The 124,812-nt window shown below is 44.7% G+C and overlaps 1 protein-coding gene across 1 annotated transcript; it reads right to left on the minus strand.

The window, feature by feature from the left end:
- Window positions 1–5,425: 5,425 nt before the first annotated feature.
- On the minus strand, window positions 5,426–108,565 carry C8H1orf21 (chromosome 8 C1orf21 homolog). Its single transcript, XM_054638088.2, has 6 exons — window positions 108,403–108,565; window positions 63,900–64,105; window positions 46,419–46,513; window positions 17,154–17,230; window positions 13,433–13,493; window positions 5,426–6,202 (listed from the first exon to the last, which is right to left on the minus strand). Exons 2-6 carry the CDS (start codon window positions 63,991–63,993, stop codon window positions 6,164–6,166), a joined length of 366 nt encoding a protein of 121 aa, XP_054494063.1. The 5' UTR covers window positions 63,994–64,105; window positions 108,403–108,565; the 3' UTR covers window positions 5,426–6,163.
- Window positions 108,566–124,812: the final 16,247 nt, after the last annotated feature.

Genomic DNA, 124,812 nt, shown 5'->3' on the forward strand with positions numbered 1-124,812 from the left:
CATTCAAGAAACAAGGGACACCAAGTCCTCACCCCTCCTATTAAAACTATACTTATTAATTTATGCCAGTGGTTGTATTGAGGTCCTGTAGCTCAGCTGTCACATTTCCATTTTCCCAAAGGTGTGACACCCTTGACCCAAAGCACTTGGGCTGCTCATCCCATCAGTCACACTGGCTCAAAGCTGCTGTGGCAGGAGTTCCATTTTCTCCCCAGGTGCTCCATGACAGGGTAATGTTAATAAATATTTCCAGCTGGAATGGAGCCTATAAAACACTGTTGATCTGCAAAAGTTCACCCAGGCTATTGATGCCCAGCACTGGCAAATTCATCTTTCCTAATGCTTTGGTGGAGAGCACAGAGTGATGGGCTGGGGCCCCTGCAGAGGAATTTTGGCCAGAATTGTGCCAAAAAGCCTGTGTGGTACACCCAGAGGTGTTCTTGGGGAGCAGTGGGGCCACCCCAGAATGTCTTGCATGCCCCCCTGGCTGCCACTCCAGGACAGACCTGATGGCAGCAGTGTAGGGCAGAGAATGAGAAGCAATCCCGAAAACCAGATTGATCCTTAAAAAGCCCAGCCCAAACCTTGCCCCAGCATTTCTCTGCCCTTTGCCTGGGGCTGCCATCAGTCAGGAACACAGGGCTGGGAAGGAGCTGGCAGATTTTGGGCATGGGGGACACTCAGGGGTCCAGGAAGGGACACAGAGCAGCAATGTGGGTGAGAAAAAGGATGAGCTGGTGATGCTGAATTTGATGCATTTCGAGATTTCCCTATGGAGCTCCTGGCAGGCAGGTTGATGGTTTGAGACATGCTTGAGGCTCCCCTCTGCAGCAAAAGCCATTTCCTCATCATCCTCTGGCCCAGTGCTCCTGGTGATTGAAGAAAATGAGCAAAGAAGGCTTAGAGAGGCCTAAAATAGATGAAAAATCTGGGGAAAAGATGCTCAGGTGAGGACAGAAAAGACATCTCCGCCCCGTGCTGGCTCTCCGGCGCTTTTATGTAATGGAGCACGTGGCTCCCCACGTTCCTTGTGGGGCTGGACACGGGTTCTCTGGCTGCCAGGCTGGAGCATCTCCCTCAAATGATGTCAATCTTCACTGCACTGGCATTACAGCATCATAAAAAATTACAGAGCTGCTATTTTGGGTAGCAGCTCTCTCCGAGTCAGTGAATAAATGCAGCTCCATATGACTCACTCTGGGGGATTATTAATAGACACAAAAGCAGAATGCCAAAACCCCAGGAATATGCTCTGTTCCCACATGGAGCTTTCTAGCTTCTTGCAGCAACTGCTCTTGAGAACTTTTTGTCTCAAAATTTAATTCAATATACAGATAGATTAAAAGAATTAAATGTATAAATTTTCCTTCGAGCTCGCACCTCGGAGGCTTTGGCAGGGGCTGTTCTGCAGGGATGAAGGATGGGTGCTCCAGGGTGCCAGGCTCCATCTGGGATGGCAGAGCAGCAGGGTGGAGAAAAGGAGTCATTTCAAGAGGGAAGATTCACAGGCTTCTCCTTTTGCTGCCCTGGGTGTCCATGGGGCTGGCGTTGGAGTTGGCTGCTGTGAAGGAGGTCCCACAGTCCCATATGTATTGATGATGATGATCCTGAGGATGATGATGGTGACTCTCCCATCTTCAAACTCAGAGTGAGCATTTCCCTGGATGCCATGGGTAGATGTGTGCAGCTAAATTGAAAGAAAACTGTATGAATTTTTAAAAAGCAAAGACATGAACATCTTTGAGTTCTATCAACTTTCCCATCTTGAAGTACCCTGAGCTGGTGCTTCTTTCCCTTTGCCACAACAGCACAGTAACAATAATAGGAATTTCACTCAGGTCTTTTCACTCTTTTTGGATGTCTCATCTCCCCAACAACAAAGCAAATAAGGTGCCCTTCCAAATCCATCCCTGCATTTCTTGTCTCCTCTTCCCCAAACTCCTACAGAATTAAACTAAACAGAGGGAGATTTCAGCCTGAAAAAGGAGAGTTGGTCAGCAGTACCAGGACCCAAAAGCATCTTCCATAAAGCCACATTGGCAGAAGTGCCATAAATCTGTAGTTTCTCAGTGAACACCCTAAAAATTGCCTGTACCACACAGTGACCTTGGCTGAGATCAAAGCTTTTGATTTTCCAGAGTGCAAGTGCCATTACTTCTTCCCTGGGCTGGGGCTGCCCCAGACAGGTAAAAGCTTCTTTAACACAGAGGATGTTGCTCAGATTACCCAACAGCTCACAAAGGACTTGAGTCAGGGCACTGGTTCTATAATCATGGAATCCCAGAATGGTTTGGACTGGAAGGGACCTTAAAAATCATCTTGTTTCATGGGCAACCTGGAACAAGGCATGGGCAGGGACACCTTCCACTATCCCAGGTTGCTCCAAGCCCTGTCCAGCCTGGCCTGGGACACTCCCAGGGATCCAGGGGCAGCCACAGCCTCTCTGGGCACCCTGTGCCAGTGTCCCACCACCATGGTGGAACTGGAAACCACCCCTTTTTGTGCCAAGCCCATCTGACATCTGCTCTTTGGCAGACACACACCTCACCCAGCCTCTCCTATCCTGAAGGCCTGGTGTGTCAGCCAGGCTGATCTGGAGTTGAGTCATTGATGACTCCAAATGGAAGTGACAGGAAATTACTGTTTTACAGACCTGGTAAAACCAAAATAGCTGGGAACAGAATATTTCTCTCCAGGCCCATTCTCATGCGATGACAGCAATGTCTTCAGAGTTCAAACACGACTCCCTGGTGCTTCATGGATCCCTGTGCTCCCATCTCATCATCCAGAGTTTAAATCCTGCTGTACTCTGGGGCAGTCACCAGCCTGGGTGTTGTTATACCAAGAAAGAGGCACACTGCAAAAAATTCTGGGATTGTTGAGGCCCTGCTGCTCCTGCTGTTTACAGGGCATGGAGAGGGGCACTGAGCCAGCCTGGAGCTGGTGGCCCATCCGTGGCCACAAAGGGCTTGTGGCAGGGCAGGACACAGAGGTGGCTCTGCTGGATCCTGGCAGGGAGACCTAACTCAAAAGAACCAAACCTCAGACTGAATGCAAGGGAAGAAATTAATGTTAATTGAGGGGTGGAAGGGGCTGGGAGGGGGTGAAATGGAACTGCCAGTAATTAAACAATTAAACAAGAGATACAACAGGGCCCAAGGCTGGGCCTGGGGTGGGCAGCAGCTCCTCAGTTTCCCTCCCAGTGCTTGGGGCAGGCTCCAAGGAGGAAAACCAGCACCATTCAAAGGGCTCTGGACAAAGGAGAACGCACTTCAAGGGAAGAAGGTTGATTGCAAAACCCCTCCACCACCATTCTCTCCAAGATCCCAGAATACAATGTGGAGCTCAGGAAATGCTGCATCAGCTTCCTGAAGAGAAGCTTGGGCCTCAAATCCCTTCCCTGGCATTTTGAGAGGAACCTTGAAATCCCATTTAGAGCCCAGCACAGCATACCAGATAGGAGCAAGTTCTCCTTCTCTTCCCAGCCTCCTCTTCACACTGCTGAATGTATTTGAGCAGAGCAAAGCAATGGGGAGGTAGAGCTCCAAGGAGAGATGCATTTCCAGCCTGAGTAATCTGCTTGTATTATTACAGACCTTCAGCTGCCACATATATTTAGACTTCTAACAAAATCTGCCAGGGTTTTGCAAAGGTGGAAGAATTCCAAGCCTCCTGCCCACCCCAGTGCCTCCCAGCCAGCAGCACCACAGCCTACCCAGGCCTTCCCAAATATTGCCATCTACAGGTCCAGCAGGGAGGATTTGACTCATCCAGAAGTCTAAAGTACCTGCTGCTGGCTGGAATACAAGCACAGGTAAGATGGGAATGGCTTCTCCTCTCTCACAAAACGTCCAGCGACGCGCAGGTCTCCAGTGCCAGCAGCAGCAGCAAGGAAAATGTTAAATAAAAGAATTATTAAAACTAAGAGATGGCTGAAAGAAAGACCAGAACGTGTCTAACACGGTGTTTGTGTGGGGCATTTACAAACAAGATGTTCCAAAACAACAGACCCAACCCCATCACTCCTGCACTACTGTGAAAGCTTTTCCAAAGTGCTTTGCAGAGAAGGGTTTGTGGGACCAAGCCCCAGGACTCTTTATTCATTAAAGTGTTTTAAATAATTGAAATGCACAATCTCTCAGCTCTCCCAAGCGTAGTCACCTGCTCAAGAGCTGGCATAAATTATGGAAAAAAGTCATATCCAGGAAGAGAGACATCAATTCATCCCAAAACACAATGGCCCTCTAGCACTGAGAGATGCCACAGCCCCAGGAACAGCCATGGGATGGGGGGAGGCAGAGAAACTTTGTCTCCAGGGAGGTTAGGATACTGGGAGGGGCTGCCTGGCCAATGCAGCTGCTCAAGGAAGATTTAGGGACATTTGGTGGCTTTTGACCATTAATGGGATACAGCTGAATTCACCATAGAGGACCCTGACACTGAGCTTTTATAGGGGAAGCTGCTGGAGCTCTTGGGTTGTCTGAATCCTGGGACAGCAACCACTGGGCTCAGACTGAGGCAGCCTGGGGAGCCTGCAGGGCTCAGAAAGAGCTTCTACCTTTAGAAACAGCTGATTTGCAGCCTCACAGCTGCTGCTGCTGCTGCTGCTGCTGGATGGGCTCACACCCAGCCCTTAGGAGCAGCTGCCAGGTCTGTCCCCGCTGCTCATCCCCAAAATCCAGAGGTAAATCCAGTGCAGGGATGGCAGCAGAGGGAGCTGGGGGTTTCTGGAGATATTCCAGTCACAGCACAGAACTGGTGGGGAATTAAATAATCTGGACTGTCCAGCCCCACTCAGAGCCCACATTCAGGGAAACCTTTAGTCAGGAAATTCAGCAATAACTTAGAGATCTGCAGAGGTCACAGGTGATCTTTGAGGGACTTAGATCCTTTGGAGGGATCTGATTTCAGAAAGCCTAGTGAAAAATGGCCAATATTTGGGCTGAGTGCCCCACTCCAGTGCCAGCCACACCCTAGGAGATGCTGTTAATGCACCTCACTCTGGTCCACACCCATCCCACAATTGAAATCAACACAGTGACAGCAAACTACACTGACAAAGCTTCTCCATGGCTGCAGTGCAAACCCTGCCCACATATGCCATCAAAGCTGGAAGAAATATCAGCACAGGTAACAATCTTCTTTGAAATAATAAATACAAAAACTGTATTTTTTTCCTTTTTTTTTTTTTTAACTCATGACAGCATTTGTTAAAAATATTACATCTGCTTTTGAGAAGGTAATATCCTCTCCATTTAATATGGAAAAATAAACTCTACAGGACACACAACACATCCCCCCAGTTGGCACAGAGCTGCTTTAAGAGATCAGATCCACGGGACACATCAAGGCAGAGGAGAGGCTTGGTCTTCCTTGTCCCCAGACTCTTAAAACATCGTGTTGTAGGAATGGTAAAAGACAAGAATACATAAAAACAGTAAAATGTTTATTTTCTTAGAAAAAAAGAGATTCAAAATGATTGTGATCACACTCCCATTCGTGCTCAGCAAAGCCAATACTGCAAGCTTAGTCCTTGATTAAGATACCTTTTAAATGAAACTTTTTTTCCTCTTAAAGTACAAGTTCCTGCTCCTGTATCACTTCCAGTATTTCAGTGATAACATGCTTTTAATGGATAACAGTTTCTCAGCTTCTTCTCAGCTGAGAAACAAGGCCTGCCATGGCAAAAACCATCCCATCTCCAAAGCTTGGCATCACCAGCACTAACAAGCACTCTGGCCCCAACACGGACGGACACACAGCTCAGGGGTGTTTCTTAGATGCTTGGATGGTCACTTATGGAAGCTTGGTAATAACACTACCTCATCTGATAGAAAACAGGCCAGAAGCCTCAATAAAATCAACAACGTCTTTTGGATTAACTTTTAAGGATTTGCTGCGTATCTGGACACAGAAAAAAGTGAGAAGTTGCAACAAGTTTTAACTAGCAGCAACAAAAACAGTTCCTTACGAGTTCTTAGCAATATTCCTCATGTGTTCATTAGGAAACACTGTAACTGAATGGAGCATATAATGTGGAAATGGTCTTCTTCTGTTTATGGAGTGCTGTTCACTCGAGCAGACGTTCCAAAGGTTGTATCCAGAAGGCTGGGTTGGATCTATTTACACTGGAGGTGCTCCTGGGGCGAGGGCAGAGCTGGCACTATGTGACATCCTCCTCCTCTGAACAGTAGTCACGACCCTGCAGGGACAAAGGCCAGGCAGTTGGTACTTGGAGAAGCACACAGGAATAAATCCAGGCAACACTTACTGAGAGCAGGTCTCTGAACCTGGGGGGGTTAAATTCAGAGCTGGGCAGAAACCTCAGACACGGGGAATTGGCAGGAAAACCAGGATAGGAGACACTTCCCTTTCTGTCACTATTAATCTCATAAACGTCATCCCCCATATAGTGAATTCCAGGGGGAGGCTCCAACAGACTGATTTACAAACCAGCTTTATGCAAAGATCCACCTTGATGGACACAGCCCCGAGATTTGTTGTGAAAGGATAATCTCCGAGGCAAAAGCAACAAAGCACATAATCCTATGAGCAGCACAAGGCAGCTGCTGTGAACAAGAATCACTCATCTGATAACCCCAGCAGAAGTTTAACCCCAGAGCAAAAGATGCCATTGGTATTGAAATTAAGCTTGTACTACAGGGGATTCAGCCTAAGCTCAACCACACATGGATTTCTTATCAGGCCAGTCATGTAATGCCTCCTATCCCATCCCAAACACAGGTGTGGAGCAGCATCTCTCTGGGTGTTTATTCCCTTTGGGATGGCCTGGAGCAGGTACATCCCATCCCTCCCTACCCAGCTCCTGCACAGCAGCAGGAAAGGACCAGTGGGAGCCCCTGTCCCTGCTGCCCTGCACAAAACCAGCTGGAGCTGAGCTGCTCAGCACAAGCCACCCAGGGCATCTTCCATCAACGTGCTTCGAGTGCAGGACCCAACATCTCCACCTCTGGACTATTTCCCATTGCTCCTGAGTGCATCACCTGAGCACCTGGAGAAGGAGAGCCAGAAAGACACAGGAAAAGGGAGATGTTTGGTAGGAGTGATCAGTTGATTTGGGGCACACAGCTGGGCTGCACAGCTGGAACAAAGGCTCCAAAACGTCCCTGCAGTGCCAGTGCCAATGGTGGGACTGCAGAGCTGGCTTTGCTGGTGCCCACACCCAGGATGTGCAGGGCTCTGACAACTCCCAGTGGCCCAGCACTGAGAGCAGAAGGGTTTTCTAAGTACAGTAAAATAGCCCCCAAGAGACTCATCAGCCCAAATTCCAACTCAGCTATCACTGACCCAGAAAGAAGGGAAAAAAATTACATTTTTTGAACTAAAAGCCGTAACTCAAAAAGAAGGAACACTGAAATTCTTTGCAGTGAAGCTCAAATCTCTCCATTTTCTCCAGGCCAGGGACCACATTTGGACAAATCCAGGAGACTGAGCTGGTGGTGATGAAGGCTTTGTCCAAAATGCTCCAGAGCTGTGAAAGGCAGCAGTGACTGAGGGCTGAGCTCAGAGCATTTCCAGGACATCCCTTTACCTGCTCAAGTGGGAGCCCCATGGCCCAGCACTCCCCCACTGGAGGCCATCACTGCTATTAAAGCCTGGAGCAGACCCAAATCTGACAGAGGAAAAGCCATCCTGCACTTCCCCTCCTACTCCTGCTGCTGTTCTCCTGCTTCTGGGTTTGCTCCCTGGCTGCCAAGTGCATCAATTCTCAAATGAACACCAAGAACTGCTCCAAACCTACGTGCTGAGCCAGTCCTGGCCATGGCACAGACACACCACTTGCATCTGCACTCTGCTGGGCATGGGGACACATCACACACACCTTCTGGTGGCCCGGCCAGCTCAGGTGATGCCCAGACTCCTGTGAGTCCCAGTGGTGCCCAACAGAGCTTTGGTATAAATGTCACTCCCCAAATGCATTTCTGTCAATAACAACAAGGTCAGCATTGCTCAGGAAGATCAGAGAAAGAACAAAGGGCCCTGTTGTCACAGCCCTCCCCACTGCACCAGAAATGCAAGACAAGGGCTGTGCCCTTGGTGCTCCTGGGGAGGGGCTGCCACTCCCTGCTGGCAGAGGAAAGGCAGCCTCAGCCACAATCCAGTGAAGTACTCTATAATGTCCATTTTTGGCCTGTGGGTTGTTTCAGAGGATGTCTGCCAGATGCTGGAGGAGATGATCCCTCCATTAGTGAGAGGCTGCAGTGCTTGAGATGGGCCTGGGAACACCTGATGGGAAATGGTCAGCTCAGAGCTGGCAGAAACCACCCTGCTCCAGTGGAAATGTTCCTGCTCACTGCAGGGGTTGGACCAGGGGGCCTTTAAAGGTCCCTTCCAACCCAAACCACTCTCTGATTCTACAGTTCCATGGCTGGCAGTCAAATTCTGTCTGGGGGAGCAGGCTCCTGCATCCAGAAGGGCCAGAGGCACAGAGCAGGGGGCTACTAACAGGAATGCATGGGCCACCCATGGACTAAGTTGTGGGGTCAATCTGTATGGGCCATTCACTTAAAAGCTGGACTCAATGATTACTGTGGGTCCCTTCCAATTCTGTGATTTCTGAGAAGTTTCAATGATTGAAAGTGTAAATGAACTATGTTGAGGAAGATGAGAACTTTAATATGTGCCTCCAAGTCCAGCTAATCCCCGAGGAATCCCATCTCCCACCTCTGCAGTTTCAAAATACAACTGTCAGCTTCTGTAGAAGTCCACAGAACACCATGAGTGCTTCTAAATGAGAGAGTGAATTTAAGGTAAATTAAAGAGCAGCCTGATGTTCCTTTCCTGCTGCCTGCACCCAAACCAGAAGGGCTCATCCCCCTCTCTCCCCTTGCTGCACCTGCAAAGCAACCCCCTCCTGATGCCCCTCCAGGGAATGCTCATGATATCCTTTTAGGGAATAAAAAAGAGAAGGAAAAAGGCCTTTTCCCCATTGTGTGGGTGACAGGCCAATAAACATCCCTGCTCAATGGCCCCTTGTGCCTGAGGACTGGGCAGGCAGGGGAGGGACAGCAGGACGAGGATGGAGGGGATGCAGGAGAGGGAGAGAAGAAGGGAGGGAGGGAGAGGTGGGAGGGGAGGAAGAGGAGGCAGAGATGGAGAGGGCCAGCATCAGCCCTTTCTCCTGTGGTCTGAAGGTCTGGGGACACAGTGGCCCCTTTGAGGGGCCCGCCCTGGGAACCCTTTTCACCAGGCTGGTTTTGTTTACAGCTCTCAGAAAGGACGGGAAGAAAATGCCGGGAGGCGGCACTAAATCACTGCGTACTGTGCTAATTTCTGTCCCGTTCTCATTTTGTTAGGGAAAAATCAATGGAGTCATTAAGAGCAATCCACTTTGCTAATGAGTTTCAGCCTAATCCCCGTGCCCTGGTGAACGTGGGGCTGGCAGCCCTCTCCCCAGGGCACTCCCTTCCCTCCATCCCATACAGGGAGCTGCTTTGTGCCCCCTCCCTGCTGCCACGGCCAGCATCACTAACAGGGATGCAGGAGCTGCTGCCAGCCATCCTTCCCACGGGATGGGTGCTCTCCCACCAGCTCCAGGTGAGTGGATTGGTGCAGAAATCCCTGCACACCACCCCAACACAGTGCTGGTGCTCAAGACCAAGCTGACCCAGGAGAGAACCCAGGTCATTCATTTACTTGCCTGAATACCAACACAAATGGCCTGATACCAGGACATGTTTCTATCTCCTGAATCATAGCTGATAGTTCAAAAGCAGATTTATCCCACCACAGGAGTGCAGTGATTGTCCCAGTCCCAGCTGCAGCCAGTGGAGCCCATTTCTCCTCTGCTGGGCACAGCAGATCTCAGATTTATCCAGCAGAGTTCCCTTTAGGAGGACTGTTCAGTCACTCTCTGCCTCCTTCTCTGCTCTCCAAAGCCACATTTCTGTGTATTTCTGCCTTCATCTCTCAGGTCAAGCAAATCACTTGTACTCCTGACCCACATCTTTCTCATTTACTCCAGGGAATGCTCTCCTCAAGCTTAATTGCTGCTATTAACTGTTGCTCATCCTCCACTGGAATATATTTCTGTGATTTCAGGCTAATTTTCAATAAATGATGATAATGCTGACAGCAGATGAGCTGCCTCCTTCCCACTGCCTGTCTCTGTTCCATTTCCCCCTGAACTCTGGAACACAGGTGCTTTTTGTCTCCCAAAGCAAAGCCTGTGACTCTACTCCCAATAACCTCAGTGAGTGGGAAGCCCCAGGAGGACTGGCTGCAGCTGCTGCCAGATGTTGGGAACATTTCTGAGCCTGCTCTGCCACCACTCAGGGCCTTGTGCTGCACTCAGCTCCCTGGTGCTCCCCTCTGCTCTCCTCTCCATGCTCTGCCACAGGTCAGAAAGAGTTTGGACAAGGTTTTCAGGCACGTGGTGGGATCCTTGGGCTTGTCCTGTGAGCTGGACTCCGTGCTCCCTGTGGGTGTCTGCCAGCTCAGGATATTCTAACTACACCTACAACAGTAACTACAGCTTCTTGTGCTGTCCACTGCTCAGCCCTCTCCAGCTGCTCCCATCCAACCTCTAACCCTGGCTTCTCATCAGAATTCTGATGAGAATTTGGGAGTATTTTTACCTCAAATTCTCCTGTTTCTGAAAGGACTGGGATGACTCCAGCAGAACCAATATCCAAGCCTACATTGGAGGCTGGCTTCCACATTCTCAGCCAGTCCCACCTCAGCCCTCATCCCAGTATTTCCTCCTTCCAGCAAACCCTTTGAATGGCATTACCACCACCACAGGCAGCTCTGTTGGTGCCAGCTCAGCCCCAGCTCCTGAAGCAGGGACAGACTCACTCAGAGACAGAGCAGATGTCCCCCTCTGAACGACTCACAGTGTTTTGACACTGAATTTTGGTAGACAGCAGCTCCATGCTTCATGACATTCTGTTTTTTACCTTCGGGTGACATTTGCAGGAGGCAGTGGAGCTTTGAGGGGCAGCCAGGAATGCTCTACTGGGGGCAGAAGCTCTCCAGACTGTTTCAATAAGGCTTTTTTTGATCTCCAGGACTCACCAACACTTCCTGTGTGCAGCTGACAGAACACCAGCCCGTGTTCTTTCCATTTCCCACCCTGGCTGCAGGAGTTTTATTCCACAGAGTGGCTGTGCCAGCTCCAAGCCCCCATGCAATCAATGCTCCTGCCCAATGCTCACAGGTCAGAGCTGCTGCTGGGCACTTGGGTTTGGTGACCCTGGGGGATCCCAGTGGAGCTGAGGGTGTTTTGCTCCTGACTGGAGTCTCCATCACACATCCAACAGCCCTGGTAACCACGGGAACACCACAAGGTTTGGGACCTCACCAGGCACAGGCAACACCCCCCACACCTCCACAGACCTTTCCAGCTGCCACTGACACAATCCTGCTCAATGTCTGACTGCTGTCCTTCCTCCATCTCCCTGCAGAAGGGACTGGAAATGCTATTTAAGGATCAGACAAAGCCCCTTATATTTCCCAATCTTTTTTGGCATTTGTGACAACGCCTAGGAAAAAAATGCGTTCTGAGCAAAGATGAATTAAAAACCCCAAAAGTTCTCTAATGAAGATTATTTCCTCAGGCACAGGAGGTCCCCAGGGAACACAAATCCCACATTCAGCTACACATTAACTCCTGCCAATCCCATCAGCTGTCAGCAACTTGGTCTCTTTGACAGATAAACTGTGGATTTCCTCTGAACAGACAATCTCCTGATCCCCAGGATAAATTATCCCCAAGATAAATTAGCCCTGGAGAGCACCTGGGAACAGCTCAAAGAGGATGCAAACAGCTCCAAGCACAGGAGACAGGGTCAGCTGCACCTCAGTGTGGCAGCTGGGGAATGAGGGTGTTACTGCCCTGACCTCAGGAACAAAAATTAACCAAAATTCATAATTAGATACAGCCTGATGGCATTGTCTGGTCTGCAGATAAGATACATCTTTGGAAAATCCATTTCACTGGAGAGTCTGTTCTCAACCTTCTGGCAGGTGATGATGTCCAGGAAAAGCAGTCTGAATATTCATAGGGTGAATGCATTTATTCAAAGGAGATATAGCTGTATTATGGATATGTAGAAATTCTCATTTTAAATGCATTAGGTTACATAAAATCTTACCCCGGTGCAACACTGGGTACAGAAGTATTCTTCTCAGGAATCTATGAACTCCTCACTTTTACTCTTCCCCTTTTATGCCTTTTTTGTTTTTATAATTTTTATTCTTTAAGAGGAAAGTAACAAATGTGTTCCTTGGGACAAATACAAGATGCACCCACTGGAGCACTCTGACTCCTGTGACCAGGAGTGCTGGCAAAAAAGGCACAAGTTGAGAGCCATGCAAGTAAAAATCTCCATTCTACTCTGCAACCCAACATGACAACTTAATAGAACAAACAGAAAAGAGCAGAAGAATAGACTAGACTAGACTAGAAGTATTTCACTTGGAGGGGACCTACAATCATCAACTGCCTGAGCACTTCAGGGCTGACCAGAAATTACAGTGTGTTGTTAAGGGCATTGTCCAAATGTCTCAAACACTGAGAGGCCTGGGGCATCTAGCAGCTCTCTGGGAAGCCTGTCCCAGTGTCTGACTTCCCTTTCCATAAAGGAATCCAGTCTGAAATATCCAGTCTGAAACTGGGAGTACAAACTGGTACTCAGTGTACTGTACTCTGAACAAATTAGTTCCCCAGTGTACTGCTACTGAGGAAGCAAATATTTAATACAAAGTATTTAAACAAGATGCACAGCTCCCAAACAGGCAGTGTGAAGAGTAAATTGGTGTGTGAACATCAGCTCCCCCATCTCCCTCCCTCACACTCCCAGTATGAGCTGTGCTCCAGCTCCTTCACTGCTGTCTCACAAAGAAGCCAAGCGTGCCATTTAAAAGCTTTCTGAAACACACAGCAGCTGCTCTCAGGACAGCTGAGATATGCAAAGAATTATTCATCCTCTTCTTCCAAACACCTCCAGCACCATTATTTCACTGGCACAGCCCTGGGGAACACTCACAGCCACACCATCCCTTGGAGCCAGTGGCTGTTTCGAGGAGGCTCAGCAACAATTCCTGGGCTATCCCAGCTACTACAGCATTAACACTCCAGCTGTCTCCCAGTGAGATCAAAGATCAAATCAGCAACGATGGAAAATCCCACTTTTACCCAGCATGTATGTCCTGAACACCTGAGTTAGCCTGCCATGAATCCCAGACTGGTGACATTCCCCCCAAACAAAGGATTCTCCCCTGCAAACTCTTCACCTTCCTGGTCTTCTTTGCACTTGAGCTATCCAACCGAGGAGCTGGAAGGGAAATCTTGGGCCAGACCCCTCCAAATCATGGAGGACACAGAGAGCTGCAGCAGCAGGGCACTGTCCTCCCCATGCAGCTGTGCCACCCCTGAGGGACACTGGATGCTCACAATACTGTGCCTTACCTTTTCAATTTTTTCATCAAGCATTCTGAAGAATTCTTGTTGGCTTTCAGAGATGTGCATGCTGGAAGGCAAAGGAACAGTATCAATACCAACAGGATTTCCTCCATTATAGAACAGCCCAGGGTTTTTGGGGGGCCCAGCTGTCAGCTTCCACCACTGTCAAAAACAAATCACTTTATGCTTTCATCTACATTGCCAACTTTTAATCTTTTCCCCTCTGTTTTTTGTTTGCCCATGAAAAATTACTGCATTTAGTTCTGTGCACATGTGCAACATTTGGGGTGGTATCTGGGATCCTCATGCACCCAGAGGAGACTGTTCCCTTTTCCAGGCTGACTGCAGGGAGCTGATAACACAGTACCTGTCCCTCTGAGAGGGAGAGTGACCCCTCTCCTTCAGGACAGGAGCTTTTCCAGGACTGCCAGCCTCACCAGCACAGAATGAGACACCCACAACATGTCTGTCCTCTTGTCCTGCCACTTGTAATGGGGGAGAAGGGACTGACAACTGCTACAGCCTCCTGTCAGGAGTTGTGCAGAGCCACAAGGGCCCCCCTGAGCCTCCTTTTCTCCAGGCTGAGCCCCTTTCCCAGCTCCCTCAGACACTCCTGGTGCTCCAGACCCTTCAACTTCAATTCTTCAGCACCAAGAGGCTCAGTGACATGATTGTGCATTAGTAAAACACTCTTTTTTCATGGTCCATAAAATGCTGATGGTCACACAAGACCACAGGTCCTTCCCCATGGGGAACTTGCAAGCTAAAAATCCAGAAAGGATGAGGAGACAAGGGTGAGGATGGATGGCAGGTGTTTATTTATAGAGCAGGTGTTTGTGGTTTTTTGGGGTGTTTATCTATGCCAGGGGATGGTTAGAGCCTCCCTCCTGCAGGAGCAAAACCCCTCCAGGAAGGTGAGGCTGGAGCATCCTCTGGAGCAGCTCTGGGAGGAGCACTGGGCTGCCAGGCAGCTGGGGAAATGTGCCAGGGACTCCATGTGCAGCACAAAAAGATGCAGAAGGGGAGGATGGGGACCGGAGCCAGCGGTGACAATGATGCCAAACGGTCAGAAGGACACACAGCTCTTGGAGCTGCTCCCCAGCACACAGAGCTGGCTTGGCCTGCTGAATTCCCACCCATCCCCTCTTCCTCAGAGTGATCCTTTCAGCTGTAATGAGTTCATGCTCTCCCTAAGTGCCCAACAACGGGCTGCACTTCCCCACAAAGCTCAGCATTGAGCCCTCCCTGCTATGGGCTGAACGTATACAAAGATCTGCTTATGCGGGACATAAATGGAGCTCAGTTCACACCACAGGGCTCAGAAATGGCATTAAAACCTAAAGCTGGTGATTCAGGAGCAGGAACAATTCACCTTTCAGTGGTTGAGGGAGTTCCTGTCCCCAGCTGTCTGCCTGTTCCTCAGGTTCCCACCTCCTCCTCAGATAGGGAAGAGATGCTTTTTTTGGGACAGCTGACCCCATCATCTGCACATTCAGGTGCCTTGCAGAGGGATTTGAGGGCAGTGCAGCCCCTTTTGAGTAGGCAAGTGCTTGAAAAATAGTCTTGCCTTTACAACATCATAAATCCAGTCCCTAATAAAATGAGATAATACTGTAGTGACTCACCCCAGCCATAATTTGTACAAGGCAGGGGAAAAAAAGAGCATTGTGTATGTATTTTCAGTCATATCCCTGAGAATTCCCACAGGATAATCCTACAGATTTGCTCCAGTGGAAGGTGTCCCTGCCCATGGCAGGGAGGCTGATTAGCTGATTTTTCATGTGCCAACCCATTCTGAGAGTTTGTGATTTGGCAGGGTAAAAGTGGTCTGAAATAACCACTTTCCCTTGATGCTTCAGGCTGCTGTCACTCCCTGAGTTATGAACTTGTCCCAGGGTGCTTGGTGGCTGTGTTTGATCATTCAAGGTGTCAGGGGGTGAGTTTGGAAATGAACAGACAGAGCAAATACCTGTGAGGTCAGAGCAGAGGGCAGGGGAAGCCCTGAAGGCGTGGCAGGTACCAGGACTGGGTGTGAAGAGGAAGGACCAACCCTTCTCCCTCTGCCAGAGACCCCCATAAAGCTACTGCTGGCTCCCTACATCCCCTGGTTTTAAAGTCCAGGGCTCTGGATGGAAAAATCCAAATCCTCCTGCAGGGGGAAGAGCCCTCACAATCTTACTCTTCAGCTGACAGCAAAATATTGTAAAAGAATTGTTAATCACCAAATTTATAATTTGGTACTTAGTCCATGTGTTGTTTAGAAGTAACATCCATTGTACCAGAACAGTATTATAAGATGCATCTCATGATCTATCCATTAATCTCTGCTCTTCCAGCTGAGTGGATCTTTCCCACCCAATGCCACCCCACCCTGCAGTCAAAAATGTCATGGCTTTTAGATGATAAACCTTAAAATAGAAATTGTACATTATAACAGCTGTTTGCTGACTTGGCAATTAGCAACTCAAACATGTGGCCACTTTATTACAAAACAGAAATGCTGTGGTAGGTTAGGCAAACAGCAGAGCCTTGGGCAAACACTGGAGGATCTACCCAACAACCTTATGTTACATTCTGCACCTCTCTGGGAGTTTCCTTATTTTTGCAGGTCTGTGACAGAAATATTTATCTCTGTCAATGCAATGTAGAAAACAGGCTTTTTGGTCAGTTCTGATTTCTGCAGGGACTTTTCAAACTAGAGTTTTATGAAGGAATTGAAGCCATGGCCCCATGCAATTCCTCTGCTGTGGCTGTACCAAAAGATGACCCAACAAAAGAACAGCTCTTTTTTATCCCAGAGTAATTAACCTCATGTTAGAGCATCTTAAATACATTTCTGACCCTGAGCCACAATAATGAAGCCCAGCTTTGCTGAAGAGTGCTTCTACCTCCACCTCCCTACCATGAATTTCTTTGCAATTACATCCAAAGCACTTTTGAAAAGAGGCTGAATTACACTGTCAGCTGATTAGGAAATAACTGAAGTTTCCAGACTTGAAATCGTTTTCAAGGCACTTGAGAGGCAGCAAGTTTAGGTTGGTAAGTGCCCTAAGGGCTGGGCACAAGGAACAGCATTTCCACTGGTGTCCAAAACCCAAATCACAAACCTTTATCACTTGTTCTTCACAAACCCAGGATGTGGCTCTGTGTAATCAGTTATTCCTCAGCCAATTAGTGATTAAAATGTAACACTGAGTTAGAAAAGAAATGAGTTATTACTATCAATAACCAGCTCTGCCACAGGAGGCAAATATTTCATGTAACACTGACCCCAGGCAGAGCATGGGCATTGAATTGCCAACCAAGCAGCTACAGAACAAGTTCATTTTAACAACCTGACCATTCCCAGTCCCATCCAGAACAGCTGCTAATCTACACCAGGAGCTAGCAAAAACCTCCCTGGGACTGACTCAGCTGTATTTAGGAACACTAGTGGATGTAGAGAAGTTTGTTCTGTGTAAGTTGTATAGAAAGCTGAGAAACAGCACAGGGTCTTCTCTTGGGCACAATGGGATGCATCTCACCTTTTTTCAAGTCCTACATCTTTGCTGTGCAAAGGAGAGGATGCTTTCCCATCCTTGGGACACAGGTGATCTTACCTCTAGTACTTTGCATGACTTTAGGGCTGCTGGGTCATTTGGTCTTTGCCTAGGCAGTAATTGTGAACCTCACAGACACTGCCTGTGTTTATTTGTATTATGGTTTAAACAACAAAAATTGAACTTACTTTGCTCTGGGTTGATGTACTAATCCTGGGATCTCTTTATTAGATTTAAGTCTTGAATTTGAACTGGCACTTTTTTCCTGAAACACACAAAGAGCACACAACAGCATCAGTATTTATGAAGCACACAAAGGTGACAGGCACTTGTCATCAGGGTGTCACACTCGGCTGGGTTCAGGCCCAGCTGAATGAGAAAAGCTCAGCAAAAATGAAATTAGAGGTAACACAAGAGATGAAATGACCCCAGGTGGGCAATTTTTAAAAGCCCTGGGCTCGGTGGCATGTGGAATTGCCTCTGGGTCACTGGATGAAATCCAGGCATCAAACTCCAGGCTGGCTGGTAACTCTCCAGCGGTCCATGGAGAATGGGGGGTGCTCATATAAATCCATACCAACACCAGGCTCCACCTCCCCCAGAGCAAGGCAGAGCACTGGGAAGGCAGTCCCAGAGTCAGCCAGCACCCCAGGCTGGCTCAGAGCAGAGTGGGGAAACATCAGCATCAGGGAATGTCTGCAGGAGGAAGCACTGTCAGAACTGCTCAGCCGCGAAACTGGGCACAGGGGGCCCAAGGAAGCAAATCACTTCTGAAGATCCCAAAAATAAGGATGTGGGGCTGCTGGAGAGAGTCCAGAGAAGGCCACAGAGATGTGCCAAGGGCTGGAGCCCCTCTGCTCTGGAGCCAGGCTGGGAGAGCTGGGGGAGGTCACCTGGAGAAGGCTCCAGGGAGACATTACAGCCCTTTCCAGTGCCAAAAGGGGCTCCAGGAGAGCTGGAGAGGGACCTGGGACAAGGGGTGGAGGGAAAAGACAAGGGGAAATGGCTTCCCACTGCCAGAGGCAGGGTCAGATGGGATATTGGGAAGGAATTGTTCCCTGTGAGGGTGGGCAGGCCCTGGCACAGGGTGCCCAGAGCAGCTGTGGCTGCCCCTGGATCCCTGGCAGTGCCCAAGGCCAGGCTGGATGGGGCTTGGAGCGTGGCACTGGATGAGCTCTAAGGTTCCTTCCAAGACAAACCAGTCTGTGTTTATAGACAAAAACACAACCCTGTCCTTTGCAGAGGACCAGAACCATTAAACACACTTTTAAAAAGGCCTGGGAGGGGAGAGTTGAGAGGCAGCACTGCTTGGCAAGACCTTCTCATCATGTCATGAGCTTCTGTAACCCAAAACTTAGTGCAAACATCTATCCATTATCTCCAAAATCCTTCAGAGGGATACAGCCCCTTCCAGATCTTCCCAGTGCCATGTGGTAGGGAAAGCTGCTGCTGCAGATGGGAGAGGTCTGAGTCAAATCTTAGAGCTCACCCGCTCCACAAATCCCTCTGTATTCCTTAGGCACGTCACACCCATGGCAATTTAAGAAACATAAACCCAAGAATCAGTGTTTTTGTGGGTAATTTTGGTGGTTTTATTTAGCTTTATTTAGTCTTTGAATGTCTGAATCACACAAGATTTTGGAAAGGGCTACTAAAATCACTGAATTAAAAAAAAAAAAAGGAGGCTGTCTAGCAGTTAATATTTTAATGAATAATTCTACAAGGGCTGTAAACATCAACTGCCTCAGCATATTTAACACTGTTTAATGCATATCTTCTAATCCTCCTAACCAGGGAACAGTGCCTTGCATGAAAATAGCAGTGAGAGAGAAACAAGCCCTTCTTCCAAGCCTTAACAAGGGTGTCAGTGTTTGCTACACCCCACCAGCCACTGCCTGCTCAGGATCCTGTGATATCACGCCAGAGCAGCAGAACAAAAAACAAAATCCCTTTTTTCAAAGCATCTTCCAATCTCAGCAGTGCTAGGAGGGTGTGACATGTACATGTTGTGTGTGATGAACACTGGTGTGTACACAAACACACAACCCATGAGCTCATGTCTGACTCACATGGCTGTCAGAGCAGAACAAAAAGAGGGGCATGGGTCTCATGGAGAAGAGAACACAGCCATAAATCAGCTGAACCCCAGCCTCCTGAGCCTTTATGCTCAGATCTACCCCATGGGACAGGAAGGGGAAGGGAAGACTCTGATCTACAGCTCCTGTGTTGGAAGCTGTGATAAATCAAGGCAGCACAAACTCAGCTTTCCACATCTCTGCTCGTGGTTTGGTGTCAGTGCAGCTCTGTCAGGAGCTGGAGTCAGTCCAAATCCCAGCCTAAAGAAACTTCTGGCACTTAGCAACAAACAGAAAGACACAAGAAAAGTATAGGTTGCCTACTCACTGTGGGTCCCAGAGCAATATTCAGAATATTAACTGACACACTTGGGAAAAGAGAAATAAAATTCCTGTTTAGTTGACTTCAAGAATCCAGAGTTTACTCTTTCCCTCCTATTGTTCCTGTTAATTACCACACCTCAATTATCTATTACAATTCTCCTATTTAAGCAAAGAGTATGTTACCTTCTCCATCTGTTGCTCAGCAGGAACAGACAGAAAAGGAAGAGTTAAGAGAAAAATAAAACCCAAGCAGGTCTCAGATTGGCTCATTGCTTTATTTGTAACTCTTATTTACAGCAGTGATATTTCATAACAGCACTGATCGAAATATTGGCTTGGATAAGAATAGATATTCAAAAATAATTCTTCCAAATGCAAACAAATACAGTATTTTTTGCTCATTGCTCTGAAGACAAACTGACTCATCAGAAATTAATGGCTTGGCTTCTAATAATGAGCTAACAAAAACACCTTGAAATGCTTTAATGAAGTCAGATTGTTCTTCCAGACTGACTTGACTTTGGCTGAAGGGTCACTTCTGGCAGTCCAACCTCATTTTCTCCCTTATTTAACATTAAGTAAGTTACCATTTTCTCCCTTATTTAACATTAAGTAAGTTACCATGCACCAAAAGAACCATGACTGGTTTTTGAGACCTAATCTATTGCAAACTGAAATGAATATGCAGAAGCTTGGTTTTAATCTAGCTCTGCTTATAAGGATTATTTACAATAAATGCAGAAAATGCTGCCTCACACCACAGGCTTGAAAGGAAATCCCCCAGCATGCTGCATTTGTAGAGCAGCAGTAGCAAAAAAGGAGAATAGTGGACATTTTATTCCACATTATTTTGCAATTAATCATTATCAAGGTAGGGCTGTCATCCAATCAAGGTGATTTCATGTGATAGATTTGTTAATTATTGTTAATTCCTCCATAAAGGATGCACCATCTCCAGGATTTCAGGGCACTAACAGATGGCAGTGACTCTGTTGCCAGATGCTATTAACACAGCAACAGCCACTACTGCCATTATAATTAAATATCTGTCAACATTTCCCTTGATGCCTCCCCTCTGATGAGCCCATTTCTAGAGACATGTGAACTTCATTTGAAGTATTTTGCTTTTCTTCATAAGGCTGCCACAGATTGACTCAGGTAAACTGCTAACAGTCCTTGTAAAATAATATTCCTGATTTATATCAAGATGACACTTTCCTTCAAAGGAGCCAACAGCACCTTTAGCTGCTTTCTAGACCTGAGCAAATCATCATTGAAGTCAGTTAGAGGAAAAATGAAGCATTTGCTTTCTTTTTATACCATAAAATACTCTTAACAATAATTGTATTTGAAAAGGAGGAACCAATGCATCAGTTAGAAACGGACTGAATGATGAGATGTAAAATTTCAATATGCCAGCCCAGCACTTTTTAACCTCACTCAGTCATGAGCACCAGGCTCAGGCAGTAATATCTCACATGGGCTGTCTGCATCCATCAGGATGAACAAGGGAGAAGCACTGACCCATGAGATTTACTCAAGTTTCCTTGCTTTATATGTACTTAAGGGCTCATTTTTTGTGCTATCCTTTGCCAGGATGAGAGCCTCTCTTCTCTCCTCTACCTAGCTGGAAGCAAAACCACCTATTTAGGGTAACTTTATAATGAAGGGGCAAATCAAATACGGAAAAATCTCAGATACTAGTGAAAGGAGATTATTCTTGGATGCAATTTCATCAGAGGATTCACATTAGCCCTGCCAGAATGTGTACAGGCATCCAGTCCAGGAGGGTGTCTGACACAGAATGTTTTATTAAATACTCCTGCTGTGTCAGGTCAGGATCTCCTCAGCCCAGCATGAAGGGCTGCCCCACCCCTGTCAGTATGTCCATCCTTGGAGATGTCTAAAAGCTGTCTGGACTGGACCCTGGGCAGGAGGTTCTAGATAGCCCTGCCTGAGTCATGGGGCTGGACCAGATGACATCCAGAGGTCTCTTCCAACCTCATCCAGCCTTTAGTTCTGTGATAAAGTGTAATCAGAGCCTGGGAAAACCCACTTTTGAGTAGGTTTGTTGAGTTTTATCCCCAAGCAGCAGTGGAGGAGAGTGAGGCCATTCAGGAATGCAGCAGCAGACACAGTGCCTGGCATTCATTTTAGGAAAAAATCCTGATTCTGCAAACCCAGCCAGCATCACGCAGTGAGTCTGCACTGACACAGGGAGTGCAACCCAGGCTTGGCAGGGAAAATTCCTGTGCTTTCATCAGGGATCCAAAACGTGTTCCAGAGGGCAGACCTCATCCTGAAACCAGCCACTTAATGGAGCTCCTCCTTCCCAGGGAAAAAACGGCTGGGAAATTCTGCTGTAGGAACTCCAGCTCCTGGAATGCAATATGGAAAAGCAGGGTTCGTAAAGCCCAAAAAAACCCCCAAACCATTACTCAAAATGGGATAAAAACAGGTAAAAAAAAAGAGAAATGTGTAAATCCTGAGCAGCTTCCTGCAGCCCACCAAAAGGCCTCCACTGCTGAGAAGATAGGGAATGATGCTTTCAGTGTTTATTTACCAGTCATGCAGAGGGGCACACACAGTGAGTGGGGCAGTAACACATTGATAATTATTTTTAAATGCTTTTGAGATGTTAAAAACTGTGAAGGGATTATTTTCAGAAGAACATCTAACATGCCCTTTACACTCAACTCGAGCTGCAAGAGCTCAAAAATCAGAAAAATCCAGCCAAAAATATAAAATCAGGGGGAAAAATAAAGAAGAAAACAAAGGAAGATGAAGGAAAAAGCTCCCTCTGGAATGAGTTCCAGGACTTCTCCTCCAGTACCTAAATATAGCTCACCCTCAGCCCAAGTCAGTGGCCTTTGAGCTTTGATGGAGGACATCACTGAAGAGCAGGAGATAAAAAAGGGAGGGCAATTCCCAGCACTGAAGGGTTTTCACAGAGCAGGTATTTATTAAGTCTAATGGCTACAACTTTCTAAGCATCCCATCATCTTTTCTCCCAGGCAATATTAGAAAGTCTGGGCTAATTAGTTACAGTAATTCCAGTTAATTCTGTCGAGCAGCAGCCAAACACCAGGGCTTTGTGTGAAAAGCAGACATGGGAGCAGCAGCTGGCCTGAAGACAGGAAATTAGGGCAGGTAAACAGATGAAATTACAAATAAGGCACATACATGATAAATAAGTCCTACCAATAAATCCTGCAGGGAAACTCTTCCCTGCCATCTTGCCATCCTGCTCCCTTTCAGAGCTCTGAGCTTTTATCAACCCACATGGGTGAATCCTTGGGGTTCTTTATAGCTTGGGACACTAAGGTCCAGAAAAATAAAATCTGGATTTCTATCTCCAAGTTCCATTCTGCACACAGACTGATAGACTTCAAGGTGTCCCTTAGAGAAAACAAGAGGAGTAATCATTGGTGAAATGTCTCTGTTGTGAAATATCAGGATTATGCTGCCCTGACAATCAGGGTTTTCTGATTCCTTCAGCCTCCACAGCACTCCAAAAGGTCAGCCAGGATAAGAAAATGAGCATAGTAGAGATAAATAAAGCCAGAGCACTTGTCTCCAAAGGTGCATGAAGGCTCAGGTCACACAGGAAATTGCCTTGCTCCTGCAAGGAGCCCTGCCCATCCGTGTAATAACCCCAGAGAGCACGGGCAGGAAGCAGAGGAAGGGACATGTCTGCAGGACTGCCAGCAGGAGGGGATTTGCAGAGTGAAGATGGGCAACATTCCCTCTCCTTGGCAGGAGGCTGAAAACTGCCCCTCACAGCTGTATGCCCCAGAAATCCAGCTGGCAAGGTGCCTTGGAGCACAGTGGCATCAGAAGATATCCAAAATACTGCCAACAAAATGCCACGGGCAGGAAGGAGACCTGCTCTCCAGCTCTCATTAGTACACCTGGTCTTCAATAGCTTGGGTACATCAGACTGGTGGAAACTTTTATCTAGCAAATAAAAAACAGATAGAAAAAAGTTTAAAATTCCATTGCTGATGACGTGGAAGACTAGGCTGACTCTTGAGGAAACCTCAGAGAACATTTGGCAACAAAAAGCCCTTGGCAACCTTGCACTTCTGCAGGTATGTTGCTCTTCTGGATTGTAGAGCCACCCTAGATAACAAAACCTGGCTCAAAAATTAATCTACTGCTTAATAATTTTCTGTGCCTATTCTGTCTCTCTCGCTCAACCAGCTTTTACAGAAATACACTTATTTATAGTAAATGTAGATATTACTCATGCTCCCAGTTCCTCATGTGTGTCTCCTGAAGGCCTTTTTCCACCAAGTGCAGTAGCACAGAAAGAGCTGGCAATGAGCATGAAACAACAGGACTGGATAAAGCCTGTGAAACATTTACAGCCAGGGACAAATGGTGTCAGAGGGTGTCAGGGTACTCCTGCTCCATGAAGGCACCTTGCTGGAATGGCAGGAGGGTTATAGCACCACAGTTTTGCAGAACTTTTTACTGGGATCGTTTTGAAGAGTTTTATGGCCTTCAAACCTATATGAGAGAACATAGCTAGAGAAAGGGGTGTGCCCTGGTTAAACAGCTGGGTCTACATTTCAGCAGCTGTAGCAGATTTTTAAGCTGCTTTTCTAGAGCCAAAACTGGCCTTTTTCAGCCTGTTTTTGGAACATGCTCTACTTTACCCTCTGTAAAATCAGTTTCCTGAGAGATGCATTCTCATGCAAACAAAGCCTCCTGTGATCTTCCTGTGCTGTCAAAACCAAACAGGACTGATGCAGATCCACACAGCTCCGTCCTCACTGCCTAAATACAACATTTGGGGTTACATCATAGGATGGGTTCATGGAAATGATGGTGACCACCAAACAGCCACGTTGAGGAGATGGTAAAAATAGCAGTTGGTTCTCCCCACCTGCAAACAACAGCATGGTGATGGTGCTTCCTCTGGAGTTATGGTGGTCACTGCCTTTGATCTGACAACTGCAGGTTTGGGCTGACTATGCTTATTACATTTTACTTATTGCATCCAAGCAGTTCCATGAAGTGCACTGACATCCTCCTAGATGTCAGGATAATGACAGTGTCCCATTAACCAAGTCTTAACAGGGAATTTAGCACGATACACGTGAGATGGAGCAGCTTTGCTATGAGGAAAGGCTGAGAGAATTGGGATTGTTCAGCCTGGAGAAGAGAAGCTCCAGGGTGGCCTAATTGTGGCCTCCAGTGCCTGAAGGAGCCAAAAGGAAACATGGAGAGAGACTGTCTACAAGAAATTGAGTGCCAGGACACAGGGAATGGCTTCCCACTGACAGAGGGCAGGGTCAGATGGGACGTTGGGAAGGAATTGTTCCCTGTGAGGGTGGGCAGGCCCTGGCACAGGGTGCCCAGAGCAGCTGTGGCTGCCCCTGGATCCCTGGCAGTGCCCAAGGCCAGGCTGGATGGGGCTTGGAGCACCTGGGACAGTGGAAGGTGACCCTGCCATGGCAGGGGATGGTATGGGATGAGATAAGCTTAAAGGTTCCTTCAACCCAAACCACTCTATGATCCTATGAAAATATTTTTTCCCCTCTTGTTCTAACCGGGGATTTACAAAGATGGAACAAGGGAAAACAAAGACCAAGTCCTCCTGGGTTTGTTGCTTATGATTAAGAGGAAAACCCGAACTAAAAGATGTGGTGCAAATGAAAAGATACTCTTACAACATAGGTAAGCAGAGTGAAACGGTAGCAAGAAATTATGAATGATGTAACCCTGAGAAGTGAGATAACAGAAAACCAAGAGTGGTGCTACTCAGCAATACACATACATTAACTTCAGGAAGGGTTTGTGTGTTCCAAACCAGCAAGAGTTCCCTACAATAAGCTCTCATTCTCCCAGCACTGTCCAAGGCTCTAATTTTGAGATTTTCAGTAATTGCAATTATGTAAATGCCATTGCTGGAACATATTTTCAATGTCTGTATTTTGCTCTTCTCAACGTCTGTTTTATTTGCATTAATTCTCAAATTTGCACCAGGCGTAAGATTTAAGACCCAAGAGAATGAACAACAGCTCTTGCTACATGGCAAATTCCAGCATGCCTGGGTAAAATGTGCATTTTAAAGGATGTAATAGTTGGAATACTATTAAGTATCACATATGTACTATGACACACATGAGAAACATTAGGACTGCAGGAGAAGCCTTACATCTGATCTGTGTATTTTGTACCACCTTCTCCTTGTTTTAGTCAGCAGTTACTTTTGAACAGAAAGTTCAAAGCAGAAAGAATCATTATTGTTTCACAATAATTGTTTCACATTATTGTTTCACAGAGTACAGTGGCCTGCTCACTTACTGCATTTCCCATCTCAGCTGTATAAGCATGGATTTTGCCTGGATTCTCCCAACACATTTATCTGAGAAGAGAAACCATATACATCAGAATGGAAGGCAATCATAAACGGCTTAAAAATTTCATAAGCCATTTAAATCAGTAATGGAGGCTGGGTTTTAAGTGTTTATCTCCTCTAAGTTTCCTTGAAAGAACAGCAGATAAATAGGTGTAACTCTTAAGTGCTGGCAAAATGAGGCACCAATATATTCCAATGAGGATGTAGAAATATAGCTCTGGTGCTCAGGGTAGTGCAGGCTAGATGATATCCAAACCAATATGGGAGAAGAACTAGCCTAAAATACAACTACAGGCCTGGAAATACTCAAGTCCATCATTTAGGACATTAATGGTTAGCTTCAATGATCTTAGAGGCCTTTTCCAACCTTAGCAATTCTATGATTCTATCAACCTAAGATGGCCAGAGTCCCAAAATGACTGTATGCCTGTTATAGCCTTTAATACCCACTCTGCTTTTCCATCCTCTCATCTTCTGCAACCCCTCTTCCCAAAACCACTCCTCGTAGGTGGGAGAGGACATGGAGGAGACTCAAAATGAGCTCTGCCCTCCTCTTGCAGAAGGCAGCAAATCTTTCCTCCAGGAAAGGCTCAGAATGAGGTGTCAGCTCCCTTGGGAGCGACCAGCCATGGAAAAGGAGACACCATGCTGTGCAAGATCAGGCAAGCAGGGATGGATCCATCCTTCACCCACAGAATTTCAATGTCTCTCTTGATCAGAACATGAAATAGCATAGTGAAACTCTACAAGATCAGTCTCCTCAGATCTTCACCTGGTATCAACCATCACAAAAGTAAGATATTTCCAAATACCACCCAACTGCACCACCTCAGGGCATGGACCCAAACCACTTCAACAGATTTCTGTCTAACCTGTTCTCCAAACTCCCATCCCACAGGTTTTCCCAAGAGGCTGTCTTTCATTTCACCACTTTCCTGAAAGTTCAAATGTTTAACCTACTACCCAGCTTTGGGTAGTAGCTTTTACTACTATCCTTGCCTGGTGCCTTCCTGCCTCTCTCATGGAGAAAATACAATTGTGGTGCCTTTTAAAGCAACCTTTCCTATACTGGATGACTCGTTTCCTTCTGTATTTTTAGGCTAAATAAATCAATTCCTTCCATTACAGCTTATGTTTGCTAAGTGTCCTATTCTTGTCGCTCCCCTCTGGCTCTTCCCCATTTGCCCACATCTTTTCTACTGAGCACATTTCCAATTTCAGCCACATTATTTAAAGCCCCTCTGAAGTCAGGATGGATCACGTGCATTACCATATGTATTTTTTTAATTCCTGTTTTTAATTCATTACCTCAAACAAGCAAGGTTGACCTACAACAGATACAGGGTGCACCTGTAAACTATGCATTCATACTCAAAAAAACCTAAGGTAAAAAGAATGTTGAAGGAGAAATTAGCTCACCTTCTCTAATGGCTACAAAACATTTGTGGTACAGCGCTCAAGATGTCTCTTATGCCAAAAAATTAGTAGGGATGGTCTGTCTTCCTGCCTCAATGCTCAACATATTAAACAAAACAATTTGGTGCTAACAGAAATATCAGGAGGTAAAAAATCCACAAGTTCTATGACTCACAGTCCATCAGGTCTCCTTAAAATTAACCAAAATCACATGCAACATGCAAAACAGGTGTTCTTAAATCGTTTCAACTGTGCTATCTAAGCAAAACTGGCTTCCAGGTCTATAGTTGATTTCCAGCCATTTGCAGACACCAAGTTTTAACACAAGGTCTATTTTCTTTTCAAGTGAGGTGAGTGAAAAGATAAGCACCTTTAAAATTTAACAGGGTTGTCCCATCACAGGAATGTTGAAAAGGGATGGACCAGCATGTCCCAAACAAGAAAGCTCTCTGCCTGAGACAGAAGTGAACTCCAGTGCGTGGTCATAGGCATACTACTTACAATGAGGAGAAAACTAGAGTTTTGGAGTATGGAGATGTGGCCTCATTTTTCACTGCAATGTTGTACTATTAGCATTCAATTACTTCCCTACACTTAATTAACTCCTTGTTGAATCTTAATGTGATAATGAGAACTTTAATTCAAACCATATACCATGTCAATGCTATGATCCTAACAGCAAAAATAGATTTTATTTAAGTCACCCAAGCCCCATAATTCCTCTTCCTTTTTATAACACTGTGATTCATATAAAAGCACAGCAGATGCATCAGGACAAGAATCTTCCCTGATTGCCACTAAAAAGATTAACAAAATCTATTTTGAAATCAAAATCAGTTGGCTGTGATTAATAGTTCTCACTTGTTCATCTATCTGCAAACTGAAAAGCAGCAGAGATGGTGATGGAGGCTCTCTGGAGACCCTGTATGTATGTTCAAGCACCTGGTTAGATCATTCATTCTGACAAAACTTTCACCTTTTGAACAACCCACAGCAGAGACCCCATGATATGAATCCCTCTCTTGGCCCTTCCATGCCTCACACTTCAAAAACACTCAAAATCAGACTAGAGACCTACCAAACCCAGAACATCAAGACCCAGCAAGGAGCTCACCTGACCTTCCAGCAGGCTCTTCAACTCCATAAGAAACACCAACAAAAAACAGATCGTGTAACTTTACAAGGATAACTGGAAACATCATGCTAGGCACTTAGCAGCCAAACCTAACAATCTGACAAATCTCCCCTAAACTTCCCAACCTGAAGGACTGCAAAAGCAGTTTTGAAACAAACAGAGGCACAAAATGAGTGTGAGAATCATGTGTTTTCCCCACTAGTGAAATTCAGAACTGCTCTAATTCCCTGACTGCTCATGGAGAGCAAAGCCTTCCACATCACTGAGGCTTTGGGATGCAGTGGAGTATGTCCTTAACAAAACACGCCTAAACTCACTGCTAACAGTTTTCCTGATGCAAACTTCAACACTTTGCTCCTGGATCTGCAAAGCACCAGAAGGACCAGAGGTCCTTAAATGCACCTAAACACAGAGGTGCCTAAATCCCCTGTAGGTCAATGGTGCACAGGCCCACTCGCTGCTCTCCTGAACCACGGCCTGCACGAGTCCTCCAGCATGTGCTGAAGAGTTATCTTGCAGTTATTAAACATGATGATAAGAGGAATGACTTCATGCTGGAAGGACTCTGTTTAGAACAGCTGGGTAAGGACCGCAGGGAGGGAAAGATGGGTGAACAACCCGCCCCAGGAACAGCATCCTGTGCCATTGGCAAAATTGCTGAAATAACCTTCAGCAGAGAAAGGAAGGGCGAGCAGCAGATGGGAATCACAAGATGAGGGCACATTTTATGATGTTTAAACTTCACTTAAACAACAGTGATCATCTGAGTGTAATGAGCGAAGGAAATTTGTTCCTTTCAGCGAAGGCTCCTGTACTCCTTTTTTCTAAATGAAGAGTCACACATGGCCTAAACTTACAGCTATAAATAAGCAGGTGGTAACACTGCACTGTCCTAATTAAGTTCTAGGGTCATTAAATCCTTTCTGTTACTATGCACAGGGCTTGCTGCTGTGCCTCAGCCATTGCAAGGCCTTGCCATGCGCTGCTCACCCGAGTTCCTGCCTCAAACCTGAGCTCCTGCACCCATGGACTCTCTCCTCCATGGACTTTCCTGCTGCTTGGCAGCACCAAGTGAGCAATCTGTGATCATGCAGCGCCAGACTGGGATGGTTCTCAGCTCTCTTCCCCATCCCCTCACTTCTGAAAGGCCACATCAAGCAGCTCACTCAGCAGCTGGGGTGCAAGGAATGCTCAGGATGTTGTCAAGGCTTATCTGGGAAGACAAGTGCTTAGATGATTAGCAAGTCTGTTCATAATCCTCAAATTCAGAGTTTAGTTTAAGCCCCAAATTCCTGGGGCTTAAAATTGCTTTCAATTAATTTTAATACTAGGCATGTTGGGCCCTACAGCCACCCCCATGGACACTCAGCACATGCTCTCCTGAACTGACCAGAAACTCTGGTCAGCATTAATAACACAATATGTGTTCTGAGAATATTTTTCAATATCTAAAGGTATTTATTTTCCTCTCAGCAGGTCTCTCTTTCATTAAGAGTGCAACATCACAGTCAGTTTGGAATCATGGAGTGGTTTGGGTTGGAAGGGACCTTAAAGCTCATTCTGTTCCACCCCCTGCCATGGGCAGGGACACCTTCCACTATCCCAGGGTGCTCCAAGCCCCATCCAACCTGGCCTTGGGCACTGCCAGGGGTGGAGCAGCCACAATTCATGGTCATTTGACTGAGGTCTGACACTAAACAAAGAAGACTGCAGAGGAGAAGCCACAGATGTATCAGGACTAAGTCCTTCATTCCAAACATTCAATAAGCTGGACTTCCCAAATGAATTCGGAAAGAAAATTTTGCAGCATAATTATCTTGCTGAAAGACAAAAGGATCTCTCAAAGTGTTGTTTAAAATTCTTTAACATCAAAGTATAGCTTTAAACACTGTAGAGTTACTATTTATCACAAAAAGCAGAGAACAGTGAATAATTTCAAGACAAGAAAACTAATAAAATAACTCATAATATGATTTAATTCTACATGCAGTACTCTGCTTCTTGTTATATCTGGTCTCAGCTACCAGCCTAGTGTAAAAGCCAGCCATGAATTCTTCCAGCCCTGCCAGAGCTACAAATACTAGCCAGAAATATTTGTCATATCACAGCTCAGTTTCCAAAAAGTAAGATGCTGGACTTCTACAGCCAGAAAAATACAAGGCGCAAAGGACAATAAAAAATGGACTTACTTAATATTGTTGGAATGCATCAGATCAAACGAATCCAAGTACTCTTAATCCTGTAGGACTGCAGCATGACAAATACACTTCATTTAGATACTCAGCCCCTGTGAGTCAAACCAGTCTGGAAGATTCAGCCTCACAATTGCTGGATGTTACTCAATTAGCGTGAGGCAATGATTTCCAGCCCTCAGCAACCAAGGCAGCCTCCTCCTCTGGAGAGCCAGACAGCTTTACCTTGGATTAAAGTGATCGATTTTTCCACTGTGTGCACAGAACAGCATCGTCAGGCAATTTGAGTTCACTGGCCACGTTATTAATGGACTTTGCTAATTTTTTCAAAGCACTCATAAAATACAAAAAGCATGGTGTCTTGTAACGAGGTGTAATTGCAGCAGCAGCTTCTGCAACACGTGTGTCTCCAAGGAGAATGTGTTGACACAGACATGCCCCTAAGAAGTTTGGGCTTTATATTTCCTTACTGTCAGGTACAATATCTTCAGCCACAGGCAGTCCTACTCATTTCAGCCAGCCCACCTGCTGCAGTAAGCCCTTCTCCCAGGAGAAAGACACCAGCAGGAATAAGTGTCTCCCAAGGAAACCTCTTTGCTGTGCAACTCAGAACCCAGACATTCAGTAACACTAGTCAAGGTAAATCCCATGCCCGGACCTAACAAATTAAGAAAATATTAGGAACCCTATTTCTTCATCTTAGATCAGGAAAAAATTAGGACCAAACCCAAATTCTGCATCTTGGCTCAGTCACAGGTGTGCAGATGCCCAGCCTCCAAGCCAGGAAAGCTGCTCTGAGATCCTGTTTTCACCTACCCTATGGGTAAAAGCATATTGTAAAGCATCAGCAATGCTCAGCTGTCTAACTAGAACATTTACCTATTTAAAGTGAAAAAATGCCCTGAAAACTATCAATGACTGGAAAATTCTTCAGATGAGTTCATGTGTAAATATATTAAAGGTACTGACTCTGGAAGAAATGTAAAGCAGGATATGTGCACTATTTTAGAGAGGATAAGAAAACCCTTCTCCAAGCTCATTTTGACATTATATAAAGATGTCAAAAGTTCACTACTCACACGTCTGTGCTAATTGATCAGAGTGGCCGAATCTAAGCTGTGACTAATACCAAAGTGCAAAGCTGGCTGAGAAGAAGAAGGTACTTTACAATGGCACATTGTTTAAATGGAGGAATACATCAAGGAGGATTTTGCTGGTATCTGTCCTGCAGCTGGATTTTCACTAGGGACTGGAATGATAATGAACTGGAGACTGCAACTGCTTTCCAAGACCCCAGAGAGCACCAAGCCAGGAAAGGTTCTGTTCTGCAGAATTCAAAGTTATCTTGACAACTTGGAGAGATGTCCTGAAGAAGTCAGGAGATCATTCCACAAGGGCCAAGTCCTAGGAGTGCACTGGCAGAAATAACCAACAGGATACAATAACACATTGATATATCAATAATAAAACAGCCAACATGGAAGCACTAGTTTATGCAGTAGCTCTGCTGGACGGGATCTAGAAGCTTGCTGGACACCAGCCCTCAGTATCCTGCTCTTGCAACCAAGCCAGGCCTTGTCCTGATGCATCTAGAAGCTGGGATGGCTGCAGAATGAGTGACTTGGCTACAGGCACCAGGAAGGTGTCAAAGAACGACAATGGCTCCACATGAAGTGGAGAAAACACCCCATGAACCAGAACTCCTCAGCCTCCAAGGTGACAGCAGTGACTCCTGCTATCCATAGCTACCACCACCCCAAGGACCAACAAATGGGTCAGCAACACGGGGATCTGCATGGCAAAGTGTTTAACTAATACTGTGGTGGCAGAGCTCCAGCCCTTGCACTGTATTCTTCACAATCCCAACATGCCATCCCTCCTCTATCAATCCTATTCCTAGCTATCAATCCCATTTCATGCATTCTCGATCCTTTTCTAGTCCACTCCCACAATTTTGTTCCTGACAACTTCTTTATTCATGTAAGGCAATGAGCTTGAAGCAAGAGCAGAATAATTATTTGGTATCTCCCACCCCAGAGTTAAGTTCCTCTAAACTCAATTAATCACGAAGAACTGCTGGCAGCTCCCTATTTGCCAGCAAGATACACCAAAGTAATAAGTGATTTCACATTCTGCTTTTGAAGGCAAGCTATTAAATTCACATACTGTATTACTTTAATCAAGAATAGTTAATTAAGCTGCTCCCCTGATATGAATTTTTATCATTCTGCACCAGCCATACATTACATTTTTATGACTCAGGCTGGGCCCATGATGCATGTTTGCAATCTGTCTTTCCAAATTAATCTGTCACCACTTGTAAACTCAAAGTGGATCCAATACATTTGGTCTCAAAGGTAACTGGGCCGAGTTTGGGGACACTGGGGACTGGAGGGTGAGTGATGCTGAAGCACCACTTCACAAAAGGGTTTCAATGAATTACAAGCCACCCACCACGACACAAAACACACTGTTAATATTTTAGTCTGTTTGCCTTGTTTTATTTCCTTAAGTGAACTCGGCTTCATGCTCTATGCTACCATTCATAAAATCAATTCAATAACTTATATGCTCATAGTAATCATCAGCATCCATAATGCAGGAGTCATAAGTGCAGGCCATAAAGCAAGGGAGATCTGGAGTGGCAGGTTATTAAAAACATTAACATACGATATGAATCTAAGTCTAAATTTATTACAAGCAAAAACGCCTCAACAACTTTCTGTTCCCGGAGCTTAAGGACAGGCTAATAACACAATGTTTTTCTAAAAAACAGACTTCAAACACAGCAGCCAAGGAGCCAGATATGGATCTCTTATCTTTTAAAAGTACTCACAGAAGTAGAATAGCAAAAAGAAAAAAAAAATGACATCACTATTTGGCTATGTGACTTAATCATAAGAAAATAGGTTTATGAAGTAAAAAAGTGAACAAAATGAAAACTCGGACAAGTTTTTCAAATATTAACTGGGAATACTCTTTTATTATGCTGTGAGAATCGGCTGGAATTTACCCCCAGGAAAATAAGGAACATAGAGAAGATGTGTCATACCATCTAGCCTTTTGTGAATCTATGCCATCAAGTCAAGCCAAGCCTTCCATAATCCCATCCAACCACTTTTATTTAGGTTTTCTAAAAGGCAGACTGACAAGGTTGATGTGAACTGGCTCTTTTCACATCTGACAATTTTACATATTTTTTTAAGGCAATACAACCAAAGGAGGCAGTTTAACATGGGACTACTGGATCCCCAGCTCCATCAAGAACCCACTGAGCTGGCCTTGGCAAAGCCCCTGTCTATAGAGACAAAAGAAGAAGCACATCAGGGTACTTAGGTCACTTATCTTTTAATGAAGATAGAAAAAACTACTGTATTTTGTTTATTTTATTGAGAAATCAAGCACAGCCAGAAAAACAAAACCCAAGCAGGCCCACAAGGAATATGCAAGTCTACTCCATGAGCCTTTGAATTGGCTCTTGGCCCTTCCCTGTATTTTTCCAATTTAAGAGATTTGTTTAGATAAACTCACAAATATGGGTATTTACATAGCATGACAGAATGGTGTATTTAGACATTTTAAGTAGAGGAACATTCTTTCAGGCCCATCATAAAACGAAAGCATGCCAAACTTTAACTAAAGAAACATGTTCTAACACCGAGAAACTTTTATAATTAATCCTCGCCTTAAATCATCTCAGAGAGAGTTATGAGTGTAATTACCGTCAGTTGAGACACTGCTCATGTTACTGAAATGGCTGAAAGCAGACCCTGGCTAACAGACAATCTGAATCCCTCCCATCCCATGACCAATTTACAGCTAAGCCCTGACTCACTGCATTAAGTCCGAAAATATTTCTCGGCATTAGCGACAGCTCATTGCGGGAGGAACAACGGACACGGGCATGGGGGGGAAAAATCCCCTCCAAACTCCACTGCTTCACTGAAGGGATGAAGATAATACATCATTAAAATAGCCCTCTTTTTTGATATTGTGATTTTATTTTTTTTTTAAGATCAGCAGGGCTATTCTTAGAGGAGTTACATGGTGTGCAGGTTGCAGCGAGCGAAGGCTTGGCCGGTGGCCAGCCCTGGCTGGGTTTGCTGCGAGGCTGAGCGATGCCTTAGCTCTGGAAGAGATTTCTGCTTGCTGTTCTAATGAAGAAAAGGAAAAGAGGATGCAGAGAACTCCATACACAAGCAGCTGAGAACGAGCTGTACTCTGGAAAGATGTGCCACTGTCTCCTTGCTGTCACCCAAGGCCTGCTTCGGGGCTGAATGTTTTCCCTAGGAAGGAAATGAGTGTAAACACTTCAGAGGCAGCGTTCCCATACGGATGTTATTCTTTGGAAAAGCTGGGCAGGATGCAGTGACTTAGAGAGCCAGGAGATCTCCAGCAGCAACAAATCCCACAAATATACAAGCTGCTAAACTTGTGAATGCAGCCAAGCCCGTATGAAAAAAAGTAAGGCACGTTTTGACCTTGACTCACTCTTAGACACTGTGAAGCAACTTGAAGCTGGTTATTTCAGAGCCCCACCAGTCAGCTGAGATGGCTGAGATTTCCTGTGCCTAGCTCAGGTGACTGCTTGTCTAAGGAAACGAGCTCTCCAACTCTACAAAGAAGTTGCTGATGCCAGAGAAGTTGCTGACACCCCTGGATCCCTGGAAGTGCCCAAGGCCAGGTTGGACAGGGCTTGGAGCAAACTGGGATAGCAGGAGGTGTCCCTGCCCATGGCAGGGGGTGGGACTATACAATCTTTAAGGTCCCTTCCCACCCAAACCAGTCTGTGATTCCATGATTCCATGAAAAGGAAAGGGTAATGTGGCAAACCCACAGCATTTCAGCAGAAGCGCCACACTACCAGCATTGCTGCAACCAAAACACCCTCTGTGTTCCACCACACCTGAAAGCCAAATCTGCCCCTCCTCTCTCCCACAGCACCTTTGTTTCTTTGAAAGGCTAAAGGAGAGGAGAAAACAAAGGGAAAAGGGCAGCCTGATGGCACTCCCTCTCAAACTGACCCTCCACACCATGGAGCCCAACATCCAAATATCCACAAAATCACAAAGTTTACGTTGGAAGGCACCCTAAAATCCATCTCATTCCACCCCCCTCCACGGGCAGGGACACCTTCCACTATCCCAGGTTGCTCCAATTCCCATCCAGCCTGGCCTTGGACGCTTCCAGGGATCCAGGGGCAGCCAAAGCTTTTCTGGGCAACCTGTGCCAGGAAGAATTTCTTCCAAATATCCAATCCAACTCTGCCCTCTGGCAGTTTAAGGCTATTCCCCCTCAGCTGTGTCACTCCAGACCCCAGTGCCAGGTCCCTCTCTCTTGTAGGCCCACACTGGGGGAAGAGGACAGCACAACACCCCTGCAGCACAGAACTTTCCCCTCACCAGGCTGTGCCTTTGATTTTAACGTCCTGGGCCCTGGAAACTCCCCCCAGCTCACTGTCCTGGAAGTACAAGGGTTTTGGAATAAAAGTACTCGTTTGGATGAAATTCTGGGGAAGAACTGGTAATATGCAGGCCCATTCTTGCTGTGTTTGCAGGCACAGCAGCTGCTTCTGGTTCCCAACACTTGCCTTCAGGTGCTGCTGCAATACAAACTACATTTAAATACATACACACACACAATTATAATATGATTACCTTATTAAGAAGCACTGGCTTTGTGTTCCCATGCAGAGATTATCTGTTGGCTTAATTTTTTATTTTTTTTTAAAGCTGCCTGTCTTTGATGGTATCCCATGGAAAGATTACATATTGGATAGAGCAGCACATGGTCCACACAGACCAAATGTGGGAAATGAAAGCAGAGCATCTAGAGCTCTGTTTGAGCTCCAACACTGCTTCTTCCAGGAGCAAGGAACAAACAATTTAAGCAAAAAAAAAAAAAAAAAAAAAAAAAAAAGGATTTTCTTCTCAGTGAGAAAAAATATGAAGCTGCATATTAACTTAGGTCAGTATTACTTTGATATCTGTATAAACCACTGCTTTCAATCAGAAATTATTCATGAATTATTCAGGAGATTTTTTAACATACCTGCGTGTAATTCAAAACTCTGTATGCACAAGAGTCTGAATTATCTGCTCAGCTTTTTCAGAATATTGAAGTACTTGCCTTTACTGGCATCAACTTATTTCCATAGAGATTTTCTTTCCATCCCTGACTTTTTCTTACTTAAAAAAATCCTGAACTCTTGAATGTTATATTCTTACATTGTTTCCCCTCCTCCCAGTCCAATTGCTTACTCTTCTTTCCACCAGCTGAAATGCAGAAATCCCTTCCAACACACATTTGAGTCTCCCAGCTGCCTGCAGAGCAGCTGGTCTTGGCTATCCACAAAATCAAAGGGAAACAACCAAAGTCCAAAAGCTCAATTACAGTGAAAAACAAACCAGGCTGAACTCCTTCCAGCCCTGCTGCAGGAATACACAGTGCAGAAGGATGGACACTCTCACTGTTTTATTCCTGGAGGTGGCTGAAGCACTTCTAGTTCAGCTAGAGGCAGCCCACTCCTTTTTCCTGGGGGAGCTGCACACCCATCCTGCTTTAACCCATCACCAGGGATGAATCCCCCTCCTGGGTGACCCACCAGGGATGAATCCCCCTCCTGGGTCACCCACCAGGGATAAATCCCCCTCCTGGGTGACCCACCAGGGATAAATCCCCCTCCTGGGTCACCCACCAGGGATGAATCCCCCTCCTGGGTCACCCACCAAGGATAAATGCCCCTCCTGGGTCACCCACCAGCTCCCTGAGGGTCATGCCATGGCTGCAGCCCTGGGCAGGCTGTGGTGAGGCTGCTGTGCCCTTCTGGGATGCTCCCAGAACACATCCCAGGTTCACAGCAGCTTCTGGGGAAACCTGGATCTGCCAACCCTGTCACCCTGAGCACCCAGCAATTAAGGCTAAAGAGCTAAAGGACCTGTTAATGCAGCTAATGAGCTTCCCCAGCAGCTCTCTTTTCCTTTCTCTAGAGAAGACACCATGAAATCAAGATCTTTCCTGCTGATGTGTGCCCTCACATCTCAAAAAGCCTCAGCCTGGGTAGCCCAGCCCCTGCATTTCCCTGGAAGAGTTAAGAAGAAAAGAAGTCCACTCAAAAATGTTCACCACAGTTTCAAGTAATTTTGAGCAAAACACCATTTTCTCCACTACAAATGTGAAACGTTTCCCACCTTTGCTCACATCTAGTGGTGAAGCACAACCAAAACATGGAACACGCAAACACAAAACTCCAGCTTGCAGTGGTGGGAATGTTCCTGCTCGAGGATGATGTGAGCATAAAATTGCCTAATAGATGGAAAGTTAACCAAAGCAGTGACTACTGAAACTGAGAGATCACAAAGGCTGGAGGGGTAAACACCTAATGAAGCACTTAGGGATGAATTTGTTGTTATCTCCATGCTCTACAACAGTCTGAAATTAGCAGCTCACCAGATATGAAAATCCCAGACCCTACATTTCCACCACAACCACTTTGACTCTAGGAGTCTCTTAAAAGAAAGTGTGAGCAGACCACATTATATCTGTAATTAAATGTGAACAGATGAAAGGCTGAGTTACTTTGCCACAATCACAAGGAGGTCAGGAGATCACAGCTCACCACTGGTCAGGAGTGCTCCAAACTCAGACTCCCAGGCCACAGCAGCTACCTGCATTTACAGCTTTAGTCTCTATCAGTGACTGATGATTTCAGGTATTTCTGCACGATCCATTCTGCCTGTATCTTGCCTCATCCTCTGTTCCAAACAGCAGAGTTAATAATTAACACCTACTAGGCAATTGCTACTAGGCAATTGCTGAATAGCAAGTACCAAAACAGAGGATACAGAGAGCTTCTGTCTCCTCTTCTCTTGCTGACAGCTTGCAAAATCCTACAGCTCATCTTTCTTAAAGCTTCAGTTCTGCAAGTGTGGAGATGCTCATGTTCTTTAAAAAAAATAAGAAGAATAAAAAAGAATCTGAAGGTTCATGGTCCTCAGAATCATGGAAGAAACTCTTAAATCAAGAACTTGACACCTTGCCATGACTGCTGACTCCTCTGTTTCACCAACAGGCCTGTGTCCATCCTCCTCAACAACATCAGCTTTCCCAGAGAGGGAGGGAAAAATCCCAGGCAGAAATTCACCTGTTAAAATAACACAGGCAAGGAAAGAACAGAAGCTGTATGGAAAATGACCTGCTTCCACAAGTGACAGTGGGAATGTCTCTGCAGGTTTTGCAAGAATCCTTTCCACCAGCAATGTGGGCTGCTCCTGAACTGTGTTCCTGAGAGCTGCCCATCACTGATACATTTTCTCCATCATCAAGCCCACAATTACATGTTGCTCCTGGACACTGTTATTTTAACACACTTTGAAAGAAATAGAATTACATATTTTTAAGCTTTCTACTTTAAAATTATCAAGAACTTGAGAAATGGTATCATCCTACCTCTCCACAGGGCACTGTGCAGATTTATTCAACAAAGGGGGAAGAAGGAAACAAGGTCTGGTCTGAAGCAATGCACCTGGAGCTCAACAACTTTTGTATGATTTTCTGACTTGCTAAAAATATTTATTAATGATGTTCATTTATCTTCGAAATTTTCAAAATTAAATACTGGAGGAAAAAATGAATACTTCCTCACCAGAACCATTTTAATGGAATCCAGAAGAAGAATATTAATACCCAGTGCAATCCTTTACTTTGATGTCTATATAATATGTAGTGACCCGTAAGTGGAATGAGCTAAAACTGTCATAAATTCATTATGAGAAACCATTCTTTGAAGAATATCAATGCAAATTTGAAATGAAATGAGCAATATGGAAATGAGCTAATTGCACAGCGTTTAAAATAACTGGCTCCAGTAGCAATGTCCTTTCTGTGCACTTCTATTTCAGCTGCAAAAAACACTGGAGAGGCTGGGTTATGAAAATTGAAATGCTGTAATTACTCAGCACTGATAGTGATAGGGCAGCATTCATTTAGGATCTCAGGCTCTGGGGGGAAAAAAGAAATCCAGAAGATGATTCTATAATTCTCATTTCTCTGAGAAAGGGAACCTCAGATGGCATGCAGCGCAAAATGTGCCAACCCAGGCCCTGTCAACAAAGACTGGAAAAAATACCGTGTATTTCCAGGGAGTTTTCTAGGTATCAGCTTATAAAAGTAGAATGCCAAATTTCTCTTCATATCCTACAAAGGTTTGGCTTGGAAGGGACCTTAAAGCTCATCCCAGTCCCACCCTCTGCCATGGGCAGGGACACCTCCCACTATCACCAACTGCCCCAAGCCCTGTCCAGCCTGGCCTTGGACACTTTCAGGGATGGGGTACGAGGCATCCAGAACTACAGAGGTATTTTCCTCCCTGGGTCTGGAATGCACCTTCCCCCAGTGGGGCCCAGCCCTGCTTTGCCCCCTCTGTCCCAGCACTGCTCAGAATGGCTCTGTCTGGAGCAATCCCCACTCTGCCCTCGCAGGTGCCCAGGGCAGGAGTGCCCACCCACCCACCTCTATCCCAGGGTGAACCCTGCCACCTCGGGCAGAAGGAACTTGGTGTTACAGCCCTCCCTCCTGCACCTCCTTACTTTTGAATTTTAATCCCTGGCTTCCCTTTGCTCGCTGCTTTTGGAGCTGCGCTTTTGTAGCGGCGGCTTTTGTTTTGTGGTTTGTTTCTTTGGGTGGAGGGAGGAGAGTCCAGATGTGGAGCAGCTCCATGCTGGGCTGTGAGGAACCTGTGGGACCTGTTCCCACAGAGCTGCCCCGGGCCCTGGGCTTTGGCTGACACAGCACCTGGGCAAAGTGGATGCCTGTCCCTGTGGGAAAACGTGCTGGGGAGCAGGCTGGCTTTGGAGCCCCCCATTCCTGCTCTCTCCTCACTCTCAGCAGCACAGGAGTGCATGGATGAACACCACAGGAACCTCTGCACATTATCCCACCTCCAGGCACATCTGCTGATGCTCACTTTGTCCTTTTATCCTTTTAGCACTCCCAGGACCCAGGACCCAAAGAAAAAGAGTTTTTCATTAAGAAGATGAACCTATATGTATATATATATATACACACACACACACACACTCTTAATGCCACATCTCTACATCTCTATGTACTGGCACTCCATACCTAAAGAGGCTCCAAGAGAGATGGAGAGGGAATTTGGACAAAGGTGTGGAGTGACAGGACATGGGGAAGTGTCTTCAAGCTCACAGAGGGCAGGGTTGGGTGAGTTACTGAGCAGACACTCCTCTCTGTGAGGGTGAGGAGGCCCTGGCACAGTTGCCCCATCCCAGGAAGTGCCCAAGGCCAGCTTGGATGGAGCCTGGAACCAGGAACAGTGGAAGGGGTCCCTGCCCATGGCAGGGGGTGGCACTGGATGAGCTTTAAGCTCCTTCCAACCTAAACCAACCTGGGATTCTGTGATCTGAAAGCGCACAGGGAAATAAGGGGGGCAAGGTGCAGAGAAATTAAGAACCTCTCTTTTATATATAGAAAATATATTTCCAGATATCCATCCTTTAGAGTGGATAATGAACCAACAGGATGAAGTTTTCCCAACACTTGAACTGGAGCTGACCCTGTGCTGGTGGAACAGGGCTCCTGGAGAATGTCACAAGCAGCAAGGAAAGCAAACAAGGGGCCAGCACAGGATTTAACACACCCCAACTCTTCAGAATGGACAAAACCCAGGAAAACCTCTTCTTTCTAAGGGCTTGAAGGCTCTCGGGCATTTTTGGTTTCTTTCCCCTTATAAGCAGAGCATGAGCAGGTTCTATCCTGAAATGGTGTGTTCTGAAACACTGCCACGGCACAGTGGTTTGAAATAAATAATTAGGACATTAGGGAGAGAAATCCTCACACTGGAATATGCATTAATATGTCCTAACTTCAGTTTTTAAAAAGCTCTTCACCAATGTACTGCACCAGTGCTGAAATAAAAATGCAGTTATTCATTTAAAACACTGCAATTCAAAGCTTACCTAGCAATAATAAGCAGCACTGGGTTTAAGTATTTTAAAGTACCAAATTAATTCTATTTCCATGCTTAAATTTGCCCTTGTGGTATTTTACACCTGTAGAATGGAAAACACCACAATTACCCCCAATAAACTCAGTGGTGGCTACTCTATTTCTTTTAGCTGGCTTATTTCTTTTTTATTTAGTTTTTTTAGCACCTAGATTAGGCAGGTTGGTAATAGAATTAAAATGTATTTTCCTAAATTGATGTGGAATTCAACATATACCAATCTTGGCACTGCACATCAAAAATATTTATGATTGATGTATCTATAACATGCATTTTACATCTTGTGTGTAATATATATATATATTTAAATAGGGGTCTTCCCTTTCACATATTACATTTTATATGGTTATTAAGGTGTTTCATTCTGCATTTTCTGCCAGGCTTTTAATTTCACACACTTCATCTATCAGATATTACTGCCTACTTTTACAAATCACTACAGAAAATGATAACTGGTGTTGAATACAGAGTCAGGGAGGCAGGGGGTTTGCAATTCCAAGTAATGTGGAGCTGGGTGATAAATGGAGAACAGCAGCTGGGCTAAGAAGCTCAAGAGAGACAAAAATCACATTTGCAGGTAAGTGGAGTGGAAATTTGTGGAAATTGGGTAAAACAAAAAGCAAAACATTGTTATTAAAGGTGGAGTGAGAGGTAGCAAGAGCAACAGAGAGGCAATTTTCTCCCAGCTCCAGCAGGAATTCATCTCAAGCTCTAACATGCAATTTCACCACGGAACTCCAGGATGAAACACAGGATTATATCTAATTGTTTTAGGGGTTTGGATAACAAAGCATAAAAATCCCAGTAACTGGCCTTTTGTGCCAGTACAGCCCAGAAAATGACGAATAAAACTTATAAAAACATCCAAAACCTGAACTGCCATAAATATCAAGATAACTACCCAACAGAAAAGAAATTCAGCTTTGGGGATTTGATATTTTCAGGGATATCTGTACTATGACAGCCCAGTTCACAGGAAAATTGATCCAGCTCCTGAAGTTTGCCAAAGCAATGCTAAGCTGCAGAAATACCACACACCTTCTCATTTTACCTCTTCTGGCAGAAATATTTTACAATGGAAAGCCAGGAGTGCTGTGAGAGTATGGAAATGAGGACAATTAAATCTGCCCTATTATGAGTATTAAAAAGGCTGTTATGTAATTGTACTCTGTATATTTGACATGATGGTGTAAGAGCTAAACAGTCCCTTCCAAACAAAAAGTTAATAGGTCTTTATTAATATGTTATTTATTTTGGTCATACCTGCTTGTAAAATATTAATACTGCCTGAGTTTGGCATTTTAGCTTTCACAGTGACAAATCCACCCTTAGCTTTGGCTAATCCTTAGGGCCAAAAAAACCCCACCCAGATCTGCTGAGTGGTAAAACTCCCATTGTTTTGGAGAAGGCTTAGCATAAAACTTTCCCCCACAAAGATGGGGAAATGCAGGAGAGGTTTTGTGGAGCTCCTGTGGAGTCCTGGGGAGCTGAAGTTTAGTTTTAACACAAGCTGGAGTTCAGCACCACATGTGGCACATTGGCACCAAGCTGGGCATGGAGACAAAGCCCAGCATCCCAGCAAACCATCCCAGCCAGGCCTTCTGCTTCTGAACTCATAAATAACCATCCTAGCTGCTCATTTACCTCCAGGAATAATAGCACACACATTACCTTCCATGCATCATCTCACATGAAAATTAGCACAGCTCCCATGTTATATATATATATATATATACACAAAGCAACACTTGTTATTTAAAAATACATATAATATGTAGTACAAATTACTTCTGTCTTTCACCTATCTGCTAGTTCTTCACTGTTCTGCCTCCAAACAGCCCTGGTTTAGCTGAGCAGCCACCAAAGCACGTGGCACAGTGACAGCACCAGTGCAGCCCCAGCTCTGCAGTGCCTGGTCCTGCTACATCCCATTCCCACCCTGCAGGCTGGGATGTGGATGGGAAGTGGGACTGCCAGCTCAAGTGCCATGACTCTGGCTTTGTTTTGAAGGTGGAGATGCTCTGGAAGGTGTCAGAGGTACCTAGAATGAAACCAGGAGCAGAGAGATCCCAGTGGCAGGTGGAGAACTGGAGAAACCTGACTAAAGAAGTGAATCAGGCCTATGGATACAAAGGAAGGAAAACAAACCTAGTTTATATTTTCTTATTTTTTCCCCTTCGTCAAAAGCCTACATTTTAATCCAAAGGGGCCTTTGATTCCAGCAGAAAATGTCTTCCCATGGAGCATCTTGTGTTTCCCCTGGCAGCCAGCCCCAGCACAGCCATTCCTGCTGGCACTGTGTCTTTGGAGCATTTCTGCTCCACTGTGCCAGAGCTGCCCAAGTGTGGAGCTCTGCTTAAGCCTCAGGTTGAAGCTGAGAAGGTGGTGATTCACTGACAGAGCCTCATCTCTCCCACAGATACCCACATTGTACCAGCCCTTCTCTGGCCCTTCCTCAAGCAGAATCAAAGCCTGGGAGTCTGGCCTCAGCACCCAGTGTGAAATGACAGCATCCCTGATGACTGCCATGCCCTCCCATTCTCTTCATCTACTCATGTCACCTTCTTTCCCCCTGACTCAGAAATACTGCAGCACCAAAGGCAGAGATGGCAGCACATCAAAGAGCCTAAGATACAAGGGAAGCAGGTTTATTTTCACTTGAGCTATTTTTTTTTTAAGCAAGACTTCAAAATACCTTAAAAAAGTAACAGAGATGATAATGGGATTGAAAAATTCAATGGCATCTGAATAACACAATTCAAGCACCAGTATCAGGGGATAAGATAACCCACCCAGACACTGAGGTTACACCTCTCATCTGAGCTGTGTTTCTAAAGGGAATGTGAATTTACAGCCCCATGACATTAAAGAAATGTGGGGTTAAGAAACAAGAGAGGAGGAAAAAGGGCCAGTCGATTCTCCCACCGCCTTTTCTTGTTCCTAAAATTTCAGTTGCCTGGAAATGGCTGATGATAAGATGGGATTATGTAAGTGCTTGCCAACTTCTCACACACTAAGGAAATTAAAGCCTCAGTGATGGGTAGCTTAACCCATCCTCTAAGCAGTGAGCTAAAACGTGTTTACTAAGGAGAAAACTCCAATAGTGAAACCCCTTTAAAAAAACCAGAAGTGATGAGGACTTGACAATTCCCAGGATTAAAAAGATGCATATATTACAGACAAGGTAATCTCCTTACAGAAAGATGAGGAAAAGGAAAATAAAGCCTTTTTGGTGGGCAGGACAGTTTTTGTTTTAAGGCATATCCATCCTGTCTGGCTGAAGACTTTCTTGTGTTATTGCCTTTTTTTTTTTTCTCCTGATAAACACGACAGAAGACCTACACTACCCTTCCAAATCCTTACTGTGCCATTTTCCAACAAACTCACTGCTCCCATCAAACATGACTCACCAATAATAAAATAAGCAGCACTGTGCTCTTCCTACATTTAATCAGGAGAACACTTGGGTGCTACAAGACACCTAGCACCAACCAAAGTGCAAAACAGCTTGATCTTGTTTTGAACAGACCTTCAGCAAGTGTGTCACCCCAGCAGACCTGAGCTTTCCTGAGCTCTTCCCTGCTCTGACATGGGACCTTCTGCAAATATTCTCATTTAACTACAGCTGAAGGCCAGTGGAAAATCTAACACAGAATCACAGTATATCCAGGGCTAGAAGGGACTCACAGGGACCACTGACTCCAACTCCCAGCCCTGCACAGGACTCCCCAGCAATCTGTTAAAAACCTCTAAATCCTGCTCCAAGCTCAAGTTGCACCATCCATTGGAGCACCAGCTATTGCACCAAAATTGCAGGTAGCAAATGGCTGATCTGGAGGCTGAGGAAGAAATCATATTGCCTGCTGCTCAGCCACAGGATAGGGCAGCAAAATAAACTCCATTTACTACAGAAATGCACTTGTAGTTGTGTAATGTATGTGTGTCTAGGAGAGGAAATATAAAGTAGCCAAGTTGCTGGAGCTCACATCTCCATCAAAAGTCAAAAATCCCAAACAGTGGATTTTTTCTACAGCTGCCCAATCATGGCAAAAGGCAAATCCTCATCTGGTGATAATGGTTATGGTTCCACTGGAATCTGCTGCTGCAGTTTCCCCTCTGGACCTACAGATGGAGGGGAGAAAACCCAACCATTCTGTGTGAAGAAAAGCTGCACTGAATGAGTGGAACCAGATGTGAAAACTTGCACCCAGCTACAAGAGCTGTGGGATGTCTTTGAAAACTTCGACTGGTCAAAGCCCCAGCCAGCCAATAACAAAACCTACAGTCCTTCAGCTTTGGAAGAGAAGAAACAACTTCTCAGAAATGCCAGAAGTGACTCAACTGTGATTTTTAAGCTGCTTCAACAGCATCTAAGTTATTTCAAGTAGTTCTAAGAGTTTGCCTGTGATTGCCTTCCCTTAATGGAACTACAAGCTGGCAAAGTGCTCGAATCGGGGCAAAAGAAACACACACGATTTTTGTGACTGCTGTGTTATGAATACATTGTTTCTTTCTGCTCCAAATTGCCTTCCTTGGGAATTTTAAAATACAGAAAACCAGTAAGTATCTACATAAGTAGGTCATTTTCTTAATGGCAGAGAAGTGCTGTTTTACTCCAGCTCGTTTGTAACACAGACACACATATTTCCAAATAAAGGGTATTTTCGGATCTGCAAGGAAAGAGAGTGACTTAAAATCATGAAGGCACTCACTCCAAGATCAGGTAAAGCCTAATTCAGAAAGACAAGCAGGAAAAAGTTGCATTTTGCACCTTCCATGAGAGCTTTGCAGGGAGCTGTGACATTTTGGAGAAAATCCTCTTGCTGTTGCACAAGCCGGAGCTGGAGGGTGCTGCATATTCCATTACAAAAGCAGAGCCACGTTAGTTCATTAGAGAAGTGATAAGTTCAATCCTTACCAAGTTTTCTTGGTTCCTGGCTGCTATTTTCTGATCATCTTCTCCCCCATTTTTCATGTATTTGACCTCTTCCACTGGTTTGATCCTATACTCATCTGAGCACCAAGAAAAAAAAAAAGAAAAAAAAAAATTGAACCAGTGTAGTTCAGCAGCTGGTATAAAAACCAAACTAAAACCAAAACAGCTGACTAGAATAGACCCTAGTTAAGCAAAGCAACTAAAAATTACATGTATATCTTTTCAAAGGCTTACATGTGACTAATACAAAGGAAGTTTCTCCTGCCTAAAGCTTCAATAGGAATTTCAGTAGCTCTCTGGTCTAGTATAGCCAAGGCACCAAGAAACAGGGATGTTTGGTGTGCAGTCTCTCCCAAATCCCTAGTTTTCTGTTGAATATGTTCAACACAAACAAGTTCTTTGCTCCTGCACCCTCCCTGGATATTCATTCTCAGTGGACCAACAAGCCATGGACAGTGGCTACTCAAGACAAGGCTGCTCATGGGTGTTCCCTGCACAGCAAAGCTGATGGAGAATACTGAAAATGTAGGTTAAAAGCTGGAAAAAAAGCCAACCCACACCATAATCACTTTGTCCTTTTTTAAATTTTGTTTTTCCTACTGACACGATGCACAGTCATAGAATGATTTCTGGAGAAAAGGCCCCATGCTGACCATCTTCCTTTTCCCATTTCCCCCACCAACCACCATTTTTCCTGCACACAAATGTCACCCAGACAGAAATTCAGCCTGAAAATAAATAAGAAAAGTAAGATTCTTGGTTCATCCTTAATATTTATCAGCTCTTGAAATACTAGAATTCCCAGCTCTAGTGCCACTATGGAAATGTTACCTAACGTAGAGGTGCTATACCAGAGTAAACCCAAAGCTCCAACAAGGGGTTTTTTCCCTTGGCAGGACAAGATGGGATTTCAGGGAGAACCATTCTTCCCTGCAGCCTGTGAATCCAGTTCTTGCAGGACCAACACTGCCCTTGCTCAGCCACTTTTTGCTCTGCTGATCTTTGCAGCATGTGAGTCTATTGGAAAAAACACCCAGAGTTGTGCATCCACCCTCCTCCACCCAGGAAAAACAATGCAGAAGAGAAACTCCATCCCACAAAGGTGGAAAATATTAATACAATGTGAAATGAGACAAAGTTCACTTGGAATAAAGGGCAAAACCATGGCAAATCAGAAGGCACTGCACAAACTTCCCTCTTTTCCTTTGGTTTTTCAAGCAATTTCTCTCACTTATACTAAGGGAAAAACAAAGCACAAATAGATTTTTCTGGGTTACTGTGTTGTTAAAAAAAGAATCAATATTATTTGGACAAAACTGTTTTCAAGAAACTGTTAACCACAGAGTCTAGAAGTTAAATAAGCCTTGCTTTGAAAAGTAAGGCTTATTTTAAAAATAAATTGCTTCAAAAACAATCTTATTTTTTAAAATACATCATGGTTTTGCATTTGGACGAATCCACATCTATACATTCTCTTTATTATAGAGTTCAAACAAACTGAACTATTCTATCAAATAGAAGCATCTGAGACACAGAACCAGATGGAAGAATTTAAGACAATATTATCAGATTGGTAAATGTGAACAACTCTGAGGTTTTGGGTTTTTTTTCTTTTTTCCCAGTGTAATTCAGCTAGTCTGGAGATGACAATTCATAAGCCCAAAAGGGCTGAACACAATAAAGCCTGAGAATTAGAAATAGTTGATTGACTGCAATTATCTAACTTACATTTTCCTCCCTGCCTCAGTGCTCTGTGTTGTGATTAGCAATAAAACCCACACTCAGAAAAAGCATCAAACTCCCACAGAGGCACGCAGGGATCTGAATGGGGAAACAGATGAGCAAGAGAAAGCAGCACAAAGGACATTTCCCAACCCACAACCAGTCCAGGGGCACTGGAGGAGAGAGGAAGTTCAGCCCAGCCTTGTGGAAAACGAGGAAGGTATGGAGGGGCTGATGTTCCATGACAAAAATAACCCTGAAATGTGTCTGCTGCTTATTCCAAGAGATTAAAGTGATTAAACACCACATCCAGGCAGCAGCTGATCCTGTGGGGATGGTGCTTCCTTGCACACATCGTCCCTTGGAGCAAGTCAAGCAGGGCACCAAGGAGTCCCTGACTGATAGCCAGGATAATCAGACTGATATGTGAAATTCTGATACACCTGGACAGGACAGAGTCTCCCTCGAGATCAAAAATTTTAAATTCACAATGCACATGGGCACAGATCCTTCAAATGCTGCATCATTTGCCAGATGCATCAAGTAGCTCTGAACTGGTGGCAGAAAACCTTGCACAGATTTCTTATGGTATTTCCAGAGCTATTTCCAACAGTGTTAGTAAACATCAATACTTTCCTGATGATACAATAAGTATTAAATTATCTCTGGCACAGCTGGCGTTACTCTCCCCTCCATCCTACCAACCGCAGAAGTGCAGACAACTGAATAATTTACACCCAAGATATGCAGCAGCAAGAAGGTTTTGAAAAATAAACCGGTAATTTTTCGTAACATATTCTGGACAAGTGGAATCCACCACAGCAAACAGCAAGTCTTACTCTGGAGAAATCCAACTTCTCTTTAGGAGAATGGCTTCCCACTGCCAGAGGGCAGGGTTAGATGGGACATTGGGAAGGAATTGTTCCCTGTGAGGGTGGGCAGGCCCTGGCACAGGGTGCCCAGAGAAGCTGTGGCTGCCCCTGGATCCCTGGAAGTGTCCAAGGCCAGGCTGGATGGGGCTTGGAGCAAGCTGGGGCACTAGAAAATGTCCCTGCCCATGGCAGGGGGTGGCACTGGATGGGCCCCAAGATCCCTTCCAATCCAAACCATTCTGTGATTCTGTGGATAAAGATAAAAACAAAAATCAAGAAGCCCCTGCAGATGTTGGCAGAATCAGCCTAGTAATACAAAGTGTCTTAGAAAATTAATATAAATGTCCTGGCTCTAATAGATGGCCTGTGTTTGAGCAGAAGAAATCTCTGCTTGTATCTCAAAAAGCAATAAAGCCTTGACACAATCTAAAGCTGAGGATCTGCTTTAAAGGCCAAGAGATTATCTCCTGTTATGAGAGCCACTGGGGAAGGGGTTGAGGGGCCAGCACTCAGCCCCCAGTGGCTCAGGGAGTGATGAACAGCCCAGAACTCCAGGGACCTCCAGCCATCCAGGGGCTCTCTGCACACACCATGGTGAAACCAAAAGGCAAATGCAGCACTGGCCAGTGGAAAGGCAGGGATCAACTTCATTTTGGGTAATAACTGAGCCATAACAACTGTTTTATCAGCTACACACAGAAATGAAGGGAGCGGACCAGAGACTGGTTACATTTGAAGCAACATCATTACTCATAAACTCTCCTAGTTCCCTATCACAGGCAAAATCCCTTCCTTAAAACAAGGAGCACTGGTATTATACATTGGAAATATTTGTTAGCATTGAGTAGTCTCTTGCTGGAGGGAGGTATGAATAGATATGGTTCCACTTTGCAAGGGAAAAGAACAGCTAAGTAATTATACAGAATTATACAGAATTATACAGCTAGGGAGGACACTGCTTGCTGGTGTAACAGAGAGCCTTATTCACAAGTAAGACAACATACTTTAATTCAAATATATTAAATATAGGAATTAAAATAAAATAATTATTTTCAGAAGACGGGTCTTTCACTGCATTATGTTATTTTTGGGAGGACACAATGATATATAGACTTCTTTTGACTAGGTGAAGACAAAATTTGTCTTCTATAGATACTTTACACATAAGGCAAGGTGTTCAGAAACTACAGATTCTGAGCTATTTATGAGCTTGTTCTTGTTCTAAACCTACTGTCAGGATGAAAGCTCTGCAAGTGCAAAAGGGATGTTTCCACAACACACAGACCTGGAAGCAGATCCTGAGGTGTATGGTCATTAATAGTTTGAGGTGAATATGAAAATTGGATTAAAGACAGGTTGGATGAAGGGGCCCTGAATGCCTTTCCTGTAGGTATGTGCAAAAAACTGCTAACCTGGTTTTGCTCACTAAGTTAAGTGTAGCCTGGAGTTGAAGAAGTAAAGGATGATAAAAATCATCTTTTAAGTTTTGCCTTCTAATTTCTACTGAAGCAAACACAGCATTTTCAGGTCTTTTGATGTGAGTGATTAGAAACAAATCCAGAGAAATCCTGAAATGTTGACTGAGATCCAGTAGGACCTCATTAAGTCTGCCAGCTAACAAGACCTTTAAAACTGTAAGAAGTTCAGGATAAAGGAAATTTGTACTCTATGTACATTTACCTTGGTCTTTTCCCTAAATACAGTTTTATATCGAAAAGAAAAGTGAAACATGTTCATGCTTCTTTATTGTATAGAACTAAAAATCAAGTAGTGAATATGATAAAAAAATAAGGACACTATCACTCAGAATGTGATATATCATGCATCCTTATGCTCCTTTTCAGGAGTAAAAACAAAATCAAGTCCTCTCTCACAGTGTGTGGTGTATTACATAAAATGAGAAAATTTCCAATAACTCATATGGGGGAGGAATGGCTTCACAGGACTGTCACAGCAAATCCTGAGTTGAAGAGAAGTAACTCAATTAAATCAAAAGAAAAACAACATAAATGAACCACAAAAGACAGAAATATTGCAAGCATAACACCCACCACAAAATCACAGGATATAAACCAGAGAGCAGAAATGCTTCTAGCTCCAAACTGTGGAAAGGCACAGGGAGGAAGAATTTTGAAGTTGAATATGCTGCAAAAATTCTCAGCAGGCAAATCTTATGAATGAAGATCTCCATCTGGAAACAGATAATTCCACTCAAACATGTCACCCAGTTGCCATGGCAATGTGACAAAGAAAAACAGCACTCATTAATAACAATTTCAGTGATAAATGAGCATATCAACTTAGAATATTGAAACAATTACTGGGTGGGGGACACAAAACTGTGGTGCTTCCCATGAGAAAAATGTCTTCAGCACTTCCAGACACGGCTGTAAGTGCCTTTACCATGGGAATATGGGCAATGACATCAATTCCAGCTCAGTTTAAAGGAAAGAGCAACACCAGAAAAAAGCATAACTTTGTCAAATATATCTAGAGTCACTGTGACTTTCAGAGAAATACTTGGTTAAACAGCAAGCCTTTAAAAAAGTAAATGAATAGAATGCTGATTTACACTGATTCCCATTTCAGACATCTAAGGACAAACAGTTTTGGTTCCACTGTCATCAAGAGGGACGATGGGTGAGCCTCTTCTCTATTTTTAGCACAATATCAAGTATCAGGCAGGAGGTGAGCGGTACTTCAGTGATATCACCAAGAGGGAAGTTTCTAAACACACCTTCATCTACCTCCCTGCACCACATATTTTTCTGCAGTTTCTCTTGCCTTTCTATCACACGACATGCCAGGATTTATCCTCCATCCCTGCTAAACCACAGGTCTGTTCTGTAAAATAGGAGCTTTCTGTCTAACAAATTCCTCTGCACTGCACTTGGTTCTGCCAGGTGCAGAAAGTGCTCCTGCTGCTGTGAATGCCACAGATCAAAGCTCCACGTGCTCCCCTCTCCCAAAGGCTTCCAAGCTCAAAGCTATATTTAGATAAAGGACTGAATCGCTTCTTCTAAAAATATTTGTTAAGAACCGTAAGAGATTTTGATGCAATTTAACTGAAACACAGAGCAGCAGGTGAGCCACTTAGATGCTGAGCACAGAACATGCCAAACATCCCAGAATGGTTTGGGTGGGAAGGGACCTTAAAAGTTCATCCAGTCCCACCCCCTGCCATGGGTAGGGGCACCTTCCACTGTCCCAGGTTGCTCCAAGCCCCATCCAACCTGGCCTTGGGCACTGCCAGGGATCCAGGGGCAGCCACAGCTGCTCTGGGCACCCTGTGCCAGGGCCTGCCCACCCTCACAGGGAACAATTCCTTCCCAAAATCCCATCTAACCCTGCCCTCTGGCAGTGGGAAGCCATTCCCTGTGTCCTGTCACTCCACCCTTTGTAAACAGTCACTCCATCTTTTTTGTCATCTCCCTACAGGCACTGGAAGGCCACTGGAAGGCCTGAAGCTTCTCTTCTCCAGGCTGAACAATCCAACTCTCCCAGCCCTCCCTCACAGCAAAGCTGCTCCATCCCTCTGATCATTTTGATGGCCTCCTCTGGACTGGCTCCAACAGCTCCCTGTCCTGCCTGTGCTGGGATGCTGGAGCTGGATGAGCTCTCCTGGAGCCCATCCCAGTGCCACTGGGAAGGAGGAACACTCCAAGATCCACAGCTGCACGGGGAGGACACGAGCAGTGGTGGGCCCAGCTCTGGAGGGAGCCAGGCTACACATCAGGGAGAAAAACAAAACCACAGAGCACCAGGAGAGTCAAGGAGCAGAATTAGATTGCCTGGGTGGCTGCAGCTTCCAGCACCTGAGTCATCAGCCTTGAGTGCCACAGGCTCATGTGCATCTGGTCTGGAGGACTGGAAGGGTGAGATGAGCTTACTCAGGTTATTCCAACCCTGTTATCTATGTGGTTATCAACTGCCTGGATATCAGAGAAGTTACGCCAAAATCCCCAAAAAAGTCAACAGTCAGAGAAAGTCGTTGCAAAAATCTTGCAAATTAATATTTCTTGAACTAAATATTAAGGAATGGAAGATATCTAAGTTATCCTCTTAGTCCAGCTTCAAGCACTCGCAGGAAGCAGCAGCTCTATGGTTCATTTGAGTCTAAAGGGTTAAAGCATTTGCTCAGCTGTGGGGGTGGGTTTCTGATCCACTTGGATGTGGGCTGGGAGTGAAATTTCACTGGAGATCAACCAGTATTGGGTGAGCAGCCTGTTGTTTTCCTTGTTACCAGCCCTCAAAGCTATCAATTCACAGGCAACTCCTGATCCAAGTGATCATGGTTATACTAACATGAAGAGAATAATAAAAGTAGCTTAGGAAATAAGCCAACCCATTTTTGTCAAAGGATTATCTGAAAATGCTCATTCAGATTTCCCAAATTAATTTACCTTACCTTAATCCAATCTAAAAATACAGCCAGTGCTGGGAGTCGAGGCAGTGGACACCACCAGATACTAAACAGAGAACAGGTGCACGAGCAACACACCAATTCTGCCAACAAAATCTAAATCCTCTGACAGAACAGCTCTTTAAAAACCAACACACCACACAGACTGCAGCACATCTGCAAAGACCACCCTAAAACACTTTTCCTTCTTCCTACACAACTCTGACATGTACCCAAGGAACGCCAACAACTGCTTCTGCGCAAGGCAGATGTGACCACTAGGGCTGGATTTTTGGAGGAAAAAAAGGGATTGAGACACTCAGTGAAACAAAAGCCAGTCCCTAAATGGAGGATTCCTGCAGAACTGGAAGGGCATTCAGTGAGACAGGGGTAGCTCTTTCCTAAGCTATCCAGCAGCCCTATGGCATATCCAGTGCTTCATGAAACATTAACTCCCTTAGGGTGATACCTACATGAAGAAATTTAGCAACTTCCCTTCTACTTTACCAAACCTCCCTCTACAGACCCAAGTCATGACATCTTTCAGCAGCAATCCCTAAGGCCAACAGGTCTGACAGAACACAGCTCCATTAACTGTCCTGGACACGATTTTGATCTTTGCTGCTGGAGAAGCACAACCCCTCATGTTTCTGTATCAGCCCCCAACCCCTCCCCAGTGCTGTCAGCAGTTTCCAGAGCTGCTCACAGCTCTCCACCCCTTGGTAGCTCTGTCCTCTCCCAGCCTGATGTCTGCCTGTGGCAGAAGGTGCTGTCCCAACCCCTGCACTGCTGCTCCCCAGGTGTCTCAGTTCATCTATCTGGCATTTCCTGATTCCCCCCAGTTTAAAGATGGCAGCTGATGATGAAGCCATAATTTAGCTGCCTTGTTTAAATCCATAGGTTTAATTCTCAAATTTGGCATGTGGCTCACAGAAACAAACCACTGTACATCAGCTGTCACAGCAGGAGATGTGCAGCCAAATCAAGGAGGGGGTTGGTTACTTGCTTCCCACCTTCACTTGCTTCCTTCTTAGCTCCCTCTACTTGTTTTTTCTTCTTGGTTCCTTCCACTACTTGGTTTCTTCTTAGTCAAAAAGTCCCCAAGGCTACTCTACATTTTGAGCTGCCATCTAGTGCAAGCCCTGTGAAACCTGGTGGTGTACATACAATTTTCCATCACATTATTACTTAAAGATTGTTTTAACTAACCTCACACCAGGGGCACAGGCCCACTGCTCTGTATCTGCCAGGTCTACCTTAGCTGTAGGTAGGTCAGAGGAACCACAGCCACAGAGGCCATTTCATTATCTCAGGGAAGATTTGAAAATACAACCTCAACTTCCCCAAATCCAGTTAATACTAAACACACAATCTCTGCCTTGCTCCCACTGTCTTTGTGTTCAGGATCTGAGGAAACACCATATGTGAGATGGTATGGAAAAAACCTGCCATGTGATCATATAATTAAAGACTTTTGTGCACTCCTCTGTAATTACAAAGCCAAAGAAGAGTGCTGGTAGTGTGCACTCACAACTCTCTTTCAGCTACCCAGATTTCTGCTTGCTGAAACTATATAATTCATATATACATATATATATGTGTGTATATATAAAAAAATATATATACACATACAGACACTTTTTTTTTACCTTTTGTTTTCATTTAATTAACACATAGCTTTGAGGCAGACACCAGGTTTTTTAAAGGAAACCATTTCTCAGGTAGAGAAGATTACAGCCACAGTGCTTGGCAGGAAGGATACCCAGTAAATGCAATTACCTAACCTACTAAAAAGATGAAATTGAGAAATGAAAGCAGGAGAGGGAACAAGCAGCAGAGAGATTAATTAAAGGAACGGACAGGAGGAAAACAAGGGGTCTGTGCCTTGAAAATATGACTGTTCATATGAAGTCCCCAGGTGGGTGTCTGGATCCAGGCTGCCTTGAACACAGCACAGCATGGCCAGCTTGGAAAGGCTCCTTCAACTCCATTTCACTGCTCTGGTTTGAAATTCTCCCTCAGTAAGTTTAAAAAAACCACCAAGCACAAAGCACTTAATTCTTTTCAGGTTTTTCAATGTCATTAATGAAACTCCCAGTCTCCGCTGACCCTCTCTTCACCCCCATCAGTCTATGTACTCCACTGAACATTCCTCACTTTGGCACAGAACCTGTCAGGGACTATCCAGTTCCAGGAAAAACACCTAACTGAGCATTTCTGTGAGCATCCCTCGTGCAGCACTGCAGGCTGTGCCTTTTACAGCCCCTCTAAGCTATCCACCCACCCAAAACCACTCCTGAACAGAGCTGCCCCAAGCATTCCCTGGAAAATAAGTCATTACCACTCCACACCCTTGAAATTACACATCTCCTATTATTGCAAACCCAGGATGAGGTGCCTTCAGTTTCCTTGTCAATAAAAAAGCCAATTCCTCTTTCCTTAACAAGCAATGCCATTCTCAATCAGTCAGCTATTAAATGAGATTGTTGCCCCGCAACGTATGGCTTGAAATGGATTTTCATACCCTTCCTGGGATAGTAACTTTTTTCTATTAATATTGGGCAATCAAATTTTCCATGCTCATGGGCCTCAAAGAGTGTTTGTAAATCAGCAGCTATTTCATTTTTATTAATTCCAATATGGAAGGGACTGAATAAATACCCTGAACCAGCAACATCTCCTCACTGTCAGTATTTCTTTAAATCAAGAGGGGAGATCTAATGAAAACTTGATTTACAAAATACAGCACACATTTCCAGATGCAAAAGATACTGAAGTTAATTACATTATTTTACTTACAGACCATCTAGCAGCTCCAAAAGTAACCTATTGGAAAGATTAATATTTTACTCTGGTTACAGATTTTCCATGCCTTCTTCCCTTCCCTTTGGGCAACGCTTTTTAAAAGAAAGCAAAATACTGATGTCTGAAAGAAAAGAGTTTAGTAATAGCTAAAAAAAAAGCCAATCCCACCCTGTGCATCCCTGGGAGCGTTGTCCAAACACTCCTGGAGCTCTGGCAGCCTTGGGGGCTGTGACCACTTGACAACAAAATACAGGGGAGGGGATAACATGCATGCAAATGTAACAACTACAACCATTACACAATTCAGGAGACTTCAGTGGAAAAAAACAACCCACTACACCCCCTTTTTTCCCTCTGAATAGCTCGAGATCATTCATGGAGCCATAACTCCTGGAACAAAGGTGACTGCATGCTCCTTCCCAGCACCACGGAACACAAAGTGCTCCGCACCCGAGCTGCCTGAACAGCCCCTGCAGTGCTCCTGTGGCAAGAGCAGAAAGGAAAAACAGAATTTAAAAGCACCCTAACCCTGATCCTTTCTGCCAGAGCCCCCACTCACACAGGTGAGAAGAAAAAGTGCATGGCAGGGCATAATGACACTCCTCAGCAGAAGCCAGGCTTTGTTTTTCACAAGCACATGAGGCAGAAGTCTTAATATTTTCCATTTTGCTCCCATTTTTCTCTGGTGCTAGCTCAAGGCAGAGCACTGTCAGTCTTGGGCCTCTGACCAAGGAGAACATGAGACCACTTGGTTGTAATATTTATTTAAAATAACCATGATGGCACAGTGGTTTTGAGAATTACCTACTGGAAAAATGCCTTCTATGTTCACTTCCTCTATCCTATAAAGGCACCTCTGGCTGTGTATGCCAAAGATACACAAATACTTATTGGTTAGGTACCTTTTCTTTGTATTTAACAGCTATTTCTACCAGTAGATATTTCCTACTATAAAATTACAGCCTTAAAAATTTCAGTTTTGTATTGCTGAAATGAATACACACCCATGCAGCAACACAAACTTTACCTGGGGAATTGGGAATTATTCCCCAGAGTGAGTCTTTTCCAGCCAAATTCCAGGCTTTGGTTTTTTAGTTCTCCAAATCTGTGGCCCAGTAAGAAAACACTTGGAAAATGGCTAAAGGAACACTGCAGTCACTGAAAGTAAATGGCATTTTTACCAGGATTTTTCCTTGTTTGCATGTCCAGGTAGTCAATGAATGCCAGAGATCATCTTGAAAAGATTAAGTGAAAAACGAAGTGTGTCTGTACCATAAAATAAACGGATTTCCTTTAGCACCAAGGCTGCCAGAAAACACATCCTGGCTCCTTCCTAGCCAGCCCTAAAGGCGGATCCATGGCCCTATTTATAGCCCACTAATGCAATTGTGAAATGCACACCCCTTGCACTCCATTTCTGTGGGCTGGGACTGCACTCTCCATGGGGCTAAGCAGCTTGGAGGAAAGGTCACTCTGCCTAGAATGACACCATGTTCTCTCTGCCCACCCTCCAGGACTGCAGAGACTCAGGGTCCCTCAGAGCCCTCTGGGTGCTCTGATGCTGATGGAGAGCTTGCAAAAGGGGAAAGCTCACATGAAAATAAGCAGCAAGGAAGTGATGACCTGCCTTGTTGGAATTCAGGACATCCCTCTGGCTGTCCAGGGTGGCCAGGACCCCTGCCAGAGGGCTCAGAGACCCTGGCACAGAGCCCAAAACACCTGTGGGTTTGATTATGACCCATGGAGCAAATTACCAACCTTATATGAAGATCTGCAAGCCACGACAGTTTAAGTAGAATGATAGTGAATTTATCATGGGGTGAAAAATAGATTTTTGGGGTTTTTAGAATGGGGGTTCAGGAGGCAAGATGGAGGCAACTGGGCGTGTCCATCCTTTCTCCTTCTTCTTCTTGGCCTCCATCTTCTGCTGTGATGTTGGCACTTTTAGATTGGTTTAGAGTAGAAGCTCACTGTCTAACATAGGTGATGGGTATTGGGAAGTAAATATTGTACACATAGTTTTTTGTATAAAAAGATAACACTGCCTGGGGGCAGGCAGAGTGCCTGGACTGTCTTGCTGAGCCAACCTCAGCTGGACAGAGAAACAATTTTACAGATAAGGAACAATAAACGACCTTGAGACTGAGAAATTAAGAGCTCTGACTCCTCCTGTGAGTGCTGGGCTGGGAAAAGAGACTTTCTAACCTATCTCAGGGTCACTGTGGCCAGCTAGAGATCCTGAGACTGCCTGAGATTAATTTCTGCTCCCAAAACAGGGATATCAACTGTTTGTCCACCTTGGCTCACCTTCTGTCTCTGTGCTGTAAATCCCCACTGGAAGTGGCGAGTCCAACTGTGTGTGCATCGTTCCAAACCCAGCACTGCAAAGATCTGGGTAAAAACAGCTCCCTTCCACTGAGGAGAATGACTGTGCAGAACAATTCCCTCATCTAACACCATGACAAGGGGCTGTAAAAACAGTCCAAGAAGATTAACCACCAGAAGAAGGTCACTATAGAGTGTGAGGGCTGTCTAACTAACTTATGGATACCTGTTCTAAGTCCAGCTCTCTTTCAGGTAGGAAAACCTCAGCAGCCTTTCCATGGCAAAGATCTTCTATCCATTCAGGAAAGACATCTCCTTCTGGGTCTTTCTAATTATTTTTTTTCAAATAGACACCGAGAAATATCATCAAACACTGTTGCTTTACTGCCTGGACCATTTACAGCTAAGTAATTTTCCAGCACTCAGGTATATAAAAAGCTACCATCACTTCTGAACTGGTTTTCTTCTCTGCTGATTAGTGAAAATAGACACTGAAAACCAATCTTGCCAAAAGAGGCAAGGTACCTTCTTGTGAGCCCATGGGAGCCTTTCCACAGACCTGGATGTCACCCCAAAGGAACACCAGATCAGTGTTTCTCCACTTCCAAAGGGGAAAAAAATGGGGAAAAGAGTAGGAGAAGGGAGAGCTATTTCAACCACCATCATTACATACAGACACAATTAAGGGACAGCTGCTGTCAGTCCTGAGTGCACTAAGAGGCCACAACCAGCCCCTTGAGAGCCCACCTGCATCTCCTGCCCATGGATCCAGAACTCTGTTTCTGCTGAGATCTGGGCCTCCAGTCCCTGCCAGAGCAGGTCTGCCTGCCTCTGGTCCCATCTCCTGGAGGGACCTCAGCCCCACATTGTAGCTATCTTCTCTCCCTGTCTCCAGCCTCATCTCCTGGTGCTCCTCACTGCATTCCCTGGATCTGGTTCATTGCCATGCCTGGGACTGCTCTTTTTGTAATCTTTATATATCTATATTTCTGTGCTGGAGAGGCAGGAAGAGCTTATTTTGTCACCACTCAGAGCCAACCCATAGTCCAGAGCAGCCTCTTCCCTCTTCTGCAAAAGCAGCACCTTTCCCAAGAGCTATAAAGATGAGCCACTTCTGCACATAAAATGTGAAAATAGTTTTAATTCATGTGGAAAACACTTTTTTTGCACATATTGATCCTAAAAACATAACTAGACAAAACCTGAGGGTGCGGTTTGGTTTTGTTTTGATTTTCTTTAAACTCTGTTGCTTCCTCATGGTAATAAAATAGTAAATTATTGACTTACCAAGGGTGTTCTCAGAGTTACACAAATACATCATAAATACATCATAAACCTAGATAACACATGCAATTTTGTTACATTTCCCACATGAATATAACCAGGGTGGGTAGGGTTTGATTCTATTCCTTTCTCTCACTTCCTGAAGCACTTGTTTAGAACTGCCCCCTGTTTACTTAGATAAGAAGCAGGCTATCAACAAATTGCTAAACAAGGCAAGGAAAGAGAATCACAGAACCACAGAATGGTTTGGGTTGGAAGGGACCTTAAAGATTATCCTACACCTGCCATGGGCACAGACACCTTCCACCAGCCCAGCTTGCTCCAAGCCCCACCCAGCCTGCCCTTGTGCATTAATCAATTTTTCAATCTCATTACAATACTTTACTGCTGAAGATTTCCTTTCCTAGCCCTCTCAGCTGTTCTGAGATAAACTGCTTTATAAACTATTGTGCTTTGGGTTCAGCTTTATTTAGACAGGTTTAGCAACTGGAGCTGCTCTTAATAACAGAAATCCCACCATGATATTCCCATTTTGTCAGGAAATTCTGACCTGACATGTTAACTCCTCTTTTTGCAAAGCACCCAGGAGCTCCATGGAAACATCTGGATTAAGCCTCTCAGACTAATGAACACATTCTAGAATTTTTTTTTCCCAAATCATATTACCACTTATTTTCTTACAGAAAGAATTACTTCAATAACCTCCTCCTCAACGGAACATCCCATAATTTTTTTATAAAGGCACAAATAAAATTAATCTACAGGAGATGTTATATTATTAAAACATATGCTGAAATCAACAATGCTCAAGGCTCTATCATGGCATTTTGTTCTTCATTGGTATTTACATATTATAGTTCTTATGTATTGCCCTGGAAATCAGCTTTGAAGTGGAATGATGAATAAATGAAGATTTATTATTACTATCCTTATTAGAGGGATTTTAAAGTCATTAGAGACCAACAGACATAATAATCATATTATATTCAATCTTCTCTAGAACATCTCCTTTGATAGGCCTGCTAACTCAATTATTTAAATATATATTACAGGAAAATGCAGCATGACTTCTTCAGCTTGGGACAGGTGGAGATTTTTATGTTTTGGTTTCATTTACCGGGATTTGTCCTTACAGAATTCATGGGTTTCATGATGGGTTTCTTGGTTTTGAACACCAGGATTTCAAATTCACAGTAAGCACCTAGCTCTATATGTCTGCTCAGCTAAAATAAAAGGTTAAAAGCTAGGGAAGAAATAGGGTACTGGAGATCAATCTTAACCTGCAGTGACTTTTAAAAGTTAAAAAAAAAGAAATCTCTCAGAAGCCATGATCTCCCAATAGTCAATAGACTTGACTGCAACCAATCCCACCATGAAAGAAGAGGAAGATCCAGGGGTTCTGAGGAAGAGCCAAAGCAGAACTGCACCACTCTGAGAAGCTCAGAAAATTCTCTCTGGATTCAATGTCAGTCAAGTAAAAACTACTCATTGGGAAAAAAAAAGTCCAAACACTGCTTAAGTGCAAAGTAGAATCCTTACTATTGACTCCTTCTGCCTGCAGCCTGTCTGGGGCAGGTGCTGGAGGAAGGGAGGTGAGCTGCTCCCAGCGGGGTGCAGTCACACAGTGAGGGGCAATTTCCTGTCAGCCACATCCCTCAGACCCCACTGCCTGCCCAGGGAAGGCAGCACCAGCACTCTGCTCTTTTCCTTTAATCATCCTCTCACTGCTGTACAACTCCCTCAGGACTTCCTCCCCTAGTGAAACATCTGAGGCAATGTGGGCACCACAGCCATGAGGCTCATCCCTGCTGCTTCTGCACAGGCACCTGATGTCACCTTGGTCCCCAGCTGCCAACACTGCCTGTGCTCCCTCCCTGTCCATGCACAGCATGGCTCATGCTCACTGATATTCTCAGGGTGTTACTGACACATCAGCCACCTTCCAACCCCTCCTGACTTCTGCTTCCTGTTACTTTGCAGCCTCCTCCCCAAGAACTAACCTCTAATTCCCTCTGCATCACCTCCTGGCTCCTCATTTCCCTACCACTCACCTGGGTTTAGCTCTGCCTACTCCTACTGCAGGGGATTTTCAATCCCCACAGGCAGCACAGATACTCTGCTCATGGCCACTGGCTGGGTGAGACACTTCTGCCCCTTCCCAGAAATAAGAAAGGAAGCATCAGGGTACTCCTGGCACAGAGTGCCCAGAGAAGCTGTGGCTGCCCCTGGCAGTGTCCAAGGCCAGGTTGGATGGGGTTTAGAGCACCCTGGGACAGTGGAAGGTGTCCCTGCCCATGGCAGGGGTGGCACTGGGTGATCTGTTAAACTCCAGCTCAACCTCCTCCTGCACCCAGCTCCTGACCTAGAAGCTGCCTTTCAACAGCAAGGGGAAAATGTGACTTCTGTGGTTACCATTCAATGAGTTAAGTCAGACTCCACCTCTGCTAAGAAGGAATCAGTCATGGACTCAGGTCTTTAGGAATGACAAATCCCACACCTAAAGCATGGGCCAGGAAATGGTTAAGAGCAGGTAGTACTCCTGACAGTAAAATACAGAACGATTTACAGCCCTCAAATGGATCCCAGAATACCTAAATGATACTGCTGACACCAGTCCAGCTCTATAAATGGGAGCTTTTTAAAATCCCTTCAATCTCCTTGATCCTCTGACTCCAGAAGCTACTTTAAGTTTCCTGTGTTGAAGTTATGATCTTTGGCCCACAGCATGTGGTTAAACCACCACCAAAAAAAAAAAAAAGACTGAGACTCACATTTTGCCAAAAATTGCTCCCTCACTAAGTATAAGCTAAAATCTAAACTCAAATTCCTCTGAGCAACTGACAGAATTTTCTGTTTATGACAGCACTTAAAGCCTATTTTAAACAAAAGCAATGTACTGAGCTGACAATTCCAAACCCAGCATCTCCCAGGGATGAGAAAGAGGACTGAACAGTCCTGAAGTTTGTGCAACAACTGCTTTCACTGCTTTCTCCTCAGGTAACACCGCTGGGAATTCTTACTCTGGGAGACCAAGCTAGTCCTCAGAAAGGCTGGAAAAAACACCAGGGAGATTTGGTGTACTCATTACCAAGGCACTCGTTTTAAGAATAACAGTACCAAGGCAGCTTATTCACAGCTGAACTAACTTTCAGGCAGGTATCCAGGCAAATCTAGAAACTTCATTTCCCAACAGTCTTTCAGATAATTCCTGACATTTGAAAATCTGTATTTAAAGATTTACATCTTTATCTAAGAAAAACTTTGTGTATACTGACAGAACCTGGGGCAAAAAAACCCCAAAAACATGAAGCTGACTATGATTTTATCTCCTATGACTTTCCCTCTCCTGATGCACAGACCTGGATCACAGACCAGCCTTCACAGTGAACCAGATGTTTTCCTCCCACATTCCCAGCACCACTAAATCCCTCAGTTTCTAGTTCCACTGTACCTTCAAACCCTGTTTGCTACAGGACTTTAGAACTAATGTTTTATTGCTTTACAGAAGTGAGGAATTACTCTTCCTACCAATTTTATTTTTAGGAAATGAGTCAACTATGTTGCTACCCAATGGCATATAAATGTGTAACAGAAACATATATAAATACATATATAAATATATATATATAAATATACATGTATAAATATATATAAAAATACATATATAAAGTGCATATAAATAGATAAAAATATACTTATATAAATAGATATATAAATACATATATAAATATATATAAATATATATAAATATACTTATATAAATACATACATAAATACATGAGGGGGTCATGCAATTTGTTGTCTTTGAGCTATTCCAGGACTCATGGAGGTAAAGACCGTGTAGTACCGCACATCACTTAAAATGTTATTTTTTCACTAAGGATTTCACCTGTTTCAAGTGTCATGGTACCCTCCCCTGGATGGGCCAACTGCTCTGCCATTGTGCTATATTTTAACAGATATTTTGCTTTTGTTTGGTGAAAGTTAAGACTCCCTTGTACACCTTCCAGCACACTCATGGTGCTGGGACAAAGCCTACCCCACGACACTCACCCCCAAACACATCTCCGTTCTGGTAGTTCTTGCCCTTCTGAGTTTCCTCTTCGTTTTGAACAGTGGACACATGCTTGGCGGAGGCACAGCCCATAGCTTCATTCAGACAGCTCCAGCTGCACCGAACCACAGATCATCTCTAGCGACGCCCGCTCATCCTGGCCGGAGGAATCCGCCTCCCCGCTCGGCTCCCGCGCGCCTTCCACCTAAACACGGCCAGAGAGAGAGGAAAACATTCACACAGGGCACCCTCCACACGGTGAGCTCCGAGGAGATAAAACGTGGAGTTTGTGAGGAGGAGCACAAGGGCACAGCCTCCACGGCCTGAGGCTGCTAAAACCATATTCCATAACAGCTGGTCATGATAAAGGTGCCTCCAGCCTGCCCTGGGACAGAGCAGTTGAACTCAAAGGCTCCTCCAGCCTGATTCTTTAATCCATGGCTTGAAGAAAGCAACATGCAGATCTGTTTCCCACCCAGCCAGCTATTCTCACAGAACGCAGAGCGTTTTGGGAGAGGAGATAAGAAACCATCAATATCTGCTCCTCCTGCTCCTTTTACCACTCTACCCATTGAGCCAGATTTCTTAAAAGCATTTTACTGATTAAGAGCTGCTAATTGCAAGTGTTGGGACAAAATAACCCCTCTAAATCAATTAAAGATCTTGTGTTCCCAGATGTGAAAGGCGATAGTCAGCTGTATTATCTTTTCTCTACGTGTTCATTATTCTACTCAATCCGTGAAACCTCCATCGCTCAAAAAGACAAGAAACCCCATTTTAAGATGGAATAACACTCCCTGAACAGTCCAGATGTCACATAAAACAAAAGGGAAAAGAAAAATCAAATCCAGAACTGTAATATTTCAGGTTAAAAAGAAATTCAAATTAATGAACTGTTTATTGCTAAATGGTTCTGCACTGAAACAAAAGCTACCTCAAAGTTTGGTGAGGTGACCTGGTTTGCCTTTCCACCAGCCAAACTTTTCAGAAGAAAGAAAAGCAAGAAACTCTCCCTTTTGCCAAGTTTTTAGCTCAGCTATAGCATAAGATCATACACACCATTTCTTAATTCATTACTTCTGAGCATGTACTTTACAAGGCTGTGGCTCATTTTGCTCCACGCTGACCTAAAGATCACGTGTAACATCAGACTCGTACTCTTACCTAGGGAGAGCTGGAGCAAGGTGATCTTTAAGGTCCCTTCTAACCCAAAGCATTCTATGACACAGCAGCATCCATTCCAGCAGAAATGGATAATCCCAAGGGAAATGGTGACTTTCCTCTCCCTGAGCACTCAGCACTGGGCAGCTCAGTGACACACCAGCACATGGTCTAGGAGGGTTCTGCTCCTGCCTCTGCGGGGATTTTCCTGCCCATCCCCAAAGCCACAGACATGAGGATGTGGCAGCCAGGCTCAGAGTGATTCCATTCAGCAAACCATGGCTTTCAGCAAGCAAGGGGAAGAACTCTGGATGCAGAACCACCTCTAACTCCTACTCACAGCAGCTTCCCCCTTCTCTGCACAGAGCAGTGCTTCTCCTCCACTTGGTGAAGGCATTCCAGAACACACAATGTGTATCTGCTAACCTCTGCTCCCAGCAGCCAGCCCTCCCCAGTTTTATTTCAGTACATCCCCCTACATGCTGTGTTCCTTTTTTCCTTCTCTTACACAGGCACACCTGAGCCTGAATTCCTCATTGCCCCATCCTTCTCTTCCCCCTTGGACAAAGCTAATTACTCACCCCAAAACACAGGATTTTATAGGATCACAGAAAAGCTTGGCTTGGGAGGGACTCTAAGCTCATCTCATTGAACCTCTGCCATGGGCAGGGACACCATCCTCTAGCCCAGGCTGCTCTAAGCCCCATCCAGCCTGGCCTTGGACACTTGCAGGGAACCAGGGGCAGCCAATGTTTTGGGCAACTAACACCAGGCATTGTTGCTGTTAGTAGAAGGGAGTGAGCATACCCCTCTGCAGCTATTTAAAAACCCTATATGGTTACACAACTTGCCCCCATCCCAGAAAACCTAGATTTTACAGGGAAAGTCACTATAAAGCCAGGGAAGTTCCTCTGGTTTTGCAGTTCAGGGAGGGTCACAGCTGACAGTTCATCCTCTCCTGTGTCCAAGTGGCAGCCTGCAGTAAGGTCTTCATCTCCCTGCTGGGGGAAAACAGGGATCCAAAGGGATTTAAAGCATCAGCCAGGCTGTGCTTGGAGATTGGTAAACACACAGGGTGTGGGAGATGGAGGAGAAACAGCAAACTGGGAGAGGGAACTGCTAGTACCTGGACTGGAAATTAAATGGGGACTTATCTTCCCAGAGGACATAAACTGGGTTAAAGACAAGAGCTTTTAATGGACCAGCTGGAACAAATGAAGGGGTAAATATGACCAACTGAGTCTGGCTGTCTGACTGACCAACTGACCTCTGGTTTACAATACAACCAGTAGTATTATTATTCCAGGGAAAAGGGTGTGGCCAACTATAGGAAAAGGAGCAAGGGAAGGCTTGATGTAACCCTGGAAAGGATGTGGAGGTGAGACCTGGGTAGGAGGCTGTTGTGGGGCAATCACTGCCCACCACAGCTCAGCCTCTGAGCAGCAGAACTGCAGGCACAGAAGTACCTGTTGAATGAATTATGCTCCTGCCATATTCAATTATTTTGCCTGTTTCCTTTTCTGCCTCTCAGCAGGGACCATTTACAAAAGGGAAAACAGCTGCTTAGTAATAAAACCCAAATGTATTTCACAAAGGAGCAGTGGGTTAGGTTTAGGAAGGAGATTTTTTATGAAGCTTTATACAGCCAGCATGCAGCACAACAAATTGCAAAATACTTAATTATTGATTAGTGCCCAGGATGGTGATGGTCCCAGGACCACTGAGCTGCATGAACAATCAGGAGCAAGGGGATACAGAACAGGAATGCAGAAGGATAAAGCTCTTTGGGGAAGAAAGGGAAAAATATCCACTGTCAAATCTCTCCTGCAGCATTTTGGTAGCACACATCAACCTCTAAAAATATGGTCACGTTTGAAGGCACACTGTGATTAAAGGAAACAGATGGGTTACAAGAACTGGAAGTTTCACCTTTTACATTAAAGAACAGCAATCACAGCAGCACCTGAAAAAGACATACAATTAATAGTTGGGTTATGGAGGCAAACTTCTCCTGGTGCCAATAAACTGGGCTGAGAAAGCCACTGGAAAATCATCTCCAAGGTGAGTCTAACACACACTTCCAGGCATGTTCCTTGGGCTGCTGTTAACATAGTGCTGTGAGACACAGGTAACTAAACACAACCCAGGGATACTAAAGGATTTAATACCAAGAACAGAGTGGGAGGAAAGCAGCATTAATTTCACAGGGGATGAAATCCATGGTACAGGGCAGCACAATGCTCCCCAGCCTTGGGAAACCTCCCCTCCCTGAGGAGCAGAGCCCTCAGGAATGAGGTCTGGGAATCACTCAGAAGAGAGGTGCTGGTCCTCACTCAGTGGGATGCCTGGCAAAGCTTTGGGGATGTGAAACACAGCACTTCACAGGGCACCAGAACAACACATCCGCTCCTCCTCCTCCTCCTCCCCCACTTCTGCACAAATGTAATCTTCCCTTTTGTGTTCCAGAGCATTTTGGGGGCACACAGATTTTCAGAAGCCAAAAATAAAAAGAAGAAGAAAACCTCAAACCATTTGCAGTTCATGTTCACCACCCACCATCACTAATTATCAAGATTTGAGAGGCAATTTGCAGGCTCCAATCTGCAAAACGCTGGTGAGAAAAATCTCTCAGGCAGATCAAAAGTGTCTACACCACCCCCAAATGAAATGCAGCAGGTTGAGGATTAACATCTTACACGTGGGTCAGAAGAAGACTAGAGGCACTCTCAGATGCTTGCTTTGTACCCCAGGTTTCTTCTGAGCTAAAAATGGGGGAGCTCAACTCTTGGAATAGAGAATACCTTTGGAAACCTTCAGCAATTCCTTTTTTCTTTCTTCTGAGCAATGTCTATGATGTGTTTTTTCTTTGACCAACTCTTTCAACACTTCATTAATCCACTCATTACGCCCTCACCTCTTATTTCTGATGGTCAAAGGCTGCATCCTTGACAAAACACATTTTGCTTCCACAAACACTTCGTACAAATGGAGGACTTCCAGTGTTTTACAACAAATGCATGTTAATTCTTCTATTACAACAGGTGTATTTGTTTTCATCTTTATTGCATTGAGATAACTGATCTTGCATCATCTTCAGGTTGCAGACACATCCCCAAGTTTCTTTCTGTGCTGACTACACAGGAAATTAGGTTAAAATTTCACAGTGCTCAAGAGATCAAAGCAACAAGTGTCATGCAACCATGAAAAACCCCCAAGCTACAAAAGCCACCCTTGGCTTTTCCTATGAAACAACCTGTTCCAGGCAGAACTTGAGGATTTAACTTACTGCTACTAATTACATTTATTTCCTATAAGAAATAGGCCTGTTTGATTTCCATTTCTTTTTTTTTTCCCAAGAAGAAGAAAGCAGAAATGAATTCTGAATTTGTCCTACACAAGGGGTGCTGGTAGTTAGCACCTGGGACTTCTCCACTGCAACATCTCTTTCTCAGCTACCTTCCACCACAAAAGATGGCTTTTTGGGTTTTATTCAACAGCCAAAAGGCATTTTTGGAGAAAGATATCACTTTTGCCTTTGAAGTGCACCAATGGCCTAAGGAAGGAAGGAAAAAAATATTAAAAAAAAATTCATATAAGGTCTCTCTCTCTCCTTCTTCAAATTATTCAAATTGGCATGAATAGTGCAGTTATATTGAAAATTAACCCACTGACTTGCTAAATAAGCAGGGCTAAATGAACAGCAGAATGAGTAGTGCAAACACTCTGGAGCAACATCTTCCAGTGGCACGAGGGGGAAAAGAAAAGTCAAAGTGAGTGGTGACTTCTGTTCCTTGGGAGCCATGGGCAGAACGTGCTGCCCTCACCCATTGGTACAAACAGCCAGGACATGAAGCATTTTCTGCCCTTCTATGAAACATCTGCCCCTGTGATGCTCAAGCCCTGTGTTTATTGCAATTTCAGCAAAATTTGCTGATCTTATTTTCTTTTGCTTGAAATCAGGATTTCTGCTGATCCAGTACATGGGGTTTTGATATATTAATGCAACAAGTGATTTCCAAATAGAAAAGCTCCCAACAGCATCATGATACTTCCTGGGAGCATCTTCTCCTTGCTCAGATTCTTAAGGAGAAATACCACCAGTAAATCCATGGAAAAAGATTTCAAACATCACAGAGTAAAATACAAATATGGAAGGGAAAGGATTTGCATTGCAATCATCCTCTTCATTCACACAGCGTGGAGTTAAAGTAAAATCAGTGTGAAAAGTCCAGCAGCACATGAGAGTCAGTCATACCACTTACCATTTTTCCTAAGAAAATTAATTGCATTTCATTCTGAATGTCTTTTACCCTCAAATACTTTAGGAGTAGTGATACAAAGATTACCACCACCATTACAGAATGCAGTTCTAATATTTAATAACTTTCCCCCCTCTGTGAGAATTAAGAGACAAAATTTTGAAGTTAGATGAGATTTAACTGGCTGGCAAGACTGTAGAATATTTGTTTTAGCTTGCACACAGAGATGGCCTGTTTCAGGTGAGAACCCAAACTTTTCAAACATATTTCATTGGCACAACCTCTTCCAAACCAGTAGCAGTTCCAGAGCTTGCCTTTAACACAGAAGCAGGTACTACTCAGCCAAAGATTCAGGACATTTATCCTCAATATTCTCAGAAAAAACCAAGATTTTTTCATAAAAAAATAAGATTACATGACAATATGCAGAACACACCTAAATATTTCCTGCTTCTACAGCAGAGATTGCTGTGGTTGTTAGAAGGACATGACAGAGAGGTGTCCACAGAACCATGGAATGGTTTGGGTGGGCAGGGACTTTAAAGCCCATACCATCCTACCCGTGCCATGGGCAGGGACACCTTCCACTATCCCAGGTGGCTCCCAGCCCCATCCAACCTGGCCTTGGGCACTGCCAGGGATCCAGGGGCAGCCACAGCTTCTCTGGGCACCCTGTGCCAGGGCCTGCCCACCCTCACAGGAACAATTCCTTCCCAATATCCCATCTAACCCTCACTAAAAAAGACTGCAGTCAACACCAGATAACTAAAAACCCAGCAGCAACCACCCTGAGGGATCTGATTAAAAGCAACAAGACCTTTCCACTGACTTTGGGTGGCTCGAGGTCACTTCCTGAACCTCCAGTGTCATGAAACAAAGATTGTTTTGTGATTCATTTCCAAAGGGATTTTGAAAATGCAGTGCTGGTGGTGGCACCTTGGGCTGATGTGATGTGACACACTAGGCAGGACTACAGAAAAGCCAGGTTCCATTTTCAGGACGTGACTTTCTTGTGTATCTAAGAATAATCTCCAGCATTTACCGTAATGGGAAGGTAGCTCAAGCACCTCTAAAGTATAAAAAAAGCAAGCAATAAGCTCTCCCATTTAATTTTATTTCTGTCTTCATGGTTTAAGAGGTTTAAGATGCTTTACTGAGCAGGACACAGTGAAAGGCCCTGAGGTACAGGAACAGAGATTTATACAATATTTAATACGCTCCAAACACAGGTCTGAGCAACATCTCCCTCTTGAAGCCTCACTCCCCTTGCTGTGCCTTAACAAAATAATTTAAAGATGCAACCATTACATCTAGGCAGTCACCACCATCATGTCAAACCACACTAAAATAATTGATGTAGAAGCTGCAGCCACTTCATCAACAAGACCCTGCTGCTTTGGAGGAAAACCTTGAGGGGTAATTACCACACTGAAAAAACAGCCTTGCTCTCCTGAATTCCTCTCATCTTCCCACCAGGGCTGAGGGATCAATCTCCAAATGTCAACACTGACTCTGGCCTGGAGCTGAGCTCTTCTAAGGACTGCCCCTCTCCCACAAAAAGCAGTGGTTTAACAAGTGTGTCCTAAAAATGTGAAGCACATACTTCTTTATTTCAACAGGAAAAGCATCAAGGACCTAATACCACCCACTAGTGTGGTAGCAGAGACCTGGAATTTTAAGACTTGAATGTCTGATTTTCATTTCTTGTTCTTTCACACTTTGAATTGTTCCCAAACTACTTCTTAATCTTTCCTGTGTGCCACCATGAAGGTAGAAATAACCACTCTGAGATGAGTCCTAATGCAAATATCTGTAATTGCACATTTGCAGGGTCTCACCTCCCTTTAGACCCACTGATTTATCATAACAGCTCTACAATAAAAAGCCCCACAGTCAGCTGACTGGTTACCCCCTAGAAAATTCTTTAAAATATCCACAAATGTGATGACAGACCCTGGCATCTCCAGCTCCATCAATGAATGATGAATTCATACACAGCAGCAAGTCACCTCTCTGCCCAAAACTCCAGCACAGAATTTCCCCACCTCACAAAACTGCTTTGACTCTGCCTTGAATATACACTCTCCAGTTATGCTGTGAGCCTCCACATGGAGATCTTCCCTTGCATGCTGGTAAGTTTGGCCAAACAACACATCTGGGCCAAACTGCTGCCCACAGAGGAAGAGGAAAGCAGCTGCAGCTGGAGAGGGGTGGCTGGATGTCCCTGGATGTGTCTGCACCCACACAGAGCCCACAACCCACCCCCAGCTCACTTCCAAGGCATTTTTCATCCCAAGAGCTACAGCAGGAGCTACTTTATGTGCCACTGAGGATAAACATAACACAGAACAACTGAAGGGGCTGAGATGCTGGGGACCTGCTGCTAATGTGTCAGCAAGGAAACATTTGCCATATGCACGTCTGCTGCTGCTGCTGTGCAATTAGGGGAGGGAGCAGCTTCAAGGGGCCTCCTCTTCTGGCAGATGAGCTAGAGAAATAAGAAATCTTTCTTCACTAACCTGATAACACTTAAATGACAGAATAAGTGCAGAGATGCTGCTCAAAACCACAGGAGGTGACTCATCCAGGCTGCTGAGGAGCAATCCCAGCACAGGCACCCATTCCATGCACGTCTGCCTCCTCCATGGCTCAACCAGCAGCTGCAATCTTGCTAAAAATCAGCAGGTAAAATTCAGGATAAGAGCTAACAGAGCAGCTCACTTCACTTCTTAGCTCTTCTGAACAACTGCATAGTATTTCTCCTGGTTTTTTTGAGGTTTTTTTATGATTTCCTAGCTGCAGTCCCATGGAAATGGCACAAGCAGGAATGAAAAGGATGCACACTGCAATCTGCATTCCCAAAATGACACTACTGACTGCTCCCTCCTGCTTTGCAGGATAACTCCTCAGCATCAAGGAGGAGAACACAGGATTTTTGGTGCTGAAGGCCACAGTACCTGAATGTTTGTGCTGGTATGGTTTGATCCATGAGCCCTGTGCTATTTTATCTCATACCCTATCCCACAGGTTATCCCTGAGAATCCCCAGCTGGGAGGGGAGCTGAGAAAGCTGCTGTGAAAGCAGCAGAGCTTCAGAAACCTCCAGCCCAAAACAGGGAGATGAAAAAACACAGGTGAGAGAGGAACCAGGTTCTGCTCCTGTAAAACCTGTTTTGATCCACTCTCTACTTTCATCCCACCCCTCCATGCAGTACCAAGCACAGGAGCTTCTGGACATCCCTCATGGAGGAAAAACATTTCCTTCAACACAGATTTAGGAGTTTACTCCAGTCTCAGCTTTGGGTAATGGTTTTCTCTTTTTAAATTTTTTTTTAAATTTATTTATTAAAAAAAAAGTCTTAGAACATCATCAGTTACTGCTCCATGGTGAGATGCTGAATATGGATACATCCATAACCAAGCCTAGATGTTCACAAAATAACATCTAAACCATGTTTCAGCCTATGACATAAATAAATGAGCAGCAGACTAGCCAAAACCAATTGCAGTATTTTCAGTTCATGTTAACACAGTTATAACTCAAACACAACCAGGCAGGGCAGAACTGGATCAGTGGCACAGGAGCAGGGAGGGCTGCAGATCTCTCCTCCCACTTGTGACAAGGAGCAGCCAAGAGAGCAACAGCCCTCACAAGGATTTAAAACACAGAAACCAGTTTATGTCTTTTTTTAACTACCTACATCTTATCCAGCTGGTAGCATCCTGTTTCTGTATTTTAGCTTAATGTTACATTTCCCAAAAGTGATAGTTTTCTGTGTATAGGGAGCTGGGCCCTCTTCTGCATTTCATAACACCTGCATAATGCCCTTCAGCTCTGAGACAGAGTTTAAGCACCTGTTTGAACCCAAAAACCACCATTTAAAACCAACTGTGTATAAAGCACAACTTTCTGTTTGATGGTGTAAACTTTTCCTGGATACCACTTGAATTTATTGAAATCAAATACCACGCAGAATAGTAATGATGAAGCAACTTTTGGTACATAAAGTGGTTTAAGAACCACCCTGAGATCACCCGTGAGTCCCAGCTCAGCAAAACCCATGCAGCAAAGGGACACAGCATCCTTTTGGAAAGGTCTGTTAGATATTGGTCAGATATTGAGTTAGATATTAGTTAGATTCAGCCCCAATGCATGCAAACACCATGCCAGGGCTTCCTGCATGCACAGCATGGATGCAGGGACTGTAGAAGGCATTAAATAATGTAAGTCATCCTTGCAAAGTCTGTGTGTGCCTTCACATCTGTGCAGGAACAGTGAAGAGTATAAACTTATCTGTGCTGTTCACCACCAGAAACTGAAACTGGAGCTGACCTGGCAACCAGGAACCACCCAAAACGATTTTGGGTCCTGCTTCCAACTCCCTTTAGGCAGCACACAAAGTGTAACCCATTGAGGAAGGAGCAGGGGGTCCCATGTCAGTCCAGCTGTGGGACTGGGAAACTTCTGGATGCAGGGGGATGAAGTGCTGGCTGGTGTCCTGCAGTTGTCAAAGGTCTATCCCTGAGCAGGGGCAGGCTGCAGGAAACAATCCTGAAAGCACAGGACAAATGGAGCCTTCTCCCACGCCCCCTGACAGCCACACTGTGGCCAGACCACAGTGGCATTTTCCTGCCAAATCAACACATGAATAGAAGGGGGGGAAGAGCCCAGCTGGAAAGAGCCTCAGAGCAGTCAAAGCAAGGAGAAAACCCATAAAGAGCAGGGAAAAAATACAAATTCTGCTCAGCTGTAAGAGCGGAGAAAAAATGTATTATAAATAATTGAAAAGGCTTCCAAAGACTATTGAATACAATCAGTAGGAATTGAAATGTAATAGGATTTTTTTTTCAAGAACTGTAGTGTCAGAACAATACAAATGGCTACAGGATCATAATTCATGTGGAAAACCCAGGTCAAAATAGGCCAGAGCAGGCATCCAAACACGCTAAAGCTCTGCAGATGCTCATGCAGTTTTCTCATGAAGAGAAAACTGATGGGGATAAGAGTCAATGCAACTCTGCTCAATTTGTGACAGTGGGACAAAATTATACAAGGCCCCTGAAGAAATCAGAAATGTGGATTGCAAAAGACTGAGAACTTTGAAAAGCAAGGAAAATGTGAGTGCACAGTCTGTTTGGCTTGAGGGGCACTGAGCAGGGACAGGCTCTGAGAGTGTAAATACATCCCCCAGGCTGGCACCCTCACTCACGCCTGAGAGCAGAGGACAACATCCACGGGCCAGTGAAAATTTCACCCACCATACTGTTTTCATCATCTTGAGGACAACACTGTCTCAAAAGTATTTCCCAAATGCTTCCACTGTACTCCAAGTAGATCTCCTTATTCATGGGGATCAGCTGAGCTTGGGGATCAACTCAGCTCCTCTAGGAGTTGAGTCCTTCTCCTGCCCACAAGGATTCTCCTTACAATTACTTTATTTTTCAAATGTTCAAGTATTGTTCCTTTTCCAATTCAATTAGTCATTCTATAGTGTCAGTTATTACATAATGTCACTGGGTAAGAGGCCAAAGAACATGTACCTCTGTGAACTACCCACACAGCCATAAAGAATTCACCTTCAACAGCCTTCAAACCTTATGTACTTTGGCCTGCTGATAATTTGGGCAGAAAACCATCATATTTCAAAGGTGCTTATACTCAAGTGTCCAAGGCCAGGCTGGATGGGGTTCTGAGTAACCTGGTCTAGTGGAAGGTGTCCCTGCCCATGGCAGGGCATGGAATGAGATGAGCTTTAAAGGTCCTTTCCAATACAAACTGTTCTGGGATTTTGTGATTCAGCAGCACAGCATCAGCTCAGTATTTTTGAAAGCCTCTCAAAAAGGTTGTCAAGGTTTTATAATCTTCCCCAGGGACTTGCCTCTCAAGTTTTTTTTAACCCTGTCACATTTATTAATTTGGGAAGTGATGCAGTGTTGCTAAAATTCCATTTATATTTTGTTCATTGTTTTGTTGTTATTTCCCTCCCTATCTCCAGCAAGGACTAACTGCAGTAACCTGAGGTCTCCAAGTCCAGCTCTGCAGGTCCAGCAGGACCATTCCACTGTCCAGGGTCTGTGATTCCCCACGACAGAGACACTTGGACACAGCTGCATCCCCTGTTAAAAGGCAGCCAACCCACCCAGCAGCTGGAAACTGTGGAGCTCAAAGGCCCCTTCACTCCCACATTTTGCCTTCTGCACATCAAAATAGCAGCTGCTTTCCTGAGAGTCAATTCTGCAATCCCTTTATGGGCTTTCTCTCCCTCTTGTAGGGTCAAGTGTGAGGAGGATTCCTTTTTAAAATTAGAAAAAGAGATAAGTTTATGAAGGCTGAATCAGGCTGGCTCTCTTAGATACATTTTTATTATGTTAGGAAAGCAATACTGAGACTAAATCCAAAAAACATTGAATTGGATATTAAAAATGAGAAGGAGGGTGGAAAAAAGGAAAATGGGAGAGCCAACAGTGCAATGTGCAAGGTCCTGCAGACTGAGCACCTCCCTCCCAAACCCATGCTGGGATGGTCATGGCTGTGCAAGGAGCCCATAGCTGGAAGCTGATTCAATGTTATTTGCAAGAAAAACCATTTAACTGAGTCCAGTTCCCTGGAACAGCCTTTAACTCAAAACAACACAACTGTAAATGCTGGTGTCATTTATAGCACCTGTAAATCATCCACTGCCAGACAACTGATAAACCCAGGCTCAGGAAAATCAGCATCCAGAGCAATATGCACCAAAACACCATAAATCCTTCTCACTATTACTGTATTTTTCCATCCCCATGTCATAAGCAAATTCTGTGCAACTGAATTATAATACTGTAGCTGAGCACTTCCCAATGATATTTTAAACAGACTATTTAAAGGTGCCTTTATCCCACTGCAAAACACATCCTCAAGACAGCAACAGCAGAGAAGCATCCACCCCAGAAATAATAACTGGATTCTTCTCTCCTGACTTTGTTTCTCTTCAGTTGCATGTTTTATAATTAAAAATCACATGACAGAGAGCCACTATTTTCTCATCTCCAGTGAATCATTTAATACATATGTCAGTGCTCATAAAAAACCCTTACTGCATCCAGGTGAAGCTGACATCCTCAAAACTCCAAAGGCTAAATCCAGAATGTCATTGTGAGAGCTTGAAGCTAAAAAACCAGCAAGGACAGAAACACTGTGTCTGGTTCATCAAGAACAACCAGTTTCTGCTCGAGGCCAGGCTGGATAGGGCTTGGAGCAACTTGGGCTAGTAAAACATGTCCCTCCCATGGCAGTGGGTACAATGAGATGGGATCCCTCCCAACCCAAACTATTCTAGGACTCTATGAACAGGTTTTAAAAGACTTTGAAATAAAAACTAAAAATTGTATGTTTTCCTCTTTTTTTTTTTCTTACTTCCCCATCACTGAAAGAGAAAAAAAGTCTAAGTGCTCAGGTTTACAAAAAATGCTGTTTAAAACCAAAAATAAAAAAAACCTCAGGACATTTTGCCCAGAAATCATTTCTCTTTGCTTTCTGATAGGCAGCTTTCTGTAATTCACCACCCCCTCATCTCCCTACTTACTCCTGAGCTCTCCCTATTTATGACAGCACCATCACCACCCCTGGAAGGGCTTTTTCAACACAGCCAGACCCAGGGCTTGGCTGGAACCTGCCACAGGAGCTCACAAGGAATCCTAGCAGCAAGAGAAGCAGTTCTGATAAGGAATTAGGTGCAATCAGCTTTGTGTTGCACCAGTATCATCCTGCCCCCTCAGAGTGGGATGATGGGAAGTGACTGCTTACTGAGATGGAAGAGACCCTCTAAAGTCCACCAAAACACCAGGGAAGGAGAGAAATGCCATGGGAAGAAGGGAAGAAGTTGCTTAGCAACTCTCTTATTCTGACAGCCAGTTGGATGAATAAAGTGGAAAAGATAAAGGAATTAAACATAGAAACTTTGTTTCCTCCAAGGTCCTCAGCTGACCTGAGTCACATTACTCAGATGGTTTTTGATGGGCTAAATCAGCCTGGGCCAGTTGTGGATGCAGGGCAAAAATAACAAGAATCAGCAGCTACCCAGTGAAGAAATAAAGCAGCAGAAGTCTTGATCAGCATCAGGATCTACACAAAGCAGCCACTTGGATTTCCATACCCAAATGCCAACAACTTCCTCCCAAGCAGCCCAAAAAGTGAGTTTCTGAGCAAGCACCAGAGATCAAACTTTAAATACAGCCAAGATGCCAAATCAGGATGGGGCATTTGCCACCCAGCACCAACTGGAATGGAGGCTGTAACCCCAACAGCTCAGTTAATCCTCTCTTTTTAGGCCATAAAAAGATCATGTAGAGGCCTCTAAATTCCAAGAACAAATGATAATTTAAGTTAAAATGTGGCAGGAGGAACGATGTGGGTGCTCACAGATCCCAGGGCTCAAAGCTGGGCTTTCCAGCAGCTTCAGCCTGGGCAACACACAGATCCCCCAGCTGAGATCCAACAGAACAGAACTTGATGCAAATGAGTGTTTCTGTAGCTACAGTGGTTTAAAAAGAAAAATAAAAGTATTGATTTTTGCTATTATTTGACACAGAAGATCAATCTGCATGTGACTAGTGCATTTCAGTCTATAACGTAACTGATAAAAGTGTAATGGAACATTAATCTTAATTTAGGGTTGTTTAAGTGCTTTATTGGGGGGGGAGGAGGGAAGGATCTGATTTTATATAAGCCAAAGTACAGCCTCAGAGAGGGACATAAACAGATTTTTTATCAGTGTATTAAAACCAAGACAGGTATTTCAGAGCACAGCAGACTTATTCATTAGGAGAGGAGTAGGTAATCCAATTATACATGATAAAATCCCAAACTTTTGTATTTTCACCATGGCACTTAGCTTCCCTTCCTGGTTTTAGAGTGAAAAGCCAGCCCAGGCTGGCAATTTCCCCCTGAGCCCCCAGGACTTCTTTCTCTCCCTGCAAGCTGCCACACACCCTCACAGAATACCAATGACATGGGATGGGACAACTGGGAACCAACCAGGGGCTCCAGAACAGGCAGCACAGTGCAGCAGTAAAATCCATTTATTTTAACAAACCAAACTAAAGACATGAGGTAAATACACTGCCCTGGTCCCTTCTCACCCACTGCACAAGGAGTTGTTAATGGGTGCATTAAAGCAGAGCTCGAGGTGCTTGGTGTGCCCCTGACACTTCCCTGCTTGATTGGCTGATATAAAGCCATAAATGACTGATTTTACTCACAATTTACCTGGGAAAATATTCCATTTCCCATCCAAGCCAGCTAGAGTGGGAAACACTCTGGAAAGATCTTGAAAATTATAGATTGATCAGCCTTACAAGTTGTTTGAAATCAGAATTAATTAATGATAGTGTTTGAAAGCAACTAGAGGAAGATATTAAACGAAGAAATTTTAAGCTTCAGTCAGAGAAGTCAGTGTGCCTGGTTTTTTGAAATAAAGAAAATGTCATGTTACTTGAACATTCAAAAGCCAGGGACAGTGACTTGAAGGAGCTTTACTGGAGACATCTGGGAAGTGGCTTGGAAGGAACCCCAGAATGTTACCTGGCCTGCCAGAGGGAAAAGAAGAGGGAAATCCTCACAAGAGCAAGTTCACCCTCAAGAGGCTTCACTGAATGTCAGTGTAAGTGAGGAACTTCTCTGGGAACACTCCAGAGCCAGAGCCTGGGACTGGTGAGTGGCCCTATGACCTCCCTAGTCCTCATTAATCCCACTCCAATCAACTTTAGTGACAAAAAACCACCCCAAAACCCCAGAGCAGCATTCATCCTTGAATACAGATATGGGCTAAAACACATTTCCTGCCAGGAGTGGCCAAGGAAAAGCTGAATATCATGGGTGGTGCTAAACGGCAAATTCATCCAGACCAGAGAAAATGGCAAAATTCCAAGGGGCCAGAGAACAGCCAGACAAATAAGCTGCTTGAACTTGAAATAAACTTATCTTGACAAGCACAAGGTAACACAGATTAGAAGGAATAATGTACAACTGTGATGAGAGTGTTACTGTAGACAACTAATAACAATGTTTCATTGGGATTCAGAAAACACTGTGAAAAACTGAGAAAAAACAACATAGAGCTAGATCAGCACTGTGGTATTTTGTTTTTTGCCTTCATTTCATTATTTACCACAGGATATTCTGAATATTGAGTTAAAATACTTTTTAAAAACTACAGCAAAACATGTGTACTGATTTGTATAACAAGATGAGCTGTAACAGACACTCACATTTTATTTTGGTGATCAGGATTACACCTCACAATCATCCCTACACAGACTTTGTTTATGCACATCAACAGTCAACTGGTCTCACCAGCAGAAGGCTTCACCCTGATAGACTGTAATTCAGTAGATCTCTCACAAATTCTAAAAAGCCCTCTTGAAGGCACAGCACCATTTCACAGCAAGTTCTAGTCAGGAAAACACTCTGGAGAGGTGTCATGATGTGGCATCAGAACACACCAGGCAGTTCCTGCAGATTATGCCTGTCTCCAACAATCTCTGCTGAAAGCCCCATGAGCCCCTCACTGCTGGGACACCATCAGCAGACCCATGAGCTGCAGCTCCTCTTCCTCATTTCCACCAGCCAGGGGATGTTGTTTACCCAGATTAAATTTTCATGCTCAGCATGAGAGACTCCGCATGCAGCCCCCAATGCCTTCCCTAAGAGGAGGCATTTGTATTCCAGAGCAGCTTCACAGGCAGCTCATGCTCCCAGACAGCTCCTTGCCAACAGCCCTTCATTGAGTCTTCAGCTCAACCCTGAGCATCCCATTCCATCAGCTGCCCTGTCAATGGATGTTTTCCCTCCCTGTAAAGAAGCACAGTATTTTGTACGAGGAGGCTCAGTCAAAATAGCAGAGAAGGAGAGCTGAAAAACAATCCTGGCTGGCACATTTCCTCCCACTTCCCCAGACTGAGGGCAATGCACTCTTCCCACTTGGATCATTTCCTGTTGGTCCCACACACCGAGTCCGTACATTTTCACTCGTCTCACACTAAGAGTTACTTGAATTTCCTTTTTTCAAGGAGTATTTTTGTCACAGTGCAGCTGGGGCTGCCATAATATATTTTGGACTGCTTTTTTACCTCTGGAGTAAAACCCTACATGAGTTGGTTTTTTTTTTTCCCCCTCTCCTTAGACATTTTATGAAACTTCATTAGATGTTTCAAACAAATTACTGCTGGGAAGTAAAAAGGGAAAAGCCCAGCCACCTTCAGCTCCTCTAGATACCCTCTTGGTTCAGAGAGCAAACTTTGTATCTTCCAACTCCCCAAGGTAAATGAGGCAAATCTAGGACAAGTCATGAATGAGCAAGTGAGCACAAGCTGAGGGTACCTCTGAATATGTGTTCCTGTTCTCCCCTACACCTTCCCCTCTGGCATGAAAATGTCACAAAGGTCTATCTGCCCATACAGATACATATAAAAATATGTGTACACACATACATACATATATAAATATATGTGTGTATATCCTATAAAAGCAAACAAAGCATCTAGAAGGCACCAGTACACACATCTTTGCATTTCAAAACCAGGATTCCTAAAAATGCCAGTCCTTACCTCCTCCTCCCCCCATGGTGCCAGGCTCTCTCAGCTCAAACAGATTTAAGAGCACTTTGTGCCAGTGCTTCTGCCAACTGGTTTCCAGGACAGAAAACATCTCTCATCCTCTTAAACACCAATACTGCTTTCCAGAGGGGCTGCAAGGCAAGCTTTAAACGACCTTCCGGCTAATTATCCCAACACTGGGTTTTAAAACATTTTCCAAAACCATTGCAAATACTTCCCCTGATTATAAAAGCTGCATTTATTTACTGCCTTTAACCTAAACCTCAAGTGGTGTTGATTAATATTAATCCAGATGAGATCTCCCCCTCTAAATAACAACACTGTATGGAACTTCTGAATTAAAAGCAGTGTATTCTGTGACTGTGCAGCTCTCCTCCAAGAAGCTGGGAAGAACTGCCTGCAGGAGAGGAAGGATGGGGTGGGGAGGAAGGGCCCATAACCCCTGTGACACGTGCATGTCAAGCTCCCCAAGCCAAGGCACTCCCAACAACTCCAGATGAATTTCCAGTAATCCTGGAAGCCTTCATTCCTGACAGAAACAGCCCCAGCCTCCAGATTTATGTAATTTCTCCTCAATGCCAAGCAACAGCCAGCAGCCTCTGCTGAGCTGTGCTCTGATGGCTCAGGTTAAGAATAAGCCATGAAATCACAGCACAATTCCAGATGCCAAGCAAAGAAATGGCTCTGCTCTCCATGGCTTCCCAAACAGGAGATGACAAATTTAAAGGATTGTTCAGACTTTCAGTGCCTGGCTGAGCAGCAGATTCACAGGACAAAGCAAAGTGTCTTGCAACAGAGCAAACATCTTTGGTTGCAACAAATAATAATAGTAGTAATACAGGTTTTAATTAAAACACAGCTCTCCACGAGTATCAGTTTGGTATCAGCTGCTATGAAAGTACATCACTTGGAAATTATTTTGTTCAGGGTGGGCTTGGGGCTTTTCACTAAAAACAATGCAGTTGTTATGCACTGACAATATTCTTATGCAAAACAAAGCTTTTCATGCTGTACACTACTAAAAACTTGAAAGGAGACAAGGACAAAGTATAAATGTTGACAAATCTACAATAAAGAACAGTGTCAGAAACCTTCAGATACTAATAATATCCTTTCTTAATTGTAGGCTTCTATTGTTAGAGCTTCACACTATGGTGATGGGAAACAACACACATGAAAAATAAAATAAATTTTTTAAATTACTCATGCCATTCATAAACATGATCTATCCTACCCCCTGCAGAAGACAAACCAAGAAACAGACAATTCTATCAAAATAGCAGGAGAATGGTACAACTTTAAATCATACAAAAGGTACTAAAAGTCTCCTGCTTGTTTGTTTTTACCCCTGCTTTGAATTTTACTCTCATCTGCTGAGCAGAAACTTGTTTTCTTGCTTTAGATAACAAAAGCACACTTGGGAGTTTGATAGGATGCTGTCACATGACCTCTCTCTACACCCAGAAACATTCATATCTGAGTGCACATATTTTACAACCTTGAATTCCTTTGCTTTAGCTCCAGCCAAAAACAGCCTCCCAAAAAATGATGAAATATTCACCAAGGGCCTCCTCGATTGGTACCTGCAGCTGCTCAGGCTGTAAGGCCCTGCTAGAGGTGAATTATTCACAAAATTGGGTTTGAACAACCAGAGCTGCCAAAGGAACTTGTCTCATTTCACCAGGTACAGCACCAGTGAGTGTCTGACCAAGGATGCTCAGCTGGGGTGAGCAGTAAAGATGAAGAATGACTGTACCACTGAGTGAGACCAAATTAAAACTCCTGGGTAGCCAAACCTACCTGGCTTGTCCCTCACAGTCACCCCAGGAGGAAGGAGTCAGCCTGGCATCACAGCCCTGCCACAGCTGACCACATCCAACTGCTCCTGAAGCTATTGAAGGACTCAGGACAACACCACACGATGGTTTTGATAATCCTTTGAGACAGTTCCCATTCTTCATTTGAGCATTTCTTTAGCCTGATACCATTTCATAATTAAGGTTTAAATTTATAACATTCTGGCCTGATAGAAGCCACAGTTCACCCAGACAGCTGAACCCTGGCTCCACTCAACAGGATTCCTGCATTGCTCAGGACTGTCACCAGAGGTGCTACAAGCACATTACAGCATTTATACTGTAAATACTAATTTTAGACTGTAAATGGATGACACAAATCAGTTCTTCTTTTACATAGAGATGTTGCTGCCCTCAGAACATCTATCTCCTTCTAAATATCACTAATATCTCTTATTACGTCACCTTGGACCTTTCTTCTTGCACCTGAAAATCCCCTTCTGGTGTCTCTGCAGCCTTTCCTCATCATCAGCCTGTTCTAGAAACATCCTCACAGGTGAGACCAACCACACCTACCCAAACATGAGTTATCATGTTATTATTATGTTATTATTGCATGGGCAAGAGAATCATTCCACCAGGACTTCAACATTCCCCATGTATTTGTCTGATATTACCCAAAAAGACTGCAAGTGTTTCACCCAAGGTGAAGAAGAACTTTGTCTTTCTCAGAGAGCCTGTGACATGAGGCTGGTGTGGCAATGTCACCTGAATGTGTCTGATTGTCCCTGACCCCATCAACAGCTGCATCATAAATCCCTGGCTTTAACAAAGCACAGGTGGAACATTCAAACCCATCTGGAGCTGCTCTTCCAAGCACTGGAGGAGGACTTGAAGCAATATTGATCCTACCTGACTCATCTCCCTGGAAAACACAGCTCCCCTGGGCATCTCTAACAGGCCAAAAAATTGCCATGCAAAAGCAGAAACCTCCACTAATCCCTGGGATCAAAGAGAAGCTTAAAGCTGCAGGGATTTGGCTATCCTTGGAATGGTGTTCTTACAGAACTGTCTAAGTTATGTTAGACACTTTCACTTATGGCTTTTTTTAATGGCATTTGGAAAAACAGTACCTGAGGTTTATCCTTCAAAATGGAGATATGCTGCATTTGAAGTCTGAGGGCTTTATACAAATCATATAATTAGTACTTGGACAAAAAGATCAAGAAAAATGTGTTGCTTTTTTTCACTGTTAAAGTGCAGGTATAATTTTTAAGAAAAAGCTGGCTGTCTGCCAAGAAAAAAAGCTTGCAGCAGAAATTTTTCAGGGGAAAAGCATCATGTTCTATTCAGTTTGCAAAATCCTGAGTATTCCTGAAGGCAAGCAAAGAGTTGAGGAGCATTAAAGGTTTTAATGCTATTGCAATGCAAATACTAAACCCTTACAAAAAGAAATTTTAGCAGACTCACTAAAATGCATCTTACTGCATCTTAAAAAAATTATACTTGCCAGGCATCATGATAGCTTCATGAATAATCTCTCATACACTAAAAGGTATGAGATTATGTAGTCAACAATTGCCAGGAGTGCAGTGACCTAAAGGGTGATCACTGCTGACACATAAGGGGCACAACCTCTTAATGGAATAAAAAAGCACTTTTACAGGAAATAACAATGATTTCAGAGCTGTTATTCTGCAAACATTACTAACCTGCCCTATATACAGATAAAAGTGTACATGAGGCACACAAGCACTTTTCAGCACATTATCCACTTCTTAAAATAATTTGTATTTCAGGAGAAAAGCCAAAACAAAACCAACTCTCCCCTCATTTACCAAACAGCCTTAACTTCAACTGCAGAGCCAGAGGTGTTCAAATTGTAAAAAGCATGCATTTAACAGCTAGACAGACTAGATAACAAAAGCTCTGTACAGGTAATAATAACTGAAATAGCAAGTTTAACATCTCAGATTTCTGGAGCCACCTTCAAATCTGGGGTAGGAGCTGGAAGAATTTGGATTCCAGGCACAAGCCAGAGGTGCCCACTGCCAGCAGGAACAAAATTTGGGGAACAAAGCACGGGGGCAAAATGCTAAGAACTTTCTAACGTGCTTTAAAAAAAGAAAAAAACATTTTGGTGTTAATTCCTGTATCCCAAATGCTCAGAGAAGCAAAAGCAAGAAAAGAAAAAGTTCAATGGAAAAGGTGCTCCCAGGGGCCTAAAGGGGCTACAGGGGAGCTGGAGAGGGGCTTTGGGCCTGAACCAAGGATTACATTTGTTTTCTGCCTCATCCAAAACTTCACTGTGACAGCAAATCCATATCCCAAAAATTCAAATACTCACCCTGTTCAACATCCCCTCTCAACACGACATCCCACAGGGCTTCCCTTCTGATGCAAGTGGTTTAGTACTTACAGGCCAACCAACACGCTCACTGAAATGGCATTCCCTCAGGAAAACATTCAAATGAGCTCCTCTATTAAATTACAAAATACATCAGCCTACAGTTGTTTAACATGCACTTGAGTTTCTCTTACAACAGGGCATCCTTCAGTGCATGAGCAGGAGCATGTTCCTCTACTATTCAATTATCTTCTTGCTGAAGAAACATCAGACCTCTGAAATGAAGGTTAACCATTTTTACCATGCAAACACCATGCATGAGGATATTTAGGACACCACTCATATCACTAATGACAATATTGCATTTATATATGTAGTCTACCTGCATGAAATTCAATGAAAACAATTGGCTGCAGGCTGCAAAAACAGGTTTAAAAATGGATACCATTATCATTCAGCAACATTAAAATCCAAGGGAGGAGAAAACCCCACCAGTCTCAACTCTGTGGTCTGCCTTTTATGAACTTAAAAATCTACAGAAGGATTTTACTGCAGAGTATTCCTGCTGATAAATAACAATAACAATCCAGAATCCTGATGATTTGAATTAGAAGAAGGTTTCTGCATCCTCAGCAGGAATTTTTCTCTAGAAACACAAGGCGGCTTTGACCAAGACCTTTTCCACAACTGTGAAGATGCCTTCCCTGCAGAGAGCTGGGGAAATATCTTGTTGGATCCCTTACCAACTCCTCACTCCATTTTATTTTTTTTTTAAACAAATGAGTTCAGTTCCATGAGCTGTGACTCCAGGTGAAGATGCAGAGATGCAGGTCACAATGACACATTTATCACTCTGCACTTGGAATCTCAATTCCAGACTGGGAACATGGATTCATGCTCCAAGCATCCTGACCCTGGTAAAAACAGGAATAATTACCACAAACCACCTGTACTGCACAGCTGGAACCAGGACCCTCAAAGGCACCAAAGACCAGGAAAACTGCACCAGGGCTGGGACAGAGCAAGGCAGGACAGACCAGGGAAAACATCTAGCAACAGAGAAATCTGCTCTACCATGGATCAGGAAGAAAAAGGTCATGTAACGTTCACAGAGCACAGTGTGAACATAGTCGGGGGAAAAAATTGTGTTGTTTCCAATCAATTGAAAAGAAGTCAATAAAGGAAATTATCACTGCTTCGGTAGGATTCCAGCCCCCAAAAAGCCAATGAAATCTTCCCCTTCCATGTGCATGTGTTTTCTTTATACATAAAGGAAGGAAGACAATTCCATTAAATGAGGAAATGAACTGATTTAGTTCTCAGTATCAGGCTTTGTTTTCAGCCACTCACAAAAACCAAATTCTTGTACGTTGTACAACAGGAATGCACCGGCAATCTGGCAATAAGGGATTTCACTCCAATCCTACAGCCAAGAAGCTCTGCCAGGCAGGTCAGTGAGACCTGAAATGGGAGGAGCTCTTTGCCAAGGCTCTCTGCAGATGTGCAGGACAAGATGCTCTGTCCTGCAGCACCAGGAGGACCAACACTCCCACAGTTATTCACAAGGAACTCTGCTGTGCACTTCTTCTGCCCTTTAATGCTCTCAAGGCTGCATCCACACACCTCAGCAGAAACAGGAGCCCCAGTGTTCCCTCAATTCTTGTACTTGAAAGAACGGTTTCAGATGACAGCAGAAGAGAAGAGACTGATAATGGGAAGCAAAAATTTGGTGGGGAGTAATTCAAATGTGAAACTGTTAATTAAATATGCAAAATTCTTGCAGAAGCAGCAAGGGATAGGAAAAAAAACCAAGAAAACAAAACCAAATGCTGCATCTACTGTAAACAAGTGTGAACACAGAGAATAAATATATCTACCTTCCAAACTGGGATTTGACTTTCTAATCTCCTGTCTACAAATTTCAGATTTGCTTCTTTTTTAAACACATGTTCTGTGAAGGATGTCACTGCAAGATTAAGACAAGAAGTAAATATTCTACAAGCATGTAGAAAAGAAACAGGAGAAACTGTTTGTTGTTCAAGATTTCTTGAATTCCTCAGAACACAGCAAACAGCTTCTGCTCCTGTTTAACAGAAAGGGTTTACCACCATGTAAGTAAAGAGTGTCCCTTGTTACCAAACAGGCAGCAGGGAGCTGTGACAAGCTCAGAACAATTCTAGGCACAATTCACAGGGCTGCAGATAAGAAAGGAGGAGTTGAACAATTTAAAGCAGTTTGTGGAGGAGAGGAAAGAGAGCTGCATGCAATTTCATTATTACTTCAACTTCTGTGGTATGTGGGAGCAGCATGAGAAAAATCCCTCTGTGCTGGACACTGTAAAATGGAGCAAGAGCAGACTCCCCCAGAAAGCCTGTGATTAAAGCATAAAACAGAAGATAAACAAACACTAACACAAGGTCACATAGAAGACAATTTGCAAGTCCTACTCCAATTAATTTTACTTCTAGGTACACAAAAAACTCAAACTGGGTTTAATAATAAACACTATAACTACTATCATCCAGCCTCTATATAATGCTGCTCATTCCAGCCACCAGGCCAAGTTTTCAGAATATGGTGAGTACCACACAGAAGATGGAGGGTGCCACAATTCCCATCTTACATAGCTGCAAAGAGACACCTAAACATAATTGCAGTGGGTTCCAGATTAAAATAGACCAGTCCTGTGAACACAATGAATCACCCTCAGCTTAGAAGATGGAGTCCTGGCTGAGGCTGGGAGAGAGTTAACTTCTCCCTAGCAGCTGGTACAGGGCTGAGGTTTGGATTCAGCCTCAGAACAATGTTGATGCTTCAGTTGGTGCTGAGCAGAGCCTACCCCAAGCCAAGGACTCTGCAGTGTCCCAGCTGTGGCAGTGAGGAGCTGCAGCAGGAGCTGGGATGGAGCATGGCCAGGAGAGCTGATCCCCCTGGGCAGGGGATATCCCACAGCAGGGGATGCCATGCCCAGGGTGGGCACTGGGCACTGGCCAGGAGGGGCTGAGGGCTGCTGAGGGACGGGCTGGGCATCACTGGGTGGGGGTGAGGGATCACTCACTGCACTGGGATCACTCATCTGTCTGCACTGTACTCCCTACTGCAATGGTCTCCCTTCTCATTATAATAACAACAATAATAATACTAATAATATCATTATTGCTTAATTCAAGTATTAAACCATTCTTATCTCAACCCACAGGTTTTACCTTTTTCTGATTCTTCTCCCATTCTCCCAGCATCTATTAAACCAGGCCAGATGCTTTCCAGAAGCAGATCCAGCCAGCTGAGGTCTCTGCAGCCAGCCTGTGGCATCAGGTAAAACATTCCATGCTCATAGACTGAACCAAAGCTCAGGACACTGCTGGGCTCCTGATAGGAACAGTTTTATAGGAAAGCCTTTTGGGGGGAGTTTTATGGGGAAAAGGGAGATGAAGATAGATCAGAATGAATCTCATATACACAAACTGACAAGGACAGACACGCAGTGATTGATGCTGTACATAACAAACACAGCTGGGAAGAGTCTAGACAAGCTTTCTGTGTGTAAATATCAAATTATATGAAACATGCTGGAGGGACTTGTAGCAACCTCTAATTTTAAAGTTCTACCTGAAATTTAAAAGAAAGGCAGCAATACCCTCCCTGACTCCTTGCCTAAGCAGATTCTGCTGATTTGCTTAACCAGACAAATCACATAAACCATGTGGTTTATAAACACCTTTAAGAGTTTATTCTCAATGAGTAAATTGAGAAAACCTATGGGTCTGGGTTTTTTCCCTGAAGAAAAAGTAGGTGAGAGAGGAAAATCCCCTTTCCCTTAATCCTTCTTCATTTTCATAGTGAGCTACAAAACTGTATTGTGCCCAGCACTGTCACTGTCCTGCCCAAGGCTCACAGGATGGACTCTATTTTCCCTTTGAGAACAACATGAAAATAGTTTCCCACTGCTTTTTTCCCAAACACTTTGCCTAAATTATTAAAAGGCAATGGTAACTGCTCCTGCCACAAACCTTGTGCTCTGTAAACACTTCCCACAAAGCACATCTGAACCACCAATCCTTTACCACCTCTCCAATTTCAGAAATGCATCAGTCCTGCAATTAAAGCTCCTCACATGCTTCTGTGATGGGCAGCAAAACCAAAAGTCAGTGGTACACAACATAACCTGCTAAGTAAAGTTAAATGAAAGATTTGGGGGGTCTGAAAAGGGGGTTTGATCTTTCACTCAATAAATAAACAAATAAATAAGTGACCCAAAAGATGAATGCAGCTCACTCTGAACACAGGGAAGAGAACTCCAGGGGAATGACCAGGATTGTATCAAAAAGCCTCAAGTTCTAAAAGCAACAGATGCTTCCTCTCAAATCCTTCCTTTTGGGACCAAAGACAAATCCCTGGGTTTCTGCTGGATGCAAAGCCACCAGCTGTAACTCACCTGTCTCACACCAGCTACACATCAGTGCCTGCACATCTGGGAATCTCTACCATGGAGCATCACATAATGTGGAAGAAACTGGATTCTCCCCACACAGCTCATTCTTTATGTTGATTCCCTCTGAAAATTCACTTTTTTTCTCTCTTCTCTTTACTTTTTGTCCTTCTTAAAAGAAAAGCTGGACAAGGAAGGTTTTAGCAGACCTATCTCAAAATGCTGAAATTGCTTCAAAGGTTCCCTGATGGAAAAATACCAGCACAATAGTGAGTTTTTAACAGAAAACCTGATTCCCATGAGAAAAGCTAGTATTTTCAGCAATTTAATACTTCCCATCTCCTTATCAGAATAGTACTGATTTTCTTTTCAACCAAAGCACTTCAAACATACACATACTTCAATCACAGCAAGCTTGAGGGCTCAAAGTTACACATGTGCCAAGACGGTCTGGTGAAAGACAACCAAAACCACCAGCCAAGACTTTTGGTCCAGTAGTGAAGTGCCCAGCTTGCCACAAGTACTTCCATGGCCCATGCAGCATTTTGTGTTTATTAACAGCAAGTTCACTTATCTTAAATATGCCTGACATCACCATTGCTCCACATCAGATGCCATTCTCCAGCTCTGTCTCCTCCTCTCCTCCAGGCTTCCAGTAAAATTAGACCTTGCATTAAACTTCCAGTAAAATAATTACAGTTGGCAGGTATTTTTCAACACTGATTTGGAAGCCAAGAAACCAAAGCAAAACAAAACAACACCAAGTCAAGCATTACTCAACTTCCCTCAGAAATAGCTTTTTCTGTAGATCAAATACTGTCACTGGCAGATGGTTTTGCTCTCCACTATTTCATGTGCTCTATGAACTTCACAAAAGCACTGGCTGTATACCTTACAAAATTTCCCAATGATAAAAAAGGGGAAAATGTCTCAAGGCCTTCAAAACAACAACAAAAAAATGATGACAGAGAGAAAACGTCCTCCCCAAATGCAGTGGACATTTTTATTGTGGAGAAAACAATGAAAAGAAAAAGGAAAGCAAGAAGGAGCTAGAATCCTTCACAAGATTTCTAAGTAACATGCATCACCACCATCACTTTCTTCTGCATGCAGATGATATGCTAACAAGCCCTTTAGATAATTTAGTCCATATATATGCTGTGTAGGTGTTTGCTAAAACACTAATGCCAGCATCCAGTCACTACAACAGGTTTGCTTTCTACTTTATTGCATTAAAAATTGTTAGAAGAAGTCACAGAAAAATGTGACAAGAAAGAAAACTCCATTTTCAGAAGTATTTTAAGTCAGTTCACCTCCATTTATTTTTCACCAGTAGAAATGCTGTGGTTAGAGCTGTTTCCTCCTGGCACTGCTAACTCAGCATTCCCTTGATTCCCACACTTTATCATTCCCCTTTCCTGTTTTTGTACTTACTGCTGCCTTTTGAGGACGCTGAGCAGGGGCAGGATGAAAAATCAAGAGGAGAGCCCTCAGCTTTCTGAACAGCAACCTCAGGAAGCAAAGCATTTAACAAACACACTGGAATGCTGATCTTTAATTTTCAGGTCATTTAGCTAAAAACATGATGTACAGAAAGGAAAAAGCGATGTTCTAACAATCCTTGAGGTTTCAAAAACAGCAATTCTGTCCATTCACAGAATCACACCTAGCACCTTCTCCTCTGTCTATACTTACCACTTCTGTCTCATTCCACACTCTTAAGAAAATTCAGGATGTTTAACAAAAAGTGAACCAGGTTTGACTGCAAACATCTTTTGCCAGGATAACTCTCAAAACTGCCTAAGGGCTTGAGACACTCAGATGCTTTAACTAATAATTGAACAGGACACTGCATTTTGTATAGCTCTGAGATGGCTGTGAGACTTTTGTCAGTGGTTTTTTTCCCCCCCACATATACACAGCAAAAAGGATGGATCATTCTGGAGATGAGTCACTACTGAAACAACAGAATAAACTCCTGTGAAATGCTGTGGGGTTTCTGCTTAACATTCTCTAGCTGCTTTCTGGGATAATTTGGCAAGGTTTTGGCAAATGCTCCTCCCACAGAAATCAAGCAGCGATTTTGTCAGTGAAATTAATCTAGAAGTGCTTAATATTAATTTCAGTCTCTGCTTACCTTCTCCTCCCGCTCCAAGTTTGCTTCCTCCCAAAGCTGACAAAGGAGAATGGAAAGCCACCAGGAGCAGGGTGACTGCTGACACCAAACCCACAGCCAGGACAGATTTCCACACCTCCAGACAAAGCTTCAGCACATTTGCTATTGCCTGAATATGTACAATGCTACAACGTGGTTTAGACTGGCTTCCACTTGTAACAAGTTCAGCAGGAACATCTTTTGGCTAAAGCCAATTAACACATGGAAAATGGCGGGGGAGTGAAAGGCAGGGGTAAGTGAGGCTTTGGTGCCAAGCAGTCAGCAGAAAACTCGACCTAAACCCAGAGCTTCCTGCTGCCATGGTCTGTCTGCACAATATCCACCCTCCCAAAATCCTGACAGACCTGTACATTCTCCTTGGGCACAGGCACCACACTAATTACTGCCACCCAATCCAATCTGCACACAGATCACTAATTAACTCAGAACACGCAGAAGGTACCCAATCCAGAATCACAGATAATGCCCCTGTCTGTCACCAACGCTAATCTCAGGGTCATCAGGGGACACTGGGTGCTTACCTGGACAGCTGTCCTATGCTGCAATCTGCCCCATTGTCTCTGCATGTCTCCTGCTACTTATTTATCCCTATTACCTTGTTATTTATCCCTATTACTTTCTTATTTATCCCTATTACCCTCTGGCTCTGCACAGCTCCCTCACAGGTCGGGCTCTGATCCCAGGGAACAGAGATGAGACAAGAGGGAATGGCCTCAAGCTGTGCCAGGGAAGGCTTAGATTGGGAATACTGGATTGAATATCAGGGAAAATTTCTTCATTCAAAGGGCATCAGGCCCTGGACAGGCTGCCCAGGGCAGGGGTGGAGTCACCATCCCTGGGGGCATTCACAGGACATGTAGATGTGGCCCTTGGGGACATGGGTTAGTGCTGGGGAACAGCAGGACTCGATCTTAGAGATCTTTTTAAACTTTAATGACTCCAAAACTATACTTAAAAGCTACAATATAGATTATTATTATCAATGTTATGAATATACCTTCAGTTAGGGACAGTTGCACCTTTTATTAGAGTTGGTCTGGAGGAACAGGTGCATTCCTACCATCCCTGCTCCCACATCTGCACAGAGGCACTTCAGGAGACTGGACATGGCAAACCCTTTGTTCCCAGGGTCACTGCCCAAGCACTTCAGTCATTTTATACTGGAATCTGATGGAGAATAGAATAAACTGCTTGTTTACCATACAAGTTATAGTAGGACTAAAAACATTCTGATTGGCTGTGCATAGTTGTGTAGACAGAAAACGTGAGGAAAAATGCAATCTTAAAAGAAGTGACCAACTCTGAAAGTAAATAAATTTTTCTACTGGCTTCAAAGAGGCTAAATTAAGGGAGTTTCACCAAAACAAATCATTAAGTCTATAAATATGAAAGTGAGTTTTGTCACTACCAAACAGTCGTATACCACAGACACTGAGTAACAGCACACAAGGAACAAGTGCACTCACAGTGTGCTCAAAAATCACCACTTGGATTGGACTGTCAGTCCCTTAACAGATGATAATCCATCATTCCTCAGAGACTGCAGGAATACCAGCACTTCCTTCAGCAGTCATGGGAGAGGAAGATGAGAAAACAATGTAAAACAAATTAAAGACAGGCAAACACCCCCCCCCCCAACCCAACAGAACAGCTGCTCCTTTTCATCAATGGGGAATGCACTTTACACCTTCATTCCCCTGTGCTGAGCAGAGCTGGTTGGCATTTTGACACCATTTCACGACAGGAAAGCAAAGGGCAAGTAGCACAGCAGAAGCAAAAGAAAGTTCCACCTTTCCATCCCTCTGCTCTTAGGAACAGGCCTTTTTCATTTTCAAATTTGATGGCAAACTTTCATTATATTCCTTTGCTTTCTCAAACTGTTGTTATCCCAAAAACAGCTGGGGATGTAGAGAAAGAAAGAAAGAAGCAACTCCTTCTTTAGGAAGCCTTCAGTGGAATCCCCCAATCCCCCCAGCCTTCCTACACAGACCCCACAAGCTCATCCAAGACTTTAAAGGTGAGTTGACAATGCATTTATTCCCAACAACTACATCCAGTCTGTGAAGTCCATTTCATCCTGCACCCAAGGGAAACCAAAAGCAGATACATGGGAAATGGGGTGTGGAATACAAAAACCATCAGGTAGTAATACTCCCTCCTACCCCAACTCAAGTACAGGGGAAACTCTTCTCTCCTCAAAGAGTAACTAAAATTGTAGGAAGTGCAAAGCAGCAAGTCAACACGGACTGACCATCACATCTGTTGGGCTCTCCTGTCCATTTCCTGGTTCCTTCCCTCTTCCCCACCTTGGGAGCTTTGGAAACCAAACTCCTTGCTGAAAGGAATGACTGCACTTCCCAGAACAACGCCTGATCTCATCTGGGGTTTCCTTGCACCAACATAACACAACTGGTAAGGTCATGACGGGAAATTTAAGAGGAGGAAATGGGAAATGGTGCCAGTGCTGGAGAGAGGAAACTCCAGAAGAACAGCTTTTTGACTTGGGAGAAAAATTAACCAAGGAATTTCTTAAGAGCTGTTTAGAAACACCTTAAAGTTTTAAACCAATAAAGAAGACCCCCATGGAACAACTTTACGTTGCCTAAGACTTTGCAGATAGCACACACACATGAGGTTCCCTGCCCAAAACCAGCACTGGAGCTCTTTGCCCTGGACACGAGGCCCTGCTGCACCTCCCTTACCTCTGTGCCCTCCCTCCCTTACCTCTGCTGACAAGCCAGCTCTTGTTCCTTGGTGTCCTGCCAGGACCTCTCCTGTCAAACATCCTGTGTGCCAGCACAAGTGGCAACATGAAACTGCACGAGAATTGGTGCTGCTCTAGCTTTTGCAGGTCACTGCAACACCACACAGCACGGGTGGGGACATAAAACAGAAATACCAACGAGCCCCCATCTACAGAGCAGGGCCTTTAACCAGGCAAAGCTACTGGAATCACAAATTTCTGTATTCCCACAGCCAGCTAGTGCCCCCTCTTTCCCAACAGTGTGCCCACAATAAGACTGATTTTTTCCATCAACCCCATCCCAAATTTAACAAGTGAAGGCTCATCCATTAAATTTCACCCATACCCTCATTTCTCCCCAAAAAGCACACACTCAATTAGCTACAGTTAAGGTACCAGAGTAAAATGGATTTTAATCAAATGCAGTTTCTTTTTCTTCTTGTTGCTGTTGCTTTGCCTTTTACTTACTTATCTACTTGTCTGTCTTGCAATCAAATCCCAGAATACAAAGCAGCACCACTGAGAATCAGGGAACTAACACAAGTGGTGATTATTTTGCTGTAACACCAGTTATCTAAGTGGTTTGTGGTAGAAAGAGAGAAGGTTTAGGGAACAAACAAGGGGTGCAGCCAGAGATCAAAAGAAATACAGCTCCTAAGTGGAATATTAACATTTCCCTATGGAAGAGATGACAGGAAGATCAGTAAAGCACATTAAGCAGAATCACTGCAGTTCACAACTGGAATATTTACAAGTTTTTTCGCTGATCTTCAGTATTTCAGAATAGAAGAAAAACCCTGACTGAATCTTTCCTCTTCTGCCTTGCCCATACCTAGCAGTGCTGTTCAGCATGATTTCAGTGACAAATTTTCTGTCTGGATCCAGCTCAAATCCATATCACCCATTAGAGGAGAAGGGTGCACAATGAAGAACAGCAACACAAAGCCATGGCAGCCTACAGAAATCAGCTCTGGCCCTGAGCATTCACTCAGAAAGCTTTTATTCATAGCACACACCATATGAAGGATGGGAGAAAGAAGCATTTGATCATTTCTGCCCCTGACCACACACCTTGAGACAGCAATGCCAAGCACACGTGTGCCCTTCCACAATGTCCTTTCCAACACCAAGTGCCTCCTTCTTTGCTAGGCTGTGCCTCAGTTTCTCCTGCTCACGTTTCCAGCCTCATGCCATCAGCTGTTTAGCTCTTCACATTCCCTCTCAGCACTCCACCTTGCCACCTCCTTGTTCATTACATTTATGAACATTATACTCCCACTCTCCATGTCATTTTTCTGGTTACTGACACCAACTCTGGATGGTGACAACCCAAACACAACATGCCCAGGCTCTGCCTTAACCCTAAAATGAAGAGTCAGCCAAAATGAAATACTCAAGGCCAGGCTGGATGAGGCAACCTGGTCTAGCAGAAGGTGTCCCAGCCATTCCAGGGGCTGGATACAATCTTCAAGATGCCTTCCAACCCAGGCCATGCTATGAACATCTGTGAAATCTCCTTTGCTGGGTATCATGGTGGCCCAACCATTACCCTGAACTTCTTCCTAGAAATTGATTTTTAATGCATCCTAAGCCCAAGGTACCTAAAGACCCCAGTCTGTATGAGGTAGGTAGAGACTGCAGAAGGGTGGTGGGAGCTGAAGTTGGGGGACAACCAAACACCAGATGTGCAGGGGAGCCATACACCTTCTAAAAAGGGCAACCAGAAAGACATGTGCTAAACCTCATCTATACAAATTTTCCTATTTGTAAACAAATTACCATAGCCACAATCTATGACTGTACTTCTGTCTTCCAGGACCAATGAGTCAGAATTGCTGTTTACAGTTATTAGCAATGCAACCCTGCAGCCCATCAGCACTGCCTTCGCCCTGCGGAGGCAGGTGAAGCTTCAGAAAACATCAGGAAATAGGGATGCACACCCCAGCCCCAGGACTGCACTCTGAGCATTAGTACTTGTCATACACAGCAAGGGGAAATACTCTCTGTCGTAATTCTGACCTTAAAAATAGTATTTGACACGCAAATCTACTATGAGAACAGAATTAAGATACTGAGGTTGAAGTTGATCAAAGGATTTTGAAAAATAATTCAGATTTCACTCTGGATCAAAAAAAAACCAAACAAAAATGCTTCAAAAGCAAGAAAAAGAGCCAGTTTTTATTTTTGTGATAGCAAAGCACAGAACAAGCTCAGAGCCTTACCACAAAGACACTGTTGTGGCTGCAGAGAGCCTGGCTGGGCAACTCCCACCACAGCAGCTCCACAGCCCCCTGGGAAAATGAGCTGTGGTCTCCCCACTCCCATCCCAGGGAACCTTTCCTATCCCATCCTATTCCAGTAATATCTGGAAGCACATATATGTTCTCCTCCTTATCACAGGCTTTGAAGCTGTTTTACCAGTGCATCCTTGTTCTCTTTTCCCCCCACTATTCCCTAAAACAAAGCAGCAAACAGGTGAGAAAGCAGGGGAACTGCCAAAGACAGATGCACACAGCACTCCTACATTTCCAGGTAATCGTAAACAACTGAAGGTCTAAAGCACTGCCCCTGAGCCCACTGTAATTTCCATCAGTTTTAAACTTAGTCCTAGAGCTCCTTGAGTCCTTCAACCTACTCAGCCTGGTGGCTAATGGCCAGGTAGGGATGAGGAACAGGAGACTGGAGACAGCTTCCAACCCCTATCACCAACAGGCATACTCTACCTTAAGGGCCAAAGTCATTGCCATATTCTGCTTTCCATCACTCCTTTGCCATTTAAATCAAGGCCCAAAACCAGTCCTGCAGTCTGATGATACAGAAAGGCCCCTGCACTCCTCCAGTGCTGGGGCTCTTCTCCCTCAACATTGGTCAGCATTCCCACAGTCAGCACCACAGCTCAGTCTGCACTTGGAAAAAACCTTATGGATATGGATGCTAGCTCACAGTTTGGTTTCACTGGCACTGAAGCAGCAGGCTGAAGCTCACATGCTACTTTCATTTTGACACCGAGTCACACTTAGTATTTCGAAAGCAATAAAACCATTTCAACACAAAAATTCAGGCATGTTCATGACATGTCAGGGGAGATGGTAGCAGGTAAGGAATGGAAAATTATAGATGAGGAAAAGAAGAATGGGAAATTGAACACTTAAGAAAGCAGAGAGGTTACCAATTAAAATAATCCATCAGAAAACCAGACAGCACCATTCACCAGGTAGCAACCATGAAACAAATCCAGAGCTGCCTCCACTCTTACTTGCAGTTTTATTCCTGAGGATATTCAGTCACAACCAAGATCAAAAGCAGAGCTGACCCCACACACTAGCAAAGCTCACAGATTTTGCAGGATTATTTCCTTATCCTTATGGCATGGCTAATTCACCTGGGATCTTCCCTCCCACCTCTGCCTCTGCCCAGGATTGCATCAAAACTTGTCTCCTGCTTGGCCAGAGACACCTCAAGAAGCAGCTGATGCTGATTGTGGCAAACAACAGCCTGTTTGTGCCTTTCAAAGCACAGGATGATGCAAAAACGCCCCAGAAAAGAGTTGTTTCTTCTGCATTTGGCTTAGGGCATAAAACATACAGGAACACAACAATTATCCTGGTTATTTACACTCCACTAAAGAGATAAGGGCTGTGACGACAAGAGCAAGCAAGTGGGTTCTTCATGTGCTTTCCCAGGATAGCAGCAGCTCTTGGGAGAGCAGGGTGGAAGAGAAGAGAGGAGGCATTGCCATCAGTCTCCATCACAGCCAGATCATTCCTGTATCTGAAATGAAGTGGTTTATTTCAAAGTCAGGTCTTTAGACTGGTGGGGGTTTGCACCTTGGGCTTTCTTTTGGAGGGCATGTAGGAGGGAAAAGGCAGCAGTAAAACAACTACTTGGCTTACTCATCACAACAGGAGCAAAGAAATCTATCCTCATGCACTGGAGGCATTGTAAACCCCAGAAAAACAGGAGCACCTTCAACATGATACACCTAACCTAATGACCATCTTCAGTGAACTCCCCCTTGTTTTGTGTAGCCTCCCTAGCCCTGTGCTGCTGCCCAACCTGTTCTGCCTACAAAGGAAAATCTGGGCAGGGCCTGGAAGGGTTTGGACCAATTTTTCCCCAAGCAGCAACATCGCTATGTGCTGATTCTGCCACATTTGCTGTTGCTTCAACCTCAGCACCTTCAGAAGCCCAAAGCCCCCAGGCTTTGCCCAGCCAATCTTCCCTGACTGGGCAGGAACACCATCCCAATCCCACATCTGCACCAGGACAGGAGTAAGGGCCTGGCTGGCCCTGACAGACACCGGCCAGGAAGGGCGATGGCTCCATCCCCACCCTGGCAACTGCTGGATGAAAGGAGCCAGGAGGGAGCCACATTTGCTGCTGCTTCAACCTCAGCACCTGCAGAAGCCCAAAGCCCTGAGGCTTTGCCCAGCCAGTCTTCCCTGACTGGGCTGGAACACCATCTTAATACCGCATTTGCACCAGGACAGGAGTCAGGGCCTAGCTGGCCCTGACGGACACCGGCCAGGAAGGGCGATGGCCCCGTCCCCACCCTGGCAGCTGCTGGATGAAAGGAGCCAGGAGGGAGCCACATTTGCTGCTGCTTCAACCTCAGCACCTGCAGAAGCCCAAAGCCCTGAGGCTTTGCCCAGCCAGTCTTCCCTGACTGGGCTGGAACACCATCCCAATCCCGCATTTGCACCACGACAGGAGTCAGGGCCTAGCTGGCCCTGACGGACACCGGCCAGGAAGGGCAATGGCCCTGTCCCCAGCCCAGCAGCTGCTGGATGGGAAGGAGCCGTGAAGGAGCCACATTTGCTACTGCTTCAACCTCAGCACCTTCAGAAGCCCAAGGCCCGGAGGCTCTGCCCAGCCAATCTTCCCTGACCCACGGCAGAAACGCCATCCCGCATTTGCAGGAGGACGGGAGTCAGAGCCTGCTTGGCCCTGACGGACATGGGGCAGGAAGGGCAATGGCCTTGTCCCCAGCCCAGCATCTGCTGGGTGGGAAGGAGCCACATTTGCTATTGCTTCAATCTCAGCACCTTCAGAAACCCAAGGCCATGAGCTTTGCCCAGCCAGTCTTCCCTGACTGGGCAGGAACACCATCCCAATCCCACGTCTGCACCAGGACAGGAGTCGGCCTGGCCGGCCCTGACGGACACGGGGCAGGAAGGGCGATGGCCCCGTCCCCACCCGGCAGCTGCTGGGTGGAAGAAGCCGGGGCACAGCCCTAACTCCCAGCTAAGTTGGGTGGCTGAATCAGCGCGGGTGGACAGCGATTTACTGCTGACACAGAGCTGCAATAAATCACCACCTTTCTGGAGCAAGCAGGAAGTTGCAGGGGTGACTTAGTCATCCTCCATCCTGACGCCATTCCAGGAGCAGAGCCACATACGTCCCCCGGCTTTGGGCTGTGCCCGTGGCCCAAAAATAACTTTTAAGCCAAATCCTGCAGTCATCATTCAAAGCTGAAACCCTTTTATTTACACTCAGCAAGAACTCATGTATGTTTTTGACGATGCTGAGAGTAACCAGTGCTTAAATTATTTGCTTAGCAAAGGAGTCTATTTAACTACAAGTTACACCAAGTATGCAATGTTTTCTGACCCACATAGAAGCTAATAATTTGCATTTTATGGAACCACTTTGCATAGGCAACCCATCTTAATGGCCACAGCTTACTGTACAAGAATTAATAATTGAAAAGCAACTCGTCAGCAATGTTATTTGTGTTACAGGTACCTCACAAACCTCATTACACTGTAGCATTAAATTTCCAATGACCTTCTGGAAAGCTGCTCACTCTGAGAGTCTTTTTTTTAAGGCACGATCTCTCAGAATGCCAAGCAATTGCAGAGAAAGTATGTGACAGCTACCCAGAGTCTGTGGGAAAGGCCAGGCAAAACACCCTGTCAGAAATGTATCAGCCTGATCCCCCCTTTGGCTGAAGAAGTGACTTTGACTTCATGAATCCCCCCTCTCTCCAGCCAGTCACTTGACCACGCTTCTCTCACAAATTTCTGCCTTAATGCCAGATTAATCCTACTTCATCCAGTCGCCAGACTTCTAAGAAGCTCCAGCCCTTTTTCTCTCAAATCATTGGCTTTCAAACTATTTCTGTTGCAGCACCCAAGCATTTGCTGTGGATGAAAGAAGGCTCAAAGACTAGCACAGAAGTGTAAAGGCAAACAAAAATTACATGGCAAAGCCTAGGATTTTCATAGTCTTAGGGAAATTAGGTCCTCTGAATCCCACGGCAACTCTGAGAAGAGTCGAGTGCATAATTTTCCATTATGCTTGTAAAAAATCCCCAAATAAATGTACAACTAAATGCAGCTTCACGAGGCTGAGCGTTTCTTATTCTCTTAAACATTACTGAGCCTGAGGTCTCTTATTCCATGTTTTAATGTCTGATTTTTCAGAAAACAGCTCAGAATGGTAGTTCCAGGAAAACCCAGCTCAGAGCCCTGTTGTTGGGGAAGAGCAGCAGAGCAGCCCCACATTTGGAGCTGCCTGTCCCGCTGACAGAGGCTCTCTGTGCTGGCAGCACAGTCACTCCTTGCTGTGACGTCTTTGCTCGGGGCTGTGCCCCTACGCAATCTGCTCCAGAACACGCTCACTGACTCCTGCCATCCCCAAAGCTCCTCTGGCATGTTTCTGTAAGATTTGGGGCAGCCAGGGGCTGATTTAGCTCTGTGTGAATGCCTGCCCGTGTAATTTGCGCAGCTCTCCCAAACAAAACATTTTCACTGCCATAGCAAAGGCAAACTTGCCCAAATCCAATTTGTTTGGTACTTAATTAGCATCTCTGCTGCAATGCTGGAGACAAAAGAAGGAAGCACTCCCCTCTTCCCATGAGGACTTTCTAATCTCAAAGATACACCTTATCCAACATGACCAAAGCAGAAAGAATACGGCTCCCTCTTACTATTAAACAGAGATCATCTCAGGAGCTTGTTCATCACGAGGTTTTGATTTTAATTTCAGCAACCCTGGCTGATAGACTCCCACACCTGAAAACTAGGGAGTAATTTAAAAACATAAATCATAAGAAAAAACAATTATATCCATTAGAGCTTCGAGTGGTAAAAAGAATAGAGATGGAATTAGAAAACCCTGGCTGGCTTTCCCTTCACCCACTAATCAAACAATTCCCTGAAGTACTCGCAGGAGTTTCTCCTCTCCACATTTCTGCGGCAGACGAAGGGGAGAGCCAGATCTGCTCCCCTGGATTCAGTCTGGCTTATTCAGCAGCTTCAGCTCCGCTATTTCAGATTCCTGCAAAAAATAAAGGCTCAGAAGGGAAAGCTGAGCCCCTGGGCATCCACCAGACCACAGCTACTGCACGCACATAGGCTGCACTGGGAGGAGAGGAGCAGCAGCCTGTCCCTCAGCATCACATGGCTGGCCATGCTCAGCAGCTCAGACCACAACCTGAAACAGCCCAGCTCAGAGAACGCCCTGGAGCTGGGCACAGGCACCACTAACAAAAGAGCAGCTCCTGCACACTGTCAGTGCATTTGCTACAGTCAGCCTGGCAGTGCATTTACTGCACGTCAGCCTCTCCGTCCATCTACTGCACACCAGCCATGCTCCCTTCAAGGTGCAGCTGGGGTGAGCAGGCCTGTAGATGAAATGAAGCAGCAGGATCCCAAGTGGATATTGCCAGAGCAGAGAAACATCTTAGTCATGCCTCAAAGTTGAAGCAGAATGGGCTTACAGCCCATTGCCAGCCCTTAGAAAGACAGCATTTGTTTTGGTTTACCAGCCGATTCTTCCCTCAGACTGTTTTCCACTGGAGAAGTGCAAATGTCTGCTCCTCAGAGCTTTACTGAATAGCAATTTAAAAGGAATTCTTCAAACACAGACGTGAACTTCAACAAGCCTGCTTCCCCAGGAGCAGCACACCGACATCATGAACATGCACAGGGCATGGAAAGCGCTGCTGCCACTGTAAGAAAGGGAATACAAGCAACATGTTCCTTCCTCTGTGTCCTCCTGCAAAAACAACCTCCCTGCCCAATATCCAAAACCACACAGGCTCCACAAATCTAATTAGCCACGACTCCAAAACGCAGAGCTCTGTCTGTCTAAATGCATAAACATTAAAGTTGTTCTGCTTTTATTAATAAAAACTTGGGACAGGATGAGATAAAAATCCTAAGGAGGAAAGTCTAAGAGGTAAGTACCTCCCCCTCCTCAAGTAAAGAGCTGTCTTTGTGTGAATCAACTGGGCAACCTAGATAAACTTTTCCTTGTTTATTATAAAAGCACAAGTTCACCAAAGTCCTTTTATGTCCTGATGTATGAAATTATTCCAGCTACATATAATTTCACAGAGCCAAAGGGCTGAGGCTATGGTATTTATAGATACATTCAGGGCTAGAATTTTGGTTAGCAGCAACATTTTTATGGCCTCAACACCTAACATACTTTTGGGAAAATGCCCACCTGTATATATAGATCCTGGGAAATTTTCCCTATTAAATACATATTTCAAGTGAACTTGCTCTTTATCTTTTTCCAAACTTGACAGATAAAGCCCGTGCTTTTCTCTTAGAGATACAGAGACAGAAGGAAAAGAAACTGAGGCTATTTTCATAGCAAGAGGAAGGCCTCTAAAGCCATCCTGATGCTTTCAGACATGTTCACTGCTTTGATTTTTTCTTTTTTCTCCAAAACGGGGCCTCAAATTTCCTAAGCACATGCCACACATTAAGACATGAATCTCTGTAAAGAACTCAAAACACCAAGAGACAGACAGGGTTCCACAAAAAAGAAAAGAGGAAGAATCGTTTTTTCTCATTCAGGTAACACATTAGGAGCTCACAATGGTTTAAAAACCTGTTTCTCCAAACTTCTAACTCAGAGCTCTGCCTGAAGTCTGCTCAGGACTGGATCAATACTGCAGTTAAATCACTTTGCACTGGCATCTCTTCTCTCCAGAATTGCCTTCCTTTGAAGCAAGCAACAGCAGACATGTAGGCAAGGGATGCTGTTGGATTAACACTGCTCCAGAGATCTTATCCATATCCATATACTGTTGTTGTGTATAGCATCATTATGTAAGCCTCTCTATTTTTAAAACAAAACATTTGTCTGGTCAGTCTCTACTATTATCCCACCCATAAACCATCAGGCTGAAATTCCACCCACTTTAATCATAAGTTTACAGGCTTAAGGGTAGAAAAGTAGTAGAAATGACAAGATCAAGAATTTCTATTTGCATTAGAAACATGAAAATTCTACCCTTTTTTATCAACAGGATTTCAGAAGCCACCACAATAAGGGCACTGCCCAAGCTTCCCAGGGAATGGGCACGGCCCCAAGGCTGCCAGAGCTCCAGGAGTGTTTGGACAATGTTCCCAGGGATCCAGGGTGGGACTGGAGGGTATCTGTGCAGGGATAGGGTTGGACTCCATGCTCCTGATGGGTCCCTTTCAGCTCAGGATACTCTTTGATTGTATGATTCTGAATAAATTACCAACCTTTGAAGAGCTTATTTTAATAAACCAAACACAACTTTACCACCAATATCCAGAATCTGTGACCCAGAGGGCTCCTGTAACCCAGACAGACTCCTGAACCACCAGCACAAAAATAAATACTGTAGGTCAATTCACAGCCAAAGGATCCTGCTTCCCGGCCACACAAAGAAAAATTGGAATTTAAACCACAACTTTGTTACCACCCATCTATTCTTGAAATGGTAGAGGATGGTGTGGTGGAAGCCAACCTATAGAACAGTTCAGAGACTGAGTTACTGCTTTTTCTGCATCATGCAGCACTTACTGGAATCTGTATTACTTCAAGCTCTTTAATACAACTTTTAAATTCTGTTCTCTGCATTCTTACGCATGCCCTAAAATGTTGCACCAGATCCCTTACCAAGATTTACTATGGTAAATCTTCCAACAATGTTGCAGAAATTGCTCCTTGGCTTGCAGCAACTCTTTTGTCATCTGAGGATTTCTGAGTCGGGACTCACCCCAATCTATGTCAAGGATGCACAGCTGCAGAAATCACTTCTTGTATTTGAACATTTTTTTGCATGCTGTCACCTAAATATGACAGCCATAATGGTACCTATGCATGAAATGTGACTGCAAACAGGGCTGGGATTATACCTCACTGCAAATATAAAGCAGTTATCTTCATTTACCTTCTAAGATCACTTACATCCCCCCACATAGAGTTAATTTCTGTGTGAAAATCTAAAAAGAAATATATTCTTCTAGAATTTAGATCAAACTGTAAAATGAAAATAAAAAATCCTTTTCAGACTGGACCAGAAGTTCACCAGCAGAGGAGGCTGCGAACACTAATGCCATGAAGTTTTTCAAAACTAATTAGGACATTTTTTTAGAGAAGACAATCCATCAGCAGCTATTAAACACAGTTTAATTCCTCCCTGGAGCTGCCAGCCCAAAGGTTTCCTAGGGTGGTGACTGCTACAAGGGTTTAGCAGGAGGAGAACTTCACTGTTCCAGTTTTTCTATGTACCTGGGAGTGGTCCCATCAGAAGAGCTACCAAGCCAGACAGACCTCTAGTCTGACAGAGAGTAACTGCTCTTACTTCATTCACAAGATTGAAGATGACAAGAGAGCAACCTGTTAATAAATCAGAGCTGAAGTAAACTTGTACCAGTCAAAGAAATAGCCTTAACATGACTGACTGCATATCACATTCCACACTGCCTCCTCTGAACATCCTACAACACAGCCTTAATACCATTACCTATTCCCTGAAGTACCTCTTTAGATTCAGTGTACCCAAAATGTGCCTGGGTACATTTATCACAATGTTATACAGCACACAGAGTAGCCAGCAGCACAGTGACAGACATTCACAAGTGCCTGTGAAATCCCTTTGCAATTACATACCTGGTTATATAGAATTAAACACAGGCAGCAAGGAAATAAATAACAACAACAACAACAATAATAAACTCTTTTCAGAGTATTTCTGGGCACGTATTCAAAACGCAGCCCTGTTCCATCCCCTGCTAGAGGATGGAAAAGCAGCATCCTCGAGGGTCCCTTACCTTTCCCTGAATGAGAGGAAGATGGGAAGGCTCAGGCTCCACACCAACACAAAGGCCTCTGCAAAACTGACTGCAGGAGTTGCTTACTCCTCCTTTACCCCAAACATTTGATGCCATCACACCCTGTATTTTCAGAACATGTTGCCCACTTGCTTGCTTCAAAGGAAGGTAATACTGGAGTGAAGAGATGCCAGTGCTGAGGGATTTAACTGGAGTATTGATCCAGTCCTGAGCAGACTTTAGAGAGGGCTCTGGGTTAGAAGCTGCCCTCCTGGAGCAGCAGAGCCCAGGCGAGCCCACCGCAGTGCAGCTGCAGACGGGGGTCCCAGCACACACCTACAGAGAGGTCCATGCTGACCAACACCTCCCTCTCCTCCCCACGTTCCAGGTATTTCCCCCACATCCCAGCCTGCCCCTTCCCCTCTCAGCTCCTGTCACCTCCAGCACGGTGGCAATGCCTGCATGTCATTGCCTGCTCGCTGAGCAGATTCAGGGAGACAAGCCCTGAGAACCTCTCCTGCAGCAATGCCACCGCCACAACAGCGAAAGGAACAGCCAACTAATAATGGACCAGTTGAGGGGCTGCCAGCTTCAGCAAACACGGCTGGAATTGTATCTTTTGTTTAGTTCAGGAAGCTTCCAGTTGAGCATCGGTCATCTTGCTTGACCCAAGCCCTGGACTGCAGTAGCCCAGAGACTGCACAGCACCCCAGGCACCAGCAGCTGTGCACAAAGACTTTCCACGAGGCCTTGGTTTGTCAACTAAATGAAGCCAAAAGTAAGTTTGCCCATGCGTGCCCAGCACCTAAGGCGCTGCAGAAGCTCCTGGAGCACTGACAATCGATAGTAAGTACATCATAATCCCAAAGAGATTGCTGAAAATTTGTTTAGTACATTACTGTGTCCACTCATTGTGTTTCCACCCAGTATTTGCAACACGCCAAGTGCAGCAGATCTGCCCGATGTAAACAGCTGCCCTAATCCACGCTGTTCTATAGATCGTGTTTACCCAAGGCTGAATGATCATTTCAACCTTTGTTAATCTGATTGCATAACAAACCACAGCAGCCTGAAATAACCAAGCTGCTCTCTCCAGCACACATTAGTTGAAATCACTCATTTCAGCACCCCGCTTCTTCTAAAACACAGAACAGACCAGATCGTGGAGAAAGAAGAAAACAAACCAAGCACCTGGCCACTGCTTTCACAGCCAACCACCAGACACGTGGCAGCACGCAGATGCTACAGGGCACATTCACACCTGGAGCAGGCTGGGAGCACAAGGCAAAGCAAAATGTTCCCAAGCCCTGAGCTCCACTGCGCAACTGAAGCACATTCTGCTGGAGCTCACTCACAGCTCGGCGCAGGCTCGCGAGCAAACCATACAGCGTGGATTTCCAAAACGTGAAATTGCACGTATATAAACAAAGGCTGTAATTTACACGGCAGATCCTATGAAAGCTTATCTAGCACATGACATCACACCCATAAATTACAACTTAAAGCACCTGTGCCAAACTGCTCCCACCCCAAAATGAACGTGATTAATATCATCTGCTCATCCATGCCCATGCCTCTTGGGAATAAACACACATGTCTCCCAAGACAGAGTAGTATTTAAAGATTCTTCAGACAATGAGAAGATTTATAATTATTATTGCATTGCATCATCACAAAGCCTTAAACAAATCAAGCTGCCTCATCATATGACACCTAAGATAATACAAGGTTAAACAGCATCAAGCAGTATCGGTTAACTTCACTTGTACAGAAGGGCAAATACCCCCACAGCCCCTGGGCACAGGAATCTTCAGCCTCACAGCTATTATTAAACAGCAAGTTAGACAAGTAAAATCAAAACACACGGATTTCTTTGAACAGGCCCAGAATCAGAATCTTTCCATTGAAACCCAACCAACCAGGGTGTAGGGAAAGTGAAGGGCAGGCGAATGGGGAACTGAATAAGGCAAGGGATGTGTTTCAGCATCTCTCAGCTTTAGTTCACTGGTCCATGATCAGCTTGGGAGAAATCATGAGGCGGTATCAGGAGCTAACATTACACTGCCTTGATTGATCACAGCCAGCTCTCCACAGCACACAACAGAATTCTTCCTCTGGACCGATGATAGCCAAGGAGGTTTCCTTATGGCACAACTGGCAGACAAGACAGGCATCAGCGGATTCTCTAACCAAAACACGCCTGAATACCTTCGTAAGGCAAAACCAGCCAAGTATCTCCGCTCCAGGCATAAATATCTGCTCCTCCGAGTCCGCAGCTACCCACAAATAATTGCCAATTATCGCCGTGCCCCCACGCTCCGCCCGCGCCGGGGCACTGCCCCCGCAGCAGGCCCTGCGCCGGGAGCGGAGCGGCTCCGCCGGCTCTGTCCGCGCCAGCTGGGTCTGTGCCGTCTCCATCACGCTCTGCCCGCACCGAATCCCCATTTCTGCGCGTTATTACCAATCTGACATCACCCCAGAGCAAGCACAGTCTGACATCTACAGTTAACTCGGCGATGGTGTAAGTGCCGCCCGGCGCACGGTGCGCTCGGTGTTGCAATACTCTGCTGCCGAGCATCGAAAAAGAACGTAAATAGACACAGATATCGACACACAGCTATACGTACAAACCCGCCGGAGAGCGGCTCGCAGGGCTCGCTCCCGCCCCGGCCGTGGAGCCGAGCCCCCCGGTGGTGATGGCCCCGGCCCGGCAGCGCAGGGGGGGCTCCGAGCCGCCCACCCGCAGCCATTTCCCCGCCGCGGCCGCGGGTCCGGCGCTCCCGGCGAGCCCGCTCCGCACAAAGCCCGCCGGGCCATGAATAAAACATCGCCCGGAGGCGGCGGCCAGGGGGGTCGGGATACGAGAAATAAGGGAATGGAAAGGGGAGCGGAGGATTGGGGGGCTCCACCCGGCCCCTGACCCGCGCTGCCCCGGTCCCGGGCGCTCACCTCGGCAGCCGCGCTCGGAGCGGCTCCCCCGGGCCGGAGCGGGCGGCGGGCGGCTGCGGCTCCCGGGCGGTGTGCGGCGGCGGCGGGGAGCGGAGCCGAGCCGAGCCGAGCCGAGCGGCCTCTCGGGGAGCGGGCGGGGCGGAGCGGGCGGGGCGGGGCGGAGCGGGGCCGTCACCGCGGGGAGGAGCCGCCCGCCGGGTCCCCGCCGGCTGCGGAGTACCGGGAGTGCTCATCCCGCACACGGACCCCGGGGTACCGGCACCGCTGATCCCGCACACAGATCCCGGGGTACCGGCACCGCTCATCCCGCACTCGAACCCCGGGGTACCGGGAGTGCTCATCCTGCACACGGACCCCGGGGTACCGGCACCGCTGATCCCGCACACAGATCCCGGGGTACCGGCACCGCTGATCCCGCACACAGATCCCGGGGTACCGGCACCGCTCATCCCGCAGCGGATCCGCGGTGTCGCAGGGCAGGGGCTCTGAGCGGGGAGGAAGCAGGCGCCCGGTGAGGGTCACGATGCACAAATACAGAATCATGGAATTGGTGGAGTAGGAGGGACCTCTGGAGATGATGCAGTCCAACCCCTGACCAAGGTGGGTCACCCGGAGCAGGTGACAGAGGTGGATTTGGGATATTTCAGAGTTGGAGGCTCCACACCTTCCCTGGGCAGCTGTTCCAGGGTTCTGCCACCCTCCATGGAAAGAAGTTCATCCCCATGGAAGTGGAGGGTCAGCTCCTATCTCTGCTCTCTGTGCCCAGGGACAGGACCCAGTGAACCACTGGAGCTGTGCCAGGGAGGTTTAGGTTGGATCTCAGGGAAAGGCTCTTCCCCAGAGGGTGCTGGCACTGCCCAGGCTCCCCAGGGAATGGGCACGGCCCCAAGGCTGCCAGAGCCCCAGGAGTGTTTGGACAACACTCCCAGGGATGCACAGGGTGGGATTGTTGGGTGCCTGGGCAGGGTCAGGGGCTGGACTGGATGACCATGTGGGTCCCCTCCAACTCTGGATATTCCATGGTTCCATGTTGTTAAATTTCCTGTGTTTTAGTTTTTGTCCATTGTTCCTCATCCTGTCACTGAGCACCACCGAAAAGAGTCTGGCACCATCCTCTTGACAGCTGCCTCTGGGATATTTATGTGGCTCTCAAACACAGCCCCCTGTGCCTTTGGTGTCCATGCCCCACTCAGCAGGGGGACACCAGAGTGCTTCTCTTCCTTAGCATGGAAGCTGTTTTCCCAGGAATGCAATGCCTATCAGCTCTATGGCACCATGCACCCAAACTTTCACTGGAAACCTGTGCTTTTCTGTACGCAGAGGCAGAGTTTTTCATGAAAACAACTGAAAAACTGGAGATGGAGGTGAGGCCTGTTTGAAGATTGGGTTATAAAAGCTGTCTCAGACTGTTCCTGCCAGGAAGTGCTACCATGTGAACTAGAAAGATTCCAGCAAGCCTACATCCCTTTCATCACTTACAGTTTTAGTATCATCCAATAAACCAGGCAGATAAGTTTTCATCTAAGGACATTTTTTCCTTCACCATGATGAAAATGCTGAAATAAATAACAGTTTGTTTGCCAAATCCTTGGCAAGATCCCATTTGAAGTAATTTCTACCTTCAACTTTCTAGCAATTAATTATTTTTCGCTGCACTGGAAATCACTACCAGAAAGGTGCACATAAACAACATCAAGACATTCCAGAAGAGGGAATATTTTCAACTCTAGGTTGATAACTGTGAAGTTTGGCCAACTTTGTTTTTCTGCAGAGAGCCTGATACTGTTTCCAAAGAAACATGGTGCTTTTACAGTGAAACATATATGATTGCCATCCCTCTATAAACTCTGCTTCCAATAAAAATGCCCATAAAAGAACAGCAGGAAGCAAACATATTTTGTTTAGCTTCCACAAACAAACTTCCCTGATGTTTTCCTGATGATGTGTGCAGCTAGTTAACATTCATAATAATTATTTACATCAAAATCCATTTCTTTATGCACAAATTTTTTGATGGAGTCTATGTCTGCCACTCTCGTGTAGTCAACAATATGTTTAAAAGCAGAAAATAGTTATTTCCCTGATTTCTGGTGTTTGTTTTACTCATTTCTGAGATGAGACAGTGCATACTGGAGAGCTATTTTTAGAAGCTGAAAAATGATAAACAGTGTAAACAATTTCTGATATCTAGGACAATTTTGGTACTAAGAGTACCATCAGCTGGGCCTTGTGCTCTGCCCCTGCCTAGTGATGCTCAAACCAGGTATTAGTTTATTAACTCACAAATAAATGACTGGTTTAATATCAAAACCAAGTGCTGAGGTTTGTTCCTGCAAGAGGAGGACAAATTTCATCCTCACTTTTTTGTACATGGGAACAGAAATTGGCTTTCCTTCTTGAGTTCTCTTGCTGCTGTAGGAATGAATTGACTTGGATCTGGGAGAGCCATGGACTAAAAGTAGCCAGAGACAAATATTTGCAAAGATGAAATTATCATTATTTTTATAATAATAAGCCCCTCAAAACTCTTGGAAAGATGAAAGATGAGAATATATTTGAGTATGGAAAGTCAATAACTTGTACCTGGTTGTCTTCTTTTGAAAGCAGCTCTACCTCTGTGCCAAAAGAAAGGAACAAGCTTCTTAAGATAGCAGGTAAAACAGTGGTGTAGAAGCACCAATTTGGCCTATTTATGAGGGGAATTTAGATTTGGCTTTCATCACAGTACTGCAGTGCAATCAGTGTGTGCATGCCTTGCATGTTGTCTCAGTTATATCAATACAGCAATGCTAATGAGACTCTGTCTGTCTTCCCCTAAAAATGGGAATGCAGTTCATTGTTTATGCCAAAAGTATATATATTATACCTGTGCCCTACTTGTTATGGGTGAAAAATAGACCATTTCTTGGATCAGGTAGCTGCTATCAGCACAACTGTCTATGTTTCAAGCTGAAAACTGTTTCAAATGCCTAAGTTACCCTGGTTTATTTTCTGAAAGGCACTGATGATTTCCTGATACTTCAGTGAAGCTCTCCACTTCAGAAATGGGAGAAATGAGAGCAGTCATGGCTCACCTTATAGAAGAATAAGTGAAATTGCTGCACATTTTTCCAATTAACAGGAGTTCAGAAGAAAAACTAAAGCGCTGCACGAGCTGCTGTCAGAAACAGTTTAAGGATTTTTATTAATTGTTATCACCTCGACCCTGGCTATAGTAAACCTCACAATGACAAATTCTTTTTCCCTTCAGGTGCTGTAGTCCCAAAACATTGAACTATTTCCTAACTGTGTTTATATTCAAGGATTTTTGTAACCATAATCCCCAGGGTTGGAAAGTATGGTCACTGCCAGGGTGATGTGGCTATTCCTCCATCCCCCAGGACTGCTGGAGAAGCCAAGTCAGGTTCACATGGACCACACTGTCCATTGTTGCTGCTGGAGAAAGAATAAAGGGCACAGAAAGGCATGAGTCCTGCAGATGCAGCTTCCTCCCATGGATTTTGCATGTTCTATAAAATTTGAAGATGTCAGGTACCAAAATTTTTTATAGGATGCCAAAGTTGTTGAGGTGAGTTTGATGCTGCAAACCAACAAGCTGCACTTTGAGCTGTTCTGCTGCTTGACAAGTGACACAGGAACAGACTTGTGAACTTTCCAGCTCCTTTTTAATGGTGTATTAACATCAAAGACTAGCTTTACATGTTTAAAAGACTACAAATTAGCAGACATTTGTTTTGCACAGTCTGGCCCTGCTTGTTGCATTCACTGTCATTATTAAAATGGAAATGGATGTTAATCTACAATACAGAAAAACGTGGACTGCAAATTCTGGGCATATAAGAGAATGCATTTTAACCAATAAGTAATTATCTCTGAATAAATAATGCCCTTGGAAGTAGAAACTGCTCTCATTCACCTCGCCCAGCACTACACCTGTTCAGAGGGCAAAAAGGAGAATGAAATATTTTAAAAGAGTCAAAGATTATTCTGCGTCACTTAACGCTGCATAATCCTCCAGAGTTTTCTGTTTTACAACTTCATCATCACAGAGCAGGGCCTACATCAAAACCCCAGGACAGAAAGCAAGCTCAGCTGTAGGGGAAACCTACAGATACACCTGGGAATTTTCAGGCAATCTTTACTGATCCCAGTTCTATGTGCAGTGCTTGTTTATTTACTCTGCAGATTCAATTATTCTGTTTATACCTGAGCTTCCAATTAGGAAAGATAAGACAAAATAGGTAGATAAACCCTCCAATAAACCACCCACATTTTGGAAGCTGTATAAACAAGAAGAAAAGGTCTGTGGCAGAGCATCCAATCCTGAGGTCCTAATTCCAGATTAACAGTTTAGCAAAGCTGTCTGGTAATTTCAGGCAAGGGCTGAGAGAGGAAAGACTAAGCAGGAACTTCAATTGCCAACTGTTCAACATTTGGATGCAGCACAGATACTGCCAAAGTCATACACTGGGGTTTTAGCCTGAAGAGCGCTTTGTGCTGGGGCTGCAATCAAAGGCCATGTGCCAGTGCTAGAATAAGATAAATCAGTGAAGATCAGAAAATCACAGAATCATGCAGTATCCTGAGTTGGGAGGGGCCCACAAGGATCACCAAATCCAGCTCCCAAGATCGACTTTTATTTGTGTGCCTGAAGGTCCAGTTCACCAGAACCCCTCCCCCTTTTATTGTGGCACTTCTCTAAACAGACAATACATGGTCTGAAAACCCAGGGAAGGAGTGGCAGGTGAGCATTGGCTGCTGTGGTCCTGTTCAGGTCACCAGCAGAAGGTCCCTCTGCCTTTCAAGGTGCAGAATTGGATGCAAAGCACAGGCTGAGTTCTGCTCCTTACTGAGTTAGCACCAAAAAAGCCAAGAACATTTTCTTCTAGGCTGCACATTTGTTTCTCAGTCCCAGTTAGGCTTGCATGACTTTCTCTTTAAGCCTCTTATGCTTTAACACAGCTCATTCTGACTCTAAATTATACAGAGAACACTTGTGTGAGCTGTTCTACCTCCTCCTGTGGAGAGGTGCACATCTCCTTTTGGGAGGGACACTGCTCACTGGTGATTTCTCCTCTGGCACAGCTGTTTGCAAAGCACAGAACCACTCCCACTCCTCACCTCCCTCAGGAATGTACACAGCTTTAAGTTAAAGCCTAGTTTTAAGTTAGAATTTTAAGTGACAAAAAGAAAACCTATAACAATAACAGCAGTTCACTTGTTGTGATCTCAACTGTGTCTCCTACATTAGGAGATAAACACTGTTAAATTTTATGTAAATCAGTCTTTCAGGGGCCCATAAAAACACTGCTTGCAAGAACATAAAGCAAAAACAGGTGACTATAAGAGTAATGAAGAATTTGGGGATTTTTAAAATGTATTTTATGCACAAAAAACACCCAAACAAACAAAAAACCAACAAACAACATTCTAAGTTCATGACTAGTTGAAGGATGGCTTTGAGCAGTAGAACTGACATGGGTGAAGTCATCATTTGTGCTCTACCCAGGGCATTTATCAGCATCACAGCCAGGGACTGTGTGCCACGTGCAAACTTAAACCTGTACACAGCTTTTATCAGATCAAGTCTCAGGTCTCAACATCTCAGGCTGGCAAACAGGGATTCAATAAGTAGCCTAGAGCCCAGAGTGGGCTGAGAAGAAAAGCTACAAGCCATGGCTGAGTCCATGTTCTAACTGCTGGCACAACTTCCCCCTTCTCATGCACAGGAAGTGGGCATTAAAAAGAAATATATAATTGGGTTTTCCTGCATCCCTTTCCATACCAGAAAGGAGAACACACTTACTTGAGAGTACTGGTGTCTGTATGGAATTGGAGGTCTATTTCCTTGTGCACCAATGTGTGTTATTCCCTTTTAATTTCCAAGCTGAGGAAATAAAGAAAAAATATTCTTGTCATTATGCTGCTATTATGGCAGAGAATTTAATTGCATTCAAATCAAGGCAAAGTTATGATTCCCTTAGAAACTGTAACTTGGTCCAAAACACTGAGTTCTTCTGGAGCAATTGTTGCTGCACACCTTTAGAGAAAACATTAAGCTGACAGGAAGTGTGTGTTATGGTTCATAAGGGAACTATTACATGGAATTCCCCAACTTATAAGGATATGTGATTAATCATAAATGCACTTTCATCATAGCTTTTACATACAGGTGATGGTACAGAGCTGTGGGTTAGGAGTTGCCTGCCTTCTCCTGACATCTCAGAGTGAGATACCAGTGCTGCAGCAACTCCTCCATGGATCCCTTTAGAGTCACTGAAGGGAAACAAGGACCTCCAAAGGCTGGTTGGTGTTGAGATGAAGTGAATGACCTTCCAGAGCCTTGTGTTTTGCTGGGATAACTGGCACAAGCTCAGGCACCTCTGTCCTGATGTCTAAGCAATGTAAGGTGAGTCCACCCTTGAGCAATTTGATGGTGTTTAGGAAGACAATAATTTCCTCATCATTTTTGGGAGCTTCCTCTGAAAAAACATATCAAAAATCTTGCCTTTCTTTCTCCCTCCCCTACATTTTTAGTGTCTATCTATCCTTCTTCCTCCTTGTCATTTTCAGCTTGCAGATCTATGAAAATGCTCCCACTTCAGCAGTACCTACTGAAAAAAGGGTTTTCAATTCATTATCAAAACAAATTCCCTTGCTCCCTAGGCTGCTCAAAAGGTTCTGTCTGTGAGGAAGAAGGAAAAAGTTAGTAGAGAAGGATGTTCCTTACAAAAAGGCAGGGATGGTATTGCCAGCAGGTTTGTCTTAATCATCTCTGTAGGTTAGACACAGAGAGGGGAACTGGGATGGCAATAGAAGACATTAAAAGGCAAATCTTCCACAAAGTCATAATAGAAACTCAAGGTGATTTAAAGTTGCAAATCACTTAGGAGTTCATTCCAGGTAAGTTTAGTTGGTTTGGGGACAAGTCAGAATAAGCGTTTAAATTAAAATATGTTCATTTATGACACATTGTTTGGGTGTTATTTATGCATGTTTAAGCAGAATGAAAAAATGTGTTTTCCATTATAATGTCTGGACAATGGAGGCCATTATGGACCTAGAAATTCAGATTCAATGTCCAGTTCAAAGATTTATACATCCCAGTGAGAGGTTGCAGAGAGGCTGTTTGGTTAAAAATGATATGAAAACATTCTGGCCACTCTCAAACCAGTGAAAGGCAGTAGCAATATGCAGTTCTGTGTTATTTGTTATCACAAAATTCAGCTGTATTTCTTTCTTTGAAGTCCAAAGACCTCTGTGAAGTGGGGTCTTCTCACCAGCTTCTTCTCTTGCTGAACAATAAGGAGAGCTGAGGGGAAAGCCAGGACAGGTTCACAGGATGATGTGGAGAAGGCTGAACATCTTGCCCAGCCCTCCCTGAGTCTGCTTTGGTACAACCTTTCTCTGAAGAACTGCACAGAAAATCTATTGCTGTTCCTTATCCCTGTGCAGGGTCCCAAATGGATTGAGTAGGATGCCAGTCTCCTGTCACCCCCTTCAGAAAACACCTCTGCAAGGAGAGATGCAAGTCTGCCTGTGGGTCAAATGGTGCTTTTCATGGCAAAAAGACAATGGATACCCAGAAGAATGTCAGTCACCAGTGACCATGGGGACTAGAAGGGAATCTGACCTTAGGAATAAAAGAGAGAGACATTTCCTCCACAGTCTGAGCCTGTGACCGTCCATGTTAATTGCAGTTTTACAAAACCAGCTGAAGGTCACTAACAGCTTCCCTAAATTGCTGAGCCACAGCAGAGGCAGGAGTTGGGTACATGACTGTGTATTAACACCCACCCAGGTGATCCAGCTAAATATAGAGATAATGCAGCCTTTTCTGGCTGGGGGTAAGAGATGAAAGTCTTACTGACAGTGCTACAGGAGAAGAAAGGAAAGCTGCAACCCTTCTGCATCAGCTCCAAGAGCATCTGCAGTCTGCTGCTCCTGGGATGGGGTGCTTCAGGCTCCAAAAATTATGGAGGCATCTCCCCTAAGGTTACTCTTGCCCTGGGAGTCTGAAGGAACCGTAAGCCAAACTAAATATTAACCTGCCTCCAAGGACTGTGGCAGTGTCATATTTTATGGGTATGCTACATCTGAGACCATGCAAACATCTGTTACTGGTTTGTTGTTTGTTTTGAGTGCTCTCTGTGTGTGTGTGTGTGTGTGTGTGTGTGCTTTTCAGAGAGGGAAAGAACTGCCAATCTCTGGAGCTTGCTGTGACTCAGAGGCCCAGGTGCCATGCTAAAGAAAAGTGGGACCGAACCATATTAACAGAAAACACTTTAAAGATCCTTAAACAAGCCTCTGCTAATGCTCAGAGGTGGACCGCTTCTGGCTTCTAAAAACCCCTGATTTTCATCATCTGTGCAATGGTAAAGGGAGATTTCCCACCTTTGCACAACTATGGTAAGGGAATGCAAAGTGTTGTTTCCTCCCTCGGTGGCCTTGGGACTGTCCTGACCTCTGTGACCTGCTGTTGGCATTGCAAAGGTGTGGGGCAAACCTGAACCTACAGCTCATGCTATTTGTGACTTGTGCCCTCAACCAAAAAGGGGAAGGCAGTTCTCAGTACCCAGAATCTGTCCAGCAAAGCCTTTCACAAATGGAAGAACACTGTCCCATCAGCTTTGTTGGAAACCTTTCTCACAGTTCCTTGTGCATCTCCTTTCCCAGATATGTCTGAATGGTGTGCAAAGCCTGATTGAATCTGAAGTGTAAAGACCAGCTGAAAACACGGGGTCTAAGGGCATATGAGACCAGTGGCCGTGGCATTTGGTGTCATAGCAGGTGTCAGTCTGCCCTCAAACATCTTCCTCAGGCTGGCCTACTCCATGTCAGGCTTTGAAGTGTCTGGATGAGCAGGACCTCACATTTCATTAGTTCACTTAATGTGCAGAAGGTGGAGGAAGAAGCCTTACCTATTTTACTCTTTTAGCAAATGCCCACGCTTATGACTAGTGGTGGTGGAGCAGTTAAATGAAGGAAAAACCAGAGTAACTAAGAGATTGAGCACATCCCAGTTATCAAAAAGCAGAGGATGATTGTCTTTCTGTTTTTTGTTTCAAATCAAGCTCCTAAATGTCCTAAAACAAATCCCAGTATCTGGAGAATGAGACTACTCAATCCATGTCAGCAACCACCTGTGCTCCTGCACTTCCTTTTGGAAAATAACTGCCCCCATGAATCTTATTCCATTTAACTGGATTAAGTGTTACCTATATTTTGTGAAATGTGACCAGAGAGGAGCCTGCATACCATGCATAATCTCATTATGTGTTTGTGTGTACAACCAAAGAAGCACTGGAGGAGGTTCAGCCTTTCCCAGCTCCGTGGTGTTGGACAGGGAGGAAATCAGCCAGTAACTTCTGAGACTGCATGGAAATACACCAAAGGTTGTGTTTCTATGGTCCAAAATAGCATTAGGTCTCCTCTGAGTGTGAGTAACCATTTCCAAAATAAAAGGAGCCTGTTCTTCCCTTGGCGTGGTGGGGGCCAGCACTGATGTCCCACCTGGGCACATATGGGGTTTTTTGTGGGGACACAGTGTCACTTTGGCCACTCAATTTCCATTGAAACAGCAATAAACTCTTCTTGTTTCCCTACCCCAATGGTGCAAAGCTGTATTTGGCTGTATTTGAAGAGGACTTTAAGGATACAATCCCAAGCATTATGATTTGTTTCAACATGCAGGTCCTGCTTGTAAAGTGCTGTGTAAAACCCAGCACTGCTCTCAGCCAAAAGGGTATGAGGAACAATGCAAATGATTGAGAAATGTGAGTACTGCAGAGCCCATAAAACACAGCAGATATAAATAAAGTCAGCAAAAGAAAGTCTGCATCCTACAAAGTTGCATTGCAAAAGACTCTCGTAACAATGCTTGCAGAATATAATTTGTATTGTAGGACAAGCCCCTAGTATCCTCTCTGGCAAAAAAAATCATATGTAAATCACAAGAATCTTTTCCAAGATGCTCTAAAAATACAGAAATCTTGCAGGCAAGGAGATGAGTTGGAGACCAGTACACAATTTGCCCTGCAGCAGGCCAGGGAAGTCAATCTGCTGCTGAAAGAGAAATGATTTTCCTAGGTTTATAGACTGTAAATATTTTATTTACTCTCCAAAGAAGGAGTCCAAAGAATGTATACAAAGGGTGTGCAGGGCTGTGTTTTCTTTGGTTTGGTGTGGCTGTGAAAACAAATTGAAGCATTACTGGAAACCAAGGGAGTTCAGGTGTCCTTTGGTCCCACTCTCCACAGGGAGATCCCTCAGGCACATCCATCCTGCAGTGTCCTCACACACCTCTGACTGCAGGAGGAGTTGTTCAGGCCTTACTCTGAGCTGAGAAAATACAGATGAAACATGAATACAGAGCAATCTGGAATAATTTCCAATGCACAAGCTTGTGTCCAGTATAATCTGAGTGCTCTTTCTGCTTTTAGCTTTCTTCCAGCTGGGTCTAAGTGAGCTGTGAGAGAGCACAGCCTCTCCATTGCTCTGTACCCTCCAGGCTGTGCCTAAGGGTAACGAGCAGGGGTTGGTGTGTGCATTCTCCAAGTCTCATTAGAGGTAGCACTAATATTTACCTGTTTGCATTTCAAATGAGAGGGAGTCTATTTAACATCATCAGCAATTTGGTCAATATTGACAGGTGGGGAGCTGGATGATGTTTTCATTAACTTCAGTGCTCTACAGCTCTGTGGATTTCCCCAGGAGATTGTTTTCTGTCACCAGGGTGTGACCAAGGCTGTGGAGGAAGGGCACTTACAGGGCTGTCTACTAAAATCTCAGATCGTTTCCTGAATGATGCTCAAAGGCTCTCCAAGCTTTATTCTCCATCACTGTTGCTTCTGTCCCAGAAACCAGATGTCTGTGCTCGGTCCATTAAGCTTCTTCTCTTCCTCCTCCTTCTCTGTGGGCTCAGGTTGAGCCCCACAAATCCTCAGCTGCACATGGAGAGCTCCATTTTTGTCCTTTTCCTGCCACACCGCCCCTGTCTGTGGTACAGCTGATACTTGTCCTTCAGCATCTGTGTTATAATAATATAGTTGTGACTGTAATTCTCCATTCCTAGGGTGTGGTTAGCTGGGAAGAGGAATACAGTGGATTTCTTTATTCATGGGTACCCTTGTGAAAGCACATTAAAGATGACGCTGATTACGCTGCAGTTTTCAGGGTCAGTCATCACAACACTCTGTAGACAGAAGTGGATTTGTTCTCAGAATTGGTCCAAGGAAGGAAAGTGTCCTGATTCCCATGCTAGAGATGGAAAAGCTAAGGCAGAAAAGCAAGATGACTTGCTCAAGGAGTTGTCTGTGGAGGAAGAGTGGGAGTGGAAATCCCATCTGCCAAAGAAGGGATTAATCCAGACTACAGGAAACGTGGGAGATGACTCAGCTGCAGATGATAGGAAGGTTGAAATGCAAGTGAAAGCTGGGCTGAAATCTGGATCAATGTGAGAGAGAGGAACTGCGTTTTTGAAATGATGCAGAAGAAAGCCCTGGTAGATGTGCAGCTGAAAGGGAAACCAGTGCCTGGGCTGGGCCTGGGTTTATCAGTCAGAAAACAGAGACTGTGAACTGCAAGGTCATCTCCACTTGGCTGGAGCCCTGCTGGGCAGCAGGCTAGGAGCAGAGCTGCCTGCACACAGAGAGGCTGAATTCCAGCCTCTGAGCAAAACACCCTCCCTGGATCAATAGTTCTGTTCACAGCAGAGGTTGCTAGACAGGGTCACAAGAAAGAACTTGTTCTTCTACTACTGAAAATTCTCCATTTCTAGCCAGTAACCATTGCCAGTTTCTGTCTGCTGTATGTTACTGGGCTTAAGTTCATGTTTAATATTTTCTATCTTTAAAAGTCATGGCAAAATACTCCTCTAAACATTTTTATCATTCAGGTTTTTTTGCATAGTGGCAGAGATTTAGGTGAAATCTAAAATTACAGACACAAATTACTCATATGAAGTTCAGAAAGTTAATCTACACTGGAAGAAGTCTATCAATCATCTATGGTAGTTTTTCACTTTTCAAATATTTCCCAGGCAAACAAATCCCAGGAAGATTATTTCAACTCTCAACTCCAATCTTTGTATTCAACCACCAACACACACTTTGACCTCTGCATCATCTGATGCTCCAACTCAGTTCTTTGATAATTCACAGAATTCACAGAATGACTGGGTTGGAAGAGACCTTAAAGATCATCGAGTCCAACCCATGCCCCAACACCTCAACTAAACCCTGGCACCCAGTGCCACATCCAGGCTTTTTTAAACACATCCAGGGATGGTGACTCCACCACCTCCCCAGGCAGCCATTGCAGAACTTTATCACCCTTTCTGTGAAAAACTTCTTCCTAATATCCAACCTATATTTCCCTTGGCACAGCTTGTGACTGTGTCCTCTGGTTCTGTAATCCACACTAATGTCATGAAAGACATCATAGTGAACAACATAGTAAAAAAACTAGTGAAAAACCCAACGTAGTGAAAAAACTTTATTCCTAAAATAAAGAAAAACCATGTCTTGGGCACAGGATGAAAATTTCCTGTCAGCAATGACTTAGTTCAGCAACTGTTATCTCCCTGGCTTCAGGATTTCACAGTGCTCTTAATGAAGAAATATTGCACGGTGTGAATAAAATTCCAGGCTTGGATCACCCAGCACTGGAAAAACTTAGCTGTGCCTTCCTTCCAGCTGCTGGCAGAGCAGACACCTTGGTGCAGAGCAGTGCCCAGAGGAGCAGGGACTCCACAGGAATGAGCAGAGCCCAGTGAGATGTGAGCAGGCGCGTTCTCCCTGAGGACAGCTCTGACAGCTCCTGTCCCCACGTGGGCTACAGGCTGGGAGCAGAGATGCTTTCACAGCAGCTCTTCTGAGCTGCAGAGAGCAGAACACGAGGCAAATGTAAATCCTCAGGACAGGGCACCTCATGCAGCTGAGTCTGGAGAGCAGCTCTGGCTCATTTTCAGGGAAGGCTGGTGGGTTGGCTCGAGCAGTTGCCTTGGCAGCCTTGCAGTGGATGAACTCTTGGTTGTGCCCGTGGTGTGAGGTGGCTGCCTGTGTTTCTGCAGCTCCTGTTTGTGCACACCTTGGGGCTGCAATGTGCTGCTGCTTCTTGATCTTCAGCTGAAAGGGAAAACAAGGAAGTCTTGCCTCCCGTGGCCCCAGGATGCTGCATCTCCTCTGAGCCAGATCAGAAGTGTCCTGAGCTCTCCCCCTTATTGTCCACTGGCATCTCTTGTGACCACTGCCCAAGGATTAAAATGTGCTGTCTAAGGAAACCCAGTATTCCTGCTTCATGTGAAGCAACTCCCTTCCTGGGATCCACATCTTCCTGACAGAGGCATTTGCTGATTTCATTAGCAGAAATAACCCTTCCCTTCTGATAGCTGGCTTTAATTTACCTCATCCTTGCCACAAAATTTCCTCTGGACGCCAGTGAGGGGTGAAAGAAACTTCTAGAAATAAAGATCCAGTAAAATAGAAATAAAATATACCTCTAAAGGGTGTAGTATTTTAGAAGAAAGGCATCCTTCAAAGCAGTCCAGTGGGTAGTGAACATGATGCCTTGGAAGCTGGCAAGCACCCAAAACCAGCTTCAGTGTTTAGATAACTGAACATCCTTCTTTGGAACCCAACTGTGGGAGAAACTGATGCAAAGATAAAAATTTCATTTGCAAAGAAGAGAAGAACTGGCAGAGACATACACATATTGAGACCTGAAGACAGAATTTCTTCATAAAATTACACATTGAGCTGGTTTTATTGCTGCAGCATTGGAAATTTGAATGATGTTGTAAATGCCCTGGTGTCTTTGCAGTCCCTCACTGGGCAGGCACTGCCCAGGCCCCCCAGGGAATGGGCACAGCCCCAAGGCAAAGTCACATAGATAGAGAACCAGGGAAGTGATCAGATTTTATGATCAGCCCTGAAAAAAGGCATGGAATAATAAAACAACTGTGGAAAGAGAAGGAACAGTTTGCTACACTGGGCATAAGCAGAACCTTGTACCATGGAGGCAGGATGTTCATCTTTGGTCTGGTTTGTGTGTATTTTATTGTTCCATTTCCAAACTTCCTATCTGATAGCATGGGAAGAAATATGTATTCTAGGCAGATACCTCAATAAAGTACAGATTTGTTTAGTGGAAAGCCGGATGTTTTCAATGACATGTAGGAAAGCTGAAGCTAAAAACCATCAAAATAGCTACAGCTTGTGGTGCATGTTAACACAGAGGGAGCCTGCTTGAGAACACCGTGCAAAGAGCTGCCCTTCTTCCACTGGGGTGGAAATTATTGCCTGGTTTTTCTTGTTACATGAAAAATGTGCTGCATTAAAGATTTGCTTCAGCGTAGTATTTTATTATCCCCATTTTAAAAAGTGAAGAATATAACCTTTCATTTTCAATGATAATTTCTGATGTTTGAAATCTGAATCATCCTTTTTACTCCACGTCACGTTTGGAAGATGTGATTGGGATTTGGAGTGGGGAAGGGATTGTTCAAAGCTCTTCCACAATGCCATGATTAACTAAAAAAAAGTCTTCTAAAAATCTCATTGAAATAATATGTATTCCTGATTTAACTCTCAAATTTCTATGCATTTACCCATGAGAAGACAGCCCTGTATGTGCTCCTGCTGCAGTGTTTAACTCCTGCCAAAGGAGCTTTCTGGAAGGCAGCTGGAACTGTGTCATTTTCTGTAATTGATTATTTTAAATATACTGGACTTCCATACAATGGCAACTGGCCTTTGAGCAAGGCCATCAAGAAATTGAAATGAGACACAACCTTGGCAGTTTCCAGGACACAAATGGAGCGTATGGACAATGGAGATGATTAGAGAAATGTTATTTTGTTAGCAGTGGGAAAATGCTAAGGAGGAAGCAGAAATTTGAAGGGTTTACAAACCACACCAGAAATGAGTGTAGCTTCTAGTTGCAGCTTTAGCTCTTGGTAAAGCAAGATGTTTTTTCCTCTTGCTGTACATGTCAGCTTAAAATTCCAGCTCTGCAGAAGAAAAGAATTTTCTACCATGAGGGTAGAGAAAAACTTACATCAGTTGCTCAGAGAGGCTGTAGAAGCCCCATCTTTGGAGATATCCAAAATTTAACTGGACGTGGTTCTAAGCAGCTCTCTGTGCCTGCACTGATGAGGAAGTGGGAGTGAGTAGAGGTCCTCTGGAGGCCCTCCCCAACCCGTGTGGTTCTGTGCCAACAGCAACGTGGTCTCTTTCATCTGCACATCAAATACCACTAGAGGTGGATCTGTACAGTGTTCAGCAATATCACCTGTAATTATAAAAGTGCTCAGCAACATCCCTTTCCATATTTTGTTTAATTTAGATTTAAAACAAGAGGAATTGCCACCATTCCTGTTCAGTAGCAGCTTGGTGAGCAAGCACCTGAGCAGGTATGAGCCCAGCTGGAAATCCTGGAACACAACTACAACCGAGGAGGATTAACTAGAACAGCTACAGCGACTGCAGCTCCAGCCCCCAGCTAAAACCTGGAGCACAGACCTGCCAGGAGATGACATTCATTTGTTCCAGGGGATGTCCTTGCATCACAGGGAGCAAACACATGGATGCAGTGTGTCACAGGGACCCCGAGGGCACCGGGGATGACGTGCACCTGCGACATGTGGTGGCCTCACGCTGCAGGAGGGGCAGCTTCCAGCCCTGCTCAGCAGTGCCATGTAGGACAGGATGTGAAGGAGGATGTGTCCCCCACTCAGAACAATGTGAGGCTTATTTTTTTTAATCTAGTCAAAATACAGAGATTGAAATTTGGCTGCAAAACCTGGGCCAGCCTGTCTACAACAGCAGAGTGAACCAAGTTATTGAGCCTTGGTCCTTGGAAGTGTCTTTGAATTTTTACACCATGAGATTCTGAAGCTTCCTACTCCATGTTTTAGGGATACCTTTATGGTTAAGATGAAAAATTATATGAATTTCTTAAAGCTTTTTCTACTTATGCCTACATTCCTGTAAAGCTCAAAGTCAAACTGCTTCCATGGGAGTGACAGCTCAGATGGGAGTGAAGGGCCAAATGAAAATTATGTGGAGATCTCATTTGACAAGGCCACTTCAGACAAAAGAAATGTTAAACAAATAGCCTTACACAATGGGAAATGGTGAACTTGGGCTGACCCTCGCTGGTGGCTGGGTGCCAAAGGAAAGTTTGAAGCTACCCACATGTTCCCTTTTGGAGAGCTCTCTGGGTTTAATGTCCGGCGTTTCTATATCATTTAAAATGGAAAATGAAGAGTGTTTAATTATCTTCCCAGGGTATGACAGCTGATGGAAATTGAAATGTCTGCCCAGAACTCCTCTGCTTCACAGAGCAAATCCTGGTAATTACTCAGATGATATAAACCTGGGCTGTGTTAAGCCCTAGACCACAAATAGA

This window comes from Agelaius phoeniceus, chromosome 8, assembly GCF_051311805.1.
Source record: "Agelaius phoeniceus isolate bAgePho1 chromosome 8, bAgePho1.hap1, whole genome shotgun sequence".
Classification (NCBI taxonomy): domain Eukaryota; kingdom Metazoa; phylum Chordata; class Aves; order Passeriformes; family Icteridae; genus Agelaius; species Agelaius phoeniceus.

What these genes read in the sequence shown, in the direction of transcription:
- C8H1orf21 (XM_054638088.2), bottom strand. Translation starts at nt 63,993, where the DNA reads ATGGGCTGTGCCTCCGCCAAGCATGTGTCCACTGTTCAAAACGAAGAG. An exon ending in CCAGGAACCAAGAAAACTTG is followed by an intron (nt 17,231 to 46,418) that starts GTAAGGATTGAA and finishes TGTGTGTTTCAG; the next exon opens with GAAAAAAGTGCCAGTTCAAA. An exon ending in GTACATCAACCCAGAGCAAA is followed by an intron (nt 13,494 to 17,153) that starts GTAAGTTCAATT and finishes TTTGCCTTCCAG; the next exon opens with CATGCACATCTCTGAAAGCC.